This window comes from Pelobates fuscus, chromosome 13 (assembly GCF_036172605.1).
Source record: "Pelobates fuscus isolate aPelFus1 chromosome 13, aPelFus1.pri, whole genome shotgun sequence".
Classification (NCBI taxonomy): domain Eukaryota; kingdom Metazoa; phylum Chordata; class Amphibia; order Anura; family Pelobatidae; genus Pelobates; species Pelobates fuscus.
Genome location: NC_086329.1, coordinates 86,460,776 through 86,573,470, shown reverse-complemented (window position 1 = coordinate 86,573,470; position 112,695 = coordinate 86,460,776). Strand labels below are relative to the sequence as shown.

General features: G+C 45.3%; 1 protein-coding gene across 4 annotated transcripts; it reads left to right on the top strand.

Annotated features, from left to right (window-relative positions):
- The first annotated feature begins 24,110 nt into the window (after positions 1–24,110).
- On the top strand, positions 24,111–89,006 carry ADAM15 (ADAM metallopeptidase domain 15). 4 transcript variants are annotated; one of them, XM_063439880.1, is made up of 25 exons: positions 24,111–24,342; positions 32,707–32,804; positions 41,788–41,861; positions 43,464–43,542; positions 44,003–44,079; positions 45,750–45,915; positions 46,573–46,638; positions 46,981–47,052; positions 48,718–48,887; positions 66,614–66,698; positions 70,946–71,088; positions 72,128–72,305; positions 76,408–76,500; positions 76,585–76,780; positions 76,930–77,038; positions 78,548–78,731; positions 79,205–79,282; positions 82,389–82,467; positions 82,622–82,766; positions 83,016–83,112; positions 84,592–84,657; positions 85,016–85,081; positions 86,924–86,995; positions 87,656–87,759; positions 87,851–89,006. In XM_063439880.1, exons 1-25 carry the CDS (start codon positions 24,180–24,182, stop codon positions 87,894–87,896), a joined length of 2,706 nt encoding a protein of 901 aa, XP_063295950.1. In that variant the 5' UTR covers positions 24,111–24,179; the 3' UTR covers positions 87,897–89,006. The 4 variants fall into 4 exon arrangements, with proteins under 4 accessions (XP_063295950.1, XP_063295951.1, XP_063295952.1 ...); XM_063439881.1 differs by lacking the exon at positions 85,016–85,081; XM_063439882.1 differs by lacking the exons at positions 84,592–84,657; positions 85,016–85,081.
- Positions 89,007–112,695: the final 23,689 nt, after the last annotated feature.

Below are 112,695 nucleotides of genomic sequence, written 5' to 3'. Positions count from 1 at the left end.
TGCCTGCTGACGCCTTCCATGATCTCCTACAAAGCAATGCATTAGAACAGGCACGCACTGCAAAATTCTACACTCCTCCAATCAAATGGTCATCCGCACATTAGATCCCAGGACCGAGTTTTACTCAGGAGGAGGAACTGCCTCTAATGGATGTTGGCAAGACCGTATGAAAGCCACCAGAGGTTTATTTAACCCTGCAATGTAAACACAGCAGTTATAGTGACAGGACCACTGCATTGAGATGAAGGTCTGGGTGACGTTAGTTTTCCATTAAAGGAAAACTATAGTGCTAGGAAAACAGTTGCTTTTACAGCACTGCTCCCTCGTGCAAGACCTCCCACTACCCCGTGGTGCTGAAGGGGTTAAAAATGCTGGGTTGGGCTCCTTCTCCGCTCCGATGTCAGCACATGCGCCACGATCGCCATCAATCACTGCTTTCTTATTGGGATTTTCAAGACGCTGGACGTTCTCATGGAAAGCGTGAGGACATCCAGTGTAGTTTCACTGAGATTAACTTAAAGGGACACTGTAGGCACCCAGACCACTTCAGCTAATTGAAGTGGTCTGGGTGCTGTGACCTTTTTGCACTTTCAGAGAAGTCAATGTTTACATTGCAGTTGGAAGTCTGCCCTCTGTGGCTGTATAACAGACAGCCACTGGGGGTGCTTCCAGAATCCAAACGGACTTTTGGTCCATTATCTGACACTGGACGTCCTCAAGGACCAGCAGCGTCATATTTTTCCCCATAGGAAAGCATTGAATAACCCTATAGTTCCAGGAATACTGGCTTGTTTTCATGGCACTATAGGATCCCTTTAACTGTGTGAATCGAGGAAGTTTTAACATTGCAAGTTATATATTGCAGGGTTAATGGGACAGGGACACCGCACCCAGATAACTTAATTTCATTCCTATAGTGTCCTTTTAAAGGAGTACAGGACTGGGCATAGAAATCAAGGTGTACAAGACCTATAATGCAAAGTAATATGATGCTCTTTAAGGACTTGTACCACTTCACTACAGCAATCCTGTATACACTGTTTGAAAGTATGTTCCCATACCCCAGAATCGTATATATGCACAATCTTACCAACTGCAAGCAAATTTGTTTATTGCAAACACATTAAATGTCCAATTTGTGCTCTTCGTGGGAATAGACCTATTTTTGTGGCAGACAGAGCGGGAGTTACCATTAGAATGCTGGCTCGGAGGGGCACCTTGCTAATGCACTGACCGGTGAGGAAATAGATCTGACTGGCCTGTCACTCTGTAATGCTACCTCGCAGTGACAAATCAGATGGGACCACCAGAGGGCAATAAAAATAAAAAATTCATATAAATTTAACATTGGTTTAGGTAGGGGGACAGGACACACCAGCTCAACCGTTCCATGTAGTCAGTTGCACCCCACAGACACCTTTACATACCACCTCGCCATAAACACACTGCATGTATCGAGTCCACATATTCTCCCATGCGCACCTACACGAATAACAATACACACAAGCTGTATTTCTTTGTGTATATGCATCCAGACACACACGGTGACTGTATCTGTTAGTGTGTTTGTCTACGTGCGTGTGCGCCCAAAAAGTGTGTGTAATATTTTATTTTTAACTTTCACAGTTTTTTGTTTTTTGTTTTGCTTTTTTTTTTGTGTGTGTGCGACATCATTATGTGGTCATTTTTTTTTATATTTTGGTTTGTATTCATAAAACTTTAGTGTTCCTTTTTAATTGTGTAGACACTGACACCTACTGTTCTGTTGTTAAATTGCATCATTACAATGGGCTGTAGTGGTTCTAGTGCCCACGAGAGCGCTGGAACACTCCCAGAGAAGTTTCACCATTGAACAATAGTTTGACAAATTACCGGAGTGCTGAATGTTTGGTGTTTTAGTCGGTGATCTACAAGGCTACCAACCATTCCTCTTCATTTTGTAGATTAAAATAGTATTCAACCCCTTTTTCCATGGCAACTAGCATTAAGCAAACTGAGCCACTTTATATTGTGTGTATCAGTGTATGTCTATATATTGTTGTTGGTGTGTGTCTTTGAGCAAAAATCAATGCTTTTTTTAATTCTAAAGCTGTATAAAGTATAGGTTCCAGACACTTAATAAGAACCAATTAAAAACTAAAATTCAAGCAGGGTTACTTACGAAAGTGAGAATTCAATGTCGGCCATTTTGCCCATAAATTTGAAATTCACTATGAATTCTCCCTTAAGTGAATAATCCTGTCAGTCATTATAAGTTATTTGCCTTCTGCCAAGTGAATTCTAGACTTCTGGACTATTTTCCTGCTAGCTGCAGTAGCAACCAGCAGATAAATTAATAAAATCTTGGCATTGCAAACCTTCATGTGCTGTCATGCCTGCGCTTGGTAGCCAGCCGCCACAGTAAAAAATTAGGGAAAAAACAAAATAAATGACCCCAATCTAGCTAGAGGGCGGTTTGAAATCTCCTTGATGCCTACACTTCAATGCTGCAAGGGAGGGCATATATACCAGTAGTGCCCCGCGTTGCTATGGGGTTTAAAAATAAATATAAAACTAGTGACTAGGTACCTACTGGGTGTATGGAGGGAAAGGGGCCTTAATTTGGGAGGTATGGGTATTGGAATGTTCAACCCCAATTAGATTAATAATATCTTTATACAATAATATCTTTATTATTGCCCTTAACCATCCACATGTGGGCGAGGGTTGGGGAGGAGAATGCATCACTCTGCCTATACCTGCTTAATAGCCTACACTGTGAGGGGGGGTACGACTAAGAAATGTCCCGCTATATCTATATTTTGGGGTTCTACCTGTTTTTCCAGCTATGGGTGAAGACAGTGGGTGGATTGTGTCATGTCTATCCACCATGTTACATTTTAGCCCCCCACTCGAATTAGAGCATTTTTCCATATAAGTACAAATAACTAATGATTTAATATAATATATAGCTGAGTTTTTGATGAGTATAGTATAGTCTGACAATTTGTCACACAACTTGTAGTTCTGGGGATTTCAGCAGGGGTCTCAAGGTTGTGGCCCGGGGACCATTTTCAGCATCCGACCTATCTCAGAATACAGAGGTATTTATGAGTCTTGGGCACATCTCTGTGTCCGGGCGGCCACGATCACAACCTCATTTGCTGTGTAAAGTTCCAGCATGCTGGAACTTAAATGATAGCATTGTGGCTTCCAACATTTAAATGTCTTTCTGATTCCGTTGTCTGATGCTCACAGAGCAGGGAAGCAGCACAATCCTCTGCATGAAGCCAAGCAGTGATGCTGGTGTTTGGTTTCACTGATGTAATGATGGCTATGTGTGGAGACTTTATTAGAATCCCCAAACTGCAAATGCCATCACGGGGACCTGATTTGGCACATAAACATCAGGTTGTAGCAGCAGCATAAATGTAACTAGTTCTGACAGGTGCTGGCGATACAAGCCCCAGTCTCTCTCAATATTATTTTAGCATTTTAGATTTTTCTGAACCTCTCAGGGTGCACATATGTGCCCTGTATGGCTGTATTTCAGATGTGGGATATGCTGTGCAGTACTTTTAATTAAATTGGATCCACTGCCATCTAGTGTCCATATTAATAAACTACAACCTTTACTAAGGAGTACTAATTTTATTAAGGGATTCCACCCCCCCCCCCCCCCCCCCCCGAAAAAAACTCTTTTGATATCCCACAACAATATTATCATCCCCATAGACTTTTTATTTATATATATATATATATATATATATATATATATATATATAAAATGGCCTTTGAACTCCCAATACACCATTTTATGGCATATGAGATATTGAACTAAGGGACAGATTAAGAGCCCAGTGGGCCTGGTGCTGACAATTATGATGGAGCCTAATTACAGAATCTTATCGACCAAAAACACTAAAACAGTCATACCTCCCAAGCGTCATGTATCTGATGGAGATGGTGTTGGAGGGGAACTCAAAGGATGCAGCTATAAGAAAACACATACTCTATGCTAATCTCTCTCTAATTCAGGCTTTCATCTTTCAAGTAAATCCATATCCCCTAACAGCAGTGTCCAGTGAAGCAGGAAGTCAATGTGCAGGGTAAAAGGGTGGGCCACTGGTGCGAATCACGCCACCATGACTGCCAAAAAGGGGGCATGTCTGCCCAAAGAATTGGAAGGCCAACCTGGCATGAAAGCATGTCAGACTGCCTGACAATCATGCAGGCTGTCCAATTAAAGGCATACTATGCAGGCAGCACCCTAAGCTTGACATAAATGTGTCTAATGATGCGCTCGCTCCACGCTTTCTAAGGACTGTCCTCTAGCACTCACGTGTCCGATTGTCTCCTTACAGTCTTACTAGCAGGCAGAAGCTCCTGGAATACAGTCTGAGACAGAGAAAGGGTGTATGTAGTGAGTGTAGACGAAAGGGGACATGCCACAGGGTTAGAGAGACCAAAATCTGCATTACCTTAAGTCATTTTATTGTCAGCCAGTCCATACAAGTTTTGTTCCCATACATCCCTCTTAAGCTTCCAAAATTAAAGTGACAATTTAGTCACTAGAACAACTGCAGCTTATTGTATTTGTTCTGGTGAGTAGAATCACTCCCTTCAGGCTTTTTGCAGTAAACACTGTCTTTTCAGAGAAAATAACTCCACTTGCCACTCCATAGGCATGCGCAGCCTATTGCATTAGGGTGTGCACCCTAAAGCACAAACACACGGCGCATGTGTATATATGTAATATATATATATATATATACACATACATACACACACACACACTGCTGTGTATGTGTGTGCTGTGTGAGGGTGGTGTGAGGGTGCTGGTAGTGTGCTATGTGGGAGAGGGTGTTTGTGTGTGTGTGGGGGCCCTAAATGCTAATAAGGGGAGGACCTAATGTCCTCCCCCCTGTCCCCCACCCCTGAGCGGTGGGGGGGCCCTACAGTAAAATAAGGGGGGGACCTAATGTCCTTCCCCCTGAGTGGTGCGTGGGGACCCTAAATTAGAATGAGGGGGGACCTAATGTCCTCCCCCGAGCGGTAGGTGGGGGCCCTAAATACTATTAAGGGGGGGACCTAATGTCCTACCCCTGGCCCCCACCCCTGAGCGGCGGGTTGGGGCCCTAAATACCAATAGGGGGGACCTATTGTCCTCCCCCCGGCCCCCACCCCTGAGCGGTGGGTGGGAGCCCTAAATAAAAATGTCCCCCCTTATTAGTATTTAGGGCCCCCACCCACCGCTCAGGGGTGGGGGCCAGGACATTAGGCCCCCCCCCTTATTAGTTGTTAGGGCTCCCACTCACTGCTCAGGGGTGGGGGCCAGGGGGGAGGACATTAGGTCCCACCCCCCTTTTTTACTGTAGAGCCCCCATCCGACATTCAGGGGTGGGGGCCATAGGCTGCTCACTGTTTAATAGACATGCCCCTACTCACAGTATAGCGAGTAGGGGCATAATTTACTAATACTAAGTAATCTTTACTTAGTATTAGTAAATTTGGCTGAAAGACCAATTTAGGTCTTTCAGCCTTTTGGTAGATAACTCCCTAATACCGTGGGAATTAGGGAGTTATCTACCTATTCATTCCTGTCATTACACTGACTGGCTAAGTAACTTACATTTTATATGAATGTATGTTACTTGATTGTTGTAAGTGTTGCAAATGCTTACAGCTGAATCCTGGCGAACATAACATTCTTCATTCTTCCACTGGGTAAGTATATTAGTTCTTAGGCAATACTGTACTTCGGCACTTCAGCAATTCGACACTTCGGAAATTCGGTAATTTCGGGATTTCAACCATTCAGCAATTCATCTATTCGGACATTCTGAAGTACCCGAATGTCCGAATTGCCCGAAATTCATCCGAATTCACATTCGGACCGAAACTAATTGCACGTTTAAAAACCACTATAGCATGCTGTGGTAGTTATGGTGCCGGGTGTGCCCTGGTGCCCTTTTATTTGTGAATGTTTTGACAACTTACCTGGGGATTGCTGGCACTAGTCATCATCTCCTGTGCAACCGGGAAGCTCTTGCACTGAGCTAGCCAGGCAGTGCAGGATTTAGCTAGGTGGAGCATATGAAAGCTTAAACTAGGAGCTTCTGGCTCTACTGAAGGCTGCACACAGTGCCTTGCAGACCCCAGTCCACCCATTTCACCTTTTGTAGAGAACTTGCTTTTGCTCCCATCAAATCGCAATAAATTTATACAATATACAGTGCGTTCTAATTAATACTGTAGTGGAACAGACACCTTTATATATATATATACTTTTTATTCCCCTAGTTAGGCTGTCCGTACTCCCTGTTCATTTACCGAACCCCCATCTGGGTGGTCAATGGGTTCGCACCTTTAAACAACCGACCACCCCTGGCTGTTAACCGCAGATTGTTTGTTAAGGAGAGTGTCTTCCCTGTGTGTCCGCTCTTCATATTACCGAACACACGTGTGCAAACAAATGGCGGCCATTTTGTCTCTCGAACGTGGCAGCGGTACATGGTCGTCGACGGCATGGAACTGTTTTCGGCTACACGACTCCTCGAACACCCGGTTAACTGATACCGCTGCCCATCCAACTTCCTGAACCGTTATGAGAACGGTGTTCGGGAGACATAGACTCCATAAACATTCGTATGCTAATAGCCAGGTTACCCTTCGTCGGTGTTCATGCGAGAACCCTCGAAAGATGACCGGTCGTTGCCTTATTTTCTCTGGAACTGTTTAGGGGCATCACCTCGTGCCTGACCGGTCAAAACTTCACTCGAATGGCATTCCCGAACCACCGAAGGGATCTGAATTATATTTTGTCCAAGTGTGCGCTCAGATCCAAGCTATTCGGTGGGGTTCTGAAATATTAAAATATGTTTATTTGGGTGTTTGAAATTATTGTAGATTTTTCTGTACCTGAAACATAATTAAGTTACAGACTTTTTTTCTCAGTCAATTATCTCTCAGGCACAGAGGATCTTTAGAGGAAAAACCCTGTAATATTGTGTGAGAGACCCCATGTATGGGTGGGTCAGTGCATAAAAAGCCGTGTGTGGCCAAATAAACTCAGTTGACTCCCAGAACTGTGTGTCGCCCAGCCACTGGGGGATTGGTGTCTTCGATTTTATACTGTTTCTTCCAGCTACCAGGACTGCCCAGCGGAGATACCTATGCTAGGTATGGGAGCTCCGCTACAAATACTATACAGTATATTATTATTACTACTACCATTTATGAAGTGCCACCTAATTCCGTAGCACAGTCTATAGTTTTTTGTTTGTTAAATGATCATAAGTATGGAAATACAGTCTTACAAACGATTGCATATCTGTGAATTAGTATGAAATAATTTAACAAACAAAAGTGCATTCTTCTTCACAGACAACCTTTTAGATAAACAGTTAAAAGCAATGTTAAGGTCAAATGGAGTTGTGGTTTCTAAATTGTACATAATTTTAATTTTATTTCTCATCTTCGCTTATCTAACTAATGCTTAAAGGGACACTCCGCTACCCAAATAAAAAAAAAATTAGTGTTTAGTAGCTATACCCCAAGTGAGAACATTTGTGCATTTAAAGATGCTTTTTTTTTTCATTGGGGAATATCATAAAAACAGCTTGCAAAAGTTGGAGATCTCTTATCTGAAGCCTTTTCAAGCCCTCCTCTTCTAACCCCGCCCAGTCTTTCTGTGGCTGTCCAATCACAAACTTCCCAATACAGTTCAATGAGAAGTCTTTGCAAGGCTGGTGCTCTGGGCAATTGTTGCCTCTTGAGTTTAGCACCGCTGAGATAGCAAAACAAGGAAGTAACAGGACCTGTTATCTGATTGAAAGCCCGGGTGTGTAACAAAGATGATTTATAAAAGTGACAATTCTTTTGAATTATGCACTTTTTGTAAAATAAGACCCTCTGTGTATTTTGTTTCCATAAAGTCCCTCTGTGTGTCTCTTTCTCCCCAGGTCTTCTCTGTGTGTGTTTCCCCCAAGCCCTTGCTGTGTCTTTCCCCAAACCAGCCCCTATGTGTGTCTCTTTCTCTCTGTAAGCCTTTTTATGTCTCGCTTTCTCCCCCAGCCCCTCTGTGTCTATTTTTCCTCCAACAACCCCTTTTGTGTGTCTCTATCTCCCCCATCGGCCCTATGTTTGTCTCTTTCTTGCTCCAGCCCCTCTGTCTCTTTTCCCCTACCCCTCTGTGTTTCTTTCTCCCTCAGCCCATATGTGTCTTTTTCTCCCCTATGTGTTTCTCTTTTTACCCCACAACCCTTTTGTGTGTCTCCTTTCCCCCCAAAGCCCCTCTGTGTCTCTATTTCCCCCCAAAGCCCCTCTGTGTGTTTCTATCTCCCCCACAGCTGCTCTGTGTATCTCTATGTGCCCTACAGCCCCTATGTGTGTCTTTCTCCCCCTAGGCCCCTTTGTGTCTTTCTCCCCCAACCTCTGTGTCTGTTTTTTTCTCCTCCCAGCCCCTCTGTGTCTTTCTCTACCCAACTTCTCTGTCTCTCTTTCTCCACTGCAGCCCTTCTGTGTGTATCTTTCTCTCCTCACGCCATTTTGTGTGTCTCTTCCCCCCCAGCCCCTCTGTCTTTCTCCCCCCAAAGCCCGTGTGTCTCTTCCTCCCATCTAGCCCCTCTGTGTGTCTTTCTCCCCCACCCCATTTGTGTGTCTCTTTCCTTCCCCCAAGCCCCTCTGTGTGTCTCTACACCATCCACCCCTCTTGTAGCGTGGTTGAGCAAACCCCAGTAGAGAATCTTCTATGTCCTCTACCTGGTCTGACAGGAAGCGGTTTGTTGCTCCTAATGAGCACTTCCTGTCAGAACAGGTAGAGGATACAGAAAATCCTCCACCACGGTCCGCTCAGCCACGCTACAAGAGTGTGAGTGGCAGCCTATCAACCGGCTATTGTGTCCCCGGGCCGTTGTGCCCTAGGTAGCTGCCTATGCTGCCTTATGGTTTCACTGGCCCTGAGGGTATGCCGGCTTACCGGGAAACTTCCAGTGGGCCGGTTCAGCCCTGGCCATGTTCAAACACAAGTTTAAGAATGGTTTGCTAAGCTACATAAAATCGAGGAGTGATTTTTGCAACATAATGAACCCACTCCAAGTAATTATGGATATATAGCAGAGCTCAAAGTTTAAAAGCACACTTAAAAAATGTGTATTCCTAACGCAATGTAGCAGTTTAATGCCCCCTACTCATAGTGGATAAATACGGTAGTTAATGTACCTTTTCTCCCATGCCACAGTCAAGACTGGCAACCATTGGGAGGTTAAATGTGAATGTTCAGCAAAATGAGACCATCTGATTGAAATAGCTGAATTTCCCTCTAATACAGTGATGGCGAACATCTTTGAGCCTTAGTGCCCAAACCGCAATACAAACCAACCTTTTTCTTCAAAGTGCCAACACGGCAATTAAACCTGAATAAACATACTCGTTTTCCTGGCACTAGAGTGCCCTGAGGGTGCCCCCCTCAGGGACCCACTCCCGCCGGGCTCTGGGGGGAGGAAGGGGTTAAACTTACCTCTTTCTCCAGCGCCGGGCGGGGAGCTTTCCTCCTCACGTCATCGGCTGAATGCGCATGCGCGGCAGGAGCCGCGCTCGCATTCAGCCGGTCACATAGGATAGCATTCATAATACTTTCCTATGGACGCTTGCGTGCTCTCACTGTGATTTTCACAGTGAGAAGCACGCAAGCGCCTCTAGCGGCTGTCAATGAGACAGCCACTAGAGGCTCTGGAGGCTGGCTTAACCCTCAGTATAAACATAGCAGTTTCTCTGAAACTGCTATGTTTATAAAAAAAAAAGGGTAAAAGCTAGCTGGACCTGGCACCCAGACCACTTCATTAAGCTGAAGTGGTCTGGGTGCCTAGAGTGGTCCTTTAAGTTTAGAAAAAAGAACTCAATACAGTTGTCCGAACTTGGGGTGTAGTGTGTGCATGGGAGTGCAGTGTATATATGGGGTGCAGTGTGTGTGTGTGGGGGAGGGGGGGGTACAGAGTGTGTGGGGTGCAGTGGGGACAGTGTGTGTATGGGGGATAAGTGTGTGTCTGTGGGGGGTACAGAGTGTGTGGGGTGCAATGGGGGCAGTGTGTGTATGGGGGGGGGGGCAGTGTGTGTATGGGGGGGGGGGGCAGTGTGTGTATGGGGGTACAGTGGGGGCAATGTGTGTGTAGCTAAAAAAAATATGCTAACAGCCAAAGCGGACGGCCGCACGTTTATGGAGCTCCAGATCGCAAGAGACATAATTAACCGATTTTCGGCATCCAAACTACTCTACCGACCCCCCAAACGTGCTTAAGAACCATGGGGAAAATTTTTTTAAAAAGCCACGGCAGGAGGACGTGTGGCGACAGGCTCAGGGCGCCCACGGACACAACATGGCGGCCATCACAGGGGATTGCTCAGACCTCTCAGACGACTTCTCCTATGGCACAGAGGAAGGCTACATACCCGCTCCAGCGCCTCCACCACTGCCGCCTCCCTCGACGAAGCAGGACTTAGCTCCGGTGAAAATCACAATATTAAAAGAGCTACTGGTGGATCTGCAGAAAAACCTTCAGGCAGACATGGCCACGATACGCCAGGACCTGAAGGGTCTGACAGGCCGCATGGGAGCGCTGGAAACTACCTCACACTCCTGCATACAGCAAATCACAACTCTGCAACAAGAGGTCAGCGATCTGAAAAAGCAAAACCTCACCTATGAAAGCCGCTTTGCCGCACTGGAAGATGCCCACCGCCGAAACAACTTGAAAATAAGGGGAATCCCTGAAAGCATACCAGACGCAGAGCTCCAACACGTGGTGAGAAGATTGTTAACAGCCATACTAACACCCAAACAAGCCAAAACAATAGTGGCAGAGGGCATATTCCGGGTGCCCAAACCAGCAAAAGCACCACCAACGACATCCAGGGACCTGATAATCCAATTCCAAAATGGAAAAGATAAAGCAGCTGTAATGAACGCGCTAAAGGGCAACTCACCATACGCTTTCAAAGACATGTCACTAACATTTTTCGCAGACCCAAGTGGCAACACTCTGGCATGGCGCCAAGAACTGAGACCACCCACTCACCTCTCTTCTCCAGCAGCACAAGATAAGCTATCGCTGGCGCCCCTCTCGATCACTGTCCATCACCCATGGGGATACAACCCACGTCATTCGAGACCTCCAAGAAGCCGCCACGACCCTGCAGCACCTAGAAATTAGCCAACACTCCCTTAACAGGACTCCCAGAACACAGCACATAACCCGACCCACAGCTGGAACCCATGGGACATCTACAGAATTTGTGCCCAGGCAGGCTTCATCGGGTGCATCCACCAGAGACAAAACTAGACCTCAAACAGGACTGCCATTTACAGGCCCGGAACGGGACTCCTGCACTTAAGCAACCATATCCCCGCAAGACACATAAGACCACATTCTCTCAACAGCGGTGCCGGAGTAATGCTGAGCCAGGACTGGGGCATCGGCTGACACTTCGGCCATGGACTTTGCACCTACCTCTGGCACAACGGAACCATATTTTAATTTATCGCTGGTATTATTAATCTGATGTTTATTAGGACTACATTTTATTATAGGATAATACTATAGATCACTATTGTATCCTAACCGGTTGGATAACTTCTTGCTAATCTAACTGTCATTAAGCATAGGGCACACTTAGTACACAAAGGCCATCGATTGATTGTAAATGAGGTGTATTACCGCATTAAAATATACTCCCGCACACAGTCAACTTATAATAGCGAGCCCACATGTAGAAGATGCACTAAGTCTCTGCCTAGCACACCATACGATCATAGAATAACCCAAGCGTATATACGTAAATAGATGTTGAACTTTTAAACATTTAGCAAGTCCCACAAAAACATAGCATTAACCCACATCACAGACAGGAAAAACACGCATGTTTCTCACGTTTCATATGTTATGCCAAATCCACTGTTTTAACCTTCTCTTAACTTACTTACATTTTTTTTTTTTTTTTTTAAATGTGCTGTCTATTCTTATGAAAAGCCATACTTGTTATGCCTGTCACCATACTACTTGCGACTTCTATTGGGGCAGAGCAGGAATACTGTTTGTGACGGAACGCTGGCACTCCAACCGAGTACCTCCGCCAGTCGATGCTCCTAGCGCTTGCCGAGGACTCCGAGCACTCCAACCGACACCATCAGCACTGCAGACCACACTTTCAGCGATGCAGCGGTGCCGTGGTCTCGCCGTCTCTCACCCACCCTGGACCCAAGACTTCCAGTGGGTGAACCTCTCCTAAATCTAGAGAGCAGGAACCAGGAACAAAACAAGCTCTTGCAAGAGCTTACTCTGGGGAGAATGTTATTATAGCAATCTCCAGAGTGTAGTTATCCCATCCCCCAAGCATAGGCCAAGGCTTCAAGAAAGGGTCCAGCAGTTCTGTTTAATTGGCACCAAAGGGCCTTCTTTTATGGAGGTCTTACACATACAGGACCGCCCACAGGGTTTTGCAGAACAACCACTAAACAGTAACATACAGTAAAAACACACCCATCAATAACACACAAATCCTCCCCTCTGCCTGTGATATAATTACTGAACACGATGGGTTAACGTAATTATCACAGGCAGGAAAAATACACTTTTTATACATACACTGTAACTTAAAAAATATACATCCAATCTTCCTAAATCAGCACACTTTAGATATAAAATACTCTCAAAAATCATACAAATCCCTCCAGTAGATAAAAAGTTAGACGGAAGTCCTTTATGACAGACAGTTCCATAGATTTGGGCTGTGCGGTCGGTCTATTTCAGGCAGAAAAATGACTAAGTCCTATTCGAATGCACGAACGGGGCCGTTTGTGCAATTGGCTCAGTATAGCAGTGAGTTCAAACTGCCGCACAAACGGGACAGTCTCTGTAGCTGAAAACGGAGTGTAAGAGAAGGTAAGGGTCAGCGGTGTTCGTGAAAATGTGTAGCCGATTTCAGTTCCACAGATTTGGCTACACACACCGCTGACCGCGTTTGAATAAACAAAGATGGCCGCCGCCACGTGTCCGTTTGCACGAACTGCGGCCACCCAGCGGTCGGCAATTTACCTACAGCAGGCTCCCAGCCTGGGAGATAAATTGCCCGCACACTTCCACTTCTGGGTGGTCCGCCTGTGTGGTTCTTGGTTCAGTAAGCATCATTTACTGAACCAAGTGTAAAGAAGCCAAGTCTGGGGACACAGGCATAAAGGGGCAGTGTCCCAAACAAGTCTGGGGACACCGTCTTAAAGGGGAATTGTTCCCAAAAGTCACAATATGCCCCCAGATGGTGATTAAGGACCAAACTTCTGGAATAAAAGGGAATCATGACATGTCACACATGTCATGTGTCCTTAAGGGGTTAAAGGGCCAGCACGGTCCATAAAAATACAATATGCCCAAATGTTGGTGTTAAAGGGCACAATCTCCCAGGGGCCATAGTCACAAGGTAAGAGGCAGGCAATCAGGCCTCTCCAGGACCAAGTGGCGTAGGGCACTTCGTCACACATCTTCCCTTTGGGGGGGAAGACTAAACAGGTACCTGACCTTCTGCCGGTCAGTACCTAGGTTAGTCGGCAGCCCATCCACAAAGAAAAGTTTGCAGAGTAGCCTCCCCACAATATACAGTAATGGTCTGTGGGTTCCAGGTTGTAGTTCCTCGGTCTCCCTGATGCAGTTAGGCAAACTGCTGCTGTTGCTTGGGGGACAGAGGCCAGCGGCGCTCTGTCCTGCAGCCAGCTCTTCCGCTGGGGTAGCCTGCAGTAATGGACAAGGGTAAAAGGGAGGGCAGAGGCTAGCAGCACTCTGCCTGGATGCCAGCTCTTCTGCTGGAAGGGTGTCAGTGGGTATCGCAGGCTCATCCACTGCCCCCCAGGACACGGTTGGGATGTAGCTGGGGAGGGGAAGGCTCGCTTACCTCCTCCTCCTGGTATCCATGCGGGGAAGGTTGGGGATCTGGACCGCCCGTCCAGCATCCCTGTAGGACTGGCACAGAGACCGCGGTCCCATCTGCGCCAGTGTGGTTTAGGGTTGTTTCCCCCCTCTCCCGGTATCTCCGGCTGCTGTTGGAGCGGGAGGCCGGTTGCCTCTACTCCCCAGGACGCTGGTTGCTGTAAGGTGGAGGGATTGACCATCTCCTCCTCCTGAAACTCAGGCCACCGCTGGGGAGGGAGACCGGTTGTCTCCTCTCCCTGTGAGATGCACTACCGCTGGGAATCTGGGCTGGCTGCCCAGCATCCCTGTAGGGCCAGTAGAGAGACCTCGGTCCCATCTCCACCTGCCATTTAGGGGTCCTCCAAGGACCAGTCTATGAGGTCCACTATCTCAGGTACCTCTGGCTGTTGTAGGAGAGGGAGGCCGGTTGCCTCCCCTCCCCAGGACGCTGGTTGCTGTAAGGTGTAGGAACCGACCATCACCTCCTCCTGGAACTCAGGCCGCCGCTAGGGAGAAAGACTGGTTGTCTCCTCTCCCTGTAGATCAAGCTGCCGCTAGGGATCTGGGCCGGCTGCATCTGCATCCCTGGAGGGCCGGTAGAGAGACCTCGGTCCCATCTCCACCTGCCATCTGTGGGTCTTCCCAGGACCATTCTATAAGGTCGCTCACCTCTGGGGCTAGTTTGACAGAAGAGGGTACGGTATCCAGGTAATCCTCTGGGCTGAGGGACGGTGGTCGGGCTAAGTCGAATAGCTCTGCTCCAGCTCCCACCCCATGGTGTGGTGGATGTCCCAGAGCCGACATTCTGCGGGGCTTCCAAAGTCATTGCCCTCCTCAAAGGCCTCCCACAGTAAGCCCGGGCCATTATAGTCCTCTTCTTCCGGCATATAATGGTCAGTCATCCAGGGGTTGCGCTGGGTGGTGTACCACCTTAGTGCCCGGTAAGTTCCATCCAGCCACAACTCCTTCCAAATCAGATCCCACAGTTCCATCACCCATTCATCCAGGGGTTGCTCTCCTACGAAAGGTGACCGCAGGGCCACGAGTACCTGGAACCGCTGTTCTTCACTGGGAAGGCTCTCTCTCCGCCGCCGCTGTACCTCCTCTAAGGTCTCATACCACAGCTCCTTTCGAGTGGCATCTCTCCAGTCCAGTATGCCCTCCTCTGATACAGGCCCACCCTGTTGGGCCAAGTGTTGCTGCAACCTCCAGAAAAACTCCTCCTCACATGGGAACACTGCACGGTCGCTAGGTCACTCCATTCTCCTGAGTCCCTCTGTAGGGGCGCTGCACGAGTGCTAGCGTTGCCCTCAATTATAGATCCGTAACTCCACACGTTACCGGTGTCTCCGAGCTGCTTGTCCTCGCACTAGGACGACATCCCACCGCTGCCACCAAATGTAACAGAACACTGGCACTCCAACCGATTCATTTTAGGTCCTTGCCACTACCTGTCTACCCCAGTCTCACTATTACCCCTTCTACCCCCAGTCTCACTATTAACCCCTCTTCCCTCAGTCCAACTATTATCTCCTCTACCCCCAGTCTCACTATTACCCCCTGTACCCTCAGTCTCACTATTAGCCCCTCTACACCCAGTCTCCCCATTACCTCCTCTACCCCCAGTATTACTATTTCCTTCTCTACCCCCAGTAATACTATAACCCCCTCTACACCCAGTCTCACTGTTAACCCCTCTACCCCCAGTATCACTATTACCCCCTCTAACCCCAGTCTCATCATACCCCCTCTACACCAATTTCACTATTACCCCCTCTACTCCCAATTTCACTATTACCCCCTCTACCCTCAGTCTCACTATAACCCCCTGTACCCCCAGTCTCACTATTACCCCTTCTACCCTCAGTCCCACTATTATCTCCTCTACCCCCAGTCTTACTATTACCCTCAGTCTCACTATTACCCCCTCTACCCCCAGTCTCACTATTATCCCCTCTACTCCCAGTCTCACTATTACCCCCTCTACCCAGTCTCACTATTACCCCCTCTACTCCCAGTCTCACTATTACCCCCTCTACCCCCAGTTTCACTATTACCCCATCTACCCCGTCTCACTATTACCTCTTCTACCCCCAGTCTCACTATTACCCCCTCTACTCCCAGTCTCACTATTACCCCCTCTACCCCCACTCTCACTATTACCCCCTCTACCCCCAGTCTCACAGTTACCCCTCTACCCTCAGTCTCACTATTACATCCCTCTACCACCAGTCTCACTATTACCCCCTCTACCCCCAGTCTCACTGTTACCCCCTCTATCCCCAGTCTCACTGTTACCCCCTCTATCCCCAGTCTCACTGTTACCCCCTCTACCCCCAGTCTCACTATTACCCCCTCTACCCCAGTCTCACTATTACACCCTCTACCCCCAGTCTCACCGTTACCCCCTCTACCCCCAGTCTCACCGTTACCCCCTCTATCCCCAGTCTCACTGTTACCCCCTCTACCCCAGTCTCACTGTTACCCCCTCTACCCCCAGTCTCACTATTACCCCATCTCCCCCCAGTCTTACTATTACCCCCTCTACCCCCAGTCTCACTGTTACCCCCTCTACTCCCAGTCTCATTATTACCCCCTCTACCCCCAGTCTCACTATTACCCCCTCTACCCCCAGTCTCACTGTTACCCCCTCTACCCTCAGTCTCACTATTACATCCCTCTACCACCAGTCTCACTGTTACCCCCTCTACCCTCAGTCTCACTGTTACCCCCTCTATCCCCAGTCTCACTGTTACCCCCTCTACCCTCAGTCTCACTGTTACCCCCTCTACCCCAGTCTCACTATTACACTCTCTACCCTCAGTCTCACCGTTACCCCCTCTATCCCCAGTCTCACTGTTACCCCCAGTCTCACTATTACCCCATCAACCCCCAGTCTCACTATTACCCCCTCTACCCCCAGTCTCACTATTAGTCCTTCTACCCCCAGTCTCACTGTTACCCCTCTACCCCCAGTCTCACTGTTACCCCCTCTACCCCCAGTCTCACTATTACCCCATCTACCCCCAGTCTCACTGGTACACCCTCTACCCTCAGTCTCACTGTTACCCCCTCTACTTCCAGTCTCACTATTACCCCCTCTACTCCCCAGTCTCACTGTTACCCCCTCTACCCCAGTCTCACTGTTACCCCCTCTACTCCCAGTCTCACTGTTACCCACTCTACCCTGAGTCTCATTATTACCCCCTCTACCCCCAGTCTCACTGTTACCCCCTCTACCCCCAGTCTCACTGTTACCCCCTCTACCCTCAGTCTCACTATTACCCCCTCTACCCCCAGTCCCACTGTTACCCCCTCTACTCCCAGTCTCACTGTTACCCACTCTACCCTGAGTCTCATTATTACCCCCTCTACCCCCAGTTTCACTATTACCCCCTCTACCCCCAGTCTCACTATTACCCCCTCTACCCCCCAGTCTCACTATCACCACCTCTACCCCCAGTCTCACTATTACCCCCTCTACCCCCAGTCTCACTGTTACCCCCTCTACCCACAGTCTCACTGTTACCCCCTCTACCCCCAGTCTCACTGTTACCCCTCTACCCCAGTCTCACTGTTACCCCCTCTATCCCCAGTCTCACTATTACCCACTCTGCCCGTCTCACTATTACCCGATCTACAACCCAGTCACACTATTACCCCCTCTACCCCCAGTCTCACTGTTACCCCCTCTACCCCCAGTCTCACTGTTATCCCCTCTACTCCCAGTCTCACTATTACCCCCTCTACCCTCCGTCTCACTGTTACCCCTCTACCCCCAGTCTCACTGTTACCCCCTGTACCCCCAGTCTCATATTACCCCCTCTACCCCCAGTCTCACTGTTACCCCCTCTACCGCCCAGTCTCACTATTACCCCTCTACCCCTAGTCTAACTATTACCCCCTCTACCCCCTAGTCTCACTATTACCCCCTCTACCCCCAGTCTCACTGTTACCCCCTCTACCCCCAGTCTCACTGTTACCCCCTCTACCCCCCAGTCTCACTATTACCCCTCTACCCCCAGTCTCACTATTACCCCCAGTCTCACTATTACCCCCTCTACCCCCAGTCTCACTATTACCCCCTCTACCCCCCAGTCTAACTATTACCCCCTCTACCCCCCCAGTCTCACTATTACCCCTCTACCCCCAGTCTCACTATTACCCCCTCTACCCCAGTCTCAATATTACCCCCTCTACCCCCAGTCTCACTATTACCCCCTCTACCCCCCCAGTCTCACTATTACCCCCTCTACCCCCAGTCTCACTATTACCCCCTCTACTCCCAGTCCAACTATTACCCCTCTACCCCCAGTCTCACTATTACCCCCTCTACCCCCAGTCTCACTATTACCCCCTCTACCCCCAGTCTCACTGTTACCCCCTCTACCCCCAGTCTCACTGTTACCCCCTCTACTCCCAGTCTCACTATTACCCCCTCTACTCCCAGTCCAACTATTACCCCCTCTACCCCCCAGTCTCACTATTACCCCTCTACCCCCAGTCTCACTATTACCCCTCTACCCCCAGTCTCACTATTACCCCTCTACCCCCAGTCTCACTATTACCCCCTCTACCCCCCAGTCTCACTATTACCCCCTCTACCCCCAGTCTCACTATTACCCCCTCTACCCCCAGTCTCACTATTACCCCCTCTACCCCCAGTCTCACTATTACCCCCTCTACCCCCAGTCTCACTGTTACCCCCTCTACCCCCAGTCTCACTGTTACCCCCTCTACTCCCAGTCTCACTATTACCCCCTCTACTCCCAGTCCAAACTATTACCCCCTCTACCCCCCAGTCTCACTATTACCCCTCTACCCCCAGTCTCACTATTACCCCTCTACCCCCAGTCTCACTATTACCCCCTCTACCCCCAGTCTCACTATTACCCCCTCTACCCCCAGTCTCACTATTACCCCTCTACCCCCAGTCTCACTATTACCCTCTCTAACCCCAGTCTCACTATTACCCCCTCTACTCCCAATTTCACTATTACCCCCTCTACCCTCAGTCTCACTATAACCCCCTCTACCCTCAGTCCCACTATTATCTCCTCTACCCCCAGTCTTACTATTACCCTCAGTCTCACTATTACCCCCTCTACCCCCAGTCTCACTATTATCCCCTCTACTCCCAGTCTCACTATTACCCCCTCTACCCAGTCTCACTATTACCCCCTCTACTCCCAGTCTCACTATTACCCCCTCTACCCCCAGTTTCACTATTACCCCATCTACCCCGTCTCACTATTACCTCTTCTACCCCCAGTCTCACTATTACCCCCTCTACTCCCAGTCTCACTATTACCCCCTCTACCCCCACTCTCACTATTACCCCCTCTACCCCCAGTCTCACTGTTACCCCTCTACCCTCAGTCTCACTATTACATCCCTCTACCACCAGTCTCACTATTACCCCCTCTACCCCCAGTCTCACTGTTACCCCCTCTATCCCCAGTCTCACTGTTACCCCCTCTACCCCCAGTCTCACTATTACCCCCTCTACCCCAGTCTCACTATTACACCCTCTACCCCCAGTCTCACCGTTACCCCCTCTACCCCCAGTCTCACCGTTACCCTCTCTATCCCCAGTCTCACTGTTACCCCCTCTACCCCAGTCTCACTGTTACCCCCTCTACCCCCAGTCTCACTATTACCCCATCTCCCCCCAGTCTTACTATTACCCCCTCTACCCCCAGTCTCACTGTTACCCCCTCTACTCCCAGTCTCACTATTACCCCCTCTACCCCCAGTCTCACTATTACCCCCCTCTACCCCAAGTCTCACTGTTACCCCCTCTACCCTCAGTCTCACTATTACATCCCTCTACCACCAGTCTCACTGTTACCCCCTCTACCCCCAGTCTCACTGTTACCCCCTCTATCCCCAGTCTCACTGTTACCCCCTCTACCCTCAGTCTCACTATTACCCCCTCTACCCCAGTCTCACTATTACACCCTCTACCCTCAGTCTCACCGTTACCCCCTCTATCCCCAGTCTCACTGTTACCCCCAGTCTCACTATTACCCCATCAACCCCCAGTCTCACTATTACCCCCTCTACTCCCAGTCCAACTATTACCCCCGCTACCCCCCAGTCTCACTATTACCCCTCTACCCCCAGTCTCACTATTACCCCTCTACCCCCAGTCTCACTATTACCCCCTCTACCCCCAGTCTCACTATTACCCCCTCTACCCCCAGTCTCACTATTACCCCTCTACCCCCAGTCTCACTATTACCCTCTCTAACCCCAGTCTCACTATTACCCCCTCTACTCCCAATTTCACTATTACCCCCTCTACCCTCAGTCTCACTATAACCCCCTCTACCCTCAGTCCCACTATTATCTCCTCTACCCCCAGTCTTACTATTACCCTCAGTCTCACTATTACCCCCTCTACCCCCAGTCTCACTATTATCCCCTCTACTCCCAGTCTCACTATTACCCCCTCTACCCAGTCTCACTATTACCCCCTCTACTCCCAGTCTCACTATTACCCCCTCTACCCCCAGTTTCACTATTACCCCATCTACCCCGTCTCACTATTACCTCTTCTACCCCCAGTCTCACTATTACCCCCTCTACTCCCAGTCTCACTATTACCCCCTCTACCCCCACTCTCACTATTACCCCCTCTACCCCCAGTCTCACTGTTACCCCTCTACCCTCAGTCTCACTATTACATCCCTCTACCACCAGTCTCACTATTACCCCCTCTACCCCCAGTCTCACTGTTACCCCCTCTATCCCCAGTCTCACTGTTACCCCCTCTACCCCCAGTCTCACTATTACCCCCTCTACCCCAGTCTCACTATTACACCCTCTACCCCCAGTCTCACCGTTACCCCCTCTACCCCCAGTCTCACCGTTACCCTCTCTATCCCCAGTCTCACTGTTACCCCCTCTACCCCAGTCTCACTGTTACCCCCTCTACCCCCAGTCTCACTATTACCCCATCTCCCCCCAGTCTTACTATTACCCCCTCTACCCCCAGTCTCACTGTTACCCCCTCTACTCCCAGTCTCACTATTACCCCCTCTACCCCCAGTCTCACTATTACCCCCCTCTACCCCAAGTCTCACTGTTACCCCCTCTACCCTCAGTCTCACTATTACATCCCTCTACCACCAGTCTCACTGTTACCCCCTCTACCCCCAGTCTCACTGTTACCCCCTCTATCCCCAGTCTCACTGTTACCCCCTCTACCCTCAGTCTCACTATTACCCCCTCTACCCCAGTCTCACTATTACACCCTCTACCCTCAGTCTCACCGTTACCCCCTCTATCCCCAGTCTCACTGTTACCCCCAGTCTCACTATTACCCCATCAACCCCCAGTCTCACTATTACCCCCTCTACCCCCAGTCTCACTATTAGTCCCTCTACCCCCAGTCTCACTATTAGTCCCTCTACCCCCAGTCTCACTGTTACCCCTCTACCCCCAGTCTCACTGTTACCCCCTCTACCCCCAGTCTCACTATTACCCCATCTACCCCCAGTCTCACTGGTACACCCTCTACCCTCAGTCTCACTGTTACCCCCTCTACTTCCAGTCTCACTATTACCCCCTCTACTCCCCAGTCTCACTGTTACCCCCTCTACCCCAGTCTCACTGTTACCCCCTCTACTCCCAGTCTCACTGTTACCCACTCTACCCTGAGTCTCATTATTACCCCCTCTACCCCCAGTCTCACTGTTACCCCCTCTACCCCCAGTCTCACTGTTACCCCCTCTACCCTCAGTCTCACTATTACCCCCTCTACCCCCAGTCCCACTGTTACCCCCTCTACTCCCAGTCTCACTGTTACCCACTCTACCCTGAGTCTCATTATTACCCCCTCTACCCCCAGTCTCACTATTACCCCCTCTACCCCCCAGTCTCACTATCACCACCTCTACCCCCAGTCTCACTATTACCCCCTCTACCCCCAGTCTCACTGTTACCCCCTCTACCCACAGTCTCACTGTTACCCCCTCTACCCACAGTCTCACTGTTACCCCTCTACCCCAGTCTCACTGTTACCCCCTCTATCCCCAGTCTCACTGTTGCCCCCTCTACCCTCAGTCTCACTATTACCCCCTCTGCCCGTCTCACTATTACCCCCTCTACCCCCAGTCACACTATTACCCCCTCTACCCCCAGTCTCACTGTTACCCCCTCTACCCCCAGTCTCACTGTTATCCCCTCTACTCCCAGTCTCACTATTACCCCCTCTACCCTCAGTCTCACTGTTACCCCTCTACCCCCAGTCTCACTGTTACCCCCTGTACCCCCAGTCTCATATTACCCCCTCTACCCCCAGTCTCACTGTTACCCCCTCTACCGCCCAGTCTCACTATTACCCCTCTACCCCTAGTCTAACTATTACCCCCTCTACCCCCTAGTCTCACTGTTACCCCCTCTACCCCCAGTCTCACTATTACCCCCAGTCTCACTATTACCCCCTCTACCCCCCAGTCTCACTATTACCCCCTCTACCCCCCAGTCTAACTATTACCCCCTCTACCCCCCAGTCTCACTATTACCCCTCTACCCCCAGTCTCACTATTACCCCCTCTACCCCCAGTCTCAATATTACCCCCTCTACCCCCCCAGTCTCACTATTACCCCCTCTACCCCCAGTCTCACTATTACCCCCTCTACTCCCAGTCCAACTATTACCCCTCTACCCCCAGTCTCACTGTTACCCCTCTACCCCCAGTCTCACTATTACCCCTCTACCCCCAGTCTCACTATTACCCCTCTACCCCCAGTCTCACTATTACCCCCTCTACCCCCAGTCTCACTATTACCCCCTCTACCCCCAGTCTCACTATTACCCCCTCTACCCCCAGTCTCACTATTACCCCCTCTACCCCCAGTCTCACTATTACCCCCTCTACCCCCAGTCTCACTGTTACCCCCTCTACCCCCAGTCTCACTGTTACCCCCTCTACTCCCAGTCTCACTGTTACCCCCTCTACTCCCAGTCTCACTATTACCCCCTCTACCCCCAGTCCAACTATTACCCCCTCTACCCCCCAGTCTCACTATTACCCCTCTACCCCCAGTCTCACTATTACCCCTCTACCCCCAGTCTCACTATTACCCCTCTACCCCCAGTCTCACTATTACCCCTCTACCCCCAGTCTCACTATTACCCCCTCTACCCCCAGTCTCACTACTACCCCCTCTACCCCCAGTCTCACTATTACCCCCTCTACCCCCAGTCTCACTATTACCCCCTCTACCCCCAGTCTCACTATTACCCCCTCTACCCCCAGTCTCACTATTACCCCCTCTACCCCCAGTCTCACTATTACCCCCTCTACCCCCAGTCTCACTGTTACCCCCTCTACCCCCAGTCTCACTGTTACCCCCTCTACTCCCAGTCTCACTATTACCCCCTCTACTCCCAGTCCAACTATTACCCCCTCTACCCCCCAGTCTCACTATTACCCCTCTACCCCCAGTCTCACTATTACCCCCTCTACCCCCAGTCTCACTATTACCCCCTCTACCCCCAGTCTCACTGTTACCCCCTCTACCCCCAGTCTCACTATTACCCCCTCTACCCCCAGTCTCACTGTTACCCCCTCTACCCCCAGTCTCACTGTTACCCCCTCTACTCCCAGTCTCACTATTACCCCCTCTACTCCCAGTCCAACTATTACCCCCTCTACCCCCCAGTCTCACTATTACCCCTCTACCCCCAGTCTCACTATTACCCCCTCTACCCCCAGTCTCACTATTACCCCCTCTACCCCCAGTCTCACTATTACCCCTCTACCCCCAGTCTCACTATTACCCTCTCTACCCCCAGTCTCACTATTACCCCCTCTACTCCCAGTCCAACTATTACCCCCTCTACCCCCCAGTCTCACTATTACCCCTCTACCCCCAGTCTCACTATTACCCCCTCTACCCCCAGTCTCACTATTACCCCTCTACCCCCAGTCTCACTATTACCCCCTCTACCCCCAGTCTCACTATTACCCCCTCTACCCCCAGTCTCACTATTACCCCCTCTACCCCCAGTCTCACTATTACCCCGGTCACCCGGTGTCTCTCTGTACATAGCTCCAATGTCACGCTGTATGATCGCGCTGGGTGTAGAAATCACGCTTTTCTTGGTCTCACAGGCCCCGCCCACTCAGCAGTGGGTCCGCCCCTCCCCACTCCAGGCCCCGCCCCTGGCCAGCCTAGCTGGGCTCTGTCAGTCTGACTCGCTCTCTATGTCGGGCACCGGGTGAGCGCAGGATGACGGACAAGGCCTGCGGGCTGCTAATACTACTGTGCGGACTGAGCACTGCGGGGGGAACACAGAGCAAGGACACCGAGCGACACCCCCACACAGAGACATGGGCCAGTCCGGACCTGGATAGTGCGGGACACACAGCATGGGAACCGGACTGGAGCAAGAGTGAGTGAAGGGTGGACCGGGTCATATACTGACACTGAGAGACTGACACTGAGAGACTGACACTGAGAGACTGACACTGAGAGACTGACACTGAGAGACTGACATCAACACTGAGAGACTGACATCAACACTGAGAGACTGACATCAACACTGAGAGACTGACAGCAACACTTAGAGACTGACAGCCACACTGAGAGACTGACACTGAGAGACTGACAGCCACACTGAGAGACTGACACTGAGAGACTGACACTGAGAGACTGACAGCAACACTGAGAGACTGACAGCAACACTGAGAGACTGACAGCCACACTGAGAGACCGACAGCCACACTGAGAGACTGACAGCCACACTGAGAGACTGACAGCCACACTGAGAGACTGACAGCCACACTGAGAGACTGACAGCCACACTGAGAGACTGACACTGAGAGACTGACACTGAGAGACTGACACTGAGAGACTGACAGCAACACTGAGAGACTGACAGCAACACTGAGAGACTGACAGCCACACTGAGAGACTGACAGCCACACTGAGAGACTGACAGCCACACTGAGAGACTGACAGCCACACTGAGAGACTGACAGCCACACTGAGAGACTGACAGCCACACTGAGAGACTGACACCAACACAAAGAGACTGACAGCGACACTGAGAGACTGGCAGCGACACAGAGACTGGCAGCGACACAGAGACTGGCAGCGACACAGAGACTGGCAGCGACACAGAGACTGGCAGCGACACAGAGACTGGCAGCAACACTGAGAGACTGGCAGCAACACTGAGAGACTGACAGCAACACTGAGAGACTGACAGCAACACTGAGAGACTGACAGCAACACTGAGAGACTGACAGCAACACTGAGAGACTGACAGCAACACTGAGAGACTGACAGCAACACTGAGAGACTGACACTAACACACAGAGACTGAGACTGACTGAAACAGGAACTGGATCATACACTAATATTGAGAGACTGGATCATACACTGAGACAGGGACTGACACACTGATCTATGAATGAAGGACAGGGATTGGCACATGGGCTAAGAGAGTGAGCCAGGGACTGATAGACAAACTGAGACAAAACCTGAATGGATTCAGAGACAGACTGGTCTAGGGGTCATGACTGGCGGTTAGATTGAGAGACAGATCGAGACACTGAGATACAGACTAAGCCAACAGCTGAAGGGATTTAGAGACGGAGAGACCGTCTGACCCTAGGACTGAGAGACAGTCTGACCCTAGGACTGAGAGACAGTCTGACCCTAGGACTGAGAGACAGTCTGACCCTAGGACTGAGAGACAGTCTGACCCTAGGACTGAGAGACAGTCTGACCCTAGGACTGAGAGACAGTCTGACCCTAGGACTGAGAGACAGTCTGACCCTAGGACTGAGAGACAGTCTGACCCTAGGACTGAGAGACAGTCTGACCCTAGGACTGAGAGACAGTCTGACCCTAGGACTGAGAGACAGTCTGACCCTAGGACTGAGAGACAGTCTGACCCTAGGACTGAGAGACAGTCTGACCCTAGGACTGAGCGACAGTCTGACCCTAGGACAAACTGAGAAAGTACCAACACAGAGACTCGGACACAGACTTTAACAGAGACCCAGAGACAGATTGAGACAATGAAGAGAGAGACAATGTGACAGAGACTGACACAGTGACACGAGAGACAGATTGCCACAGACTGAGACAACCACTGACACAGGGACTGAGAGACAGATTGTCCAAGAGACAACTGAGATTTAGTGAGAATAATAGTGAGTGAGATTGTTATAATGTGTGTAACAATGTATGCACATGTTAGTGAGTTAGTGTAGTCTGTGTGTGCCTGTACATGAGATTGGAGTATAACTTTGAATTCGAGGTGTGTGAGAGAGGAGGTGTGATTGTGTGTTTCTCCTTATATGTGGTTCCCTGTGTTTTTTGTGTTCGGCCCAGTGTATGTATTTCTGTGTGCGTGTGTTATATTACACATTTGTGTGATTCTGTATGTTTGTAGTTGAAGCAGTGTGAGCTGAAGATGTACATTTCAGGAAGTTCAGACAATGTATGATGAGTGTGAGCTCATTATATTAAACAAACATATCACACACTGGACACAGTGGCACATATCCTCTCCCTCTTGGTGGCTGGAAGCCTCTCACACTGTCTGTCTCTGTGACTGGGACCCTCTCACACAGTCTGTCTCTGTGACTGAGATCCTCTCACACAGTCTGTCTCTGGGGCTGGGAACCTCTCACACTGTCTGTCTCTGTGACTGAGACCCTCTCACACTGTCTGTCTCTGTGACTGGGACCCTCTCACACTGTCTGTCTCTGTGACTGGGACCCTCTCACACAGTCTGTCTCTGTGACTGGGACCCTCTCACACAGTCTGTCTCTGTGACTGGGACCCTCTCACACAGTCTGTCTCTGTGACTGGGACCCTCTCACACTGTCTGTCTCTGTGACTGGGACCCTCTCACACTGTCTGTCTCTGTGACTGGGACCCTCTCACACTGTCTGTCTCTGTGACCGGGGCCCTCTCACACTGTCTGTCTCTGTGACTGGGACCCTCTCACACAGTCTGTCTCTGTGACTGAGACCCTCTCACACAGTCTGTCTCTGGGGCTGGGAACCTCTCACACTGTCTGTCTCTGTGACTGAGACCCTCTCACACTGTCTGTCTCTGTGACTGAGACCCTCTCACACTGTCTGTCTCTGTGACTGGGACCCTCTCACACTGTCTGTCTCTGTGACTGGGACCCTCTCACACAGTCTGTCTCTGTGACTGGGACCCTCTCACACAGTCTGTCTCTGTGACTGGGACCCTCTCACACTGTCTGTCTCTGTGACTTTGACCCTCTCACACTGTCTGTCTCTGTGACTGGGGCCCTCTCACACTGTCTGTCTCTGTGACTGGGACCCTCTCACACTGTCTGTCTCTGTGACTGGGACCCTCTCACACAGTCTGTCTCTGTGACTGGGACCCTCTCACACAGTCTGTCTCTGTGACTGGGACCCTCTCACACTGTCTGTCTCTGTGACTGGGACCCTCTCACACTGTCTGTCTCTGTGACTGGGACCCTCTCACACTGTCTGTCTCTGTGACTGGGACCCTCTCACACTGTCTGTCTCTGTGACCGGGGCCCTCTCACACTGTCTGTCTCTGTGACCGGGGCCCTCTCACACTGTCTGTCTCTGTGACCGGGGCCCTCTCACACTGTCTCTGTGACCGGGGCCCTCTCACACTGTCTGTCTCTGTGACTGGGACCCTCTCACACAGTCTGTCTCTGGGGCAGGGACCCTCTCACACTGTCTGTCTCTGTGACTGAGACCCTTTTCACACTGTCTGTCTCTGTGACTGAGACCCTCTCACACTGTCTGTCTCTGTGACTGAGACCCTCTCACACTGTCTGTCTCTGTGACTGGGACCCTCTCACACTGTCTGTCTCTGTGACTTTGACCCTCTCACACTGTCTGTCTCTGTGACTGGGGCCCTCTCACACAGTCTGTCTCTGTGACTGGGACCCTCTCACACTGTCTGTCTCTGTGACCGGGGCCCTCTCACACTGTCTGTCTCTGTGACCGGGGCCCTCTCACACTGTCTGTCTCTGTGACCGGGGCCCTCTCACACTGTCTGTCTCTGTGACTGGGACCCTCTCACACTGTCTGTCTCTGTGGCTGGGACCCTCTCACACAGTCTGTCTCTGGGGCAGGGACCCTCTCACACTGTCTGTCTCTGTGACTGGGACCCTCTCACACAGTCTGTCTCTGTGACTGGGACCCTCTCACACTGTCTATCTCTGTGACTGGGACCCTCTCACACTGTCTGTCTCTGTGACTGGGACCCTCTCACACTGTCTGTCTCTGTGACTGGGACCCTCTTACACTGTCTGTCTCTGTGACTGGGACCCTCTCACACTGTCTGTCTCTGTGACTGGGACCCTCTCACACAGTCTGTCTCTGTGACTGGGACCCTCTCACACAGTCTGTCTCTGTGACTGGGACCCTCTCACACTGTCTGTTTCTGTGACTGGGACCCTCTCACACTGTCTGTCTCTGTGATTGGGACCCTCTCACACTGTCTGTCTCTGTGACTGAGACCCTCTCACACTGTCTGTCTCTGTGACTGAGACCCTCTCACACTGTCTGTCTCTGTGAGTGAGACCCTCTCACACTGTCTGTCTCTGTGACTTTGACCCTCTCACACAGTCTGTTTCTGTGACTGGGACCTTCTCACACTGTCTGTCTCTGTGACTGGGACCCTCTCACACTGTCTGTCTCTGTGACTGGGACCCTCTCACACAGTCTGTCTCTGTGACTGGGACCCTCTCACACTGTCTGTTTCTGTGACTGGGACCCTCTCACACTGTCTGTCTCTGTGACTGGGACCCTCTCACACTGTCTGTCTCTGTGACTGGGACCCTCTTACACTGTCTGTCTCTGTGACTGGGACCCTCTCACACTGTCTGTTTCTGTGACTGGGACCCTCTCACACTGTCTGTCTCTGTGATTGGGACCCTCTCACACTGTCTGTCTCTGTGACTGGGACCCTCTCACACAGTCTGTCTCTGTGACTGGGACCCTCTCACACTGTCTGTCTCTGTGACTGGGACCCTCTCACACTGTCTGTCTCTGTGACCGGGGCCCTCTCACACTGTCTGTCTCTGTGACTGGGACCCTCTCACACAGTCTGTCTCTGTGACTGAGACCCTCTCACACAGTCTGTCTCTGGGGCTGGGAACCTCTCACACTGTCTGTCTCTGTGACTGAGACCCTCTCACACTGTCTGTCTCTGTGACTGGGACCCTCTCACACTGTCTGTCTCTGTGACTGGGACCCTCTCACACAGTCTGTCTCTGTGACTGGGACCCTCTCACACAGTCTGTCTCTGTGACTGGGACCCTCTCACACTGTCTGTCTCTGTGACTTTGACCCTCTCACACTGTCTGTCTCTGTGACTGGGGCCCTCTCACACTGTCTGTCTCTGTGACTGGGACCCTCTCACACTGTCTGTCTCTGTGACTGGGACCCTCTCACACAGTCTGTCTCTGTGACTGGGACCCTCTCACACAGTCTGTCTCTGTGACTGGGACCCTCTCACACTGTCTGTCTCTGTGACTGGGACCCTCTCACACTGTCTGTCTCTGTGACTGGGACCCTCTCACACTGTCTGTCTCTGTGACTGGGACCCTCTCACACTGTCTGTCTCTGTGACCGGGGCCCTCTCACACTGTCTGTCTCTGTGACCGGGGCCCTCTCACACTGTCTGTCTCTGTGACCGGGGCCCTCTCACACTGTCTCTGTGACCGGGGCCCTCTCACACTGTCTGTCTCTGTGACTGGGACCCTCTCACACAGTCTGTCTCTGGGGCAGGGACCCTCTCACACTGTCTGTCTCTGTGACTGAGACCCTTTTCACACTGTCTGTCTCTGTGACTGAGACCCTCTCACACTGTCTGTCTCTGTGACTGAGACCCTCTCACACTGTCTGTCTCTGTGACTGGGACCCTCTCACACTGTCTGTCTCTGTGACTTTGACCCTCTCACACAGTCTGTCTCTGTGACTGGGACCCTCTCACACTGTCTGTCTCTGTGACTGGGGCCCTCTCACACAGTCTGTCTCTGTGACTGGGACCCTCTCACACTGTCTGTCTCTGTGACCGGGGCCCTCTCACACTGTCTGTCTCTGTGACCGGGGCCCTCTCACACTGTCTGTCTCTGTGACCGGGGCCCTCTCACACTGTCTGTCTCTGTGACTGGGACCCTCTCACACTGTCTGTCTCTGTGGCTGGGACCCTCTCACACAGTCTGTCTCTGGGGCAGGGACCCTCTCACACTGTCTGTCTCTGTGACTGGGACCCTCTCACACAGTCTGTCTCTGTGACTGGGACCCTCTCACACTGTCTATCTCTGTGACTGGGACCCTCTCACACTGTCTGTCTCTGTGACTGGGACCCTCTCACACTGTCTGTCTCTGTGACTGGGACCCTCTTACACTGTCTGTCTCTGTGACTGGGACCCTCTCACACTGTCTGTCTCTGTGACTGGGACCCTCTCACACAGTCTGTCTCTGTGACTGGGACCCTCTCACACAGTCTGTCTCTGTGACTGGGACCCTCTCACACTGTCTGTTTCTGTGACTGGGACCCTCTCACACTGTCTGTCTCTGTGATTGGGACCCTCTCACACTGTCTGTCTCTGTGACTGAGACCCTCTCACACTGTCTGTCTCTGTGACTGAGACCCTCTCACACTGTCTGTCTCTGTGAGTGAGACCCTCTCACACTGTCTGTCTCTGTGACTTTGACCCTCTCACACAGTCTGTTTCTGTGACTGGGACCTTCTCACACTGTCTGTCTCTGTGACTGGGACCCTCTCACACTGTCTGTCTCTGTGACTGGGACCCTCTCACACAGTCTGTCTCTGTGACTGGGACCCTCTCACACTGTCTGTTTCTGTGACTGGGACCCTCTCACACTGTCTGTCTCTGTGACTGGGACCCTCTCACACTGTCTGTCTCTGTGACTGGGACCCTCTTACACTGTCTGTCTCTGTGACTGGGACCCTCTCACACTGTCTGTCTCTGTGACTGGGACCCTCTCACACAGTCTGTCTCTGTGACTGGGACCCTCTCACACAGTCTGTCTCTGTGACTGGGACCCTCTCACACTGTCTGTTTCTGTGACTGGGACCCTCTCACACTGTCTGTCTCTGTGATTGGGACCCTCTCACACTGTCTGTCTCTGTGACTGAGACCCTCTCACACTGTCTGTCTCTGTGACTGAGACCCTCTCACACTGTCTGTCTCTGTGAGTGAGACCCTCTCACACTGTCTGTCTCTGTGACTTTGACCCTCTCACACAGTCTGTTTATGTGACTGGGACCTTCTCACACTGTCTGTCTCTGTGACTGGGACCCTCTCACACTGTCTGTCTCTGTGACTGGGACCCTCTCACACTGTCTGTCTCTGTGACTGGGACCCTCTCACACTGTCTGTCTCTGTGACTGGGACCCTCTCACACAGTCTGTCTCTGTGACTGGGACCCTCTCACACTGTCTGTTTCTGTGACTGGGACCCTCTCACACTGTCTGTCTCTGTGACTGGGACCCTCTCACACTGTCTGTCTCTGTGACTGAGACCCTCTCACACTGTCTGTCTCTGTGAGTGAGACCCTCTCACACTGTCTGTCTCTGTGACTTTGACCCCCTCACACTGTCTGTTTCTGTGACTGGGACCCTCTCACACTGTCTGTTTCTGTGACTGGGACCCTCTCACACTGTCTGTCTCTGTGACTGGGACCCTCTCACACTGTCTGTCTCTGGCTATTCTGGGCAAATTGTTGAAATTCACTTTTAGTTCACTCTCAATTCATACATTACAATGACCTGGACAATCTTCCTATGTATATCTCCTCATGTGGCTGGGACAACTCCTTAACACACTCTCTCTATGACTAGGGCCCCTCTCATACGGTCTGTCTCTTTGTCGGGAACACCTCTCCCTCTGTCTCTTTCTGCCTGGGGCTACTCTCACACAGTCTTTCTCTGTGTTTAGGGCCCGTCTTACACAGTCTCTCCCTGTAGCTGGGGACCCTCTGACATAGTCACAGTATGTCTCCTTGAAACAGACCTCTTTAGTAATTAATAGCCGTATTTTCTCACAGAGAAATATGTTACCTGCCAGTTTCTCATTGCTTGCATTTGAATAGAGTACCAAGAGGTCACTGAGTGAATGAGACACCCATTTACAGAGAGCATGTTTTTTTGGGGGAAAAAAAAAAAGTAAGATCAGTCTGCGGTATATTCGCTTGTAGTCTTGGGGTGCAGTGTAATGGTTTGGGGTGTCTCAGACATTCAGTACATAGTATAGAATGGAGTATAGAAGCTGACGTTTCCCTCCCTGCTGACAGTTTAGGGTACTGGCAAGTTAATGGGGTGTCTCAGCGGCTGAGAATGTTTACTTCCATGAGGATAAATTGCAGGGTGGGACCCCTGGCCTGATGTTCCTCCAGATGTCTAGTAGAAGGAGGGGTTGCTCTGACTTTGGTGAGGGGTTCGAAAAGCTCTTTCTAATGATGTCCTCGCTGGGGAATGTTAACCACTTGCCTGCCAGGTTAAGGAAGTCATTCGGAAGGGATCTCCGTTTTCCTTGTATGTGTGGAAATCACGAAATAAACATGTATATATTGTGCAGGAAATGCCCAATCGTGAGGGGTGTATGTTTATTTATGCTAATATTCTGTATAGTTTAAGGTCACAGTATAGCCATACATGTAGAATATTATCCTGTGTCTCCTCGTTGGGGAACATTTACTTGAAAGCCCATCTTGTTTGTCTACATGTTTCACACCTTTTTTCCTTCCTTCAGCTGCAGATAAAGAGTCGCTTGATCAAGTGCCTCACTGGGACGTTTTTCCAGAACTTCGTGTGCAAGGGCGCAGACTGAATTTGGAGGAAGCTAATCAGGTACAGAACTTGCTTTGAGTTCTCTGTTTTTAAACACTTCTGATTCTGATCCAAGAACTCAGGGACAAATTGATAAGAGAGACAGAGTCCAGAGAAAGAGGGACCGATTGACACAGACTTAGACAGAAAGGGATTCAGTGACTGCCAGTGACAGGGACTCAGAGACTGACTGATAGAGGGACCAAGAGACAGGCCGAGACATATGACTGAGAGACAAGCTGAGGAAGATACAGACTGCGAGAGAGGAACCCAAAGAAACCGACTGAGACATGAACTGAGATACAGATTAAGAGAAGAACTGAAAGGGTTCACAAACTGAGACAGATTGTAACAGACACTGAGAGACAGTTGGAGTCCTACCGCGTCAAGGACTGAGACACACTGAATAAGGGGCTTACATAGACTGTGACAGGGAACCAGAGACAGCCTGAGACAATGGCAAAGAGGCTAAATTAAAACAGACTGACACATAGACAGATTGCCAAAAAGACTGAGAGACAGACTTAAACAACCACTGACACAGGGACTCGGGCATAAACAGAGGGACTTGGACAGAGACTACGATAGGGACTCGGTGACAGACTGAGACAGACATGGGGACTGAGCGACAGATATACACTATACACTTTAACTAAAAGAGGTGGACACAGGGACTTCTAGATTGTGCCCTCTGGGTTTACTGGGTTCTCACACACCTATTTTAGTTGTTCAGAGTAGCTTAATTATTTAATCACACAGGCTGAATACATAGTATATTTAATATAATATGAGGGAATGACTAATACTGCCAGGATACACAGAATTAATGCACTGAGGTCCTAAATTGACTCCAGGCATGGGATCATACAAGTAATGTATATACCATTTTGTCCCTTAAAGTTCAGCCGTTCTAAAGATATTTTTACATTCTAAATAATAGCATAACTACTGTGGATGTATTTAGCTCGTGTCTATTATCAGTCTTGCTGCAGCTTTTCAAATCACAGTGCTTTATAACGAGACTGAATGTGCGGTCAGTCAAGAATAAACATCCAAGTTGAGTTATGCAAATATACTACCAACCATGTCTGTCAAAGGGCTGAAATCCTTTCAAAAAAGCGATTAAAACGTAAACCCAGTACTCATCATTGCCTAGGGAAGTGACTGCCTAGGTGTAAGGCAATAAGACCAAGAGTCAGAGCACTCCATGCAGTTCAAACTGTTATTATATATACTATTAACCCGTATTGTCTCTGTAATAACCTGGGACTACTGAATGGGAAACACTGTTGTAGACACTGCTCAATGCCTGGCTGCCGTACTGATTGCTCCAATAAGCTATAACTTAATAAACAACAGTCTGCCAATTATTTCACATCTAAAAGACATTTGCGCCAATCCCTCGGTGTCGCAGTCACGGTAGGCTTTTGGAATGGATGCGAATTGGTCCGTAAACATGGCACATTTGAGAAATCCGTAAAAAAAACTCAAAGCACAATTGCAGCTTTTTGGGATAGCATCAGACAGCTTTTTTAAAAAATCATGTGACTTTGCAAAGGGTTAATGTTTCAGCTAATTTGGTAAAGTGATAGATGTATTCTGGCTAAATATCCCACCTATCTGCAATCTCAGTTGCTCTGTTTAAAATGCTGGCGGCCTCCTCCTTTCCTCCGGAAGGCAGTACACTTGGGTGTCTTTCATGGTATCTTTGGCTAAAAATGGTTTGAAGTCTGTTTACTTGTATGCTTTCTTTTACTCTATAATATCCCCGCTGCTCTGGTCATTGAGCATCCTGCAACAAAATATGTACCTTGGCAATAGTTTTCTAAACACTCCAGTAGAATCCTTCCTTCCTCTGTTGGTTTGGATAAAATTACCCTTTAATTTGTTGTTGGGTTCCCCTGGGCATAGGTATTTTATATCTTCCACGAGGCTGTTCGACTCCGAATATAGACACTGGATAAATGTTCAATAAAAGCAAACAGTTTTATTTGAATATTTTATACAGAAGGCCAGTAAAAGCAGTGGGGGCCGCGTGATTCACATTATCATTCAAGAAAAGGTTTTAATACCTGGATATCCATCCTATGGCAGGGTATTGTGATTTTTGGGGAACCAACCACTGCTTCTAAATATCTGTTACCAAACGCTCCTGAGGTTATCGTATTGCAGCAAGATTTAAAGGCATTTTAGTAATATGTAATAGATCAATAATGGCGTAATCAAAACACTATTTTATAACCGTGAAATCCATAGAATACTGTTACTGACCACAAAGAAAATTGTACTAATAATAGTAATAGAACTTCTGCAAATAAGTTAAATTAGTTTGATTAATAAATAATTAAAGAAGAGTTAATTGTGGGTGTTAAACTTACACGTGTTCTAGATAAAGGTTATCAGGCGCATTGCAGTCTTCTTTGGAATTACTTTGGAGTGGTAGAACGGCATTATTTCTAACCATTTTTATTACGCAATTGTCATGTTTTGATGCATAGCACGTCCCTATTGAAAGTGTTCCTTTTGATTTGGATTTTCATTGCAGCACAGACCATAATAAGCCATGCGCTGATTTAAAGCATCTGTTTGGCACATTTCAACGTACAAATCGGGAACAGTTCAGAAATAACTAGGGAATCGTAGACCAAAATAGCCCAGCTGGACAAAGACAAATAAACTGCAGAACCTTCTTGTGTTAGCTGTTCAGTAGCGACTATTTAAACAATTCTAGAGAGTTTCTGGTCCCGTGAATAATCATAACCTGTATAATTCATCATTACAATGATAGTGTTGGAGTTTTATTTCTCACTTGATCTTATTGTATTATTGACCGTAATTGATTTGTATATATTTCGTGTCCCTCCACGGCTTTTTACCTTGTTTGGAATTGCTAAAATAGTTGAATATATAAAATCCTGTTGCTGTGGAGTGCAAGCTCCTTGGCCCACTGTTTGTTCTTTGGGACACTCCCAGTTGGGTCACAGACAGGTGCAGCGTAGTATTCATTAACTTCTATCTCTACGTGACATCACCGTCTCTGGGTTCCGCCTCTCCAATATTACTGCATTCTTCACCCCTGTCCTTGGAAGGAGTCAGACGTTTCCTCTAGCTGAGAACAGGGTCTTCACTGGCATGTCACATTACATCTGACTTCATTGGGAGGGGTCCTTCCTCTGGCACCAGGGAACAATGATGCAGGGAGGAAGGGGGTGTCTCTGGCTGGCCAGAGGTGTGGGGGTCTGGGGAGGAGTGGGGATACACCCATCTCTCACTTCCTAATTCCTGCTGCTGCAATCTGTACTCGAGCTGCTAAGGATTTATTAATGGCGAGAGCACAGTAACATTGTGTACATACCTTGTGCCTTTCTCTCTTACTTTTACACACCACTGGTTCGTAGTACAGAATCAAATACTTGATTGGCATGGCAAGTTAAACTTGTGTTGCCTAAACGCATTGATTTTAATTAGAGATATAGGTCTAGTGTATCCTATAATTGTAATCTCTCTGATGCATGTAGTATTTTGGTACATGGGAGCTGTGTCTGATCTGATTATCTAAATAGGTTGGCACACAGGTTTGTTTAGTAGACCAGGAGTTTGTAGGGAAATCAAGGGAATTGTAGATTTTAGACCAAGATATCTGAACTGGGATTCTTTTAATTTCTTCAACTCCGCTCTTCCCGTAGGTCATGGGGTGTGAATATATTTTAAACATTGTCTAATTATTTAATCTAATTGTCCAAGAGGCTAAAGTGATAGCCTAATCTACTAATCCACAGACAACAATATCATTTTTCAGTTGGAATAATTGGGACCCTGCGTAGACGGCAGGGCATTAATAATTATTCACAAAATTCTCACAAATTAAATATGAATAGAAAAATCGTGGCAAAAAAAAGCTGATTTAAAAAAAAAAAAAAAAAAAATATTCCATCTCAGCTGTAGTCACAACAACACTATTTTTGCCTCACTTTTACCATTTGGATTCAATTTGCTAAATATTGTAGTCTTGTAAATTACCCTGCAATTACCCTACTCTAGTCTTTCTCTCTGTCCTCCTCCATAGCTTGTGCGGTGTGCTGTCTGTGCCGACTGTGTACTGTGTGTGGATATGGCATTTGTTGGCTGTGTGGTCCTCTATTTTGTCTCCTTTCTGCAAGGAGTACGGTAGGTGATCCTTGGTGATACAGTAAGGATTATGAATCCCTGGTGGTCCAGTGGGGGTGGGGAGAGGGATACTCCTTTGTGGTGTTGGATCCTTGGTGTTGCATTGGGGTTAAATTCCTTGGTGGTCTATCTGGGGTCCTAGATGCCTAGTGGTTGAACATGATGTAAACTCCCTGGTGGATCAGTGTTGTAGGGTGTGGTCTGCACCTCTAGTTGGGGCAAACCACAATAATTGTTCCCTTGCTGTCTCAGCACTCAGTAAGTCAAAGTGCTGTCTAGGACTACTGTCAGGTGCACTCTAATTCTATAGTGAGTGCCTGGCCTTCCATGGAATTATTACATTGTCCCACTGGATATATAGGCACACGCTTCCTTGCACTGACCCAGACTCCCCCAGTACCCCTTTATCCACATTCCCTACCCTCCTAAGCTTCCCTTGTAGCAGCCTTGCCACTTGCCCCCAACAGGGCTGAAGGAAAATATTTCTACCCTGTACCTGGACCTACACTTCTTTGGCATCGGATGATACAAATTCTACATCGGTGCAGTTCTGCTGTTTTGCAGAGCCTTCAATTCCCTTGTCTATTTGCCTATCCATGCTTAGTGAATAAAGTCCTGTAGTATTGTCTCTAGTTATTGACAAAGAATGGGACAATCTTTCTTTCATTACGTATGAAAGTCACATAGACTGCAGCAAAGAGTGATTCCTTAGATCGCTTTGTATTTGTGGCAGTGTGGACGGATATTCACCTTTTGGCTTCTGGTTTGACCTATGTCTACTAATTTTTCTAGCCTTGGCCACTCAATCTGTATATGGCGAATAAAGTGGAATTGTGGGAGGAGGGGGGAGGAGGGGAGGGGCGGGAGGGGGGGGGACGACGACACACACACACACTCTCTCTTAGTTTCGGACCCACTGATTATTAGGGTACTGTGATATAATAGTGGTCTTAACACTGTGACGACGTAGTAGTGAAGCTTAACACAATATGACCATATGGTGTTACTGAATCCCCCTATTTGTTTACTAAGATAGGTGATTGTAAGTAGCCTTGTAAATTTAAAAACTGTATTTTTTTATGTGTGCGCGCGGTGTTCTTAAGTCTGTATTTTGTATTTGGTGAATGTCTGTCTCTCTGTTGTGTTTCTTGCTGCTTCACCTCTCAACTCTTCATGGTTTGGACAACATGGTCAGCATTATCTTGTTTGTAGTATGGAGTTTCTCAAATCTCACCAGTATCTTCCTTGTAGAGCAGAGCTTCTCATACCTCACCAATCTTTGAATCCTGGCACAGAGCTTCTAAGTGATCGCAAACCTAATGTATGTTCGTGTGTCTAGGTTTGACCCAACTTCACAGAACTTGTCTACTGTGTACAGAGCTTCCCACACCTCACAGATCTTGTCTTAATGTGTAAAGAGCTTCCCGAACCTCACAGACCTTGTCTTCAGGAGTACAGAGTTTCTCACATACCTTGTCCACATGTACAGAGCTTCCCACATCTCACATACCTTGTCCACATGTACAGAGCTTCCCACATCTCACATACCTTGTCCACATGTACCTTCTCCCCTGATCTGCCTCCTTGGAAATCTAAGCCAATCCAATGCTTTCCTATGGGAAAGCATTGTGATTGGCTTTGATAACCACTTCTGATGATGTCAGCCAAGCAGGCAGATCAGGGGCAGAGCCGACAGCAGCAGACTGGAATAATAGTAAGGTCTTACTATATTTAGGGAGGACAAGAGGGGGTGGGGGGGGGCTAGATGGTGTTTTTAATACTATAGGGTCAGGAAAACTTGTTTGTGTTCCTGACCCTAGAGTCTTTTTTAAATTTTTAAGGGGCGATACCAATTATTGGTGGCCTTTTGGGCCGATAACCAACAACTGGTACTGATATTCTTCCCCCTTTTTACCTTTTACCTGTGGCAAGGGAGCGGGACATTACACTCCTTGGTGGTCCAGTGGCTTTATGCCGCTGCCAGGGGCTTTCACATTTTCGAGACTTCTGTCCTCTATCCTACTCTTGCGAGTCTGGTATGCCGTGCGGAGCCCTCGCTTTGACAGCCGGGGGATTGTGAGAATTGGAGAGAGGAGCTGAAGATAGCATGCCCTGGGCTGCCGCTGCCCACGTGATCTACAATATCAGTATCATTATAGACCAATACTGATATTTTCCATAATGATGAATATCGGCCGATAATATCAGCCAGAAAAATAATCGGTCCATCCCTAGTACAGCGCTCGCCAAGTCTTTTAGGTTTCTGTTTCTATTGTACAGAGGAACTTCATATGTAGAGTTCTAGCACTTCATTACTTTCAGAGATCTTTTTGTAGCACACGAATGAAGGGTTAATTTGGCTCCTGTTGTGTTGAGGGGGCCACATTACCATGGGAGGAAGCTGGGGATCTCCAGATTGAAGATGTTGTTAGTGAGTGTAAAAGGTCATGAGATTGAGTGAAACTTTTCCAATTCTTCTAAAGGAATCTCGGAGAGCTGCTTCCTGTCCTCTTACCCTTAATCATTCTCAGTGCACCCTGCTGATGTGCCCCTGTGAACAATCTTACAGTTACAGTTGTGGAGGACTAAAAGCGACAGTAGTGTCATTGGTAACAGAAAAATGTTTGGATTTACTTCCTTGATATCCCACCACCTCTGCTGTATACGGTTACACGCACCCACATTACTGATTGTCCACTTGTCCTAGTGTAATATCGCCCCTGTATAGGAAACAGATTCCAAGCAGGGGAAATGTTTAAGGGGTATATTCTCACTAGTTGCCCCCGCATGGTACCGTAAATGCTACTACCACCTCTACCAGGAGGCAGATCCAGTCTTCCTCTCTCCAGGTCTCCTCCTTAGGTTTGTCTAAATAATTTACAACTCGTTGAGTGATATTATCCTTCGAGTTTTCTCCAGATGGATTTATTCTGTTCAGTGTGTACTTCTGTGCCCACATCCACCCACCTTTCCCTTTAAAGTCACCATTGTATTATATTATATAACTCTTTCCCTTGATACCTGTAGAGCCTGTAAGGCTTTTTTTAATTTTTTTTTTTTTTTTATTCTTTATTTTATTTGTGCATAGGAAAATCACAACTGGCTTACAATGCCAGAACAGCTAGGGTAAGCATTTTTCAACATAGCATGACATTAGTTAGGCATTAGTGAGTACTGCACATTTTTTATATATAGTAATGTTGCTTATCTAGGCGGTGTTCGTTGCTGCTGAACGTGAATGGTAGATTACAAAATTAGACAAAGTAGAATAATATATGTTTAGTGCTATAATGTGTTGCTGTTGTAGAATATGCTTGTGAGAGGTTTACTAGTAGTGTCTTATGAGTTTCAGCATGTTGCATGTTAGGCTATTGCTAGCGATTAATCAAAATATGTTGCTTGCTAGTAAAATGGCTAGCTCAGGGGCAGGCATAATTTAAGTGTACACATCGTGGTGAGCCTAGTGTGTAGTGACTTTATTAAGTGATGCCAATTCCAGGTCGGGCGGTTCAACCGATCCCCATCAGCCTCAGGGTTGGTGCCCGAAGTAGTGGTCGGTGGGGGTCCGGGCCGGGGTTGCGGAGCTGGTGGTGGCTGGGATCTGCTTTCGGGGCGATTCGGTGAGGTGTCAGGGGTCCGGCCCTTGCTCCCCATCTCCATGAAGCAGAGACGCAGGGCTGGGTCGTGTCTGGGGGCATCCGGCGGGATGTCTTCGCCCAGGAGTGTTGGTGGTCACCATGAGGGAAGGGGGGGGGTTGAGCGGGGCTCGTTGCCTGTCGGGTGTGTGACTCACCGCTGGCGGTCTGTTGCTGACCCGCCGTGGCTTGTGTTGAGTCTCCCGCCTTCTCCTCCCAGCCTTCCAGGCTGTAGTCGGGCCCTCTCCTGGAGCTGCTGGTCGTGGCTTGATGACCCGTGGGTTTGTTGCTGATGGTGCCGCTGTTGGAGCGCTCCCGTGGCCCGAAAGCTTTGCCCAAAAGTCAGCCGTTCCGATAGTGGCGGCAATGAGGCTTTGCATTCTGGCTTGCACGTGGCGTCCGCCATGTTGTCTAGCGCTGGATCCGCAGGGTAAGTAGGCTAGATTGTTGCCGTGCACCTGAGGGGGGGGGGGGGTTAGGAGAGTGTGTCGGGGAGACCTCCAAATAGTTTGGCAGCAGTTAGCAGAGGGATCGGCCACTTCCCCTGTGCCGTCTGTGTAGGCCGCTTATAGACCTTGGGTCGATCCCCGGTGTGTCGTCTGTGGTCCGCCGCGGACTCGCTGGAGCGCTTCCTCTGTGCTTCCCTTTGCTTGTGGGCTGAAAGGCAGGCAAATTTTAGTTTTTTTTTTTTAGTTTTTAAGCTTGATTCAGGCGTTTTTATGAGGAGCTCTTCTGATGTGCGGCCGTTCGGCTTGGTGGCCAGGCTCTGCACCCCCTTTTAGGCTTTTTATTGAGTTCTTCTTCCTATTCTTGTCTTTTAAAATGGTCTTGTTTCCTATTCTAATAATAAAATTGTGTGTTTTTCTATTGATTTCTTGTTTTCTTTAATATATTATAAGGGAACCTTTTGTGTCTTTTGTGCACTTGTGTCCATTTAACATTTATGTGTTTTAGTTGCTATAATTAGGGTTATCCCCTTCTATGGTTCCCTTAGCACACCACTAAGTCCCCTCCAGGGACTCAACTTTGTTTCTGTTCCTCTCTCCTGTGCCTAGCCTTAGATTATCCTTCTCTTCAACACAAGCCTCCTATGCATGTTCACCACTTCTGCTTGAATACAATATGTCTATACACGACTTCTTGAATTAATATTTTCCTCATATTGTCTCCTGTATTTTTGTCTCCCTCTTTGATCTGTGCAGAGCCTTCCCAGCCAGTTACACTTCTTACTACACGTAGAAGGAAGCAACATTGAATTGGAGTTGGAGCAAAACAGGTTAGTCACACGTCACATGCAGGACTGTGAGTTTGTGTCCCCACGTCTGCAACGTTTGGATGTCAGGGTTGTTTAGTGTTGCAGGGTACTGCTGCCACTGATAAAAAAATAATAATAATAATTAGGTTGGTAATCACAATGCAAGCCCATTGATAAGGCATGATAATGGTCTCTTCCATCTTATTTCACAAAATTATAAGCATGTATAGTTTTAAGGTGTACCATTTCATTTTATTGCCCCTACAGGTTCTAGAGTACAGGATTGGCTTTGTATGCACCTGGCTTGGAGGGCTACTGAAAAGTCTGCTTGCCGCTAATTTAAAGAGATCATGTCAGACCGTATTTGCCCCAGGCTGTGAGGGGCTCAGTGTAGGCACTATCAGTAAGGTGTGAGAGGTGTTGGATGGCTTGTGTCTGTCCCTGGTGGTTGAGAAGCATGGTGTTCAGTCTACCTGTGTCCCTCTGCACATGGCAGACTGAGCACATTATTTAAATTGGGAGGTAGACACCGTAGGTGGGGCCCAGAGGTGGTGAATTGGCACGTTGGGCGTAGCACAGGATGGGAGGGTATCGGATCCTGCAAAGCGTGTCTTTCAAAGGAACGGTTCTATTTACAAAGGCCTTCCTGCTTCCTCTGGCAGTGCTTGGGAGGGAGGTAAGGCTGAGGAATGTGGCAGGAAATGTCAACCAAGCACAGTGGAGGGAGTAGAGGTGAGGTCACCCATACAGATATGGACTAGATAGGGAGCTGGGGGGGGGGGGCTTTTACCCCATTCAGGTAGACTATGTTAAATTGCTACATTGGACTAACCCTGTTACCATCAAATACAGATTGAGTTTAGTTAGATGGGAGAACAGCTGTAATGTATAAATGTTCTCTCGGGAATAGGTGGGCCTCTTCATCCCTTAGAGATAGGTGTAAATTATGGGACGGGTGACTACATATAGATAGGAGTAAAACAGGGGGGGGGGGGGTCTCCCCATATACATTGGTCAAATTAGTGGTCCAGGAGGAGGAATGATTTCATCCTATATTGATAGGGCAAATAAGGAAGGCTTGGGGGGAGGGGGGTAGTCACCCCATATTGAAAGGGTAATTAGGAGTTGGAGCTCAGGGCTGCTATACCGTGTATAGATAGGGTGTAGGAGCTAGGTGGAGAGGACTGCAGTCATCCCATATCAGTTGAGTAAATTAGGCGGCTGGGACAAGGGTTCCTGTTACCCCATATAGATAGGGCAAATTACAGGACGGAGTAGGTGAGTGCTGCTAAGGTATATTAGTTGGCTGGGTGATGAGGGCCACTGTAACCCTAAATGGACAGGGTAAAAAAGGGAGATGAAGTCCATCTTGTAAGTTACTGAGCCATGCCCAAAAAATGGGTGGCTTAAGTATTAATATGGTACAAAACACAGTACACATAGAAGGAAGAAACATTCTGGGGTCAAGAAGGAATTTTTTCCTAGTTTGTTATAAAATTGGAAGAACTGGGTTTTTGGATCAACAGCAAAAACAGATGTGAGAAAGACTGAACTTGATGGACACATGTCTCTTTTCTGCCATGTAACCATGTGTGTAAACTTAGTGTCTCTTATCTCTATTAGGCACCTAATGCCAGCGTCGCATAAACTGGCCTATTACCTGCCAGATGGGACTCGTGTGGCTGAAAATAACCCCCAGCTGGTAAGTGAAGCATTCTTACACATTCACTGTAATGTCTTCTATGAGGAAGAGGTGCCTGTACCTGCCTTTGTGTAGAGGTACATTGGCTTCCCCCTCTAGCAACGCTCCACGGTGACCTGACTCAATGCAAAAAACGCAGGTCTAGCTTGTGTTATTCCAAAGCGCAAAGATGCAGAGGTTGCCAATGGTGCTGACTCTGAGGCACTATAGGTATTGTTCCCTGTAAGCATGTTCTATAATGGTCCAGCACTGAAATAAGAATATTGTGAATATCTCAATCACCCCGAACAGATTGAAATTGTGATGGATTACCTTGCTCTTCAATGGTGAGAGAGGAAAGACTGTGCAGAAAGCACAATGGAGGCATCCCCTGCTGGAATGGGTCAAAAAACAAAAACTCAAAATTGATGTTAGATGTTTTTTATATGCACTAATTATTTTAATTTTTTTTCTACTGCAGGTGAACTGTTTTTATCATGGACACGTTTTGGGTCACACAAGACATTGGAGCAGTCTCAGCCTATGCTCGGGGATCAGGTAAGAAATCCACCCGAGACCTATCCCTTCTAACCTTTGTCAGGCCTGCCACTAAGGTCCATATCACATGACTTATTATATAGGCACACACTTGCCTGGCTTTTGCACCTGCCTGTACCCGTCCTATATTGATGTGCAGAGCATCAGGGCGTGTTAGCAAAACGCCTAAACCTGTTCCCCTTGAGCAGTGGTGTGACTCAGCCAAAAATACACATTCAAAGGATATTCGGATTTCTTCCAGTAGTAAAGTGTTTGTTACTGCTTTACATAGATCACAGGAACACATTATTATTACTTCCTGTCACCCAAATAAACAACTTTCCTTTAATCACTATATAAATCAACTATAGAATTAGCAACTTGGAAATATTTTAGACGTAATATAGTGTCATTTGCAGGCCCACAATGAAACACAATTAAAGCTTAAAAATCCTACCTGTAGATCAAATATGTTCAGATTACACTGCATGGGTAGCATTAGGGTTGTAGAATGGTAGGGATATGAATAAATATCTTTAATGCCTTATTTCCCTTTTGCCTGTTTAACCCCTCTATATATTGCAAAACATAATAATAATTACAAAGATTAAAAACAAAACAGACAATTGGAATAGATCTTTTGGTACGTTCTGACGTTGGCTGTCTGATGGCAGTTGCCAAATTGCCGGTGTCACGACAAATTTGCACTTGTTTTTCGTTCTCCACCTTGAACTCTTGCTTGAGGCTGGCTTATGGTCCCCAATGACGCTGCTGGAAGTGGAGTTACACCTCAGGCATCAGCGGCGTTAATCTTCCTATGTGCGACGTTTCATAACAAAACCCTGGATGTACAGAATCCAGGCACCATGACCATTTTAAATCCGTGCAGTGGTCATGGTTCTTTGAGAAGCATATGACAGGTGACATGTCAGAGATGTCACAATAACATTTCTTTGATCTGCTTTATGTGCTCATGTTCACATTTAATAAAATGCTTTTTGCCAAACCAATGCTTTGACAAACACATGACTTTAGTTATTTAATAGTTTTTATATAGTGTTCTTATCCGGAGCTTTTTACTATTTATGAAAAGAGAACATTGGTAATAATACAGAATATAAACAGGCTATGTACACAAATTGGTACAATAGGAGCAGATTATCCGGCCCACTAGCTTACGATCTACCGATTATAGTACTTTTAACCCCTTAAGGACACATGACGTGTGTGACATGTCATGATTCCCTTTTATTCCATAAGTTTGGTCCTTAAGGGGTTAAACAAAGCGCCTAGCAAAAAAAAAAAAAGATAATAGTAGGGAGTTAAAACATGAGGTTATACGGGGTGTTTGAAGATCTGGGGACATATGTAAATACTGAGTAGCTTGTGAGGTAGTTAAATAGTTAAGATTAGAGGCAGCTAATGGACATGCTAAATTGAAAGTAGGATGGAAGTAGTAGCAACATTTTGTAGATGGTTCCCGGAGGAAATCAGGGTGTACGTATAGATCTGGAGACAAAAGGATTGCAAAGGAAGTTGAAAAGCCACAAACGTGCTTTTCTATAGAAAATTCAGAAGGAGTTAAGTAACAATGGGGTAACGTTTTTCTTAAACACAATGAAATGACCATTTCTTTCCGGTGTCCGGGTCACATGAAATTAATTAACACTTCCCCTCTCCTTCTCCTACAGAGGGACAATTATCCTGGCTCCAGACAGAAGTTACAGCATTGAACCTGTATCGGGAGATCTGCCCAACAAACATGTTCTGCGTCTGATCCAAGACCACCAACACCAAAACTTGACCTGTGCGTCGGGAAATGTAAAAGAAGAAATTCTCTCATCTCCTCCCCGTAGGGTGAGACTCTGGGCAGAGATAAAATGCTAATACCAGACCATCTGAATTGTAGACATGACCTTCTGAATTGTCATCTTACCAACATCGAAGAATCCCTGCACACTGTTAGGAAATATTAAAGAAAAACTCCAAACATCTAAAGCACTTACGCTAGCTGACCCTTGCTGCTGTTTTTTTTTTTTTTTATAAATTTTATAAATTTACATAAATGTATAAATTAACCTTGTTACACCCCCTGACTGTCAATCATACAACTGGTTCTGTCACTTCCTTGTTTGTCCAGCCCTGTGTAGCAAACCTCAAGAGGCAGCAATTGCCCAGAGCACCTGTCATGCAAAGACTGACTTCTTATTGAGCTGTATTAAGAAGTGTGTGATTGGACAGCACAGAAAGTCTGGGCGGGGTTAGAAGGGGAGGGGTTGCAAGGGCTGCAGACAAGAGACCTGCAGATTTGACAAACTGTTTTTAGATATTCTTCCAATGAAAGAAATGGATAATTAAATGCAGTTATGTTTTTATGGGGTATGTCTACTAAACAGGGATTTTTAAAATTCTTTATTTATTTGGACAATGAAGTATCCCTTTAAGGACTTTGACAGAATGCATGGCTAAACGTTTCTCTTAAGTGCGACTAATATGATTTTTTTTCTGTTGTAGATGAAGAGGGATGTTGTGAGTGAGATTAAATACGTGGAGCTTGTGATGGTCGCAGATTACAGCGAGGTGAGGGCATCATATTACAACTGCATGTAGAAATATTTTACATATTTACTAATCCAGGTATTTTTGAGAATTAACAGGATATTTGCACACTTAGGCCAATATGCAAGCCTGGAACATTTTACCCTAGGCAGATCCTTTTTTGGCTTGGCTGATTTAACGTAAAATGTACAATTCCCTTGTCAATTTCCAGTTTTTAGTGAATAACCCAATATATCTTTTATCTCCTTAAGCCTGCAGCTCCTTCCATGTGATATTTGTTACTGTATGATTTTATACTGTACAATGCCATTGAATAGGTGAATGCTTTACATATAAATAATCATAATATTTTGTTTCTTCAAGTACAAGTTATTTTACAAGGATTTGAAGAGCTTGCAGATTCGAATGTTGGAGATCGCCAACAAGGTGGATGCTGTAAGTAGTTTAAAACCCAACACCCCCTTTTACACATCATGCCCCCCTTTTACACATCATGCCCCCCCTTTACACATCATGCCCCTCCTTTACACATCATGCCCCCCCTTTACACATCATGCCCCCCCTTTACACATCATGCCCCCCCTTTACACATCATGCTCCTCCTTTACACATCATGCCCCCCCCTTTACACATCATGCTCCCCCTTTACACATCATGCTCCCCCTTTACACATCATGCCCCCCCTTTACACATCATGCTCCTCCTATACACATCATGCCCCCCCCTTTACACATCATGCTCCCCCTTTACACATCATGCCCTCCCTTTACACATCATGCCCCCACTTTACACATCATGCCCCTCCTTTACACATCATGCTCCCCCTTTACACATCATGCCCCCCCTTTACACATCATGCCCCCCCTTTACACATCATGCTCCTCCTTTACACATCATGCCCCCCCTTTACACATCATGTTCCCCCTTTACACATCATGCTCCCCCTTTACACATCATGCCCCCCCTTTACACATCATGCCCCCCCTTTACACATCATGCCCCCCCTTTACACATCATGCCCCTCCTTTACACATCATGCCTCCCCTTTACACATCGTGCCCCCCCTTTACACATCGTGCCCCTCCTTTACACATCGTGCCCCTCCTTTACACATCATGCCCCTCCTTTACACATCATGCCCCTCCTTTACACATCATGCCCCTCCTTTACACATCATGCTCCCCCTTTACACATCATGCTCCCCCTTTACACATCATGCTCCCCCTTTACACATCATGCTCCCCCTTTACACATCATGCCCCCCCTTTACACATCATGCCCCCCCTTTACACATCATGCCCCCCTTTAGACATCATGACCCCCCTTTACACATCATGACCCCCCTTTACACATCATGCCCCCCCCTTTACACATCATGCCCCCCCCTTTACACATCATGCCCCCCCTTTACACATCATGCCCCCCCTTTACACATCATGCCCCCCCTTTACAACATCATGCCCCCCCATTCACACATCATGCCCCCCCATTCACACATCATGCCCCCCATTCACACATCATGCCCCCCATTCACACATCATGCCCCCGCATTCACACATCATGCCCCCGCATTCACACATCATGCCCCCCTTTCACACATCATGCCCCCCTTTCACACATCATGTCCCCCCTTCACACATCATGTCCTCCCTTCACACATCATGCCCCCTTCACACATCATGCCCCCCCTTACACGTCATGCCCTCCTTTACACGTCATGCCCCTCCTTTACACGTCATGCCCCCCCTTTACACATCATGCCCCTCCTTTACACATCATGCCCCCCCCTTTACACGTCATGCCCCCCTGGTGTGTCTCTGGATAGCTGCCACACAGCCAGGGCTACTCAGTAAATAGAAAGTTAATCTGACAATACTTACAAAGGCCCTTTTACTCTCCTACTTAGAAATACACCTCACTTCTAAAATAACAAATAGAACCCACACAGTATGGTGTCTAAACAGGGAGTCTTGTGAATTGTAAGAAGATAAACAGATCTCATGGTGAGATCTTTCTTACAAAAGATGGGGGGGCATTGAAAGTTTGTGTAGTATCTCTAGGGGTGACTTGTCTCTCTGTGTCTGTGTTTGGCACCCACAGTTTTACCGCACATTGAATATACGCGTGGTGTTGGTGTCCGTGGAGGTGTGGAACAAGGAGGATCAGATAACAGTCAGTACAGATCCTACACTCACACTGAACCGCTTCTTGGCCTGGCGAGAGAAGATATTATTAAAGCTGGTACCTCACGACAATGCGCAACTCCTAACGTAAGTGCATCTCTAAACACTCGTGTCTGCCTATGTGAACGTACGCGAGGTACTTGGGACTAGTCCTATGCTTTCACATTGTACGATGGTAAAGAATGTGGAAACATAAAAGTACATTCACACACAGGTCAGCCTTCCTCTGGGTCCTCACCAATCATAGAGGCAGGACCAGATTAACATAGGGGCTGATGGAGCTGCAGCTACAGGCCCAGGCCCATGCAATAGGCCCATTTAAAAAAAAAAAATATATATATTTTTTATTTTTTTTTACACACTACTCTTGGGTTTGCCACCTGACTGGTATTTTACCAGCACAGCTGGTATTTTACCAGCACAGCCGGTATTTGAGGCTGCCTGGCCGTGCCAGTATTGCAGTAATACCGTCAATACAGATATTTTGTTCAGTGTAAACAGAGATTACTCTGCAATACCAGCACCAGCCAGTAGAGGTCACTGTGTGTGGAGAGAGGCAGGGATAGGAAGTTACAGCATATCCCCCTCTGCCTCTCTCGACTCACTGATCCGCGGGGGAGCGGCTACACAGCACAGAGAGTCCAGACAGCAGCTCCCAGCCTGCATAGACAGACTACAGCTCAGGGAAATGAAGGATGGGGGGAGAGGCAGCAGGAAAACATGGGGACACTGAGACACTAGGGGACACTGAGACACTAGGGGACACTGAGACACTAGGGGACACCGAGACACTAGGGGACACCGAGACACTAGGGGACACCGAGACACTAGGGGACAGGGCTGCCATCAGAAATTTTGGGGCCCCTGACAAAGCACAAGGTCTGGGCCCCTCCTCCCCCTCCCCCTCCCACCCCTCCCCCTCCCTCCCGGGCCCGCCCACGCCCTACCTAGTCCGCTGACAATGATGCGGGACTGAATGTGGTGTGTATAGTGGAAGTGAATTAGAATGTGTGTAATGGATGTAGTGTTTGTGTGCATTAGATACTGTTTGTGCAGTGAATGCAGAGTGTGTTAGTGTAGCGGATGCAGTGTGTATAGTGAACGCAGAGTGTGTTTGAGTAGTGGATGTAGTGTGTGTACAGTGATGTAGTGTGTGTTTGTGTAGTGGATGTAGTGTTTGTATGTACTAGATGAAATGTGTTTAGTGGATGCAGTGTCTGTAGTTGATGTAGTGTGTGTATTAGATGCAGTGTCTGTGTATAGTGAATGCAGAGTGTTTCAATTTGTGGTGGATGTAGTGAGTGTAATGTGAATACAGGATGTTTGTGTAGTGGATGCTGTGTGTACAGTCGATGCAGAGTGTATGTTAGTGTAGTGAATGCAGAGTGTGTGTCAGTATAGTGAATCCAGAGTGTGTGCATAGTTTAGTGAATGCAGAGTGCGTGTTAGTGTGTAATAAATGCAGAGTGTGTGTTAGGGTGTAGTGAATGCAGAGTGTGTCAGTGTAATGAATGTAGTGTGTGTGTAAATTTGTAGTGAATGCAGAGTGTGTGTTAATGTGTAGTGAATGCAGAGAGTGTGTTAGTGTGTAGCGGATGCAGAGTGTGTGTTAGTGTAGTGAATGCAGAGTGTGGTAATGTGTAGCGAATGCAGAGTGTGTGTCAGTATAGTGGATGCAGTGAGTGTGTTAGTGTGTAGTGTATGCAGAGTGCATGTTGTATTAGTGAATGCAGTGTGTGTATTGTATTAGTGTATGCACTGTGTGTGTTAGTGTATGCAGTGTGTGTTGTGTTAGTGTATGCAGTGTGTGTGTTTGTGTATGCGGTGTGTGTTGTATTAGTGTATGCAGTGTGTGTTGTGTCAGTGTATGCAGTGTGTGTTGTGTTAATGTATGCAGTGTGTGTTGTGTTAGTGTATGCAGTGTGTGCCGTGTTAGTCTATGCAGTGTGTGTGTTGTGTCAGTGTATGCAGAGTGTGTGTGTTGTGTCAGTGTATGCAGTGTGTGTGTGTTGTGTTAGTGTATGCAGTGTGTGTGTGTTGTGTTAGTGTATGTGGTGTGTGTGTTGTGTCAGTGTATGCAGTGTGTGTGTGTTGTGTTAGTGTATGCAGTGTGTGTGTTGTGTTAGTGTATGCAGTGTGTGTGTGTGTGTGTGTTGTATGTGTGTGTTGTGTCAGTGTATGTAGTGTGTGTATGTGTGTGTTGTGTCAGTGTATGTAGTGTGTGTGTGTGTGTGTTGTGTCAGTGTATGCAGTGTGTGTGTTTTGTCAGTGTATGTAGTGTGTGTGTGTGTGTGTGTGTTGTGTCAGTGTATGTAGTATGTGTGTGTTGTGTCAGTGTATGTAGTGTGTGTGTGTGTTGCGTCAGTGTATGTAGTGTGTGTGTGTGTGTGTGTGTTGTGTCAGTGTATGTAGTGTGTGTGTGTGTTTTGTGTCAGTGTATGTGGTGTGTGTGTGTGTGTGTTGTGTCAGTGTATGTAGTGTGTGTGTGTGTTGTGTCAGTGTATGTAGTGTGTGTGTGTGTTGTGTCAGTGTATGTAGTGTGTGTGTGTGTGTGTGTTGTGTCAGTGTATGTAGTGTGTGTTGTGTCAGTGTATGTAGTGTGTGTGTGTGTGTGTGTGTTGTGTCAGTGTATGTAGTGTGTGTGTGTAAATGTCCAATGAGGAGGGGGAGGGGGGGCATTTTAACATTATTTAAAAAATAATAATAATTTAATTAATTAAATTGTTTTTCCCCCCTCCCTGCTTACCTGTGTCTAGGGAGGGGGGAGATTCCATCCCCGGTGGTCCGGTGGTCCGGTGGCATGGTGGGGCCCCCCGGGTTCCATGTTACCGCAGAGGGGGCCCAGGCAGCACACTGCTTCTCCTCTTCTCTCCTCCAATAACTCTCGCGAGACCCGCGGAGCGTTGCCATGGCAACCGGGTCTCGCGAGCGTTATTAGCAGGGAGGAGAAGAGAAGAAGCAGTGTGCTGCCTGGGCCCCCTCTGCGGTAACAGGGAGCCGGGGGCCCGGGGCTGCACACATAGCGATATTCGCTATCTATGTGTGCAGGGAGGGAAAGTGGGGCCCGAGCAGTCCGGGCCCCCCAGGGCCGCCGGGCCCGTGACAACTGTCACGGTTGTCACCCCCTGATGGCGGCCCTGCTAGGGGACACTGAGACACTAGGGGACACTGAGACACTAGGGGACACTGAGACACTAGGGGACACTGAGACACTAGGGGACACTGAGACACTAGGGGACACTGAGACACATGGGGACGCTGTGAGACATAGAGACATTGGGAGACACATTGGGACACGGAAACACTAGGGACACAGTGTCTCCATGTCTTCCCAATGTTCCCATGTCTCCCAGCCAGTATCCCCGGGTCTCTCAGTGTCCCTATGTCTCTCAGTGTCCCCTAGTATCCTAGTAACACCGGAAACACAGACATGGGGACACGGGGAGAAATGAGGACACTGAGACACTGGGAGACTAGGGGACTGGGCGACATGGGGACACTGACACTGGGATAGGGACACTGATGCCAAGCTGGCCTTCCAATTCTTTGGACAGACATGCCCCCCTTTTGGGCATGTTCGCCCCTTTTGGCAGTTCTGGTCACATGATTCGCGTCAGTGGCCCACCCTTTTACCCCGCACCTTGACTTCCTGCTTCACTGGACACTGCTGTTAGGGGGTATGGATTTACTTGAAAAATGAAAGCATAAATTAGAGAGAGATTAGCATAGAGTATGTGTTTTCTTATAGCTGCATCCTTTGAGTTTTCCTCCAACACCAACTCCATCAGATACATGATGCTTGGGAGGTATGACTGTTTTAGTGTTTTTGGTCGATAAGATTCTGTAATTAGGCCCCATCATAATTGTCAGCACCAGGCCCACTGGGCTCTTAATTTGGCCCTGCCTAGATGACTAGCAGCGCAACAAACCACTGATCTAATTTCTCTCCCTTGAGTCTAAGGGAGCCATTACTGAGCTTGCTGATCAAAGTGGGAGTTGTAGTTAGTCAGCAGCGCAAGAGTTTTCGCTTAGTTAACTGTGCACTAGTCTGACAGTAGTACTTTCTGTTAGAAAATGTTGATAATGGTGATCTTTGCCAGTCGGTCTTTCTACTATTAATAATGTTACACGTGCTTGCTCTTGCCGTCCTGTTTCCCACTTAAAACATGAACACAATTTTTTTTACTCCAAAGGGAATAAAGCCTCAGCGATGCTTGCCTCCAAATTGAGACATAAGATTGAACATTGTGTAATTGATAGCGGTGAAAAAATAATACATCCAACCAAAATTAGCAATTTATTTGTAGAGTACTATAGGTCCCTTTACAATCTTAATTTGGACCCAAACATCAGTCAACCTAATTGGGACACAATTAGATGTTTTTTAAAATAAATTTCAGCTACCAAAAATGTCCCAAGATAAATTGGAGACTCTAAATTTAGCTATAACCCAGGATGAGGTGTTGGAGGCAATTAAAAATACTCCTACTGGTAAGGCACCGGGACCGGATGGTTTTACCATTCATTACAGTAGGACTTTTTCAACTATTTTGTCCCCACACTTGACTGGGCTATTTAATTCACATTGGAAAAAGGTTTTTTCTTTTTTTTTTATTTTTTTTTATTTTTTTCTTTTCTTTTGGATCAACAGCAAAAAACAGGTGTGAGGAAGGCTGAACTTGATGGACGCAAGTCTCTTTTCAGCTATCTAACTATGTAACTATGTAACTATGTAACTATGTGGGATGCCCGGTGAATCACTGTGCACCCAGATTGTGACTCTTTCCCCCTGTTAAAAACGATCAGGTTGGATTTGTGTTAGACAGACAAGCCACGGATGGCACTAGGTGGTTTATCATTGCTATTCATCAAATTAAAACAGATTGTGCGCCTTCTCTGCTTCTTTCAGGCGTTCGATAGAATACACTGGGGATACTTGAAAGAGGTTTTGTTTAAATTTGGTTTTACGACTCCACTAGTAAATGCAATATTTGCTCTGTACAGCTAGAGTGTCGGCCACAGGTTTCATCTCAGACGGTTTTCCACTTACTAATAGTACGAGACAGGGTTGTCCCCTTTTATTATTTATTCTGGCGATGGAACCCCTGGCCGAACTAATTAAGAATCACCCGAAGATAGAGGGTGTTGCGATTGGTGGTGTCACTCATAAGATTGGGCTCTTTGCAGACGATATAATTCTGTCTTTAAGGAACCTGGTTGCATCTCTTGATTCCTTGATGCACATATTAAAAAATTGGGGGATGCTTCCTATTATAAACTCAACAAGACGCAGGCTTTGCCCTTTTATGTTCCACGACCTGTCATGGATGGTCTGAGGGATGCCTTCAATTTTGAGTGGAGGGAATCACATGTAGCTTACTTGGGCATTAGCTTAACCAAAAACCTGTTGAACATGCATGCCTGTAACTTGGCAAAAGTCTGGCCAGAACTACAGAAGGAGATGGACAGATGGAGGGAGCTGGAGATATCATGGCTGTGTAAAATACATTCATTAAAGATAAATATTCTCCCGAAAATTCTATACTTTTTTAAGGGCCATCCCACTTTCCTTTTTTAAGAAACTTAATTCGGCTATAATAAAATATTTTTGGGCAGGCAAACCTAGTAGGATCAAATTATCTATATTGCACTGTCTCAGGGCGAATAGCGGTTTGGGTGTACCTGATTTTCAAAGTTATTATTTTGCAACGAATGCTGCACTGGCCTTTAAGTTTAACCCCTTAAGGGCACATGACATGTGTGACATGTCATGATTCCCTTTTATTCCAGAAGTTTGGTCCTTAAGGGGTTAATCTGACTGCCGATCTACCTCATTGGTTATTAATTGAAAAAGAAAAGTTACATTCATATTCGATTGAACAACTGTTATGGTTACCTCATAATTTGCGCCCTAAAATCAGGAAAATACTTCCCACAAACAGGACAACGTTAAAGACTTGGGATATGATGTTTAGGCAGATAAAGGGAACGGTTTTGTGATCCAGGGCTATGCCACTGTCCATTTTAAAATATGATACTTCTGGAGTTGATGTTGATTTCTGAGGGTCCCTCTCTCTACATAATCTTCACAATTTTTTCTCAAAGAATTCATTGTTACCATTTGACAAATTTAGATTAAAACATGATTTTAGAAGATTCAGATGCCACTAAATATGAGATTGTAGTTACCAGATTAAGCGAGATATTTGAAGTCCCAATAGTTGACCAAAAATATACGCAGTTAGAGAAGTCCCAAATAGAAAAAAATGATATTGATAACCCGGGAAGGAAACGTTCTATATCATTGTTATTCCAATGTAATGCTAAGTCCCAAACCAAATTAGATTACATAGTCACATGGGACATGGATCTCCAGAGACAAATGTCTCTTGATGACTGGTTGGCTATTTCTTTAAATTTGAAAGGTATCACCCAGTGTTCGGCCTATTTGGAGAACCACTATAACGTTTTATATCAGTGGTATCTGACTCCATCCAGGCTCCAGAAAATATACCCCAATTCTACAAATCTCTGCTGGCATGGCTTTGGGTAAACAGGCACATATTCCCATATGTGGTGGCATTGTCCACGTTTACAATAATCAGGGATATTACTCCTACTGTTGTGACTTTGACTCCAGAACTATATTTATTCAAGTCATGTCTAAAAACTTTACTAAAGTGGATAAGATAATGGTAGGCCACATCTTGATAGCGGCGGTAATACCACGTTACTGGAGGTCTGACGTAATTCCTGCTATGAAAGAGGTATTAACATTGGCCCTAGAGAATAAGTGCTATGAGATGCACCTCAGATTGCCATCAAACAGAACAGAATCATTAACTTAACACTGGGACATATGGGAGGATAATGTCCAACCAAAATACTCTTTATGATGAAATTTGTTCTGTTTGTATACGCAACTGTTTGTACACTATTTATCGCCAGTTTGTGTAATGTGCTTTTACACCTTATTTGACACTATGTAGTGTTTTTCATAAAGTATATGTTATTAATTTTATAATGGATGGATATTTCTCCCCCCCCCCCCGTTTCTTTTTGTTTGTTTCATTTATATGTTTTCTTTATTTTATATATTTCGTATTGTTTTACAATGATTATTATTGTTAAAAATGAAAACCTTTCAATAAAAAATATATTTGACAAGAAAGCAAAAAAACAAAAACAAACATAAAAAAACAAAACACGAATTGATGGCAGCTTTGCAGCAGAGTGTAGTTTCAAAAGTGTGTAAGGAGGTCGTGTGCTATGATGTATTCATAGCTAGTACAAGTCAGAATAGTATGAGAACAGTAATTATTACACTAAATTATACGGATGCACAATATGGACTAGCACTGTTAATCTAAACAGGGAAAGGGTGACCCCTGCTGGTCAATCCATGTCATGATTAGTCGTTCAATGTGGATGGCATGCTGTTCGAAATGCCATATAATGTGTTTTCCTTAATATAGACCTGTTGAAATTGACTTACTTTGGGAAGTCTGGTATTGGAGTTATGCAGCCATGCATTATCTACAGTGTGTTTAGAACACTGGATAATAGGTAGAGTTTTAGCGCATTCTAGAATGAGGTACAGTTTTCACCTTTCTTTATTATTATTATTATTATTATTATTATTGGCATATATATATGTATAGTGCAAACCTATTCCATGGTGCAAAACAATATAATAAAGGGGGAGAATTAGCAGCAAATAACAAACACATTTTGCCAGGAACAATAGGTTGATGAGGACCATGCTTAAATGAGCTTACAATCTAGAGGAGGTGGTGTATAGAAAAATAATAGGAAGGGCAGCATGGGGAATAACTACCAAGTGACCGAGTGGGATAGTAGCAGAATTGGAAAGTTAATCCTTAAGGGATTGTAGAGTAGGGGAGAGTCTGATGGGGCAGACAGACTGTGTTATAAGAATGGAGCCACCCACGAGAAGTCCTGCAAGCATGAGTTAGCAGTACAAGGGTGAGCAGCGGACAGGAGAAGGTCACCGGTTGGCCGAGACGAGGTGGACCTATGATTTAGAGAATAAATTCTAGCAGGGGGAGAGTTGTGAAGAGCTTTGTAGGCAAAAGCTAATAGTTTAAATTGTATCCTGTTGGGTACAGGAAGCAAGTGGAATGATTGACAGTTTGACTGTGTTGTATTGTTCTCTTACGTTGTGCAATGCCCTGTTGAGTTTTTTTGCCCTGTGGCCCTGAGTATTTTTTTTTAAACTCAAACACTTTTTAGAGTTTAAATACACAATGTCCTTATTTTCCGTTATAAAACCTAAATCATTATCTTTGAAGGAAGCCAGCTGTCCACAATGGACGTGTCTGTTATAATGTAGGCCATTCAGATATTTCACATAGTTTATATAGTATATCAATCACACTTTAATCTTTATCTGGACGTTTTTTTAATGCATTTGTATGTTTGCCTATTTCTCTTTCCATCGCTCTCTGTTTGTTTATTTCTCACTCCCTCTCTTTTTTCTCTCTGTAAACATATATTTAATATATATCCACACTGATTTTAAGTGCTTACATACACATTAGTACATGATATTTTTTTTTTCTTTGCATCAACATTAATTTTTTTTTTTTTTTTTTAAATTCTTTATTTGTTGCAAGGCAAGGCACCAAAAAGCATAACAGTAGTGAAATACAATACAAATGTACATCAATATAAGGGCATGTCGTAATGATATGGTACTTAAATAAGCAAGTAGTCGAAGGAACGGTCAACTGCAGGAAAGTCCATCAAACATCTTGTTACAATAGTGAGTGCCTTTAAATCCATGGTGTCTTGCCGAGATTTTTTTTTTTTTTTTTTCATATATATTCTTCGTCGTACATTTGACAAAGTTCACATGGACATGAATGTTGCACAAAAGGTACTGTGTGGGCTTATGCAAAAGCCAAGGTGTAACCATTTCAAAAAGAAAAAACATTGTAATACTGAGAGGCATATATTAGTAGAGTAGTTATCTGGTGTTGCAGCGTTATGTTTTCGCAAGGGGTTCTGTCCAGACAAATTTTTAAACATTTTGAGCGAACAAAAAACAACAGTAAGTATGAACAAGCTTATATGTACAGTTAGATTTCCTTGTTGCGGCACAAGGAACAGTAAATAAAACGTAAAGGATGTTGGGGGGTGAAGCCCATTTTGAGAATGGGGTGTACTTCGGGGGCTCCCTACTTTGGAGTCTCCTGTGGGGTCGTCGGGGGGGGGGGGGGGGAGGGATAGGCGTCCCTGACCTGTAGGTTGTGTAGTTTGTTAGTGTTGACTCACAATGTGGGTCTACATTCAAGAACAACCAGGTCGTATGATTGTACAAAAGTAGGGGAGCGAGTTGACTAGTCTTACTGTCTAATGTTTAATTTTTTAATAACCATAGGTATATCCCCTAAATGGCGGTGGTAGGTTCCATGAGCCACAGGTCCCATATTTTATCACAGTGAGTTACGGTGTCATGAATGAGTGCTGATAGATTGTCCATGGATCTGGCTTCGTTCATTTTTTTTTTTATGTCGGTGAGTGATGGGGTTGTGGGTGCACCCCAGTGGGAGGCTATGGCTCTCCTAGTGGCTAAGGCTAGTTTGGCCAGTAGTTTGTTATGAGCTCGTGGTGTGCCCTCTAGTGGTTTGGATAGTAGCCACAGCCACGGGTCCCTTGGGATGGTGTCGTGTAGGACTCTTGAGGCCAGGGCCACTATGTCAGTCCAGATTTGTGCGATGTATGGGCATTCCCACCACATGTGATAGTACGTTCCTTGTTGGCCGCACCCCTTCCAGCATCTATCTGATGTGGAGAGTCCCATTTGTTTGTGTTTTAGCGGTGTGTGGTACCAGCGCATCATGGTTTTGTATGCCTGTTCTTTATGTGTTACACATATTGTTACTGTCGCTGTGGCTTCCCATATAGCGTTCCAGTCTGTAGGATCTGTGGGTGGTCCCAGATCCCTTTCCCATGCTATGACATACCCTGGTGGTCGGGTCCTTGTCGTTTTGAGCAGTTGTGTGTATGTTGTGGAGATCTGGCTTTTTTGTATGGGGGCATGGATACACGCCTGTTCGAAGGCTGTGAGGGGTGTAAGTCCAGCTTGTTTATATGAGGGGGTGTCTAGGAGGTTTTTGATCTGCAGGTAGCGGAAGAAGTCGTGTGTGGTGAGTGGTCTGGTTTGAGGTAAGTCTGCGAATGCAATGATTTTTTGGTTCCGAAAGAATTGGTGTGTTCTGACAAGGTTATTGTCTTCGTAGTGAGCGAAGTCTTTTGGGGTCATGCCCGGTATGAAGTGTTCGTTTCTCAGGATTGGTGTCAGGGGCGAGGGGTTCGTTGTGAGTGCATGTTTTACAGAGAGTTTGTTCCAGAGTGAAATGGAGGTGTCAAGTGCTGGTGTGGTGGGTGGGGGTCGTGGTCTTGCTTGTTTTGGGACCCATATATAGAGGGAGGGGAAATCTTGGCCAAACAGGTTATGTTCAAGGTCTACCCATCTTTTCATCCCTATGGGGGCGTGCAGTGCCTTGATCTGTGCAAGTTGTGCTGCATGGAAATAATGGAGAAAGTGGGGTAGGCCAAGTCCTCCGGATCGTGTCGGGAGGTAGAGAATGTCTCTTCGTATCCTGGCTCGCTTATTGGCCCAGATGAAGCGATCTATTTGCGTTTGTAATAGTTTAAAGTCTTTTGTGACTACTTGAACTGGTAGCGTCTGGTATAAGTATAAAAACCTCGGTAGGAGGTTCATTTTTATACATGCTACCCTTCCTAGCCAAGAGATAGAGTGGGATTCCCATGACTTCAGGTCGGCCGTCGCTTTTAGCAGTAGGGGGGAATAATTGAGTCGGTATGTCTGGGAGACATCTATAGGTAAGTCGACACCTAGATAGTGTATGTGCGTGGTGTTGTAGCGGAATGGGTATGTTATTTTTAGAGTGTCTAGCTCCTCCTGGGGTATTTGTACTGGGAGTGCTTCCGTTTTGTCTAGGTTAAGGCGATAGCCTGAGACTTGTGCGTATTCATGTATGGTGTGTAGTAGGGGTGGGAGTGAGTTTGTCGGGTCTGTGATGGAGAGGAGTAGGTCGTCTGCATAGCCTGCCACTGTATAGTCTTCGTCTCTGATGTGTACTCCCTTTATTGTTGGGTCTAGGCGTATGGCCTGGAGTAGGGGTTCTAATGAAAGGGCGAACAGGAGTGGGGAGAGGGGGCAGCCCTGCCTCGTCCCGTTGAAGATGCGAAAAGAGGGGGGTTGGGCATTTGGGATGAGGAGGTTTGCTACCGGTGCGGAATATAGAGTGTTGAGCGCATTCAAGATTGGGTCTGGGAACCGGAATTTGTGCAGGGTGGCGAAAAGGAAAGGCCATAGTAGTCGGTCAAATGCCTTTTCGGCATCTAGGGATAGGAATAGGGTGGGGATTCGTCTGTGTGAGGTCGTCCATAGGAGGTCGAAGGTCCGTCTTGTGTTGTCGTACGCCTGTCTAAAGGGTATGAAGCCCACTTGGTCAGGGTGTATAAGTTTGTGTATGTGGGGGTTTATCCTGTCTGCGAGTAGTTTGGTCAGTAGTTTTAAGTCAACGTTAAGTAAGGAGATCGGTCTGTAGTGGCCTGGGTCTAGGTGGGTTTTATTTGGTTTGGGAAGGAGGCACACGTTTGCTCTTAGGATGTCGGGAGGTATGGGGTTCCCCTGTAGTATTGCGTTAAAGAGGTTGCAAAGGTGGGGGAGGAGGATGGCAGGGAAGGTTTTGTAATATAGTCCCGTGAAGCCATCTGGGCCCGGGCTTTTGTTGGGTTTAGTGTTTTTGATAGCCTTGGCGATTTCTTCGACGGTGACTGGCTGTCCAATTTTGGATATTGCTTCCATTTTTAAGGCTGGTAAGGGTATCTTCTGTAGGTATTCGGTTATGGTTTGTTTAGTTAGTTCGGGATTTAGTCGGGTGTTGGGGCTGTGGTCGTATAATGTGGAAAAGTATTTTTGGAAGACCTCCCCAATTTTAAATGGCGTGTGGTGTTTGGTGCCGTCCGGTGATAGTATTGAGTCTATTTGTTTTCGGTCCGCCCTATTTCTCAGTTTCCTGGCTAGTAGGGTGTCGGCCTTATTAGATTTTTCATAGTAGGTCTGTCTTGTCTATTGCATGGCTTTGTGTGTGTCTCTGGTCATGAAGTTCTTAATTTCGGTGCGGCAGTCTGTTATTTTTGTGAGGATGTCTTGCGTGGGGTTTTGTTTGTGGCTTGCTTCTAGGGTCCTAAGGTTTGTTAGGGCTGTTGCTAACTCTGCTAGTTGAGTTTTTTTCATGTGCGATGCTAGGCTTATGATTTTCCCCCTCAGGACCGTCTTGTGGGCTGCCCATAGTATGCCTGGTGAGGGTGCCGTGGGTGTATTTAGCGTGAAGTAGTTCGTCAGTTCAGTTAGGATAGCTTCCGTTATCGACGGATTGTGTAGTAGTGTGGGGTTGAGTTTCCAGGACCATGGTTTTGCTACGTCTGGGACCTTGATTGATAGTGTAATGTCCGCGTGGTCCGACCACGTGATGTTGCCTACGTCAGCCGATTGGGTCATGTGAGTAAGGGGGGGTGATATCAGAAAAAGGTCAATGCGAGAGTACGAGTTGTGGGGGTGGGAGTAGAATGTGTAATCCCTAGTGGTTGGGTGGAGCAGGCGCCATACGTCTACAAGTCCTTGTCTGAGCACGAAGTCTTGTAGTAGTCTATCTATTTTGGGTGTTGGGTTCGGAAGGGTTTGGGTTCGTAGTCTGTCTACCGTCGGTGATAGCGTGGCGTTGCAGTCGCCGCCTACGATTTTGAGGTGGCCTGGGGTTAAGGCTAAGTGTGCTTGGAACGTGTCCCAGAAGTTTTTATCCGGGGTGTTCGGTGCATATAGTGAGGTTATGGCGTAACGGGTGTGACCTGCTTGGCCCGTGAGTGTGATGAATCTACCTTGTGGATCCTTCAGTATTTGTTTGGTGTTGAGTGGGCAAGTTTTTCGCATCAGGATAGCAACTCCATTTTGTTTGGTCGTGGGGGAGTTTGCCGTGTGACATTCTCGGTAGTGTCTATTAATGAGGTGAAATGGTTTGGCCTGTGTGAAGTGTGTTTCTTGCAATAATATAATGTCTGCGTTTGTACGGTTTGCCCACCTCATTAGTTTATGTCTTTTTGCGGGGTTGTTGAGGCCCTTGCAGTTGATAGATACGCATGTCAGTTTGGTGTTCATGTTTTCTCGTTGTGTGTGGAGTGGGTCGGAGGGGTTGTATGTGTGGTTCTTGAGTGGAAGTGTTGTCTGTATCTGTGTTGGTTGTTATGGTAGGGGAGTCAGGTCCTTTTGTGTGAGAGGTCAGGGGTTCGCCTCCTGGTAGGGGTGAGGGTTTGGTGTTTCCTGGTCTTATACTAAAGCTGCCAGGCGTGGTGGGGGCGGAGATCGAGGGGGTGTAGGTACCTGCGTGTTGTTGCAGTCCTGTTCCTGTTCCCTCGTGGGTGGTCTGCTGTCCCGATGGGGGGGGGAGCAGATTCGGCCGTTATTGGGGGGTTGTCACGAGTAGGTTGTGTGAGTCGGATCGGAGGTGTCCGGAGGGGGAATGAACCTCGCCTCCCGTCTCCTTCGAGCCGTGAGTGCGTTACCTTAGTCGCGGTCATTTGTCGGGTCGCTATGTCCTAGTGGTTGGGGTGGCGCTTAGGGTTCCGGGATTCTGTGGAAAGAGTATGCATGACATTAGTTGAGATTACCATTTGTGGTTTGGTATTGCCTGTGCCTGTGTAAGAGGCGGTCTGTGTGAAGTAACCGCTTTGCCATGGTGACTGGGGAACAGCGCATTTTAACAGTTACGCTCTGGTAGTGGGAGAGCTGTGCGATTTGACAGTTAAGTCTTCGCCAGGGGAGAGTGGTGCTTAGTGACTTTAGTGCCCTGATGATGGGGGGGGCATTGCCCTGTCCCTCCAGTGTCTCAAAAAGAGGAGGACATTACGCGTGGTTACCCATGTCTTGGTGGGGGGGGAGGCTGTTTAGTATAACTTCAGTGCCATTCGGGTTGGGATAGGGGTGTCCATTGTCACACCTGAGTCCTAGTTAAGGGGAAGCAACGTTACTTGGCGTGTTTTATAAGTTAGTGCGCCAGTTAGCAATCTCCCAGATGGACATCCTAGTAGAGGTGAATACAAACAATAAAACAGTAAATCATATCAACTATGCAAACAATTTCTTTTTTCCTTTTTTATCGTGTTTTTTTTTCTTTTTTTTTTTTTTTTTGTTTTTTTTTTTTGTTTTCCCTTTTTGTCCTTGGGTTTTTTGTTTTAAAGATTTCCCAGGCCTGGGTTACAGCGGTGGGATCCGCTGGGTGAGGGAAGTGTCCATTAGTCTTCGTACCTCAGTTTACCATTTAATAGGGGGGGCTGTACAGCAGTGGTATCCGAGTCCTGTCATAGGGAGCACAGCGCTAATTGTTATCTTTGGCTTAATATAGGGGGGAGAGCGTAATAACATAGAAATGCCGTGTTAGGGATAGCGTATAATGGTTCGGCGTATTTCGGCCTCCTGGTCCTGTAGATGTCTAGCGGTAAAGTTTAAGTGTTGAACTGTGATGCGGGGTGGGCCTATTCGCTGTGGTGGCAAATTATGCTGTAGCTGGTTGGGCGATATTAGCTACCGCCATGCCCTCTTCATTTAGGTAGTATAGTGTCCTGGGGGATTGTGAGAGTAGTAGAAGAAGGGGAGGGACTGGGATTTTCTATGGCATTGGCAGCTTAGTTATAGTTCCCTGGTTCGGCCTGTCTTGTGTGCGAGCGTGTCTGCCTGATTACTCCCACAATAACATCATAACAGAATTTAGCATATTTAGCTAGACAGTAAAAAAGTAAAACATTTCAACATATCAACATTGCAACGTGTTAGTGTATACAAGCCTGAGTCCTTGTTTGGTTTATAGCGGTAGAGTCCGCTGGGTAAAATGAGAGTCCAAGGGCCGTGTGGGTTGAGTTCAGGTCACGTTGGTCCGGTTGGCCGTCCCTGTTGGCCCATTCTTGGTTTGGTGTCGGTGTGTCTGTTGCGGGCGTTCAGTCGCTTGGGCCGCTCCGGTTCCGTTGTTGTTGCGGCGGTCTCTTGGTGGTGGTATGGTGGTGAGCTGTATTCCCAGGGCAGTTGCAAAATCTTCCATTGCAGCTGGGTGGTGTAGGACGTGTTCCTGTTCTCCCACGCGTACTTGAAGTTTAAAGGGGTGACCCCATCTGTATCTTAAACCTTGTTGGGTTAGTGCTGTGGTGAGAGGTTTTAAGTCCCTTCTTTTCCTCAGTGTGGTGGGGGCTAAGTCCTGGAAGAAGGCGAGTATGTGGGTCCCATGTTTCGGTTGTGTGGTTCTGGCTGCCGCCATGATTTTTTCTTTCGTGGCAAAGTGTAGGAGGCGGACAATAATGTCTCTAGGGATTGATGGGTTGAGGGCTACAGGTCTTAGGGCCCTGTGTGCCCTGTCTATCTCCCTGTCTTGGTCTGAGGAGTTCGGGAGCAGGGATCTAAACAGGTCTTGCAGCGTGGGTAATATGGCGTCAGTGTCAACTGTCTCTGGCATACCTCTTATTCTTATGTTGTTCCTGCGGGAACGGTTGTTCAAGTCTTCCAGACTGTCTTCAAGGAATTGTATTTTATCACTCAGGTAAAATATATCTTGCTTGTGCTGGGTGGTGTTCACTTTAATTTGAGTGATGTCAGCTTCTGCCTGGGCTGTGCGGTTATTCAGGGCCTCCACTTCTTCTTTTAGGCCTGAAATGTGCCGTTCTAGTTCAGCGGCTGTGTGTGCTTTTATGTCCGCTGTGGCATCCTGCAGCATTTGGCGGAGGTCGGCTTTGGTAAGCGGCTCTCGCGGTGTGCGGTAGTTGGAGGCTGCTTCTCTGTCAGGGGCTTCACTGTCGTCCGTTTCAGCTCCGGATTCTTGGGCCTCCTGGGTTAAAGATGGCCGCCCCTGTTCCCTGGTGGCGCGGAACATTGATGCCACCGATACGGGAGTATCTTTTTTTTTTTTTATTCCTCCCATGGCGGTATTGATCGGGGGGTGCTGTGGGTAGCGTTTACCCCTTTTGTGCGGGTGGATGGCCGGGATAAGGTGCAGATGTAGGCTGATTGCGGCTCGTGGACGGGAGAGCTCAGGCCTCACACGTCCTGCTCCATCAGCGTTCAGGCTCCGCCCCCCAACATTAATTTTTTTTATGACCGTATTGTTGTATTATTAATTACCATGTATGAGTCAGAGTTCCCTTATATCTTTTATGTCATTACTTTTTTTTTTTTTTTAATTCTTTATTTTTGTAGTGCGGGTGGGTACAGAGTTATTTCAAATGCCACAACAGCGTGTATCAACGTAAAACAGCGTATATAAGAGTTTGACTGTGACATGCATAATCGCACAATTTTTTTTTTTTTTTTAATAATACAATCGCTAGGTTGATCAAGCTAAGAAGTTGCACATACTGTCGATAGACAACTAGCCAGTAACTTATGATTATTGATGTATATGGCATGCATAAACATAGGATATAGCATGGCTTAAAGAGTAAGTGAAAAAACATTATTTGCTGGTCTATATAGCTAAACATGCTTTTCTATCTGGTAGACAGAATAAACTTGGGTCTTGCAAAATTTCGTTCTGTATCGAGATATAGGTGAAAAAGCTAGACAAACGTTTAGTCTTGCATACAGTTGTAATCAACATTAGCTAGTGTAGGCTGCTTAGAGAAATTTAAAAGCAAATTTTCCCCACAATTTAGGCAGATTTAAATAGTCCAGCATACATATGTGAGAGTTCAAATGGGGCACAGATGGCTGTGTGACATAGGGTACCATGCCTGGCTTTGATTCCTGTTCCTCCTGGGGGTCAGCCGATGCCTTGTTGGGGCTGAGGTAGTCGGTGCGGCTGGTATTATTCTCGTGCTGGGTGCAGGGCAGGTTCTCTGCTGTGTTCCCGCTGCCTGTGAGGATCCAAGAGGGGTTTGGGCGATGGCTTGTTTGCTTCTCCCTGTGCAGGTAAGCTCCCCAGTGCAGTGGTGGTTGCGTGCTGCTGAAGCTTGTTCGTGAGGTTTCGTTTCCCTGCCCTGAGGAGGGAGGAAATACCGGGACCCCGCTGGAGGTTTCTGAGGGTGGCTTTAGCGAAGGTGGGTGACTTGTTGGGGTTCGAGGGTACCTGCGGGTGGATGGCTGCAGTAAGGATTTGTGCTGCAGGTGTTTGCGGTCCGCTCGATGGACTTCCGCTGCGGGTAAGAAGTCTGTGCAGGCCCTGGTCTCTCTTCCCACATGGCCTCCGCCATCTTGGCATCAGTGCCTGTAGTGCGGCTCTTGGCGGCCTTGCTGTTTGCCTTGCTGGATTTGCGGGTCTTGAGGGTGAGGACCGGGATCACCCCCCCGGTCCATAGGGGGGGGGGGTATGGGGCCGGTTCCCCGCGGGCCTGACTTTGAGCCCTGAACGGCAGGCGGCAGGGCAGCGGCCGTCCGCCCCGCACACCGCCGGAGTAGGCCTCGGTGGCGTCAGTGAGGGATCCTCCTCTAGGGGACTGGAGCCCGTTCGGCCAGCCTCACCCTAGATTCAGGGCTTTCTGCCCGCTGAGGGCCCCCGTTGCCGGATGGTATTGAGCCCGGAATCATGTTATTTTAAGCCTATTCAGACTTAGGCTGCAGGAGCTGGTCGTGCTGTCGACCATCCAGCTCGGCGGTCCGGCCCCGCCCCCCCTATGTCATTACTTTTATACCTATATTCTACTATATTTTACATCAATACCTATGTGTCTGTATTTTTTTTATATATCTTTTGTGTACTGTTAATGCTTTGTTTTTCTTTCAGGGGAATTACATTTAAGGATTCCTTAGTTGGTATGGCAACAATGAGCTCTCTTTGTACAACTGACAAGTCCGGAGGTGTAAACATGGTAAATGTGCTTTTATTAATTTAGTCCCGCGGACTCTGTTTTTTTTTTATTGTGTTTAATATACACCATGATAATATGGTACTTTATATTATCGAGGTTGTAACGAATGCTGGTATAACTGCTATTCGGGTGCTGAGTCGAACGATTCTCCATACGAATGACAGTCTCCCAAGTAGATTCTCCCAGTAAAGTAGACAGGTACCCAAACATCAGCCGAAACTAGATGAAGGGTGTAACAGGAATGATTTTAATGTGTTATTTAAATTGTGTTATTTATAAAATAAATGATTTTTGGTTATATATCTGTACCACTATCATTTTACACACTATTACTATTTGTATTTATTTTTTCCTGGCATTTTATACTACTTATCCTGAGGTGGGGATTATACCACCAACTCTAGTAAGGAGTCTGGGGGATATTTTTGTTTTTTATTGTTTTTGGATTGTTTATGATATTGCTTTAAGGGTTCCTATAGTGCCAGGAAAAAAAACACCTGTTTTCCTGGAACTACAGGGTCCGGGAGTAACCCCCTCCCTCGTGCCACCCCTTCAGCCACATACCTGAATCCAGCGCCGATGTCCTTCGGCACTCGGTCAGGCTCCGCTCATGTTACTCCCCGCCGACATCAGCCGGTGGGGGAGACCTAGTGCGCATGTGCACCAATGGCCGAGCACGCATTAGACCTCCCCATAGGACATCATTATTCAATGCTTTCCTAGGGGGGAAATCTGACACTGGAGGTTCGTGAGGACGTCCAGCTTCAGATAACAGACCAAAAGTTAATTTGGATTCCGGAAGCACCCCCAGTGACTGTCTGTTAGACCGCTACTGAGGGCAGACTTAGAGCTGCAATGTACACATTGCAGCACTAAGCGGAAAAAGGTCACAGCACCCAGACCACCTCAATGAGCTGAAGTGGTCTGGGTGCCTACAGTCAGTGGTGTATCCTGGTTTTGTGCTGCCCTTAGTCATACCATACTGTGCACGGTTTCTAACTTTGTAATTCCCACCCACTCAAAAAATATTTTTTTCAAAAAAATCACATTCTATAAAGTATGAATAGATACATTTTATTTTTGGCTGATCAGCAATCTATTCATGTAATTGCTCTTTCTTTGCTTTATGTGCTAGCTCTGTTGTGCTGAATTTCATAAATCGGATAAGCGTTAAGCCAATATTTTGTAAACAAAAAGTGCTTGTTCGTGAAGGGTTGATATCACAGAATGTGTGGCGGAAGGTCACAGAGGCGCTCCAGCCCAAAACTCATGGAAGCTTTACACTATTAATCACACACAGTCTTGCTGGCTTTGGATATCTCATTGTGTGTTCTCCCAGTAGTCTCTATTCCAGTCATTTTGTTAATGAAACATTTGTGTATGTAAAACTAACCTACCTCCTCCCACTGAAAATGTTGTATTTTTAATGTTCAGGTTTGATTGTCCTTTGTGAAAGACTGTGATATCTTCTGCTCTGGGAAATGGTGTTGACCACATAGAGTTCAATAAGAAAGTTACTTAGACCTGGTGGTCTTACCTTCCAGTTCGGTGCACCTCCAAGCTGTAGCTCTCTCAGCCATAACACTCTTACCTATTACGATGTTCAGAATATCCTGCTCCTTATACTCTCACTCTCTCTCTCTCTCTCTCTCTCTCTCTCTCACTCATTACATACCATAAACATGTCTACATGTCTACATCTCACTACATTTACTCCTAATGTTTATCACACCTCTAGACATGTAACGTTTATTTTTTCTCTAATTTATATTCTAAAATGTGCAATGCCTCTCCAAGCCATACATTGATACACTGTGTATACTGAAGATTCTCATGTATATGCTGTCGTGGCATCACATGTATGTTTGTAATCACCTACATGCACACAAAGAAAAGTTACTGAGGGATTGTTTCCATTCTAGGTCATATCATCAATAAGCTGTTGGTACTAACTATTATTGTTTCCATATACCGTATTTGTTTTTTTCCCCATGTGGAATCAGGAGTGACTCATCTCTCCAAGATGTGTGGTTTGCCCCTGTGCCACCATGATTCATTGAGCTATTTAAAAAAGGCTGCTATGATCTTTTTATATATAAGCAATCTTCCCACTTGACTGGCACTATTTCAGGTGGCCTGCTATGTGAAGGAGCTCTCTACGTTATATACGCGCGTGTTGCTAGTGTTGTGGGAGAGCCAGTGGCATACACACAATCCATGGGGCCCCGGTGTGAAACTGATCCATTGCCCCTCTCTCCGACAGACACACATACAGACACACGCATAAGACACACATACATACATACATACATACAAACAGACAGGCACACATACAACGACACATACATACAGACAGGTACACATACATACAGACACACAGACATACAGACATACACATACACATACACACATACATGCATACAAACAGACAGACACATACATACAGAAAGACATACAAACAAACACACACCCACACAATGTTTAAGTCACCCTCCTGTTTCCTACCTTTTAGGTGCAGGAGGGGGACTTTAGGTGCAGGAGGAGGACTTTCCCTGGGGGACTGGCTCTGGTTGATGGGAGTCAGAGTTCCCACTCTGCTTCCTTCCGCGCGGTATGTGTGTGTTAGCTGGGAGTTAACAGGGGGCCCGGTCGCGCTGTTAAAGCGCCCAGCGCCGACCGGGCTGCCTGACAATCCATCTCCATCGGGTGGCCCTGACAGCATGGGCCACATGATGGACCCCTTGGATGGCGGCCCTGGCGGTTTACTGCATGGGCCGGGGCCGCAGAAGATGGCGGCGGGTACCCTGGAGTGATGAGCTCGGTGGCAGCTGCGACCGTGGTATGTACGCCACTGAACAGAGCACATCAGTCCCTTAAGTCAACACCCTGCAAAACCGTCCTAGGTCACGGATATCCCAAATATCTTCAGACAGAGTCCCCTTGGACAGTCTGCATGCTGTTTGCATTGTGGATCTGTCCGGGGGTAGTGCTTAATCTAATTGGCAGTTTGTTGTCAGTGTTACAATTAATTAGTGATGCAGGAGGTGGGGTGTTATCTGGAGATTTCACAGAATGCAACCCTTTATGCATTGGGCTTCATAGGGTTATTATTTGTAGAGAAACCATTTACCCGGGAACAATGAATTATTTATATGAGTGATCTCACGTTCCTACCATCAGTCCGCTAGTTATATTACTGATCCCATGCCGGACCAGCAGTTAGACAGTTAAATTACAGATCCCATGCTGGTACCATAATTCAACCAGTAACATTACAGATGCCATGCCAGTACCAGCAGTTAACCAGTTACATTACAGATCCCATGTTGGTTCCATCAGTTAACCAGTTATATTACAGATCCCATGCCAGTACTATCAGTTAACCAGTTATATTACAGATCCCATGCCGGTACCATCATTTAACCAGTTACATTACAGATCACATGCGGGTACCATAATTTAACTAGTTTAATTTCAGATCCCATGCCGGTACCAGCAGTTATCTAGTTATGTTACAGATCCCATGCCGGTACCAGCAGTTAACCAGTTATATTACAGATCCCATGCCAGTACTATTAGTTAACCAGTTACATTACAGATCCCATGCCGGTACCATAATTTAACCAGTTATATTACAGATCCCATGCCGGTACCATCAGTTATCTAGTTATGTTACAGATCCCATGCCAGTACCTGCAGTTAACAAGGTACTTTACTAATATTGTGCCACTATAGGTAATTAACCAATTACTTCACCTAATTGTGTGTTACTATTAGCAGTACACCAATAACATTTCATGCCACTAGCTGCGTGATTTAAAATGCTTGCTTGACACTGCTTTGGACTTGATAACAGTAAATCATAATTCATTGCCAACCAACATTCATAATAGAGGCCAAAGCAACTGAAATGAACATATGTCTTAGTTAGCTCTTTACCTTGTATCTGGTGAGGACCGGTGCATGGTTGGCGACTGTTGTTGACTTCTGTTAGTAACATAATCACAGACCAGAATCTGTTCACAGAAAGTAGTAATGGGAAGCAGTTGGAGCATGCATAAAGGTATATATAACTCTCTTTAATTACAATAGTCATATCCTGATCTTCATTTCTATTGCAGTTAAGTAGGGCTAAGCAAGCGCTGGACCCAGAGCTCTGTGAAACGTGTGGGGATCAGTTCTGTGGATAGTTCCTGTCTATATGTGTATGTGTTTGAATGGATTTCTGTTTTACATATCTTTCTCAGGATCATTCTGTGAGTGTTCTTGGAGTGGCTTCCACAGTGGCCCATAATTTAGGACACAATCTGGGTTTGAATCATGACACGTTGGACAGGAAATGTGGGGATCCAGAGAAAGGCAAACAGTGGATAATGGAGCCATCCTATGGGTAAGTGCACCTATCTACATCTGTAAGTTGCCCCAGTGACACAATACCTAACAGAAGGGAACTATGGGACTTACTATATACTATGGTATCTACTCTTCCCACTGTACAAGGAATCGGATAGAAGGTAGCTATAGGACAAGGATTTTGCCCCTCCCACTGTACAGGGAGTCAGGTAGAAGGGAGCTATGGGACATGGAATTTACTCTAGGGAGCTATAGGACAAAGATTTTGCCCCGTCCCACTGTACAGGGAGTCAGGTAGAAGGGTGCTATAGGACATGGGATTTACTCTTCCCACCGTACAGGGAGTCGGGTAGAAGCTATAGGACAAGGATTTTGCCCCTCCCACTGTACAGGGAGTCAGGTAGAAGGGAGCTATGGGACATGGGATTTACTCTAGGGAGCTATAGGACAAGGATTTTGCCCCGTCCCACTGTACAGGGAGTCAGGTAGAAGGGTGCTATAGGACATGGGATTTACTCTTCCCACCGTACAGGGAGTCGGGTAGAAGCTATAGGACAAGGATTTTGCCCCTCCCACTGTACAGGGAGTCAGGTAGAAGGGAGCTATGGGACATGGGATTTACTCTAGGGAGCTATAGGACAAGGATTTTGCCCCGTCCCACTGTACAGGGAGTCAGGTAGAAGGGTGCTATAGGACATGGGATTTACTCTTCCCACTGTACAGGGAGTCGGGTAGAAGGGAGCTATAGGACATGGAATTTACTATTCCCACTGTACAGGGAGTCGGGTAGAAGGGAGCTATGGGATTTACTCTAGGGAGCTATAGGACAAGGATTTTGCCCCGTCCCACTGTACAGGGAGTCGGGTAGAAGGGAGCTATGGAACATGGGATTTACTCTTCCTACTGTACAGGGAGTCGGGTAGAAGGGAGCTATAGGACATGGAATTTACTATTCCCACTTTACAGGGAATCAGGTAGAAGGGAGCTATAGGATTTTTAGAGTCCTTTCCTCTCTATGCAGGGTGCGTGTTTAACCATTTTACTTTATATGTTTTCCTATAAATCTATCCCCTTAGGTTCATGCCTGGACTGGAGTTCAGTAAATGCAGTGTCACAGACCTTGTTACCAGTCTCAGAAAAGGAAGGTTTCTGTGCCTGTTTAACACCCCCAGCCCCTTGAGTCTGTTTGGAGGAGCACGTTGCGGCAACATGTTGGTAGAAGAAAAAGAACAGTGTGACTGTGGCCTGACCCAGGTGTGCTTTGTCACCGTCTCCTGGCACTCTCATTTACCAATTGAGCACTCTCATACATAGTGTTAATATTTCTCAACTCTCTACCCCTGGGCACTTTCCTCTTCAATGTCGCTGTTCCCAGGCACTCTTATATTCAGTGTGGCTGTTTGCAAGCACTCTCCTGTCCAGTCTCGCTTTTTGCAAGCACTCTCCTGTCCAGTCTCGCTGTTCCCGGGCACTCTCCTAATCAGTGTCGCTGTTCCCGGGCACTCTCCTAATCAGTGTCGCTGTTCCCGGGCACTCTCCTATTCTGTGTCGCTGTTCCCGGGCACTCTCCTAATCTGTGTCGCTGTTCCCGGGCACTCTCCTAATCTGTGTCGCTGTTCCCGGGCACTCTCCTAATCAGTGTCGCTGTTCCCGGGCACTCTCCTAATCAGTGTCGCTGTTCCTGGGCACTCTCCTAATGAGTGTCGCTGTTCCCGGGCACTCTCCTAATCAGTGTCGCTGTTCCTGGGCTTTCTCCTAATCAGTTTTGCTGTTTTTGGGCACTCTCCTAATCAGTGTTGCTGCTCCCCAGGCACTTTCCTAATCAGTGTCGCTGTTCCTGGGCACTCTCCTAATGAGTGTCGCTGTTCCCGGGCACTCTCCTAATCAGTGTCGCTGTTCCTGGGCTTTCTCCTAATCAGTTTTGCTGTTTTTGGGCACTCTCCTAATCAGTGTCGCTGCTCCCCAGGCACTCTCCTAATCAGTGTCGCTGTTCCCGGGCACTCTCCTAATCAGTGTCGCTGTTCCCGGGCACTCTCCTAATCAGTGTCGCTGTTCCCGGGCACTCTCCTATTCTGTGTCGCTGTTCCCGGGCACTCTCCTAATCTGTGTCGCTGTTCCCGGGCACTCTCCTATTCTGTGTCGCTGTTCCCGGGCACTCTCCTAATCAGTGTCGCTGTTCCCGGGCACTCTCCTAATCAGTGTCGCTGTTCCCGGGCACTCTCCTAATCAGTGTCGCTGTTCCCGGCCACTCTCCTAATCAGTGTCGCTGTTCCCGGCCACTCTCCTAATCAGTGTCGCTGTTCCCGGCCACTCTCCTAATCAGTGTCGCTGTTCCCGGCCACTCTCCTAATCAGTGTCGCTGTTCCCGGCCACTCTCCTAATCAGTGTCGCTGTTCCCGGGCACTCTCCTATTCAGTGTTGCTGCTCCCCAGGCACTCTCCTAATCAGTGTCGCTGTTCCCGGGCACTCTCCTAATCAGTGTCGCTGTTCCCGGGCACTCTCCTAATCAGTGTCGCTGTTCCCGGGCACTCTCCTAATCAGTGTCGCTGTTCCCGGGCACTCTCCTAATCAGTGTCGCTGTTCCCGGGCACTCTCCTATTCAGTGTTGCTGTTCCCGAGCACTCCTATTCAGTGTCTCTGTTCCCGAGCACTCTCCTATTCAGTGTCTCTGTTCCCGAGCACTCTCCTATCCAGTGTTGCTTTTCCCGAGCACTCTCCTATTCAGTGTCGCTGTTCCCGAGCACTCTCCTATTCAGTGTCTCTGTTCCCGAGCACTCTCCTATTCAGTGTTGCTTTTCCCGAGCACTCTCCTATTCAGTGTCGCTGTTCCCGAGCACTCTCCTCTTCAGTGTCTCTGTTCCCGAGCACTCTCCTATTCAGTGTCTCTGTTCCCGAGCACTCTCCTATTCAGTGTCGCTTTTCCCGAGCACTCTCCTATTCAGTGTCGCTGTTCCCGAGCACTCTCCTATACAGTGTCGCTGTTCCCGAGCACTCTCCTATACAGTGTCGCTGTTCCCGGCACACTCCTATACAGTGTCGCTGTTCACGGCTCTCTGTCAGGGTTATTCACTCAAGTCAGAATTTCAAATTTACAGCCAGAGTAGCTGATCTGGAAGCAAAGCTAAGTCAGAGAATTTTTCCAGTTTGGCTATTTTCAGCGTAAGTTTGAATTTTACTGTGAATTCACTTTAATTTCTCACTTTAGTGAATAACCCAGTGGATCTGTTTCAATGACTGTTCGGCCTTTCTCATGTCATAAGTCATGTAGTGCTGCCTCTCTGTTACAATTTCCAACAATCATATCTATAGCTCTGTATACTGTTTTTTTACTTTTCCTAAGCTTTAATTGTTCTCAACATTCTCATATCATATCTCAATCCCAAACTTTCTCTTATCCTTTGTCATTATGATGTCTCTGTATGGTGGTTCCCAAACACTCATATGTTATGCCACTGAGTGCTGTCTCTTTTGCTGTTCCTAAACTCTCTCCTACCCTGTGTCACTGAGTGCTGTCTCTATTGCTGTTCCTAAACTCTCTCCTATCCCGTGTCACTGAATGCTGTCTCTATTGCTGTTCCTAAACTCTCTCCTATCCTGTGTCACTGAGTGCTGTCTCTATTGCTGTTCCTAAACTCTCTCCTATCCTGTGTCACTGAATGCTGTCTCTATTGCTGTTCCTAAACTCTCTCATATCCTGTGTCACTGAGTGCTGTCTCTATTGCTGTTCCTAAACTCTCTCCTATCCTGTGTCACTGAGTGCTGTCTCTATTGCTGTTCCTTAACTCTCTCATATCCTGTGTCACTGAGTGCTGTCTCTATTGCTGTTCCTAAACTCTCTCCTATCCTGTGTCACTGAGTGCTGTCTCTATTGCTGTTCCTAAACTCTCTCCTATCCCGTGTCACTGAGTGCTGTCTCTATTGCTGTTCCTAAACTCTCTCCTATCCTGTGTCACTGAGTGCTGTCTCTATTGCTGTTCCTAAACTCTCTCCTATCCCGTGTCACTGAGTGCTGTCTCTATTGCTGTTCCTAAACTCTCTCCTATCCCGTGTCACTGAGTGCTGTCTCTATTGCTGTTCCTAAACTCTCTCCTATCCTGTGTCACTGAGTGCTGTCTCTATTGCTGTTCCTAAACTCTCTCCTATCCCGTGTCACTGAGTGCTGTCTCTATTGCTGTTCCTAAACTCTCTCCTATCCTGTGTCACTGAGTGCTGTCTCTATTGCTGTTCCTTAACTCTCTCCTATCCTGTGTCACTGAGTGCTGTCTCTGTTGCTGTTCCTTAACTCTCTCCTATCCTGTGTCACTGAATGCTGTCTCTATTGCTGTTCCTTAACTATCTCCTATCCTATGTCACTGAGTGCTGTCTCTAGTGCTGTTCCTTAACTCTCTCCTATCCTGTGACACTGAATGCTGTCTCTATTGCTGTTCCTAAACTCTCTCCTATCCTGTGTCACTGAATGCTGTCTCTATTGCTGTTCCTAAACTGTCTCCTATGCTGTGTCACTGAATGCTGTCTCTATTGCTGTTCCTTAACTCTCTCCTATCCTGTGTCACTGAGTGCTGTCTCTATTGCTGTTCCTAAACTCTGTCCTATCCTGTGTCACTGAATGCTGTCTATATTGCTGTTCCTAAACTCTCTCCTATCCTGTGTCACTGAATGCTGTCTCTATTGCTGTTCCTAAACTCTCTCCTATCCTGTGTCACTGAATGCTGTCTCGATTGCTGTTCCTAAACTCTCTCCTATCCCGTGTCACTGAATGCTGTCTCTATTGCTGTTCCTTAACTCTCTCCTATCCTGTGTCACTGAGTGCTGTCTCGATTGCTGTTCCTAAACTCTCTCCTATCCTGTGTCACTGAATGCTGTCTCTATTGCTGTTCCTAAACTCCCCAATCCTATGTCACTGAGTCCAGCCTTCTATCACCATTCCCAAACACTCTCATATTCTGTGCGACTGTGTCTTATGCCTCTGTCACTTTTTCCCAAGCACTCTCACCCTGTGTGGTTTCTTTTTATTAAAGTTCCAAAGCAATGTACAAATGTTGGGGATTATTCATTAACTGAGAAATGCGGAGAATTGACCAGGAAATTGCAAATTATAAACCAAAGTAATCAACTTGAAAATATAATTGTATCCTAAAATGTGCATTTCCTTTGACAATGCTCTGCAAATTCTTCATTAAAGAATTAATTCCATTTGAGTATTGTGCTAATTAAACCAATTACACAATGATAATTTAAACAAAGTTAAAATAAATGTAATAACTAATAATGTAAGCTCCCTTTACATCATTATGCCAATAGCTGTTTGAATCTGTCCGTGATTAATCCCAATTCCTTTCTTTTTGATTCTCTGTAGGAATGTACAGATCCCTGTTGTAATCCCTCCACCTGTCAGTTTATTGAAGGTGCGCAGTGTTCCTCCGATGGACTGTGCTGTGAGCAGTGTAAGGTCAGTTCCCCCCACTACGCAGATTTGCCTATATGGAATTTAGAGCCCTGCATTCATGTGACCTCACATTTCCTTTCTTCCTAGCTAAAGCCATCTGGGTTCCTGTGCCGGGACAGACTAGGGGAATGCGACCTCCCGGAATACTGTAATGGGATTTCGGGACAATGTCCCCCAAATGTCTTTGTACAGAATGGGGGGTCCTGTGAAGAAGGTCAGGCCTATTGCTTTGATGGGGAATGCCAGACACTCCAAACCCAGTGTCAGAATCTGTGGGGACCTGGTATGTACGACATTGGTTGTCTAGGCTAATAGAAGCTATTGATGCCCACGTGCACAGTGGGAGCTTTAACACATCCAGTCCTACTCATGCTTGCAGATAAGGGGCAAATGCCATGTGTCTGATGTTCTGACAGCCAAATCTTCCTATAGGTTCGTTACCAGCCCCTGATTCCTGCTTCAGGAAAATGAATATGAGAGGGGATAAGTACGGGAACTGTGGCCAGGGGGAAAATGGCAGCTACATACCATGCTCAGAGGAGTAATTATTCCCACCCCTTATTATTCTTTCAGTAAATTCATGCACTGTAACCTCTCACACAATCATTCCTTATTATCTGTTATTTCCCACTGTTTCCTCATGTACAACTATTTTCTCTGCACTTCAATTCCTGCACAGTAGACTCGCTTGCGCAACCGTTCTCTGTTTGTTTTCAATTCCTACTCCTCCCTGTCACACACAGCTGTAACACTCCATTCTCTCACATTCCGATACTGAATCCTCATAAATACAATCGTTCCTAATTTCATTTCCATTCCTGCACTACAACCACAGACACACCTTCTCTTTTTCTGTCATTGTCTATTACCAAACATAGCACAATACTGCAGGCTATTCACTTACTCATACTGGACAAGACTTCTACCCACATGTCCCCAAATTCATAGAAAAATGAATGAATCCTTTCTGCAAACTGTTGTAAATGGAGGTCATTTAGCGATTTAAGATTAGTCAACAAGATCTGAGAATTCATCCATTAATCTCAAACCACACTCTAACACAAGGCTTACACACACACCTTTACCAGTACTCCGTTAAACACTCTCATTTCTATATATTCTATGTACATTATCTGCGCACTCTGCTGCTCCCTCATTTACACACAACGTCTCTGCAACCTTCACACACACAACCTCTCTATACACCACCATGTTCCCAAACACACTCATCCTTTCTGTACACAGTACTGCACACAAATACACATACAACCTCCTATATACATCCTCCTGTGCACATACATAATCTTTGTGTGCACACTCCTGCGCACACACACACAGACAACCTCTATGTACACCCTCCTGTGCACACACTCACAGCCTCTTTATACACCCTCCTGTGCACACACACACACACACACTCACTCACGCACGCACACACACACACACACAGCCTCTTTATACACAGACACAGACCCTCTCTACACACCCTCCTGTGCACATACACACACTCACACCCTCTCTATACAGCCTCATGTGCACACACACACATACACAGACACAGACCCTCTCTATACCCCCTCCTGTGCACACACATAACCTCGCTATATCCCCTCCTGTGTGAACACACACTCTCTCTATACCCCCTCCTGTGCACACACATAACCTCGCTATATCCCCTCCTGTGTGAACACACACTCTCTCTATAACCCCTCCTGTGCACACACATAACCTCGCTATATCCCCTCCTGTGTGAACACACACTCTCTCTATACCCCCTCCTGTGCACACACATAACCTCGCTATATCCCCTCCTGTGTGAACACACACTCTCTCTATACCCCCTCCTGTGCACACACATAACCTCGCTATATCCCCTCCTGTGTGAACACACACTCTCTCTATACCCCCTCCTGTGCACACACATAACCTCGCTATATCCCCTCCTGTGTGAACACACACTCTCTCTATACCCCCTCCTGTGCACACACACATGCTCTCAATATTCTGTTGCTTCTCTGTTCCTACTGACCTCTTGTAATGTGTCCTGCAGGGATGTGCAGTGCGGGAAGATTCAGTGTCAGGTTGGTAGTAACCAGACTGTCCTGGAATCCATAGCTGTTAGAGTAACTGTGAACAGGACAGAGCTGACCTGCAACGGAACGTCCTTCAATCGAGGTGATGACGTCTTGGATCTAGCACTTGTGATGACAGGAACAGTTTGTGGGGCCGGGAAGGTAAGAGCAGATCAGACACACATTTCTAGACTCCAGCTGTGTTACACACCAATTTCACCCTGGTCTTTCCATGACTCCTCGTTAATCACTCCTTGAACTCTGAGCTTCCCATCTATACCTTGAGATTATCCATTTCTCTGTACCTTGAGCTGATTCCTCATTACTCCTTCCCTGAACACTGTCACCCCTAATCACACCTGCACCCCCATCCCTGTTTGAATCATATGTATCATGAGTTCACCTACCAGCTCCCCACCCTAAGTTCATTCTTGACATTTCCCATCTTCACCTTTCAGCTAATCCATAAATACCCAGAGCCTAAACTCTCGCTAGCTCAGCCTCAACCCTATCCTTACCTTTCACTATCCATGTAAGAGATTGCCCCTGCTGGGAATTGTTCTACGTACGATATAGAGCTTCTTCCCTCCTACACTGTATACGAAACAATATAACTCAATCTTCTATTCATGCAGGTTTGCATAAAACAGAAATGTCACGAGGCTTCCGCTTTGAAGGTCCAAAGCTGTAAGAACCAGTGCAGCAACCATGGGGTGAGAGAAAGTACAAATGTGTGTCTATATAGAATGAGCTCTCCTTTTTCACATACTATGTGCTGCTCTCTCTCTCTCTCTCTCTCTCTCTCTCTCTCTCTCGTTTATTATAGAGAAAGCTGATAGGGCTGTATGTGGAATTAATGGGTGTAATCTCAATCCTAAAGATAAAGGAGACAAAACTAAATGACTTATCAAATAGAAATAGTTATTAACTAATTTTATTTCACACTGGGGAAAATAAAGAAAATCAGTTTTAATAAATAACCAAAGTCCTCAAAGCTTTTTATAACCAATTTTATTGTAAAAATATATTTACCGGAAATGACATGTACAAATAAAATACCAATTGAAGTATAACCCTCAATAAATAGGCCTTAGAACACAATGAAATGCAAGCAGACCCTAAGTAGATTATGTAAGCATACATAACACTTACATACAGGGCAAATTCCTATGGTATTCTCTCTCAGTGCTGTCATTTAATTGATTCTTGGTCAGGAGCACAAGCTTACCTGACCAACGATCACACTGCATTGTCGAGCGATAATGTCATCACGATGTAAATATGCTACAGGGTAAGCGTTGCGCGTGCCCAACTACAGATCACTTAAATGGCAGCTCTCAGGGAGAAAAGGCTACAATTAAAACTAAGAACATTTTAACGCTAGTAAGTTTCTATATATACAAAATATGGCGTATACTGCGCCCAAGGGTAATACGTACATACACCTCTGAGGGGAAGGTTGGTAAAATACCTCAAAATAAAAACAAAGGAAAATAATAGTGCAATACAGTTTGTAACAGTGCAAGTATTAGTGCTGGGTAACTTTAGGAAAATCACTCACATAGGGTAGAGCTATAAAAGAGCTCTACTTTGTTCAGCGTGGACGGTATAATCCCCGTCTAAGGATACAAGCTGGTACAGATGATTTTGATCCTCCAAGTGAGAATATATAAAAAACAAGAGGGAGAGACACTCTGATAGTGTAGTAAGTACTGTAAATCCGGGATAATTGAATAAAGGTATTGTACTTACAATTTGTAGAGCAAGACCTGCTCTAGTGATTACAGCATGGGTGGTACTATCCCCACCTAAGGATATGATGGAACCAGGTAGTCAGCAGGATATCGAAATGCAGGTAAAATAATAAAGGATAAGTGGCTCAATGCAATATAAAATACACTATTTTATTATTATAAAATATAAAAGTATAAGTATAAGTCCAATAGTCCAAAAGGAAAGGGGGTCCCACTTGACGCGTTTCGCCTCTTCAGAGGCTTTATCAAAAGTGACACTTTTGATAAAGCCTCTGGAGAGGCGAAACGCGTCAAGTGGGACCCCCTTTCCTTTTGGACTATTGGACTTATACTTATACTTTTATATTTTAAGTATCTACAAATTGTAAGTACAATACCTTTTATTCAATTATCCCGGATTTACAGTACTTACTACACTATCAGAGTGTCTCTCCCTCTTGTTTTTTATATATTCTCACTTGGAGGATCAAAATCATCTGTACCAGCTTGTATCCTTAGACGGGGATTATACCGTCCACGCTGAACAAAGTAGAGCTCTTTTATAGCTCTACCCTATGTGAGTGATTTTCCTAAAGTTACCCAGCACTAATACTTGCACTGTTACAAACTGTATTGCACTATTATTTTCCTTTGTTTTTATTTTGAGGTATTTTACCAACCTTCCCCTCAGAGGTGTATGTACGTATTACCCTTGGGCGCAGTATACGCCATATTTTGTATGTTTTTTGTTTCACTAATATACAAGGTTTTTGGGAATACTTGTATTGTATACAGCAGCCCTCACTGATTCACCACGTTATAGCGAGCGCCTATACACTCTGTTTTTTTTCCTAAGTTTCTATATATGTATCGTTTTGTACAATTGAAATCCCATTTATGGAAGGTTACATGTAGGTTATATATAAATTAGATAATATCTAAATTGCTATTTTATAATTTCTGTATTTAAGTCTTGTATACTAAATCCTTTGTACGATCTCCCTCATTATTTCTGTGTGTATGTATCATATATTGCTCTAATGGGTTTCTCGTGTAAAATGTCCTATTGGGCACCATGGAGAAGGCCCCCCTCCCCCTCCATTTGCTGTGTACCCTGCAAAAAATAGATTTTTACTTACGTGGATGCCAGCTTCACCGGAAGCACCCAGGGCTAACTTCCATCCCCTCTCCATCACAGGGGCCTTGTATGGTCCAATCACATGCTTCTCATAGAGAACGCTGTGAGTGGTCAGTTTCTGGCTCGGAGTACATGCTCGCGGTCCGGGCTGGCAAGGGGAGGGAGGTTTGTCTTGTTTAAAAAAAATATATATATATATATAGTTATACTGAGGACAACCGCAGGAGGGAATGCACAGTGGAAGGGAGGGGAAAACAATCTTCCCCTTGAAGGTGCTCTTCTTGCAAGGGAGAAGATGATCACATATCACAATATCAATCACAATAGTGCACTTTGATGACAGGCGCAAAATATGCACAGAATGGACATTGGTAGCACAGAACAGAATTCAAAGCTGCCAAAGTCAAGTGTGTTATGAGTGCAACTTACCCGTGGCACATAATTGCCATAATTCAAGCTGAAACACTTCACAGACTCCTACCACCATCACCACTGCAAATTACTGAGGTTGGAGTATTCCTTTATATGTGTAATATGTTATTGTCTGCAAGGTTTTCATAAAAATCCTCACTGTACTGTTTCTCTTTATGTATATTGCTTGCAGTGTGAAATATTACCATGTGTGAGATTTGTATATTTTACCTGCTCTCTGTTATTATACCAGCTGTCACAATACTGTCTCTCTTTATACATCCATACATTGCTTCTTGTGTTCTATACTGCCATGCCCAATGCTCCTAGAATACACTTACCATAATATTTAAATGGCTATTTCTGTGCTGTTTATTGTTTTATATCTATATGTTGCTTCTAGTGCGATATATTAACATACCTAAGATTTTTTTTATATGAAATACCCTCTGATATTATATTGCTGTATTTTGTGTATATATTTTGGGGTGGTGTATATATCTTTTTTTTTTTCTCTCTTTTTCTTTGTTGATTTAGATCTGTGACAGTAACAATACTTGCCATTGTGACCCAGGCTGGGCAATGCCAGACTGCGGAACCTGGGCCGAGAGACATGGTAAGATATCGGCACGTGTTATATTGTCTATTATGTTCTAACGCTGCTGTGTTTGTGCATTGTATCCATGTCCAGCGAGCTGTGTCCCCCTTTATGGACAGCTAAAAGGCCTGTGCTCTGATCATTTTGTTTGTTTGACTTTCCTGGTTTATAGTTGGCAGCTCCCTCACCACCAGTCTCTGCCTGATCTTCCTGGTTTTTATACCGATCCTGGTATTGTTTGGATTTTGTCTCTTAAAACGCGAATTCCTAAAGAGGAGGCTCGGGATGTTAAGCTCCAGCAGTAAATGCCAATACAGGTAAAAATGATTTACCGAATGGAAATGCATGTATAATATACTCTTCGGTGTGTTCCTCCACAGCCTAGCACCATAGAATGCCCAAACCTTTAGATCCTTTCTCCCTGAATATGTAGCCCCTCATCTTTACTCCAGAATAAAGCCTTAACTTTATGCTATATCTAATGTTATGTTTCCAGAGGTAGGATTGTAATTCCAGAGGCCAAACTGTAATACCGATGCTTTCAACAGCTCACTGTCCTGTTTTAGGGTGACGCAAACAAACAGTCAGCCACGTCCAGAGCGCCCTCCGCCTCCTAATTGGGCACAAAACACGGAGCTTCAAGTGATGTCAGCCAATACCCAGGTGAGGGAAGCAATATTTTTGAAAATTCACCCATTTCTACATTTGTCCAAAGAGCTGGCTGTATACTGGATATCCAGTACCAATGGATCTTCAGCGGAAAACAATGAGAATACCAAGAGTTTATGGTCTTTGCGAGTATCCTCCTGTGATGGTGAATGGGCGGTGGGGGCGGGTGGGAGGGAGAGTTACAGTATAGTGTATGAGAAATATCTGTAGTGGGGTGTTGTTGCGGACATAAAATCCAGAGAAATTTGGGATTAGTTTGGAGGAATCTGGAAAATGTTATGTGCTAGATAGAGGTGAGATATAGAGGCAGATAGCAGGAATATATTGGAATGTATGGCGGCGGGTAGAGGAGTATCTGGAAAGGAGTGTTAGGGTAGAGAGAACGAGTCATCGCTCAATGTAGACTGGATCTGAAGAGATGTATATGGCTGGTGCAGGTAGTAGATCTTGGCAAGCAGATGGTGTAGGAGTTCAGTAGAGTTGTACATGGACAGATAAAGGGGAAAGGAGGTACGTAGGAAGAGCGTGTATGAAGGTAAATAGAGGAGAATATAGAGAGGTGTCTGGGGACCATTCATGGTGATCTGAATAGGTAGATGGATTGCAGATATAATGGCCATTGGGAGAGTGATAAAGGAAATCTGGAGTAGAGTGTGAATATGGAGGAAGATAAGGAGTGGTCTAAGCAGGCAGACACATGGGTATTTAAAGAGGTTTATGGGAGAATTAGAGGAGCCAGGGCAGCAGGTTGGAGGTGGATGTGGAGATAAATGGGACAGTTAGTGTAGGATCAGAAGAGAATTATGAGATTAACTGAGGGAATCAGGAGAAGTGCAGACACAAGGGGGATAAGGAGAGGTTATGAAGACAGAGGCAATAAAAGAAGCCCATTCGGGGAGATATGGTGGATAAGAAGAGGGGTGTGGATGATAAATGTGGTTTCTGAGAGATATATGTTGCATATACAGCTAGATCAGCGGACGTTCTTGGGGCAGATATGTGTAGATCAATGGAAGTTCATGGGGTCGGATACAGTTGAACCATGGGGGTATGTCTAGAAATAACAGTGGGATTAACTTAAGGGGTCTGGAGTCCTGTCCGTGTTCTAATCATAACTGGAGCTGCCTCTGTCTGTGTTATAATCCATCCATTAACATGTAACTAACATTTTCCGTTCACCGTATGTCTTTCTGCCCCCACTTTTTTTTTTTGCTCTCTGCTTACCCTCACTGTCTTATTTGCCCCCAACTTATCCTTCTTTCATCCCACTGTTAACTGCCCCATTTAACTTTTCTCCTCCTATCTAATCATCCTAAATAAATCCTCTTTACCCATTTATCGATGTGCCCTCCACCCTTTCCTTCCTCCAAACTGCCCTCACCCCTCTTACCTATCCTTTATTCTCATTTATTCCTGTTTTCTACCTGAGGACTGTTACTTCTTCTTTTTGTTACTTCTCTGCCTGGTCCTCAGGACTCTGACCGGCCTGAACCACCATCCAAGCCTCTTCCACCTGATCCAGTGCAAAAGCGCTGCCAGGTAACATGTGGCCCTGTTTGATCCATGCATGCAGTGAGGTGCCTGTGTGTGTGTATGTGTAGTGGGATATGGTCCATGTTTGCTGTGCATTGTAAAGCCAATCTGTGATTTGATACTTGTGTGCCGTGTGATTCCTGTGTGAATGCTAATGTCCCAATATGTGTGCAGTGTGATGTCTGTGGACCCAGCCGGCTTCCTACATTCATTCTCCACCCTTTGTCACAATCATGTTGCCCTCTCCATTGATTTTACCCATTATTCCCCGGCTTTTTCCTTTCTGCCATCTTACCCTCTCTTCCTGAGGGCTGCTCTATTGCTTCTCCTTTTTTGTCACGCCTTTGTTCTGCCTGGTGTTCAGGACTCTGACCGGCCCGATCCGCCATCCAAGCCTCTTCCACCCGATCCAGTGCGCAAGCTCTGCCAGGTACCATGTGGCCCTGTGTGTGGTTCGACATGACTCCTGACACTCGTGTGGTGCGATGCCTGTGTGTAGTGCAGTGTGTTATATAAGGGCTGAGCGGTGTAATCCATATGTTTTTTTTTCTTCTGGTCTTGTGAACTGCGTTGTGTCTGCTTGGGTGCAGTTTAGTATGGTGATATGTCTGCGCTAGTACACACAGATTCAGTATAAAAACAAACCACAAACTTATAATACCATATATTATTAGATCATCATACATCATTCTTTTAGGCTTCAGAGAAAGTCTGTCCCTCAAAAAAATGTCCCTCCTAAAAATCAGAAGCATAGAAACTGTATTAAGCTTTTTGACTAGACCACTTATGGTAAGAGATTGCTACAATTCCAGCACTTGGCAAAAAACAAGCATGTATTCGACTACATGCAGGCAGATTTACAAAAGCACTAGAGCAAAAACAGACATGTGCAAAAAAATATAGTAGAAACTTGATCTGCTTACAGAGGACAAGATGAAAATACTGGCATCAAATGAGGCAAGGCATTTTGTGTATGTAGTTATATATTTTTCAAGATGTGAATGTCCTGAAAAAGCAATACCGCCTATAAAACATTTATTGACTACTCTGATGCCGATAGTTTCCTCCAGTCCTCTGTAAATATTTATATATTTAAAAAATACCCACTTTCTTCTATATTTGTACATTACTATTTTGTTGCACACTTGATTTTGATCCAGTGTTTTTAATTGGCTTGGCCTTATACGTGGATAAATAAACACTTGTTTCTATTATCAGGGTCATTCGCTAAAGTAAGAATTCAAAGTGAATTTCAAATTAAAGGTAAAATGAGCCAAATTGAAAACTTTCAGCTATGTTTCAAGTTTAATTACTTTAACCTGTATTCCTGGCCCTATAGTGCTAAAACCACCACCTAGCCCTAAATATAGTAAAATCTTACTTGTATTCAAGTCTGCAGTTGCTACTTCTGCCCCTGTCTGCATCTGACCTGCTTGCTGTCATCATCAGGAGTGGTGGTCTGAGCCAATCACAATGCTTCCCCATAGGATTGGCTGAGATTGTGAAGGAGGCAGACCAGGGTCAGAGCCAGCACAAGTCAAACACAGCCCTGGCCAATCAGCATCTCCTCATAGAGATGCATTGAGTCAATGCATCTCTATGAGGAAGGTTCAGTGTCTGCATGCAGAGGGGGTGGAGACACTGAATTGCAGTCACACTGCAGCACTGACCCAGGAAGCACCTCTAGCAACCATCTGAGGAGTGGCCAGTGAAGTTATCACTAGGCTGTAATGTAAACTCTGCATTTTCTCTGAAAAGACTGTGTTTACTGCAAAAAGCCTGAAGGGAATGATTCTACTCACCAGAACAAATACAATAAGCTGTAGTTGTTCTGATGACTGTAGTGTCTCTTTAAATCTGAAATTCACTTTGAATTCTCACTTTAATGAATATCCTTGAAAGTTTTGGAACTGCAGTGATCTTTCTGATTATAAGGTTAGGTTCCAAAATGTTCGTACTTTTCCTACCATTAGTATAATGCCAATATGCTATGTAGTTTGTTGTCTGTATGTAGTGTGGCATAAAACACATGTGCAATCTTGCAAGATGTTGGTGGGCAGTGCAGCATGATACCTGTTTGTGTTGCAGCTTGTGTGCATTGCTGTATGACTCATCTGTAAAGCACTTTGTATTGTTGTGCTGTTTGTGTGCTGTGTTTTACGGTGTTGTGCCCAGTTCTTCTATGTGTTGTGAGCTACTATCACTAACCCTCAGCCCATCTCCCTGCACGTCACTCTGTGTCCGGCTGGCTCTCATAGCTCTCTCTATTCAGGCACCTGATCAGGACAGGCCTCCTCCCCCATCTCGGCCGCTTCCTGCGGACCCCCTCCCACGACAGGCGCAGGTAACGAGGCCTCAGGTGGTGGGCACGCTCCAGTGGTGGCTAATTACAAAGTGCTTGGCGTTATATGCATGGTTGGTTGTGGGAGCAGTTCATACACAATCTGAACAAATCTGATTAATCTGCCTCTGGTGTGGCCTGGAAATGGGAAGAACTAATGGTGATTATCACGGTGGAGAGTTTTTCCCTTCAATTTGACTTGTGAGAGATCTTCATAAGATATCACTTCGTAGAGGTGGTCGTGTCTCTGACTTGTATTACAGAGAATGCTGATGGAGCTTTAGGACCACACAGATGACTGAGCTGTATGACAGTGCTTTGACAATGCTTTGGGAATGCAAAGTTGATGGATCTGGTGGAGACCTCTGGGAATGCACTTGTTGAATGTGCATGCGACATGGAATGGGGTGACAGAGTACTAAGGATGGACAGGTGGTGAAGCAGGGTAACTGATTTCTGGTAGAGCTTGGTGACCTAGTTCTGGAAAATCGCTGATGGTAGAAACGTGTAAATACACAGGTAACAGAACTGACCAATTGAACTGGATAGGTGACTGGACCCTGGGAAAATTGATTTAAAAAAAAAAACTGACCCAGGGTGGACCCACTGCTCCAGGTTTCATGGCAGACTATCTATTGTCCTCCTCTAATCTCCTCCTTACAGACACCAGGTCGAAGGAAACCTCCACTCCCAAAGAAGCCACAGTCTCTAGATGGTCATATCACTGTGCCAGCATACCCGAATCCCATTATTGCTCTGCCCTCAAGGTAAGAAACCAGAACAGCGTATTTAACTATCCTGGTGGGAAGAAAGGGCCACAATGTTAAGATATTGACCCATGACTTCTCACCTCTATAGGCCTGCCCCGCTGCCCCCATATTCCAGAAGCAATCCCCAGGTATAGTGGATATATATCGAATGTGGATGGCAAAGACCCCAGGAGGGAATAAAGAGATCCACATATTCCAGATGATGGCCTTGCTGCTGCCTTCTACTCGGAGTGGCCGAGTTAGTGTCTTCCTGATATTGGGACCCAATGGAAATGTTCTGCTTGCAAGATCGTCTTGCACTGTATACTCAGAACCCCTAGCTGGACTTGTGGGGGAATGATCCAGAGACCCCAGTGTATATTTTTATTTGCCCTTATAGACTGCTAGTGTGAGTGGAATGTGTGTATGTTTGTGTATGAATGTGTGTGCTGGGGAGAGTGTGTATGAAGCAGCACACATGGCATTGTGCAATAATAGTCTCTGATAGCCAACCTCGGGCCCCTCAATGAGGAGCAGAGTGAGGAGAACCCCCTGTATGTACAAGACCCTAACACACGATGAGAACTCTAATCATAGCTGGTTTTACTGTCAGGAAATATTTTTGGCAATAAAATTGAACCTGAACTAACTTAAGTGTGTCAAAGTGTCTGAGCAGTAATGTATAGTGACACACTGTAGCACTGCATGTGGTGTAAGAGTTTATTCAAGTGTCTGTTAATTGTGTAGATAAGACAACGGTTAGTGTGTACACCTGAAGTGCCTCTAATCAGCCAGCAGATGGCAGGACAGAACCGGTAATCTCGTCCATATAGTTCGTGTGACACAGTGTGGCCTATTGCTGGACTGAATATATGTGTGTTTTTTACTGTATGCATGTCTATGCTATTCTACTGTATGTGTTTTAGGTGTCTATTTTACGGTTTGAATATATGTTTAGTTTGCTCTGTTCTTCAAAACATGTCTGTTTAACTGTATCTGGGTTATTCACTTAAGTCTGAATTGCAAGGAATTAAATTTAAATGAAAGTGAATAAATGTTTTAGGCCTCTATAGCTTATTTGGTAACGTTCTCCTGGTCAACTAGAGTTTAATCTTCGCTATTTTAAGGTTGAAATTTAACTTTGAATTCCAGATAAGTCAATAACCCCATAGGTGTATATAAATGTCTGTTTTACCACAAGTGTACATACATATAAGCTCTAATGATCGTGTATATATGTCTATTAAACTGTATGCGTGTATAGAGTTGTGTGTTCAGATGCCTGTTTTGTGTAATTATAAATACTGTGGATATATTACTCTATGTGCGTTTGTTTAATTGAAAATCCGACAGCCTTTAAAGGGATTCTTATAGTGCCCCCTCCTCTCGCGGTTAAAACTCCTTGAGTCACTTACCTGAATCCAGCTCCGATGTGCCTTGGCACTGAGTCAGACTCCACCCACGTTCTTCCCCTGCTGACGGGGGAGACCTAATAGCTCACTTTGGGATTTCCCTATAGGAAAGCATTAATCAGTGTTTTCCTACGGGGACAAATCTGATGCTGGAGATTGTGAGGACGTCCAGTGTCAGATACCGAACCAAAGGTCCGTTTCAAACCAGGAAGCTCTCTAGCGGATGTCTGGTACACAGCCACAAGAGGTGGAGTTAACCCTGCGAGATAATTATTGCAGTTTCTCAGAAACCTCAATAATTACTACTGCAGGGTTAAGGGACATAGGACATTGCACCCAGACCACTTCAATCAGCTGAAGGAGTCAGGGTGCCTACAGTGTCCCTTTAATTATTTATCATTTTATCAAATGCTTGTAAAATGGCCCATATAAAATAATCAAAATATAGTTCTGGGATATCTGGTTATCATTGATTACTAGCTAAAACTAGCAAGTACCCCTCTTGCTGCATTGTGGTAGATTTTGAATGACATAGAATATAAGGATCTTAATCGCGCAGGAGGCTTTTTAATTAATAAAGATCTATCAGGAGAGGGCTTGGTATATTCCCTAATCACACTATACCCTATAAAATACAGCAAGGAACCCATACAGTGAAAGTTGGAATTGGAATGTTGAGGCATCCATTATTTACACTATCCCACACTCATTGAGCGGGTACAGTTCAAAATAAGCATAGTGAATCTTTGGTTTGGATTGAGAATGTACTAAAGGAAATGAAGACAATGAGGTTTGGAGGCAGGTGAGGGGACCACCTACGCACCTAGCATCACATAATTTATTGTTACAATCAGGTATAATAAGAAATTAGTACTGTGAGATATGGGAGCAGGTAGGTTCCCTGCGAAACACAATATACTGCAGAGAGCAGAAGCATTAACCCGTTAGGGACGCAGCTGCAAAAACTGGACACAAGCCATTTTTGCATTTTTTGCTGTTTGTGTTCAAACACAATTTGCATCTCTGTCATTTATTGCACCAACACATATTATATACCGTTTTTTAGAGGACAAAAAGGGCTTTCATTTGATGTGACATATACTTTGATACATTCTCATTAATTATAAAACAAATGCCAAAAAAGGGGGAAAAAACTTTTTTTCACAGTTTTGACAATAATAGTGTGTGCATAATATGCCCAGCTTAGAAAAAGTAATTCAAAATAAATTCATTTATGTGTTTTGATTTATAGAGTACATAATATGTATAGGATTTCAGCTGATTTCGAAAGCTACAGGTCACAAAATAAAAGGACTAAAATACAATTTTAATGTGAAGCAATGTTAGAAGTTGGTATGTTTGTCTTGTAGGTTTAGTAGCCACCACAGAAAACAAAATTGCCACAGAAAAGTATATTTTTATATAAAGTCGATATCACAGGCTATTTACCTAAGGTTAGTTTGGCACTTTTACAAAGTCATTTCATCACCAATCTCTGCTTAATATTGGAGTAAAATTTAGTTTTTTCTCTATTTTGGCATATTCACATATAACGAGGTTTTTGTAATGTGTATTTTGTAAAGCTGGTGTGTGCTATCCCTGTAGAAAACCCCATATTGTATTTAACTACATCTGCTGAGTTTAGCGATACCCCCATTGTATGCCTTTGGCACTATTCTGTGAAGCTACAGTGCCATATAAGAGACAAGGCTACCGTTATTTCAGTTTCTATAGTTAGAATTTTCATAGATGGATTTGATGGGCCTATGTCTCATTTTGGGGTATTTATATCCGTGTGAGTATTCAAATAACCCCGCAAAAGGCTACCATTTGATAAAGTAGACACCCTTGGGTATCTTATATGGCGTATATTGTGCCTTAACTTGTCACCATTTTTTCACCAATTTATGTCAATGTTTGTGGTGAGGGGGAAATATTTTTTATTTTTACATGCATGTTTTTTTGAGTATTTCTTACACTTGATATGTACCACTGTCATAAAATCCCACAAATTATGCTCAGTTACATCTTCTGAGTAATAAAATATGCCCAATGTATGACCTAGACACTATTTTGTGAAGTTACAGTGCTGTATAAGACGTGACAAGTTCCGGTTTTTAAGTGTGAATTTTCATGGACGGTTTGGATGTGTCCGTGTCCCACTTTGGAGCAGTTGAGCAGGCTAAACATTCCAGCTACACCATAAAGCATACTATTTCTTAAAGAAGACATCCCAGGGTATTTCAAAAGGCATATTTTGAACCTTAGCGTGGGATAATTTTTCCACCACTAAGTGTAGTGGTAGTAAGCATTTTTTCTGCCTTTCAGACAAACAAAGCGAGTTTGCACCGTATATTTTGCAAACCTTATGTGTGCTACGACTGTATAATACTTCATATGTTGCTCAGCTATGTCGTCTGAGTACAACAATACCCCCGTATGTACCTTTGCCAGGTATATGTGGATGTTGAAGGGGCACATTGAGACGCAGCCATACAGTATTTTTCGAACTTTTAAGTTTTACACTGTGTCCATGTTTCATTTCCCCACAAACACATACTTTTTTTTTTGCTTTTTAAAACTTGTTTTTAAGCTTTTTTGTTTACTTATATTATTATTATTATTTTATTATTTATATAGCGCCATCAGATACCGTAGCGCTGTACAATATAAAAAATGTTTTACTTTTTAAAACGTTCTTGAAACATTTTTTAGACTTTTAAAATTTGCATAAACTTTTTTTTTTTTACCACTAACCCCTAACTAGCAGTCAGCAGCACTAACAGTAAATTCCCCAATTTCCCATAACTTCCACTCAGACCACCCGCTAGCTAAATATAAAATTTTAAAATATTTAAATTAATTAATAAAATAAATTTAACCCTGGAGGGTTAAAAAAATAAAACTTAACCCTCAGGGGTTAAAAAAAAAAAAAGAGAGAGATCACAGTAAAATGTAGTTCCTGCCAATTGATCACTGTAGTCAGTGATTAATTGGCAGGGAAGGGGAAAATTGTATTAAAGCAGGGGAAAGGGGGGAGGGGGATTTAACTTTTACTTTATTTTTTTACACAGGGAGAAGATCAGCAGCACTGATCCGTCTCCCTGAACTTCACACTGACCCGGAAGCACAGGGAGGCGGATCAGAAGTTCCTGCCGCACATGTGCTTGCTCTGACAGCCTGTCAGCTTAATGTTGTGGTTCTGGTGTCTATAGCATACATGTCCCTGCAGGCTTACAATGTAAACAATGCCTCTTCAGAGAAAAGGCAGATTTACATTGCTGCCCACGGACACCTCTAGTGGCAGTCACTCAGCGGCCATTGCAGGGGCTTCCTGGGTCAGTGCTACACAGTGTGCAGCACTATGGGAAAGCATTAGATTGGCTGAGGTCATCAAGATTTATGATCTCATCCAAGGGGGTGGAGCAGGCCGAGAGGATACCCACGCAGTGGAGGAAAAAGGTGAGTAAAATCACATTTTAAAGAGTGAACGGGGGAGGGGGGGAAGGTACCTAAATGGCTATTTAGACCTATAGTGTCAGGAATACAGGTTCATATTCCTGACACTATAGTGTTCATTTAAAAGACAGGTTAGGAAGCAGTGAACAGCACTGTGTATGACGCTTTGAGGGTACAGTAAGGATTTGGAAGATATGTTGCACAGTATCACAGTAATCCAGTGAACAAATTGAGAAAGCATCTCTAGTAGTCTAAGAAAATAGATTATGTCATAGGTTTTCCCCTCCAACCACCATCATCACTTCTGCTTTTAATATTAGGAATCTGTAAATGCAGCGTTTTTGCTTGAAATTCTGCATATCCAGAGAAACTTGCTGTTTTGTGCTAGGGATAGTTACACCCTAGAACACGTGACTTCCAGACTGCCTAATGTCAATTCTGTGCTAAAAAAAAAAATACGTCGGACGTCAGCGCTATGGCGACAGACGCGGTCACCTACTCCCATACTGGCAACGCTGGGAGTGCGGACTGCAAGCAAATCCTAGTTCTCCCCTCCCATCTCCCTCCATTGTCTGTTCTTTCTTTCTTTTTTTTTTATCTCCTTCCCTGTCCACCCCTCCTTCGCTCTGTGAGAAGCATTTGATAGGACCATGAGAGGAAGGCAGAGCTGGATTAATTAATCTCTTTTTTTTTTTTTGAGACGTGTTTTATGCCAAAAACAGGGGTGGACATACTTGCCAGAGCCGTACAAGTCTATCAAACCAAGGTAAAATAAGGGTTACGCTGTAAAAATGACTTTGCTCAAGAACCAACAGGTTCTACATTCCTTTACAATAGGTAACAAGGAAATCATAAATGTGACTGTATGAAACTTTCATTTTTGACTTATACATACTTACTACATATATATATATAAATAACTTGTTATGTAATGAATCCTCAGCGCTACCATTAGGGTTAATATAGAAGCCAGCACCAATTTTGATATTTCAGGTTCCCTTACTCTTATTCACCTGGAGGAAATTGAGAATTGAGGTATAATTCTTTCTCTATGCCCTGGCAGCGAGATCCTATTTGGGAACCTGTTAGCTGAAGTCTGATAATGCCCTTACAAGGATCAGTGCTTCACCTTTCACTTTAGATCCACACCCTCTAGATTTGACAGTAAGCATACACCCTACGCCAACTCCGTGCCTCTCTGGGGGATCAGATAATGAAGCAGTGTAGGTCATAGTGCAGAGTACAGTGTTATACGCAGGCATGGGTGAGAGAGCTTTGTATACTGTGAAAGTTAATAAATACAAGGTAAGTCAAAACTAGGGAACCACCCCAAACACCTTTTACAGGGCACGTAGAAAGAATTACAACTAAAATCTCCTCTAGACTGAAAGCTCAGAATTTACTGTGCTGGCTCCTATATAAAGCTCAAGGTGTGTGTGTGTGTGTATGTCTGCTTCAGTTTTATGATTTCCTTGCTACCTTACTGTAATGGAATGCAGAACGTGTTGGTGTTTTCACATATTATTAGAGAAAGTTCTGAATTTGCAGTTTTTTGGTTACTGGGTGCTGTCCTCATGCTTCCCTACAGTGTTTTTCACCAAAGTGATTTTTTTGGGGGTAATTTAAAGTTAATTTAAAATTTAAGACCAAAGTTGCTGTACTGGAAGCATAGCTGAATTCGATTTTTTTTCCCCACATTTTGACTAATTTAGCTTTAAATTCGAATTTCTGACAATTTAGACACTTTAGTAAATAACCCTATCAGTGTCATCTTAGCATTATGAAATATAATAATATATATACTTGTGATGTGCATTATGCCACCCCTAAACCGTAGTCTTGAAAGCTTTAATTTTAAACAAACTCTCTAATGGAAATATATTTTTTATATAACCGCTTGCGAAAGCTGCAGATTTTTTGTGCACATCCTTGCAAGCCGTCCCTTCCTAATCCCGCCCAGACTTTCTGTGGCTGTCCAATCACAGACTTCCCAATGCAGCTCAATGAGAAGTCTTGGCAAGGCAGGTGCTCTGGGCAATTGCTTCCTCTTTAGTTTAGCTCCAGTGAGCTAAACAACCAGGAAGTAACCTTCTGTCTGATTGACAGCCAGGGGTGTAATAAGTTTTAATTTATAAAAGTGTCAATTTCTGCTGAAATCTGTAGTTTTTGTAAAGGTAAAAAAGGAGCACACACTCTTCACATAAAGCACTTCAGCATTTATGTATTACCACAAGACTTGTGCAAAAATTAGTTTGAAGCGATTCGTCCGAAAAGAAACATTCCTGTTAATACCAGAATGCTTTCATTCCAAATTGATCTCACCTGTAGATGCCACCGATAAAACTAAAGGAAAAATGTTAAGGAATCAATTCGTTCAACAATTACCAGGAATTTATTTGGAAAAACTGCTTAAAAATAACTTTTTCACATCTAGTTACCACAATCCTATACCTTACCTTTTTTGTTAATTCTATATTATTATCATTTTTACGTAGCGCCAACATATTCCGCAGTGTTTTACAATATAGAAAGGGGATTTTTGAAGAAGGCCCTGCTCAAACAAGCTTACAATCCATGAGGATTTAAGGTATGCAGATATATAGCGTCAAGGGTCTTGCCCAGGGACACTTAGTGGTGAGGACATATGTCCGGGATTGAAACCTAGGTTTTCCTGTTCTAACACAGGGATTTTACCACCTCTCTAGCCAGCTGATATATAGCGCATGAACATTAAAGGATCACTATAGTGTCAGGAAAACAAACTCGTTTTCCTGACACTATAGCATCCTTAGGACCCCCCACCCTCAGGGTCCCCCTCCCTCTGCGCTAAAAAGGGTTAAAACCCCTTCAGCCACTTATATTAATCCAGTGCCGGGCTCCCTCTCCTCCCCCGCCAACGTCCGCTCCCAAGTGGAGCGTAATGTGCATGCGCGACAAGAACCGCGTGCGCATTCAAACAGTCCATAGGAAAGCATTTCTCATTGCTTTCCTATGGACGTTCTGCACGCTAGATGCGGATTTCGCATCCAGCATCGCAGAAGCGCCTATAGCGGCTGTTAGGAAGACAGCCACTAGAGGCTGGATTAACCATGCTATGTAAACATAGTAGTTTCTCTGAAACAGCTATGTTTACATCTAAATGGTTAAAACCTGAGGGACCTGGCACCCAGACCACTTCATTGAGCTGAAGTGGTCTGGGTGACTATAGTGTCCCTTTAAGGACACAAAAGGAAAACCAGAGTGTGTTTGGAAACCTTTTATTTCGTGATGCTAACTTTTCTAGAACAAGTGGTTTCAAGTTAGCGTTTAAAAAGATTTATAGATGTCATATCTAATAGCATTTTATGCTGTAGTTGGATAGTCTAGAAATTTTTGTTAAGCAATTATTTGGGAGGGAGGATGACTGTATGTTCTGGTCATATGTTTTTTTAATAGTTAAGCATTTTTTATGCTATGATTAACCCCTTTACGCTGAGTAACATGACGTTACAGTCACACAAAACTGTCCGTAGAGGATGAGTGACTGTCCTGGGACATCATGGATTTGACATTATGACACGCAAACATTTATTAAAACACTCTTAGGGTTGTTCACTCAAGTGAGAATTGTCAGACATTTTAAGGAAATTTCCCATTTTAAGGCCAAACTATGGCAGGGTTGCCGAATTTTCCATTTCTCTTATTTTGGCCTTAAACATACTATTTACTTTGAATTCCCTACAGTTATAACCTTAGTAAATTGCTCTGTATTTAGCAAAATGACAATGTACAGCAGGTTACTGGGTTTTTAACTAAACAAAGAATTGCCAGGAGTTCCAAAAGGAATTGCATAATTGAAAGCCAAATAGTTTAATTAATTATGATGCCAGACCCGGCAATTTTGCCCTACAATGTGCAATTTTCTTGACTCCCTACAGTTCATGGACTAACTAAAGGGACACTGTAGGCACTGCAACTGCTTAATCTCATGAACGTGGTTATAGTGTCTGGAGTTCCTTTGCCCGGTCCTACCTTCCAGTGGTAAACCATTTGTAATGCTAAATTATATGCATGATAGTTCCCAGCAACTCATCTCCTCTAGGCTGCTTGAACTAATGAGGAAGTATTAGCCTGAGCAGCAATAAGAGGCTGTGATTGGCTGAGAGCGTCAACTTACAGCGTTCAGCCTATCACAGTGCCCATTGCTGATATGAACTGGTATGGCTGGAAGGAAGTGTGTAATCTCTGCCTTAGCTGTACCTCCAGTGGGGGCTGGGCTGTGGGAAGCCAGGGACCCTTATTTAGTGTTAAACTGCTCAAAAATGGTTTAATGCTGAATGGAGGCACAGTGCCAAGGGACTGCAGGCACCATAACTATTGCAATGATATGAAATAGTTATAGTGCCCTGATGTAAAATAATTACGTCTCACTGGATATATATATATATATATATATATATATATATATATATATATATATATATATATATATATATATATATATATATATATATATATATATATATATATATATATATATATATAAGGGCAATTTTTTGTGAGATGTGTTAGGTTAGTATCTGCTCTAACTGTTCATGTGTGTACGTGCAGTCTCTGTGTGTTAATGTGTACACAGAGATTTGTGAGTGCACACTGCACAGGATCAGTACGTGTGTGGGATTCTATTGCCAATTCTCCTTGTGACCAGAGTGTGGTGAAATATTTGTGATAGTGTTTCCCGGAGGCTGGAGATATTGAGTAATATGTTATTCCAGATACAATATTGTTTGGAGTGGGAAAGGCACGGATTTCTTATCTCTTTCTCCCTGCCGCGCTTTGCAGACACAGTTCGGTAGAAGCATTTGAGAACAAGACCTGATTTAATCTTTGAAAACAGTTTTATCAGACTTCCTCCATTCTCACAGAAAGTGTCAAACTCAGCGCTACACATTACCCTTTTCTCCCACGGTTTGCAAGGCTAAAGAGATCGTTAGCAGCTCGATGTGCACCTTAAAGTGAACCGGTCACATATAGCTCCCAACGTTTCACTTTAGAGCAGGCTTCCACAAACTCCGGCCTACAAACTACATCTCCCATGATTCTCAGCCTATTTCATTCATAGAATCATGGGAGTTGTAGTTCAGAAACATCTGGAGGGCCGGAGTTTGGGGAAGCCTGCTTTAGAGGATATATATCCAAGGGATGAGACTTTTTGAGAAATTCAGCACATTACTTTGAGATAATTAAAGATTCTGCCAAGTGACAATTGGATGGAAAGCGAAGCGCCGGTAATTGTCAAATTTAAGGCCAAAATAACCAAACTACTTTGGCTTATATCTGAAATTCTCTTTGATTGCACTTTGAATTCATGACAGCTCTCGCTTTGGTGAATAACTCTGCTCGATGTTAATTCTGTGATTTACACAGTGGTGTCAATTACTGGGTGTATGTTATTACAGTGGACGTCTGTGATACCGGTAAATGGTGAGTTATAATTTAGTGGAGGGCTGTGATAGACTGATTGACACTGTATTTTATGGTGAGATCTATTGTGGTAAAGCTCAGTGATACCATGAAACACACAACACATTACTGTGAGCTGTGATACTCTGTTATATCCATACATACTGCATGTTGCTGTGAGTTTTACAACCGTGGAGGTAAGTGATATATTCTGCAAATTACTATGAGATTTATTTCTGTAGAACAATGTGATACACCTATACACTGTTAGTTTACAGCTGTTGAGATGTAGGATACCCTCAAACTGCAGATTTTTAATTATAATTTTAAGTCAAATGGCTTTGTTTTAAAACCTCAATCTAACCTTTCTCACAAAGTCAAAGTAGATTAAAACAATACACCTTGAACAGCTGATTAGGAAGAGATAGTGTTGGTATATCGTTATAACAGGTAACTAAAAAATACAGTGTATTCTTAAAACCTAGGAACAGTGTTACAATATGTCTTGAATGAGCGGCCTGTTGGATAAAAGTAGCCTCAGCTCCTGATTATAGGTGGGAATGAGCTGAAATCTCGATGTCTGGGGTGAAACCTTGACATAGCAAAGGGTGCTTTTGGAGTGAATTGAGCAATGGTTTGGCCTGCTAACACAAGACCGCAGCTCAGGTGAGCAAGGTCTAGTGTGGAGATCGTGTGTGGGAGGTGTCTGCTCCCTTGTATTGCTGTCATACTCGACTGTGGTTCATGGCCTCATACTGGCCACTGGGCTTCTCGCCGCCTCCCCCCTTCTTTGGACAAATAGGGGTTATCCCAGTCCAGACAGCGGAAGGTACTGATGGTAGGGCTTGCCAGAATGAACCCAGCATTCGCAACAACCTTTGCTTTCTATAAGATGGCCGCGTGGCCAAGAACAGTGGAACATGGCACACAGCCAGACACAGGTTTGACTAAACTTGATCTCCTATGGATGAGGTTTTGGGTAATGTTAACAGGCCGTCAAACACAGATACTGCCAGCCGCTAACTCTGAGGAGATAGATAAATGCCTGTACGTAGGTAGACCTGTTATTCATATACCAGGCGTTCCTTCAACAATTCCACTTGGAGCCAACCCGGTCTGAGAGCCAATAGGGGTTTGCCCACAATCCGCCACCGACTGAGAGGCCGTGTCCTTCGTCCTCATGAATTGCCCTTGTGGGGAAGGACGTGAGCATATTGCAATGTGACACTGTGAAGGCTCTTCTCCATAGGTGTAGTTTGCAAGTCTATCCTATCCCGAGCCAGCATGGGAATAGGGTGATTTCTTCTTTCTTTTTAGGCTATTAGTGCTAATTTCTAAGATGTTTTTATCCTTGGGTAAGGGCACCTATAGTCTCTGTGAGGCCTCTGGGTTGTTAATACAGCTTACCAACTGTCCATACTATATCAGTGCAGTTCTATGTCTAGTATTATCGAGTTGGTTGAGTATTCTAGAATTTTAAAATTGTGCAGCAATCTGGACATCTATCTCAAAATTTAGTTGACACTCCTTTTATGTCTATGATAACGTGTTTTTACCTGTCTGTGATATTGTCATTGCACTTCAAAAAAGTTATCTTTTATCGAAGTTTTATACAGTTTCATTTATGTAAGTTTCATTGATTTCTGTAGGCACACCTACAGGGTTATTCTCTAAAAGTGAGAATTCTTTTGAAATTCACTTTGAATTCCTGACAATGTGCATTTTGGTGAATAACCTGTTAGTGGGAATATTTAACTTTTATGTTTACATAGAGGGTTTTGATATCTGGGCTTGGTGGAGCTTGTTACTTGTGATTGAAGTTTACATTGCGCTTGGAGCTTGCTGTCTAGGCTTGGTGGGGCTTAGAAGAATTTGCTGTCTCTGCTTGGGTGTGTTTCTACCCAAAATTGCATGGGACTAATGTATCTACTTAGAGATACCTCTTTCCTACCCGGAATTAGATGGTCTTGGTTTATGGGCTTATAGGACCTTGCTATCTAATTTTGGAGGGGCTTGCTTGCTTTGCTTGGGAGCTTACTAATAGGGCCTACATGTGCTTGATACCAGCAAATACTTAGAGGGAATTCTCTGGCTTTGGAGGAGGTTTGTATTGGGGATTGGGGGAGCTCCTAACCTAGAATTGGAGGGAACTCTCGGCTTTGGAGACGGTTTATATTGGGGTTTGTAGTAGCTCGTAATCTAGAATTGGTGGGAACTCTCAGGCTTTGGAGAAGGTTTGTATTGGGGTTTGTAGTAGCTCCTAATCTAGAATTGGAGATGGAGAGAGCTCTCTGGCTTTGGAGAAGGTTTGTATTGGGGATTGGGGGAGCTCCTAACCTAGAATTGGAGGGAACTCTTTGGCTTTGGAGACGGTTTATATTGGGGGTTTGGGGGAGCTCATAATCTAGAATTGGTGGGAACTGTCTTAGATGTATCTTAGATTGGAAGAACTCCATTTTCAGACAAAGCTGTGATCCTGGCCATTCCTTCCCAATCAGGTCTGAATTCCACATGCTGGGATACATGAATAGTACTGCTCAGTAATATGTAACATTTACATGCTGCCAGAGGGAATTAATTATGGCACTTCCTATGGGTTCCTGACTGTGATAAATTGATTTGCTTTGGCAGCCGGTGAATTTCTTTTTTCTGCAGGCCATCACCATTCACACTCTAATAGCATGTGGAACATACAGCTGTATATATATAGGCTGCAAAGTAACTTGCTGGCATGTGGAATTGTAGAATTCCAGATTTTTTTTATAATCTATGGATTCGGTTGGGGGTCAGATGCATTAGCATGCTGCCGTGTGGTGTAAATGCTTGGGACTGTTTTGTCCTAATTCCGGGCCCTGTGTCCTGCACACATTCTGGAGCAGATCTAATACCTGTATGAGCAGCGGGGGAGCATGCACGCAAAGGACATATGATCTAATGGGGCTTATTACAGCAAACACAATATACTTTAACCCCTTAAGGACCAAACTTCTGGAATAAAAGGGAATCATGACATGCCACACATGTCATGTGTCCTTAAGTGGTTAAACATGTCAACATTTGGAGTGTTTACTATAGCAACGCAGCAGTCTCACTGCATGCAAAAGAAAGCAGCCCAGCTTGTAATAAAACATGTCATTACGGTGCAGGGTACAGCAGTGATCCAGATGCTTTGTCTCTGATCCTTATGGCTGTGGGGGAATCCTACCTAGATACTGTCTAATTGCAAGCCCCCGTTCCACCTCCTTCCTAACTATAGCAGTGACACCCTTTCACAGTGCATGCGATTCAGTATAACTAGGCTCAAACATCTCTTTTCATCACAATTCCAAAAAAAAACAACCGCACTTTGTAATCCGTAAGCTCCAAACCATTTCCAAAATGCGGATCCCTAAAAGTACTCAGTTCATTGATAAATATGCAACACAGTATAGAAAATACTTACAGACTTTTTAAGTATCGTGCGATCTAGATGAACGCTTAAATAAGCTAACAAAAAGTACAGAAATGTGTTATTTTTTTTTGTTTTTGTTTTATTCTAAATTCTAGATCCAAATACATGTGAGAAGGGATGTTTGGGGAGAAGTAATGATGGCTAGCAGTTACCCTAAACGGGGTCTTAACGCTTTTCGCATTTATTGTAACGCTTTGTCAACAGTCATCTCTTTATTAATTAGACACCTTGGAATGTGCACAGTAAGTTTAGGGAAGGCTGGAATCTGGATTCGGAGTCTGTAAGCTCTGCAAGAGCCTGCAGATTTAGTTTTCAACATTTTATGGAGGAGGGCCAATAGACATACATAGAAATCTCAGATCAGAGTTGGATCCAAAATGTCTTAGTTAGCTGCGAGCCCTGAGAGTCTATATATATATATATATAGAGAGAGAGAGAGAGAGAGAGAGAGAGAGTGAGTTTCTGTGTCGAGCTGGAGATTCCCAGCCATAACCATAAGCCATATGATGGGAATCTCCAGACTGCTCTAAACCCCCAGTTTGATCCAGAGCTAGCTTTTAGCGCATGTCCTCACCCAATTATTGCATTCCTTAAGTTGAAACCTGAGAGCAAATTGAGGCTCAGCCTGTGGTGACGTCTTGGAGCAAGACTGCTCCATTCAGTTTCATGGGAGCTTTGGGAATTAACTACTCAGAGGTTAGAACTTAATCAGCCAGCGGAGGACTGATTTCAAATTATTAAATGCTAAAAGGGAGCATTAGATTGAGGGGTTCATTTTTTTTATGAGGTTATAACCCTTTCACTGCCAGCCACGAATGCAGACTTATTGTACAAATATAAATCAGATTACAATTTCTGCTGTTAATGGTGTAATACTGTGTGCATAGACCCTATACTGCTTATAAAACGATAGCCAATCACCTTCGGGGTCCTCAGTGAATAGTGGGCTTGTTTGTGTACAATAGATTGCAAGCTCATGGGATCCAGACATGAGGAATTATCAACTATTTGAGGAATCTTCTCGTATAATCACAGAAAGATAGTTCTGTATTGCCCATACTGTAAATGATCCCCATGGAGCAGCGAAGGCGGTTGTGAGTTTTGCCCTGTTTGGGGTGGGGGAGGGGGGACGTCGGCTCGAAACATAGCTGACATTGAGAATTTTTCCCTGGTGAATTCCTGACAATCCACTCTCTATTGCAGAGGTGCTTAAAATGTAGAACCCCAGATTTAAAACTACAGCTTCCATGATGCATTGCCATTCCAAAGGCATGCAAAGCATCATGGGATTTGTAGTTCTACAACATCTGTGGATCTATCTTTTGGGCACCCCTGGTCTAGTGGATAACCTTGAGAGTGAAAGCTCTTGGGATTACCAGATATTTGTCTGTCTCCTCGATGGGGTCTCCTTTTTAAAATGGCTGAATTTACTCTCCTTGCTATGTGCCATTTCATTAAGTGTTCAATGTGCATTAACAAGAGACAAACGGGGACATTTAACCCTATGAGCCCCTCAGGGCACAGCAATACTTTAAGCATTTTTCCCTTCATTGTGATCATCTGTTAGAATGTGTCTTTCAATGGGATGTATTTACCAAGTGAAGAAAGTATGAGACATTCAGGAGCTTATCTTCTTGCAAAATTTCAACTGATTTGCAAGATTTAGGCCGAAATTCCATTACTACCGTGACTGCGAACATGTTTTTCATGCTTCAAGACAAAATATCCTGCAAAAAAATAATTTCAAAGATCTTAATGAAAATTTGTTGAAATTCAATCCTTTCAAAGATCAGATGTGAATACACTGACAGGTTTTGTACTCGGTCTGTTTAGGCGTATGGTATATAGACTGGGCTGCGAAGGGTTAATATACCCAGGCTGCTTTGGTGCAGGTAGATACATGGCTAATGTATAATGAAGCAATGTATAAACTGTACAGGGAGATGAAAATAACCAATAAACATATATATATATATATATATAAAGAAAACAAACAGATCAAATAACTTGACATCATAATACAGTACAGAAATGTGAGATAGATTTATCATAATAGTACATTGCTCCATTGTATTTATTTAAACAAGCATGTCAAAATATCTGTCATATTCCATAAAGTGTGCATTATTAAACCCAGAGCGTGTGTTAAAGATGGGGCCGCTAAACACCTGCCCCTAGTCCAGTGAGAGCAATGCAACCAATCAGATCTATTTAAACTTTAGAACTACTACTGCTCTTACTGTAACCGGTAAAGTGCTACGTGCACAATAAATATATACTAGGGGTCCGTGGCGTGGGATTCCTGGAGTATAACACCATTACTTGAATGCTCCGACCCAATATATCCAACATTTGCATATTGGAGCCTGTTCCAAGCAGTTTATTGGGCAGGAATAAGAGGCTTGATGGCTCTCAGGCCCACTCCACTATCCCAAACTCTGGCATGATGGATGGATTTCTAGCAAATCCAAATGGACTGTATGGGGCCACTTCGGTGCCCAAGATGGCGCCGGCTTTGCACTGAGCATCTGACTCCTTGGAGATTGCATGCGGCATGGCCTCTATTGTGAAGATCTGAGAAGACCAATCACGAAGGCTGATTTGACCTCACTTGTGGAAGATCTCAAGTTCACCATCCAGATGGAAGTAGCTTCATTGAGGGCTGAACTATCCACACTAGACCACTGGGGACCTCCTCGCACCAATCAACCCAACTACACTCCACAGCGGAACTTGCTGCAACATGCCAAGGGAACATGATATTGATCACGAGGAGGCAGTGGAAGATATTGATAACCTCAAATGCCGCAATAATATCTGAGACCTCTGTGTCCCCCCCAGGTTGCAGACAGGGAGGAGGAAGAAGAACCTTATTTAGACTAATCTTAGAAGACATAAGAAGGGCCGCATCGAGCCCAGGGCCCATAAGTGGGCACTCAAGACATTATCTGCTGTCTCAGGTTCCTTTTACTAAAGGTAACTATAATAGCAAAAGCTAGGACCAGGGCCCACTGGAACTTTGAAGGTGCACAAGTCACCCTATTCCAAGTGCTATCACCACTTACCGTACATTAGAAGCCGGCAGGGCTCTACGGCCCATCACACACCTATTGTGGGATAGACGGATTCCTTAAAAATGGGGCTTCACCTTCAGCTTACAAGTTCGTGGGGGAAATGTGTGGCAACACCACAGGTGACCAGAAGAGGCAGCTGCCTTCTTACTGTCCCTTGGACCTGTCAGACTTACCCATCCAAAATTGGATCCAACAGTCTACGCTCAAGCTGCAGTCTCAAAAGCAGCTCTGTGGTTGTGCGGCGTGTTGCAAGGTCCCCACCGGGCACATCCACAGGCTGACATGGTAGCCCGTAGAGTCCCAAAGAATGAATACCTGTAATGTTCTATCCAACTTTGCCCCATCCTGGTTCTGGGTAAGCAGACAATGGCTGAGCCTAAATACAAAGCAAGTTGCTTATCCCCCCCACTTTCCCTATATTTATTAAATTCTTTTCTGATCTACAATCTGCTGCAGGACTCTTTGACAATTAATTTTTGATCTTGGTCCAACTCAGTGGAGCCCATGATGGCAAGATGGAGCGAGATACTACTCAAGCAAAAGCATGCTCTATTTCCACACTATTTCCCACTATTTCCACATCTTAAACTAAACACCTTGGACTTCCAGTTTACTACTAACTATTGGTTTCCCTAAAATGCATTGGGACAGTCACAGCAACAAAAAACAGCATGACTACTGGTCCTCCGGAGCTGGTGGAGCACATCCCACAAGATGGAAAGCCAGAAAAATGAACACCACCCTTATACTGCCTGTCCAGGTCCTTCTATGGCCCCGGTTGCGCACACAGCAGCTGACCCTGTCAGATGGAAGCGAACAGTGGATTCATGGTGTTGCCTTGATGGAGATGATCTCCTCCTTTTCTTAATCGTAGGAATACATTGTGTTGTGGTAAAGCATACTTGCACCTCGAGGCCAGCACACCTCAATGTCACCATTGCAAAATATGCTAAATCCCTCAAAAGTGATAGAGCCACTTTAAATATTTCCCCGATTTAGCTATGTCTCCAGCTCAATATTAGGCCAACATAGCAAAGCTGTAAATACAGGATTAGTGTTCATATTTGACTAGCTCCGGTCCTAACAGTTCATATGTCAGCAAATTATGATACCAGGGGTCTAGAATTGTAGAAAATGGTAATCCGAATTGCAAGATTGTTGCTGAAATACCCAAACTGCGACTACAATTGAGTTGGAGAATTGTTCCAGATTAGGTATTTTAGCTTAGATTTTGCCACCCAGTTTTTAATTTCCACAATTTATAGTTTATTGAATAACCCAGCTAGTGCCCTACATTGTAGTGGAAGCCAGTTTAATACATAGAGACAGAGGCTGGTTGGATTATTTAATGGGTCGGACTGTATACAGAAAGATACGAGCTGGATGCGTAGAGGTGATTGACTTCATACAGAGAGCCACCTTAGGGAGCCTGTGGTCTGCTCCTCTCGCAGGTGCAGACCCTATGTATTAATCCCTTCAGTGGATCAAAGCATTGCTGCAGTTTACCATGGCGACGCTCTAATTCCTTACTGACCGCTGGCCTGAGGCACAGCACTGCACGTGTCCTCAGACATGCAACACCATAACCAGCGTCCTTGCAAAGCAGTCGCACACACCACTGCTCCCACACAGGAACACCAGAAACCGAAAACACAGCACCCTCTTGTCCTCTGTTGTCGTCTCCTTTATGGGTACACGGAAGACGAGAAACCAGACAAGAGCAAGCGAAAGTAGCCAAACTGAAAGCGTAGCCAACTTGGAGTTTGGCTATTATTGCCTTAAATTTTTAAATTCGGTTTAAATTTGCGGCAATTCTCTCTTTAGTGAATAGCCTGTAAAAAATAAATAAATCTCCAATTCATCTCTTTTTCTAGTTCAACTACCTCGGCCTACATGTGGAAATTTCATTAACAATTCACCTCACTTCACTTTTTAGTGAATAGACCCTTTTAGTATACGAACCTTCTCGTGTAGAGCAGATATTTTGGTGTTAAAGGTGCAATCTGGGCACCAAAAAAAAAACGTAATCGAAATGAAGTTTATGGCGTGAGGAGGTCCTCGGATTACCCCAAGAGGTTAAAAAGTTCACAAACTGCATTCCGCTCTATTGTCTAGTACCCCCAATTGGCTGTTGTATTTTTAATGCTCTCAATGTGCCTTAGGCTATAGTGTATGCATCCAGGATTACCTATCTGTTCCATCTACTCTACCTGACTTGCCATGCACTCAATGCTGGCATACAGCGGCCAATGTCGATTCATGTACACAAAAAATGTGCTGTTATTGCTCTTCATGTGATTACTCATAACTGTTATTGTATCTGCTTACCAAAAATAAAGATTAAAAAAAAAGTTCACAAACTGTTTAACTCTAGGGTGCTAATTCCATATCCTTCCGTCGCAGTCCGAGGCTTCAATCAGGACGCTTCGGACAGGGGCGCCATTGATAGGCTGAGAGTGGCCGCGGACACTTTTAGCAGCTCCCCGTTCCTAAGACGGCTTGAGAAACGTACAAATGTTTCTCAAACTTCCTGATTCAAGCCTCGGACTCCGACGTTAGTGTGATGGGTAATAGCAAGTATAGCAGACGTTACAACAGGGGAGCCCCAAAAATAGATCCCAAGAAACTTTTTTAAGACTACAGAAGGCCTACAAAGCATCATGGGAGTTGTAGTTCTACAACATCTGGCAATCTATCTACCCTTTGGGGAACGCCTGCTTTACACTGTTAAATGGCAAACTGTGTTCCTTTAAACTGCAGCATGTTTCTTTAACAAAATGACTTCTTATCCAGTGTTTAGACTTTAAGACCCCATTTTGTCTTGGATTAATGTCACAAGGCCTTGCATAAGTCATGTTTAACCTTAAGATTTAGTCATAACAAAGATAAGATGTTCAGGTCCTGACAATAGGCTGATTAAGATGTATTCCTCTAATTTTCACATGGGAACTGCTTGTAATCTGAATATGTATAATTAACCCATAAATTACCTGGAGGAACTAGCAATGCTAAGCTATATATACCGGTATGTCTTATTGAAAAATACTGGACAAGACTTGCTGACTGACTCTGCAGGAGACACTGTTGGGAGATTTTTTTCCTGTACATCAGGAAGGTATGTTATACTAAAACCGCTTTCTATTCATTTATTTCTATATATTCTGCTATATAATATATTAAGGGATTATTACATTTTTGTATAAATATTCATTTATATATATAATAATTTATATTCAATAAGATATTTTGAAAAGACAAATAGGTTATTTTTTCCAGATCCCCATTTTTATTGTATTCTGAATAATTTATAAAATATAAACAGAGAAACGTGACTATCTATAGGAGATTGTTGCTAACATACTAGTAAGGTCAGTCCTGCTAAATTCTAACAATTAAGATATTATAGGAGTTATAGGGTACCACTTGCAGTTACAGAAAGAGATGGCCAGACCGATCGCATGCTGGATTTAGCACTTTGGGGTTAAAGAATTTAACGGTTTAACTCCTTGAGGTAATCTGGGGACCTTCTCAAGCCCTAAAAAACAAAATTTTTATGAAGTTGTTATGGTGCCCGGTGTATTCCTTAGCAATCATGGGTCTCTAAACATTTGTTATTATCATTATTAAAAAAAATTAAAATAAATCTGTGCCAAGGGATTTGCAGTCTTTCATGGAAATGCGGGGGGAGGGGGGAGGGGGGAGGGCTCAAATAAAGGCCCTCAGGTGTCCCATAACCTCGCTAGGCCTCGCTACAAGTGATCTTGTTCTATATAGTGGACAGAGTGTGTAGTAGATGGAGAATTGGTAATTCTGTAGAGTAAAAGCTGGGTATAAGCTGAAGTGTGGTCATTTTTATTGGAGACTGGGCGTAATATAGAGTGAAAGTCTTCTGTATAGTGATAGCTTCATGGGAGTTTTGTATAGTGGAGGTTGGGTGTGGTACAGAGTGAGATGAGATGAAGTATAGTATAGAGTGAGGTTCTGTATAGTGGAGTTGGGTGCGGTTGTTCTGTATAGTAGAGGTTGGGTGCAGTATAGAGTGAGGTTGTTGTTCTGTATAGTAGAGGTTGGGTGCAGTATAGAGTGAGATTGTTCTGTATAGTAAAGGTTGGGTGCAGTATAGAGTGAGGTTGTTCTGTATAGTAAAGGTTGGGTGCAGTATAGAGTGAGGTTGTTCTGTATAGTAAAGGTTGGGTGCAGTATAGAGTGAGGTTTTTGTTCTGTATAGTAAAGGTTGGGTGCAGTATAGAGTGAGGTTGTTCTGTATAGTAGAGGTTGGGTGCAGTATAGAGTGAGGTTGTTCTGTATAGTAAATGTTGGGTGCAGTATAGAGTGAGGTTGTTCTGTATAGTAAATGTTGGGTGCAGTATAGAGTGAGGTTGTTTTGTATAGTAAAGGTTGGGTGCAGTATAGAGTGAGGTTGTTCTGTATAGTAAAGGTTGGGTGCAGTATAGAGTGAGGTTGTTGTTCTGTATAGTAGAGGTTGGGTGCAGTATAGAGTGAGGTTGTTGTTCTGTATAGTAGAGGTTGGGTGCAGTATAGAGTGAGGTTGTTCTGTATAGTAGAGGTTGGGTGCAGTATAGAGTGAGGTTGTTGTTCTGTATAGTAAAGGTTGGGTGCAGTATAGAGTGAGGTTGTTGTTCTGTATAGTAGAGGTTGGGTGCAGTATAGAGTGAGGTTGTTCTGTATAGTAAAGGTTGGGTGCAGTATAGAGTGAGGTTGTTCTGTATATTATAGGTTGGGTGCAGTATAGAGTGAGGTTGTTCTGTATAGTAAAGGTTGGGTGCAGTATAGAGTGAGGTTGTTCTGTATAGTAAAGGTTGGGTGCAGTATAGAGTGAGGTTGTTCTGTATAGTAAAGGTTGGGTGCAGTATAGAGTGAGGTTGTTGTTCTGTATAGTAGAGGTTGGGTGCAGTATAGAGTGAGGTTGTTGTTCTGTATAGTAGAGGTTGGGTGCAGTATAGAGTGAGGTTGTTGTTCTGTATAGTAAAGGTTGGGTGCAGTATAGAGTGAGGTTGTTCTGTATAGTAAATGTTGGGTGCAGTATAGAGTGAGGTTGTTTTGTATAGTAAAGGTTGGGTGCAGTATAGAGTGAGGTTGTTCTGTATAGTAAAGGTTGGGTGCAGTATAGAGTGAGGTTGTTCTGTATAGTAAAGGTTGGGTGCAGTATAGAGTGAGGTTGTTCTGTATAGTAGAGGTTGGGTGCAGTATAGAGTGAGGTTGTTCTGTATAGTAGAGGTTGGGTGCAGTATAGAGTGAGGTTGTTCTGTATAGTAAATGTTGGGTGCAGTATAGAGTGAGGTTGTTGTTCTGTATAGTAGAGGTTGGGTGCAGTATAGAGTGAGGTTGTTGTTCTGTATAGTAGAGGTTGGGTGCAGTATAGAGTGAGGTTGTTGTTCTGTATAGTAAAGGTTGGGTGCAGTATAGAGTGAGGTTGTTGTTCTGTATAGTAGAGGTTGGGTGCAGTATAGAGTGAGGTTGTTCTGTATAGTAAAGGTTGGGTGCAGTATAGAGTGAGGTTGTTCTGTATAGTAAAGGTTGGGTGCAGTATAGAGTGAGGTTGTTGTTCTGTATAGTAGAGGTTGGGTGCAGTATAGAGTGAGGTTGTTGTTCTGTATAGTAGAGGTTGGGTGCAGTATAGAGTGAGGTTGTTCTGTATAGTAGAGGTTGGGTGCAGTATAGAGTGAGGTTGTTCTGTATAGTAAAGGTTGGGTGCAGTATAGAGTGAGGTTGTTCTGTATAGTAAAGGTTGGGTGCAGTATAGAGTGAGGTTGTTCTGTATAGTAGAGGTTGGGTGCAGTATAGAGTGAGGTTGTTCTGTATAGTAAATGTTGGGTGCAGTATAGAGTGAGGTTGTTGTTCTGTATAGTAGAGGTTGGGTGCAGTATAGAGTGAGGTTGTTGTTCTGTATAGTAGAGGTTGGGTGCAGTATAGAGTGAGGTTGTTGTTCTGTATAGTAAAGGTTGGGTGCAGTATAGAGTGAGGTTGTTGTTCTGTATAGTAGAGGTTGGGTGCAGTATAGAGTGAGGTTGTTCTGTATAGTAGAGGTTGGGTGCAGTATAGAGTGAGGTTGTTCTGTATAGTAAATGTTGGGTGCAGTATAGAGTGAGGTTGTTGTTCTGTATAGTAGAGGTTGGGTGCAGTATAGAGTGAGGTTGTTGTTCTGTATAGTAAAGGTTGGGTGCAGTATAGAGTGAGGTTGTTGTTCTGTATAGTAGAGGTTGGGTGCAGTATAGAGTGAGGTTGTTCTGTATAGTAAAGGTTGGGTGCAGTATAGAGTGAGGTTGTTCTGTATAGTAAAGGTTGGGTGCAGTATAGAGTGAGGTTGTTGTTCTGTATAGTAGAGGTTGGGTGCAGTATAGAGTGAGGTTGTTGTTCTGTATAGTAGAGGTTGGGTGCAGTATAGAGTGAGGTTGTTCTGTATAGTAGAGGTTGGGTGCAGTATAGAGTGAGGTTGTTCTGTATAGTAAAGGTTGGGTGCAGTATAGAGTGAGGTTGTTCTGTATAGTAAATGTTGGGTGCAGTATAGAGTGAGGTTGTTCTGTATAGTAAAGGTTGGGTGCAGTATAGAGTGAGGTTGTTCTGTATAGTAGAGGTTGGGTGCAGTATAGAGTGAGGTTGTTCTGTATAGTAAATGTTGGGTGCAGTATAGAGTGAGGTTGTTCTGTATAGTAAATGTTGGGTGCAGTATAGAGTGAGGTTGTTTTGTATAGTAAAGGTTGGGTGCAGTATAGAGTGAGGTTGTTCTGTATAGTAAAGGTTGGGTGCAGTATAGAGTGAGGTTGTTCTGTATAGTAAAGGTTGGGTGCAGTATAGAGTGAGGTTGTTCTGTATAGTAGAGGTTGGGTGCAGTATAGAGTGAGGTTGTTCTGTATAGTAAAGGTTGGGTGCAGTATAGAGTGAGGTTGTTGTTCTGTATAGTAGAGGTTGGGTGCAGTATAGAGTGAGGTTGTTCTGTATAGTAAATGTTGGGTGCAGTATAGAGTGAGGTTGTTTTGTATAGTAAAGGTTGGGTGCAGTATAGAGTGAGGTTGTTCTGTATAGTAAATGTTGGGTGCAGTATAGAGTGAGGTTGTTGTTCTGTATAGTAGAGGTTGGGTGCAGTATAGAGTGAGGTTGTTGTTCTGTATAGTAGAGGTTGGGTGCAGTATAGAGTGAGGTTGTTGTTCTGTATAGTAAAGGTTGGGTGCAGTATAGAGTGAGGTTGTTGTTCTGTATAGTAGAGGTTGGGTGCAGTATAGAGTGAGGTTGTTCTGTAAAGTAGAGGTTGGGTGCAGTATAGAGTGAGGTTGTTCTGTATAGTAAATGTTGGGTGCAGTATAGAGTGAGGTTGTTGTTCTGTATAGTAGAGGTTGGGTGCAGTATAGAGTGAGGTTGTTGTTCTGTATAGTAGAGGTTGGGTGCAGTATAGAGTGAGGTTGTTCTGTATAGTAGAGGTTGGGTGCAGTATAGAGTGAGGTTGTTCTGTATAGTAAATGTTGGGTGCAGTATAGAGTGAGGTTGTTGTTCTGTATAGTAAAGGTTGGGTGCAGTATAGAGTGAGGTTGTTGTTCTGTATAGTAGAGGTTGGGTGCAGTATAGAGTGAGGTTGTTCTGTATAGTAGAGGTTGGGTGCAGTATAGAGTGAGGTTGTTCTGTATAGTAAAGGTTGGGTGCAGTATAGAGTGAGGTTGTTCTGTATAGTAAAGGTTGGGTGCAGTATAGAGTGAGGTTGTTGTTCTGTATAGTAGAGGTTGGGTGCAGTATAGAGTGAGGTTGTTCTGTATAGTAAATGTTGGGTGCAGTATAGAGTGAGGTTGTTTTGTATAGTAAAGGTTTGGTGCAGTATAGAGTGAGGTTGTTCTGTATAGTAAAGGTGGGTGCAGTATAGAGTGAGGTTGTTGTTCTGTATAGTAGAGGTTGGGTGCAGTATAGAGTGAGGTTGTTGTTCTGTATAGTAGAGGTTGGGTGCAGTATAGAGTGAGGTTGTTGTTCTGTATAGGAAAGGTTGGGTGCAGTATAGAGTGAGGTTGTTGTTCTGTATAGTAGAGGTTGGGTGCAGTATAGAGTGAGGTTGTTCTGTATAGTAGAGGTTGGGTGCAGTATAGAGTGAGGTTGTTCTGTATAGTAAAGGTTG

What these genes read in the sequence shown, in the direction of transcription:
- ADAM15 (XM_063439880.1), top strand. Translation starts at nt 24,180, where the DNA reads ATGACGGACAAGGCCTGCGGGCTGCTAATACTACTGTGCGGACTGAGC. An exon ending in GACAATGCGCAACTCCTAAC is followed by an intron (nt 48,888 to 66,613) that starts GTAAGTGCATCT and finishes TTTTTCTTTCAG; the next exon opens with GGGAATTACATTTAAGGATT. An exon ending in GTGACTGTGGCCTGACCCAG is followed by an intron (nt 72,306 to 76,407) that starts GTGTGCTTTGTC and finishes GATTCTCTGTAG; the next exon opens with GAATGTACAGATCCCTGTTG.